The following is a 135,529-nucleotide window of genomic DNA, read 5'->3' on the forward strand; positions in this document are numbered from 1 at the left end:
AACTGCAACCTCCACTTCCTGGGTTCAAGCGATTCTCTTGCCTCAGCCTCCTGAGTAGCTGGGATTGCAGGCATGCGCCACCATGCTCGGCTAATTTTGTATTTTTAGAAGAGATAGGGTTTCTCCATGTTGGTCAGGCTGGTCTCGAATTCCTGACCTCAGGCGATCCACCCGCCTCGGCCTCCCAAAGTGCTAGGATTACAGGCATGAGCCACTGCGCCCGGCCAATACTTCTGAATTTTTAAGGAGATAACTAAAACTTCAAAAATGTTTTTAAATTAAAAAACAATATGGCCGGGCACGGTGGCTCATGACTGTAATCCCAGCACTCTGGGAGGCCGAGGTAGGTGGATCACTTGAGGTCAGGAGTTTGAGACCAGCCTGGCCATCATGGTGAAACCCCATCTCTACTAAAAATACAAAAATTAGCTGAGCGTAGTGGCGGGTGCCTGTAGTCCCAGCTACTCGGGAGTCTGAGGCACGAGAATCACCTGGACCCAGGAAGCAGAGGTTGCAGTGAGCCGAGATCACCCCACTGCATTCCAGCCTCCAGCCTGGGTGACAGAATGAGACTCCATCTCAAAAAAAAAAAAAAGAGAGAGAAACAATAACAAAGGCTACAATAAAAACTCAACATCACGTGACTAAACACTATCAGAGCCAAACTACATAGGTCTGTGGGTCACAGCCATGGCCCACCAGCTCTGGGTCTCCTCAATTCTAAGGTTCTGCTCTCCAGCTCCCTCCCACTGATCATCAGTGTGGTGACTCGTGCCCTGGGTGACAGTCATGTCTACTTTTGGAACATTACTTCCCCTATCTGCAAGAGGCAAGTCACCCCTACCTTCTCCCCAGCTAAACATGTCCCTGGGACTTTCTCCAGTGAACTAGCCCAGGCCCTGGCCCCCTTGTACCTTGGAGATGGAGGCTGGGCAGTAAGAAAGACGCTGGGCAGGGTGCAGTAGCTCACCCTGTAATCCCAGCACTTTGGGAGGCGGAAGCGGGCAGATTATCTGAGGTCAGGCATTCAAGACCAGCATGACGGGGAAACCCCATATCTACTAAAAAATACAAAAATTAGCTGGGTATGGTGGCACATGCCTGTAATTCCAGCTACTCAGGAGGCTGAGGCAGGAGAACTGCTTGAGCCTGGGAGGCAGAGGTTGCAGTGAGCTGAGATCATGCCACTGCACTTCAGGCTGGCCGACAGAGCGTGACTCTGTCTCAGAGAAGAAAAAAAAAAAAAAGATGCTGTACTCCTCTTTTCTTTGCTGCTTTCCTCTCCTGCATTTTTCTCTGCAGGCCACACTGCTTTTAGAAGCCTTTCCCTTCATCTACCACCCCCTGAACATCACTGACAGCAGGCCAGCACTCTCTCAGCTGTCTGGGTAACACTCAGCTCTCTGGGCTGAGTCTGAGCTCATCTGCCAGCCTAGTGATTTTGCCAAGAGAGGAAGGAACTGGATCTGATGTGATCCGAACTTCGTCACCATACCGTCACAGTTGGTGACCTAAGCTTCCTCCAAGTCGAGGGGTGGTGCAGCTCCACTGAAGCCTCCTCTTCTCACCTCCAGGCTCTGCCTACCTCATGAGAGCACGTGGTCCTGACCACAGCAACTGAAGGAAGACCTGGGCTGGAGAGCTCTGTTTTCTCACCATCCTCTCGGCCTGGCTTCTCTAACATGTTAAAAACTTACGGTGGCTCACGCCTGTAATCCCAGGACTTTGGGAGGCTGAAGTGGGTGGATCACGAGGTCAGGGATTAGAAACCAGCCTGACCAATGTGGTGAAATCCCATCTCTACTGAAAATACAAAAATTAGCCGGGCATGATGGCACGCACTTGTAATCCCAGCTACTCAGGAGGCTGAGGCAGGAGAATCGCTTGAACTCGGGAAGCAGGGGTTGCAGTGAGCCAAGATTGTGCCACTGCACTGCAGCCTGGGCAACAGAGCAAGACTTCATCTCAAAACAAATAAACAAACAAACAACAACAAAAAAAACCTCACTTTTTTGCTAGTATCTATAGCCCTTTTTTTTTTTTTTTTTTTTGCTGTTATCTATAGCTTTTGTGAGACTCAGTTTATTCAGCTTTTAGCCTTCCTGATATTATTCTTACAAATTTTGCCTTGGGACGCTGTTTTCATTCATTGATTCAGCCAATACTTACTGAGCTACTATTTGCCAAGTACTGGGCAGCCATTGAGAATAAAACAGTGAAAAGTTAGAAAAGGTCTCTGATCTGATGGAGGGCCTATTCTACTGGTGGTAACTGAACAAGCAGTATGTGCTCTGAAGACATTAAAACAAGACAATGTGATGGAGGATGCTGAGAATCGAGTGGGCAACTACTTAGATGGGAAAATCAGGGAAGGTCCCTACAAAGGAGACAGATCTGCTGAAACCTCAATAAAGAGAAGCAGCCAGCCATGCAAGGATCTGGAGGGGAGCAGTTATGGCAGAGGGGTCAGCAAAGACAAAGGTCCTGAGGCAGGGAAGAGCTTAGCATGGGAGGGGAACCTGGGAGGCCAGCTGGCTGGACTTGAGTGAACATGGGGCTGAGATGAGGTCACAGGAGAGCAGAGGCCAGATCCCCCTGGGCTCCTAGGTCAGGGTGGGGCTGGTTCTTAGGAGTGGTGAGGCTGACTCTGATTTAGTCTGAGGTCAGTGTCCCTCTCAATCCCAACTCACTTGTGGTCCTCTATGGCCCGCAGGCTTGTGGAAAGTGTCCCCACTTCCTTCCTTACAGCAGCCTCTGCGCAATCCGAATTGCACTGTGAATTTCCCCGCCACTCAGGAGCCCGGGCAGGGCTTCACCCCTAGTTCAGTCACCAGGAACCAGTCTTTCTCCACCTTCCTGCCCTAGCCCCACTGGGTCTCAGTCTCTGCATCTGTGAAGTGACTGAGTGTGACCAAATGATGCAGGCAGCCTTTCCACTTCTTTCTACCCGTGGCGCCTTGGAGTTTGATTGGAAGAGGATAAAGCAAAAGTGGGATCCTGGCGAGAAATGAAACTGAAAGAAAAAATTCCTCCTGGCTCTAGGGAGGCCAGCAGAGGGGGTTTGGGGTAGCAGGCAGAGGTAGAGGAGGAGGGAGGTTTTTAGAAAGCTGACAGGGCAGGAGCCCTGTGACCCAGGCTTTCACTTCTCCTAAACACCCAGCTGCGCCCTGTGATGCAGGCAGGCGACTGCGGATAGGGCCAGTGAAAGGGGAAGCGAGGGGAGCCCAGAGTTTCTCAAGCTGAGCCTGGTGGGAGGGCTGCAGGGGACTGGGAGGGGAGTGGAGGCAGTGGGGGTGAGGGGAACAGGGAGGAGGTGGAGAAGACAGCAGGGGCAGCAGGGTAACTGGGGCAGAAGGAGCCCCCAACCCACCCCAGGCAGGCCGGGAGTCATAAGGAGAGGGAACAACAGGAAGGGGCGACAAGCGGGGAGGAGGAAAGGGAGGCGGAGGGGCAGCGAAGTGGAGCAGGGAGGGTCGCAGTGTGAACAAGAGGAGGGGGAGGAAGGATCAAGGTGGAGGGAGGAGAGGGGAGAGTTAGGGAGAAACAGCTGCAGGGGAGGCACGGGGAGGAAGGTTTAGGGGTAGGGGAAGGGAGAGGGGAGTTGAAAATTAGGGAGGAGGTAGAGTCCGGGTAGTGAGCGGAGGAACAGGAAGGGTAGGGCAAGAAAGGGAGAGGGGACAGGAGGGAAGGGTAGGCCAAAGCGGTGAGAAAGGAGGGCCAGCCAGTTGGGTGGGGGAGAGGGCCGAGGCCCGGGGGCAGGAGTGCAGGGCTCTGAGGCCGGGAGAGGAGAGCCGAGGGGGGCCCAGCCCGGAGCCAGGATGCCCGCGCCGCGCACCCGGGAGCAGCCCCGCGTGCCCGGGGAGCGCCGGCCGCTGCTGCCTCGCGGCGTGCCGGGCCCTCGACGGTGGCGGCGGGCGGCGGGCGCGGCGGTGTTGCTAGTGGAGATGCTGGAGCGCGCCGCCTTCTTCGGCATCACTGCCAACCTCGTGCTCTACCTAAACAGCACCAACTTCAACTGGGCGGGCGAGCAGGCGTCGCGCGCCGCGCTGGTATTCCTGGGCGCCTCCTACCTGTTGGCACCCGTGGGCGGCTGGCTGGCCGACGTGTACCTGGGCCGCTACCGCGCGGTCGCGCTCAGCCTGCTGCTCTACCTGGCCGCCTCGGGCCTGCTGCCCGCCACCGCCTTCCCCGACGGCCGCAGCTCCTTCTGCGGAGAGATGCCCGCGTCGCCGCTGGGACCCGCCTGCCCCTCGCCCGACTGCCCGCGCGCCTCGCCCAGCCCCTACTGCGCACCCGTCCTCTACGCGGGGCTGCTGCTCATCGCCCTGGCCGCCAGCTCCGTCCGGAGCAACCTCACCTCTTTCGGTGCCGACCAAGTGAGTGGCAGGAGGCCTGCCCCGGCCGATTCCGGTGGGTGTGGAGGGAAGGAGGGCTGTCCCCCAGTGTGACCTGGGACAAACCACGTCCCCTGCCTGTGCCTAGTTTCCTGATTTGAAAGAAGAGGGGTGCCAGCACTTGCAGAACCGATGGCAACCGCAGTGGGAATAACCATGGTTATTTTTGTTTGTTGGTTGGTTTTATTTTTTGAGACGGAGTTTCACTCTGTCGCCCAGGCTGCAGTGCAATGGCGCGAACTCAGCTCACTGCAACCTCAGCCTCCCGGGTTCAAGCGATTCTCCCACCTTAGCCTCCAAAGTAGCTGGGATTACAGGGGCCTGCCACCATGCCCAGCTAATTTTTTTTTTTTTTTCTAAGTAGAGATGGAGTTTCACCATGTTGGTCTCGAACTCCTGACCTCAGATGATCCACCTGCCTCCGCCTCCCAAAGTGCTGGGATTACAGGCGTGAGCCACCACGCCGGAAGGGTTGGTCTTTTTTGAGCTACTTGTAGGCCCTATGCTAAGCACTTTCACTGTTTATCTGATTTAATACTCTTCACCACCCAGGAGGTAGGAATTATTATGCCCATTTTACAGAGAAAAACACTGAGAGGTTTCATGGCATTAATCAACTCGTCCAAGGTGACATGGAGGGTCAAGCAGCCGAGTAAGGGCAGCTGGACTCCAGGTCCCACCATGAGCCTCCTCTGTGTGTTATGGGGACGTACAGGCAGGGCAGAATGGAGCCAGCCTCTTCCTACCAGCAGTGCTGGAGGTTGTCAGGCCGACTTGCTCAGATCCCAGCTCTGCCCTTCACTAGCTGAAGGCACATGGGCAAGAACTTATTTATATCCTGAACGGGCTGCCTGGTCTTCTCCCTTAGCTCAACCTCTGTGCCTTTCTCCACTCCCCCTTGGACACAGCATGGCACGTAGAAGAAATTTAATAATGATTTGCTAAATGAATGAGTAAATGCCCAACACCACGGCTATTTTTTGATAGCTGTTCCCAGTGTGATATTAGACAATACTTTAGACTAAAATGTAATATTATTAAAATAACTACATATGGTGTATATGAGCAAAAGCCAGATGCAGGACTGCATACAGACAGGACTGCAGCCATGTGGAAAGACGAGATGTCAATGAAAGGGAACGGGAGAAACACTGTCACAGTAGTATGATCAGGCCACTGGACTCATTACACTTTCTTCTTAATTGTCTCAGTTTTTCAAATGTTGTTTGATTGCATATATTATACTCATAAAGGGGACATTTTTCAAAAGGATCGTTTCATCCAGTTGGCACCCACAATTCAGCACCTAAGCAGTTTCCAGTGTCCTTGGCAAGGAGTCACTTGTCCAGCTTGTTTAGGATCCTTTGATGATGACTTCGTGCCCCCAGGACAACCCTGGCCATTTCTTTTTCTTTCTATCTTTTTTTTTGAGATGGAGTCTCGTTCTGTTGCCCAGGCTGGAGTGCAGTGGTGCAATCTCAGTTCACTGCAACCTCCGCCTCCCGGGTTCAAGCAATTCTCCCTGCCTCAGTCTCCCAAGTAGCTGGGATTATAGATGTCCACTACTACGCTGGCTAATTTTTGTATTTTTTAGTAGAGATGTGGTTTTGCCATGTTGGCCAGGCCGGTCTTGACTCCTGACCTCAGGTGATCCACCTGCCTCAGCCTCTCAAAGTGCTGAGATTACAGGCGTGAGCCACTGCGACTGACCAACCCTGGCCATTTCTTACTTGTTGTTGACATTCCTTCAGACTTAGAGACCCCCAATATTTGTCAATGGGAATCTCTCATCTTCCTTTAATCCTGTTATTTCGTTGATATCCCACTAGCACCCCCAACCCAGTACCCTTAACCTGTGTCCTTGACCCTGTTGACCTCCAGAGAGCCTCACCCATCCAGTACCTCCTGTGGCAGAATTGATCTTCTGGAGGCCAGGCCACTGAGCAGAGCCTCCCGTGGCACCAATAGTGATAGAAGCTCCTGTACATTCTCCCCTTGGCTGGGCATGAACTTTGGGTGGAGCAAAGGCAGGCCACAAGGCTGCCTCATGAAGTCGGGACCTGATCCCTAGGACAGTGCAGAAACACCGAAATGGTTTGAGGCAGGAATGCACATCACTGGATTTGAGGTCTTCAAAAATGACTCTGGCTGGCCGGGCGCGGTGGCTCAAGCCTGTAATCCCAGCACTTTGGGAGGCCGAGACGGGCGGATCACGAGGTCAGGAGTTCGAGACCATCCTGGCTAACACGGTGAAACCCCGTCTCTACTAAAAAATACAAAAAACTAGCCGGGCGAGGTGGCGGGCGCCTGTGGTCCCGGCTACTCGGGAGGCTGAGGCAGGAGAATGGCGTAAAAACCCGGGAGGCGGAGCTTGCAGTGAGCTGAGATCCGGCCACTGCACTCCAGCCTGGGCGATACAGCGAGAATCCGTCTCAAAAAAAAAAAAAATGACTCTGGCTGCAGTGTAGACAGCGTATGGGTTAACAAGAGCGGGTACTTCACAACAGGCAGGAAGCTGCTGCAGAATTCAGGGGGGCAGTCAGACGGGGGATGTGGGGGTGGGTGGGACTGGCACCATCTGGCAATAGCTATACCCCAGGAGCTGCGTGTTTCACACACTTGCTGATTTCAGAAAGGGCCATCCATCACTCTTGACAAAGTGTCTGCTCATTCTAAAAGAACTCATTTATATCCTGAATGGGCTGCCTGGTCTTCCCCCTTAGAGTTACAATAGTCATATTCATTTACTTCCAATTAATAAATGGAAGTGGCTGCCTCTAATGGGACCTATTCAATTTTCTACTTGAAAGTCTAGAGTGAGAATTATCAGGGAGCTGGCATGCCCCTCCCTCCCCATTGCCAAGAGGACCCCCGGAATCTCCAATGGAATGTGGTTTTAAGTGCATCCGTGTGGAATATAATTTTACTTTTGAAAAAGGAAAAATAAATACTTATATTTTCCTCAGTGCAACTACAGAAAGTAAAGTTTGACAAAATCGCCCCAGCTAGTGGAAATATAAATCTCTAGGTGAAAGGCAGTAACGGATCCTGACATTTGCAGGGGTATCAAAAGGGTGACTGGTTTAGCAATGTAGAGAAGCATTTATTCTCTCCATTGAAATGGCCCCTAGTCCTTACTGCTTTTTTTAAAAACGCAGATACCCAGGTCCTGTCCCAGACCTGCTGAGTCAGAATCTGGGACCTGGGTCTGGGAGATTTGGGAGTAGCCAGTGCAGCTAACTGGAGCCAACAGACCAGAAGGGGCCTGGGGCCTGGCTGTTGCTGATTGATCCAAATCCTAGGTAAAGATTTTCAGCCCATCTACCCTTGCTGGGAGGCCTGAAAAAAAAAAAGTTTTTTCACCAGGCCAGAACTCACTCTTGGGGCTGTGCCTGGGACCACCTCTGCCGCATATCAGAGGGACAAAAATTGGGTGAAAGGATGAGTCACAATAGGTTTCTCTGCTTGCCTCTCTGAATTGCAGAGGAAATTCTCACTCAGACTTCTGTTCTTCCAGTAATATGCATACACCATTTTTAATAATGTGCAACAAAACTGAGATCTTTATTGGCTTTTTTCTGATTACAGAAGTAATGAATAGTGTAGGTTGCTCAGTCAAAGACAAAGGGATAAATCAACCAGAAATGAACAAGTGGCATCCGAGACATCTGTTGTATGTGTTCCTCTGCAACAATAAAAAAGCAATGTGTGTCATGGGTATGCAAAAGCAGCTGGGCCAAATGTCCTGATCTTTAGCAAGTGACTCCCAAGAGAAGGATTCATTCATTCATTCAGCAAATATTTACTGAGTGTCTGTTTAGTGATCAGAGACTAGGAAAGTGTCGGAACGCCCACCACCCACTGACCCCAAGAAGTGTCTCTGTATGAGGGAGGGGTAGGGTACAGAGAGTGCCCCGAACCCCTTTGGCCCTCACTCTCAACCCTTCCTGAATGGCAGGTGATGGATCTCGGCCGCGACGCCACCCGCCGCTTCTTCAACTGGTTTTACTGGAGCATCAACCTGGGTGCTGTGCTGTCGCTGCTGGTGGTGGCTTTTATTCAGCAGAACATCAGTTTCCTGCTGGGCTACAGCATCCCTGTGGGCTGTGTGGGTCTGGCATTTTTCATCTTCCTCTTTGCCACCCCCGTCTTCATCACCAAGCCCCCCATGGGCAGCCAAGTGTCCTCTATGCTTAAGCTCGCTCTCCAAAACTGCTGCCCCCAGCTGTGGCAACGACACTTGGCCAGGTAAGGTGGGGCTCTGGGTGCCAGGAGCCTCCAAGCTTGGAGAAGCACTGGACTGCTTCTGGGGAGGGATGGTCTGGATTGCAGATGTTCTGGTTCAGCTACAGTGATAGCTTTTTATGATGATCTGCTCTCCAGTGGGCCAGAGCTGCCCACTGTGACTGAGGACGGAGGTCAAGGTAGTGGTGGTGGTGGTGGTGGTGGTAGTATTATTGGTGGCCGTCTACGTATAGAATGTGTGAGGATGGGGCTGCGGGCAGTGGCTATCTCTCTAAGCACTTTGGGAGGCTGAAGCTGGCGGCTCTCTTGAGCCCGGGAATTTGAGGCCAGCCTGGGCAACATGGTGAAAACTCATCTCTACAAAAAAAAATACAAAAATGAGTGGGGTGTGGTGGCGTGTGCCTGTGGTCTCAGCTACTCGGGAGGCTGACACAGAAGGATCAATCGAGTCCAGGAGGTTGAGGCTGGAGTGAGCCATGATGGTGCCACTGCACTCCAGCCTGGGTGACAGAACAGAAAAAAAAAAAAAAAAAAAGAAAGAAAGTAAAAAGAAAAAAAAAGGAAATGTGAGGATGATCAGGGTCTTGATAGTGAAGATGGTAGTAAGGATAAGGATGATGGCGTTGGTATCTACACTGAAGACACAAACATTGGCAATGGGGATGACAATGGCATTAAAGGAAGGGATGAGGGATGATGGTTCCAGTGAAGGCTGTTGGGATATAATGTGAATAATTCCACATTACCCTATTACTAACCATCACAGCATCTTAGGAAATCGACCAAACTCGCTACCTCCCCATTAGCTGACATCCAAGGGAGGAAGGTTCTGAATGACCTTAGGTCCCATGGCTTCCTTTTGCTCCTCGCCTTCCTAAATTAACTGTCTACTTATGCTAAGCAAATCTGTCTCCAGACCTTGCAACCAGTTACAGCTCCTGTCAATAGGATCTAGATGAAAAAGGTGAAGAACATGCTTTCCCCAATCTGGCATATTGCTAGAGGTTTGTAAGTTGTCGGGAGCCAAGAAGTGTGGTGGTTTTCATTATCTATCGCTGCCTAACAAACCACACCAGATCTTACTGATTTAAATGACCTTGTTATCTCCTCTCCCAGTTCTGAGCGACTGGGCTCAGTAGGGCAGTTCTGTTTCTCATGATGGCACTGGGGTTGCAGTCATTTGGGACCTGGAAAGGGCTGGAACATCTGAGTCTGCTCACTTACATGGCTGACGGTCAATGTGGGCTGTTGGCTGGGAACTCAGCTGGGACTATGTGGACCAGAGCACCTTGGTTCCCCTTCATGTGGTCTTACCGTGTGGCTTGAACTTCTCACAGCATCTTGTGAGGGTTGCAAGGGGAGGGAGCATTCCAAGAATGCAGACGAGGGAAGAAAGCAGAAGTTATAGGTCTTCTTAAGGCCCTTAAGAGGCGTTGAAGTCCCAGACCACCACTTCTGCTTCATTCTAACAGGTCAAAGCCATCACAGGGCCAGCAGGGAAACAATGGCAGGAAAAGTAAACTCTGCCTGTTGGTGGCAAAATGGCGGCACACGCTGGGAAGGGTGGAGTTCACAGTGACTGTCTTTGAAGATGACCACACTAGTATTGTCCCTTTTGGAATCTCAAAGGACGATGCGAGGCTCTTGGACAAAAAGAGGTCAGAAAGCTCTCAGGACAAAGGGCAAAGGGTAAAGGTTGCAGCAGGGATTGATCAATCCTGTCGCCGACTGATGTTCCCTCTACCCCCGCCTCTCCACTCTCTATGCCTTGTCGTGGAGGGAGAGGGTTGTCATGTTGACTGTTGAGGAGGATGGACTTGGGACAGCAAGTGGGGGGAATTTTGGTGTATCAAATCTGTGACAGCGTCTCTCGCTCTCAGTCAGGCTTGGACTGGGACTCCCCGGTTCCTGTGGCAAATTGATGCTACAAGCCAAAAAATCCCTTCAGACTGTTTTCCACAGTCTCTGGTCTTACTTCCCTCAGGACCCAGAGGGGCCGCAGCTCTAGAGCGGAATGAGTCTTGGCTAGGCACCTTCGCAACAAAAGAGAGGACAGAATAATATTGGCAGTGGTGGTGCCAACACTGAAAAAGAGTGATGGCGATGGGAATGGAAACTCTGTGGAGGGGATGATTCTGCTGACAGCAGCCACCTTACTAAAGGTGATGATAGGAAGGATGCTGGCCTTGGCGATGGTGGTGATGATGGCGAAGGTGGGGTGGAGGAGATGAGGGCACTGATTTCAGGGACATGCTGATACTGAGAGGAGGATTAAATTAGGGGGTGATGGTGGGAGTGAAAACGGTGGCCGAGGTGGTGGGGAAGATTATGGCTGCTGTGTTTGTTTGTTTGCTTGTTTTTTGAGAGGGAGTCTGGCTCTGTTGCCCAGGCTGGAGCGCAGTGGCACAATCTTGGCTCACTGCAACGTCCGTCTCCCAGGTTCAATCAATTCTCCTGTCTCAGCCTCCCAAGTAGCTGGGACTACAGGTGCACACCAAAACAGCCCGGCTACTTTTTGTATTTTTAGTAGAGACAGGGTTTCACCATGTTGGCCAGACTGGTCTTGAACTCCTGACCTCAGGTGATCCACCTGCCTTAGCCTCCCAAAGTGCTGGGATTACAGGCATGAGCCACCAAGCCAAGCGTCGACTGCTGTTTTATCTGCTGCCCCTGGGGTCCCACAGAGACCATCAAGGTGCCCGCCTGCTGCCTGACCAGGGGTCTCCCCAGCCTGGGGCTTCCCCGCAAGAGGACATCGCCAACTTCCAGGTGCTGGTGAAGATCTTGCCCGTCATGGTGACCCTGGTGCCCTACTGGATGGTCTACTTCCAGGTGAGCACCCCTCCCCTTTTTCTCTGGGGGCCCGGCTCCCCACTCACCACCTGAATGGCTTCGGTTCTCATCATAGAGGCCCAGGGCATGTGGAAAGGGGGAAAGTCTGGGAATAAAGTGAGGTGCTGCCCCGTACCAGCTAGCATGGGGCCTGGCACAAAGCCATCTCAGCAATCCAACTCCCTCGGGTGGTGTGGCAAGAGGAACTCTGGAGACGGCTTCCTCCTGCTATACCACCTACGGGAACTGAATTACTGGGATGGCTTTGTGCCAGGCTAGGTCCTTGAATAAGTCACCTCATCTCTCTGGGCCTGTTTCCTCACATGGACAACGGGTGGCTTAAACGAGAGGCTTTTCCAGCTGTGCCGCATTCAGATTGTCCGACTTGGTAGCTGAGGCCTAGAGAAGTTGTATCAGTTGCCCAAGGCCCCACGGCAGGCAGGTCAGGGGCAAGCTCACAAAAGTGGGTACTTTGCAACAGTGGTTCCCCAACCTGGCTGTGCTTCAGAATCACCGGCAGAGCTTTTAAAAATAAGCTGTGTTTTAAAAACAGATTCCAAGTCCAACCCTAGGCTATTGAATCAGAATTGCTGGGGAAGTCTCTAGTTTAAGAAACTTTTCAGATGATACCGACACTCAGAGTTGAGAACTATTGCCTCCCACTCACTGTATTACTCCCAGTAGGGAGGTCAGTGGTGTGTGTGTGTGTGTGTGTGTGTGTGTGTGATTGTTAGGAGGGTGGGCAGCAGCTTAATGCTAGCCCCTAGGCCATAAGATCATTGCCTTTCATGTCCCATTCACAGGAACATTTGTTGGAGCTCCCAGCCTGCTACTTAGGGGCACACAGAGTATGTCTATGATGAGACAGCAGCTTGTGGTGGGAGGGTGTCCATGGCTGATTCTCAGTCATACCAATCAGATACTGACTTCTTTCCATACCACTTGGTAAATGGCTGCTGCTCTGAGCAGCCCACATACCTTCCCCTGCCCTGGCGCTTCTGGTGGGAGTCTCCTGGATCCTACTCCATTATGTAGCAACTAAAGGGGCAATGCCCGGTATGGGACGTGGCCCCTGGGCCCTGCTCCTGCAGCTGTGTCCAGAGCCATTCCGGCAAGTCCACGTCTATGCAGTGGTTGTGTCAACCTGCGGGACTCAGCTTGGTTTCAGTGTGAGATGAGAACTCCCTGCGGGGGCAGCCATTACCTTTCCCATTTCAACAAACATTTATCCATGCTTACCCTGTGCTGGGCCCTGGGGACACAAATACGAGTCAGACCAGCTGTGCCTGGGCTCCGGGATAAGGCTGCACGCACTGGCTACAGGCCTGAGAGCAGAGCGCAGGAAGCTCCCTGCTCAGCCCGGCTATGTAGGAGAAGGGAGGGCGGGAAGGTGACTATCTCCCTGAGACTGGGAGAGGGGACAGCTGCCCCGCTGCCCTGTGCTCTGGCTGAGGAATGCCACCTGGGAGCTGGGAGGGGGCACGGCCAGTTCTGTTCCAGGCTCACCCCCGTCTCTCTTGGCAGATGCAGTCCACCTACGTCCTGCAGGGTCTTCACCTCCACATCCCAAACATTTTCCCAGCCAACCCGTCCAACATCTCCATGGCCCTGAGAGCCCAGGGCAGCAGCTATACGGTGAGAGATAAAGCATGTGTTCAGCACCCAGTTCAGACCAGGTAGCAGCTTCCTCTGAGAAGAGGAGCAAATGAAACCGCCTTCACACTCTCCTTTCCTGGCTGCAAGGCAACCTTGGGATACAGGAACAGCACCTGGAGGGTGGGAGAACTTGTGTGACAGCGCAGGGATCCTGCCAAGACACTCACCTGCTTGAAGGAATTCAGGCCGGCTGCACACCGCCATGCTGCCGCTCTGAAGCAAGCCTCGCTGCCGAATCTGCAGCCTCAGATTAAGCACACTCAGGTCCCTTTTCAACTCTTCCTTGTCCCCTGTTTCTCTAGGACCCTTAGATACCTAGATCTCTGCCTTTCCCAGAGCTTTTGAAACCAGTTCCTTGGCATTTCAGAGACTCAAGAAATGAATGCTCTACAGAGCTGGCAGATAAATGAGAAATTTGCCATTGTACTCCTTTTCTGTGCCTATGGCAGACATCACTAGTCAATCATGACTTTTTTTATGCTGAGCCCATAGATGTTCCATAATCAGCCACTACCAACTGATAAAAGTTAGAGTACAAGAGGAACCTATCTGCCATCTCTATATAATCCCACTCCCTGGCTACACAGCTGAGGAACGTGAGTTCCAGAGAGGGGAAGGAGCTGGACCCCTGGGTCACTCAGGGCCAGTCTAGAGTCCAGGTCTCCTGACTGCAGCCAGGCTCCTTCCACGCTGCTAGCCTGCCTCTCTTGACTTCCTCCCGCCCAGATCCCGGAAGCCTGGCTCCTCCTGGCCAACGTTGTGGTGGTGCTGATTCTGGTCCCTCTGAAGGACCGCTTGATCGACCCTCTGCTGCTGCGGTGCAAGCTGCTTCCATCTGCTCTGCAGAAGATGGCTCTGGGGATGTTCTTTGGTTTTACCTCCGTCATTGTGGCAGGTGTGCAGAGCGGTGTGGGGCAGGGGGCTGAACTTTGGGCTTGAGGAAGTCTGGTTCCACCACGGGCTGATGCTGAAGTGGTGGCCTGGGCCAAGTTCAGCCTCTCCCAGTGGGCGTCAGTGTTGGCTTCCCAGAGGTGCAAGCTGAAAAAAAGCTTCCTATCTAGTCCAGCTGCCCCTCGTTTTGGCAGAAGAGGAAACTCAGGCCAAGAGAGGAACAAATGTTTTCCCCAGTGAATTATAAGTTCCTTGAAGGCAGGGATTGTTATTCTTTTTTATTCACTGCTATGAACATGCATGTGGGCCCTCCATAAATGTGTTGAATGAATTTTCCACTTAGTGGCAAAAGAAGACTTAAAAAGAAATTTCTCTTCCTTCTTCGTTTTAAAAGGATCTGGAGTCATTTGTTACAACGTGGGGGTTGAGGGTGGGGGTGGGAGGGGGCAGCTAAAGAAGTCTTTCACACTGTTGCACAAACCTGAACCCTTTTTACTTGTAACTTTATAACCCTGAAGTTCCTTAGAGTCTCTGAGGGGGAACAGGTGAGTCTCTAAACTCACCTGTTTTAGACACCAAGTCTCTAAAATAGGGACAGGTATCATCTGGGCCCTGAGCAGGGCTCTGCCCTCGTGGAACTCAGTCTGATGGGGGTTGTTGTGAGGATTAAAGGAGATGAAGTCTGTAAAGCACTCAGTAGTGTGCCTGGATCACAAGTGTGAGCTGGAGAAATGAAACCTCCATAAATGGTATTGTGTTGAAAGCATGAAAACCCGACTAGATTTTATTCCAGCTATATCCTTAAAGCAGTTTGTCCTATTTTATCCTCACAATAATCCTGGGAATGTTATTCCTGCTTCTTGCATAAGGGAACTGAGTCTAGAGAGGTTAAGTGATTTGCCCAAGGTCACACAGCTAGCCAGGCTGGGAACCCAGGTCCCCCAACTCCATGTCCAATGTTCATTCCACTAGAGCACAGCTATCTCCCAAGCAACGCAGGAGAAGGAGATAACATAATTAAATTTGAAAGCCAGGTTAGAAACACTATAGCAGTACTTGACGTTGCAGTAGAGAAGTCATGTGATATCGTGGAAGGTAGGCCAGCTTTGAAACCAGACATACCAGAGCTCAAATCCAGCCCTGACTACTTGTCAGCTGTGTGACTGTGGGCTGGTTGCTTAACCTGTTGCACTTTTTTCACCAGCAAGGATGCATAGTAAATGCCTAGCACATAACAGGTTCTCCATTAATGAGACTTGTTAATGAGTGCAAAACTCAGCTCAGAGCTTCTAGCAGCCAACTCCAAAAGGGAAGAGCTGGTCACATCTTGGCCTCCTCCTCCACCCCGAGTCCAGGATTCTTTTCCTTGCCTGATGCTTAATCTTTGGCTACGTCATGAGCACCCCACCCCTGCCATGTACAAGCTCTGCTGTGGGCTAAGCTGCCTGGGGTGGGCCTGACTATAATCCCCCTCTGCTCCTCCACCAGGAGTCCTGGAGATGGAGCGCTTACACTACATCCACCACAACCAAACCGTGTCCCAGGAGATTGGGGAGGTCCTGTACAACGCGGCACCACTGTCCATCTGGTGGCAGATCCCTCAGTACCTGCTCATTGGGATCAGCGAGATTTTTGCCAGCATCCCAGGTACCCTGGATCCCCTCCCCTGCTCCTGCACCAGTGATGGGCTCTGCCCGGTGGCACCTCAAAGTCAGGGGCCCCAGGGCTGCAGCCTCCAGGGCCCATCTGCATGGAGGAAGGCAGTGTTTTCTGACCAGGGCTCTGTCACTCAACTGGGATCTAGTATTGGCACCTGGTTCAAGTCAGCCACTGTGATAGGCGCTGGGGATTTGGAGGCAAGCAAGGCACTTCCCACACCAGCTCTCCACGTATTCCCCTGGTGCCAGGTTCTCCACCCTCTGTGTCTTTGAAGTTGCTGTTCCGTCTACCTTAGATTGAAGGTGAACTCTGATTTCCCCTTCAATTCTGAGCCTAAATACCAAGGTCCTTGGGAGGCAGGGGCCCTCCCTTTCTGCCCCGTGTTCATCTCTCTATCATAGCACACAGTACTCTGGGTCATAATAATGGATTTCTATGTCCTTCGCTCCCCACCCTCCCAACCCCCTTCCCTGGGCTGGGAGCTAGAGCTGCAAGGCTGGGGCAGGCCCTTCAGGCAGCAAAAAAAAACCCAAGAGCTTCCTCAGCTGCGGGCCCAGGGCTAGGCTGGGTCAGATGTAATGAAAAAACTGACCCTGGGAGCTCACTCAGATGGGGAGAGAGTCAGGCAAACAGTGAGCCAGTGGAGTGCTGGGGAAGTCAGGGCAGAGTGTGGTGGGAGCCCTTAGGCATGGAGGGGAGGCAGGCAGGTGAGTGGGTAGGAGGAGGGGTCTTATGGGCAGAGGGAACAACATAAGCAAAGACCCAAGCCTTTGGGAAGTGTGGGGGATAGGACTGGAGGGGCAAGGGAAGTGCAGTGGAGGTGTCGAATTTGTGGGCTGAGCCTGCACCTTGGGATTTCTCCTGAAGGCAACAGTGCCCCTCCCCTCCAGGGGGTTTAGGCCGGGAAAGGACCCCATCCGAGATGCTTTAGACAGATGCTCCTGGCTGTGTGACGAGGACAGGAGTCAGGGGAGTTTAAGAGGCATTTGCAGAAAGTGACCAGGACTGGGGTTGGATCCAGAGAAGAGGAAACAGAGAGAAGGACATACATTTAGAATAGATTTCAGAGGTTGTATCAAAACGATTCAACGATGACATTGAAAGTGGGCAGAGATGGTGGGGAGAGAGAGGAAGTAAAGATGGTGCTGTCACTGAAATGAGCGACCTAGCAGGAAGGGGAGGAGGGGAGACAGAGCTCCTGGGGCAGCGCATGGAGCACCCCGGTGCAGGGGTTCAGCCAGGAGGCAGGTGAGCAGGGTAGAGGGAAAGACGGCATTGATGCATAGGTGCTGTCATTGCCACTGAGTGGACAGGCATCCAAGGGAAGCCTGGAGGGTGGCTTGGCGGGGGCAGCAGGCAGGGGCCTGAGCCTGTTCTCTGCACCTGCACCAGCCCCTGAGATCGTCTCTGCTCCCTCTCCGCAGGCCTGGAGTTTGCCTACTCAGAGGCACCACGCTCCATGCAAGGCGCCATCATGGGCATCTTCTTCTGCCTGTCGGGGGTGGGCTCACTGTTGGGCTCCAGCCTAGTGGCACTGCTGTCCTTGCCTGGGGGCTGGCTGCACTGCCCTGAGGACTTCGGTGAGTATGGGGTCTCCCCAGGAGTGGGACATGGGTGGAGGGAGGCTTGGAAAGGAGGTGGCAACTGCTAAGTGCTTTGACTCTGGGCAGAAGCAAGAAGAGGGCTAGACTTGGAGAATGGGGTTCTAGTCTGGGCTTGGCCAGTCACCCACAGCATGGCTTCCCTCCTTGGGCCTTTGTTTCCCCAACTGTTGAACTTAGTGGACCTCCAGGGCTCCTTACTGCTTCTGGAACTCTGCCATTTCTGGCTGAAAGGTTACCTTTCTCGTGGTGTTTGTATTTCACACCCCCTTCTGAATAGCTGAAGAGGAATTGTAGATACCCCTGGAGACCTTCAGGAAGCCAGACATTAGCGGGTATCTGTCCAGTGTCTTCAGATCCCACCACTGCCCACATGACCTCAGCTGCCAGCCCCAGGGCTGGGACATGGCAGGCACAGGGCGCAAGTCAGAGGATCCCTGTCCTGACCCAAATCTAACCCCTCCTTTCCCCAGGGAACATCAACAATTGCCGGATGGACCTCTACTTCTTCCTGCTGGCTGGCATTCAGGCTGTCACGGCTCTCCTATTTGTCTGGATCGCTGGACGCTATGAGAGGGTGTCCCAGGGCCCAGCCTCCCACAGCTGTTTCAGCAGGGACAGGGGCTGAACACACCCCATTCCAGCCCCTTTGCTTCACTCCACCAGACAGACAGCAGCAGTCCCGGCTCTGGTTTCCTTCTCGGTTTATTCTGTTAGAATGAAATGGTTCCCATAAATAACGGGCATGAGCCCTTCCTCACGACCATGGTCCATGACAAGGGGCAGGGCAGAGGGGGCCTGGGCGGGAGTCCTTGCGGGGGACCAGGCAGGGGACTTGGATCACCAAGCACCAGACGAGCGGTGGTGGGCAGGCGAGAGGCTCGGTGGGACCTCCACCGCTGTTCCCCAGCTGGTGGCTGACCAGGTGGCTGTGGAGGGTCAGGAGCTGCCCCGGATCCTCTCCATGTAGTTGCGAAGCTCCTCAGGGTCCTTCAGCCCCATGTCCTCACACACCCAGCGGATGTCCTCCTCGCCTGCCACAAGGATGGACTGCACAGCAGGGGCCCCTACAGGCTCCTCAGGGGGCTGGGCTGGAGGGGCTGGCGCAAATGTCACGAACTCTACTCGCTTCCGCCGCCCCCCAGCCTCCTTTCGGGCCAGGGTGCTTGAGGAGCTGGTGGTGCCCCCAGGAGGGCCAGGGGCCAGGGTAGGGGCCTCCCCTCCTCCCCCACTCTCACAGGGGCAGCCCCCCTCCCCCTTGGGCAGGCCAGGGGACTGCCGGTCCAGCTGGCGGCTCAGCTCCTCCTGGTCAGTGCCCAGCCAGACCCAGTTGTGGGGCGGGGGGGAGGTGGGGTCAGTGGCACTGTCGGGAGGCTCTTTGCGCTGATAGCGCAGGACGAAGACCACACCATTGACCAAGAAGACGACGATGGCCACGCAGAAGATTCCCAGCAGGGCGTACATGCCCAGCTCTAGGTCGGTGACACGCTGAGGGGCAGGGACCATCTCCTCCTCCTCTTCCTCCTCCTCCTCCCTGGCTTTGGTGTCCTCCTTCCTGGCCTCCTCCTCTGCCCGCTCAAACTTGCCCCTCACACCTATGTTGTCCCCGACACTGCCTGCCGCCTGCCGTTCACCACCCATGGTGGCTTCTGTGGCTGGTGGGCTCCAAGCAGGGCTGGATGGGAGGGCAGGGGCTGGAGTGGAGGCAGGGGGCAGCCCCAGCCAGGCGGTACCAGAGGCCAGAGGCACACGGTGGCGGCCCCGGCGGCAGGGCTCAGGTGGGTGCAGAGCCACATGCAGCGGCAGCCCCTCGGTGCCTGCCCCACTCACCACCACCCCAAGCTGGGTGCCCTGCTCCTCAGCTGGCAGGATGGCACCAGGCTCCTCGGCTGAGACAGACAGTCCCAGGTCATGGCGGTCGTAGAGCTCAGCCGGGGCCACAGTGTGATCAGAGAAGGACAGCCATAGGGAGAGGGCCACCTCCTGTGGAGCACACAGACACAGGCAGAGACACGCGAGGGCACGCACGCATGCACAGAGAAACCACTCCCACAGAGACAGGCCACATGGAAGAGAGACCAGAGAGAAAACAGACACAGGCAGATAGACAAAACACAGGGAGAGAGGGGATGCGTGTCAATCACCTGTCTGCCACTCAGTCCTAGGGTCTGAGTTATTGGGAGGGTCCTCAGTTAGAGCCATCTAACCAACCTCCCACTGCCATACTCCAGCCACTGCTTGATCACCTCCAGCGGCAGAGAGCTCACTACCTCACAGAGTCAGTCCTCACTCTGAAAACCCTAAGGGGTCAAGGTGCCAGGTTCCCCTTCCTCCCATCCCCCTCTAACATAAGCCCCCATCTGGAGATGTTGACCTCATCCCCCTGACCCCCCAACTGTCACCTGCTTTGGGGCGGGAAGGGCTGACTGTGCCCAGCACGTGGCTGTGACCTCCCCGGGGTGGGCAGTGCCCCGGCTCAAGGTCAGCGAGATGCCCATCACTGGCTGCACCCTCAGCTCCAGCACTGAGACCTTGTCATCCGTCACAGCCAGGGCCTGCTCCCCCAGGATGGAGTCAGACAGCGGGGAACGCACCTGAGGGTGGGAAGGAGCTGGAGGTGGGGGAGCCTTCCATACAGACAGCCCCCACCCAGAGGGAACTGGGTGCTCCCAACACCCTTACAGGCTGCTCTCCGGAGGTGGGGGGGGGTCTTCACCACGGACAGCCCCCACCCAGAGGGAAAAAGGAGCTCCCAGCAGCCTCATTGGCTACTCTCCCTCTATTCTTTGCACCCCAGTGCATACTTGGACCCCAATCCCACACCTTGGGGACAGTTCCCTTTTCCCTCAAGACCTGGTCCCCACGTTACCCACACCTCAGCCCTTCATAGCTAGAGGGCTTCCCCCCTTATGCGGCCACCCCATTCTGAACCCATCCCCAATCCCACTGCTCTCAGACCTAGACCTCACAACTCCCCACACACTGGGCTCCCGGCACACTCTCACTCCCACCCGCAGGCATTCTGGGGGCCCCTCCACCCTTCTCAGGGGGTCTGCGCTCCTGGTCCCCGGCTGCTTACCTCAATGGAGGTGACACCGGGCTCCCGGCCCACCAGGACGCGGCCGCCCTCCAGCGAGGCTACACGCGGGTCCAGCACGCGGGCATGTGGCGCCACAAGGTGGGACACGTCCAGCAGCCAGTTGGGGCCAAGCAGGTGCGTGAGGCGGCGGCCGCCGTCCAGCGGGTGGGCAGCGAAGGGGGCGAGGAAGCGCACACCGGCGCGCTGGTACTGCAGGTGGCAGCCACGGGCGCGCCGCTCGGTCTCATCTGCCGCCTCTGCGGCGGGTTCCGCAGGCCTGCAGGGCGGGGAGGCCGGAACTGGCTGTCAGCGCTGCCCGGCCCCAGCCTGCCCAGGGCCCAGCTGCTGAAGATCCCCAGCTCCTCCCCGGCGGCTCCTAATCGCCAGCGGCTCCTGTTTCTCAAAGGCAGACATCCGCCCCTCTTGGGGTCAGGCCCTTCGACCCCCAGCCCACTCCGGACCGGCGCTGTGCCTCGATCTCTGCTCTTGCTCTCAAGTGGACCCCAGGGGAGACACTCTCTTTCGGGGACCCTGGGGGCGCTCTCTCTGAAGGGCCTGGAAGCTAGATTCCTTGCCCTGGGTTTTGGGGAGCCCCCTCCAAAGGTGTTCGTTTCGTGAACTCTGTGTTAGGCTCTGGGGGTACAGCAGTGACCAGCATAGACAGACCCCGGCTTCAAGGGGCTGACATTCTCGGGGGAGGAGCGTGGAAAGGATGGACAGGCAACATTAACCAGTACTGATGTAGATTAGGAAGTGGAGGGTGCTACGGGAGAAATGAGGCAGGGAAGGAGGAGGATGCGGACGTCAGCAATTTCACAGAAAGCTGTCATTGGTTGGGCGGTCCAGGGTGGAGGTGGGCAGAAAGAACTGCAAGCAACGCGGCAGTTTTTCAGACCCCGACTTGGGCCCATGGCTGTGTCCCCTGCACCCTCTCCGTCCCAGTGTGACTTGCCAAGGCCTGCCAGCTTCCTCAGGCCTCCACTCACCCTTCGGCAGAGCTAGGTACCCTCCAGCCGCGGACCTGCTCGAGCGTGGTGTCGGTGAGCTCGATGCGCAGTGGTAGCAGTGGGGCCCACACTGTCAGCCGCAGCGAGGCCCGGAGCCGGCGCCACCAGAAGTCTACCCGCACCCCCCGGGCGCCCCGGCTCTCCTTGCCAGCCACGAACACGGCATCACAGGCCTCAGACACCTGTGGAAGGGCAGAGGGCAGGCGGGCGGGCTAAGCCACTAAAGATAGGTGTGAGGTTGGGCCCGGTGGGTGGCTCATGCCTGTGGTCCCAGCACTCTGAGAGGCCGAGGTGGGTGGATTGCTTGAGTCCAGGAGTTTGAGGCCAGCCTGGGCAACATGGCAAAACCCCCTCTCTACAAAAAATACAATACATCAGCCAGGGGTGGTGGCACGTGCCTATAGTCCTAGCTACTGGGGAGGCTGAGGTGGGAGGATCTCTTGAGCCTGGGAAGCTGAGACTGCAATGAGCCGGACTGTATCATTGCATTCCAGTCTGGGGACAGAGTGAGACTCTGTCTCAAATAAATAAATAAATAGATTAAAAGAAAAAAAAAAAAAAGGCATGGGCCAGAAGAGAGCAGCCTGGACCTCAGGCCATAGGATGGGCTCCCACTGAGTTCGGCTCTGTGTCTCACGGGAATGCATGTTGCAGCAGGACTGTTGGTTAAGCCCCTGTTCTTTGTGTAAGATTTTACTGTAGGGGCCATTCCTTGAGTTTCCCTGGGGCTCAGTCAGGGGAACTGGCCACTGCATACCAGTCTGCCTCCTGGCAGAGCAGGGGTGTGAACCCAAAACTTTGGCTCCTGATTCGTGCTGGCCTTTGACATTGCTCTTGGAGCCCCCTGGCAGCCAGCTACAGCCAGGTAGGCAGAGGTGGGGCAAAGCAGATCTCCCCACCAAGGCCCTCCAGCAGGAACCACACACATTTGAGCAAAGGGCGCTACAAGTGGGGAAAGGCACCTTCTCCCTTCAGGTGGCTGCGATTTGCATACATGCAGGCTCCATGCTTCCCCTGTTAGAACTTCAAGATAGAAAGTTCCTCTACCCACCCCCCTTTTTTTTGCTTCACAATCACCAGAAATAATAATAATAATTTTTACCATTGTATAATTATTACATCATATTACAACAGCAATAGGCGCCATCGTTTCAGCCCCTGCTGTCTGCTGAATACTGTCTTAAGGTGCTTTTAATTCTTTCAACAACCCAAAGATATGTTCCCATTTTAAAGTTTAGGGAACGAGGCTCAGAGAGGTTAGGAGATCAGCCCACGATCACACAGCTGGTTGACAACAAGAATGTGTTTCAAACTAAAACTTTCTGATCACAAAGTACGTGCTCTCAACTCTCAGGCCAGCTCACCTGCCAGTGCAATAATGAGCATGAAAGTGTCTAAGGTTGGGGGACTGTTAGGGTTACTTGGCTCCTACTTGATTTGGGAGAGAGGTGGCTGGAACAAAAGAAGTTGAAGCTGTGGTTCCTCCCATGAGGTTTCTGGTCTCAAGAAGAAGCTGTTCTCTTGGGGACCCACATGAGGAAGGAGGAAAGGGGTGTATGTGTAACTGTGCCCACACAAATGCAGACTCACATGAGCTGGGTACCTACCACTCACCTGCAGGACCTGCGTGTTGGCCGACTCGCAGCCGACATGCTCTGTCACCTCCACCAAGGCCCCTCCGCCGTCCACAGTGACAAGGCGCACGGGGACATGCTGGGGCACTCCAGTCAGTGGTGCTGTATTCACCAGCTCCTCAGCCTGGGGGTGGAGGAGGGGCTCAGCCCCAGGTCCCTGAGCTCACGGGCTCCTGGGACTTGGCCTCCAGCCTTCCCCGGCAGAGATGGAGGTCTCCTTACCTTGGCCAGTGGGATAAGGGCTCTGATGTCTCGCTCTGACACCAGGATTTCCCACACCATTTTGTCCTTCTCTGCTTCAGGGGCCTGGCCGGGGTACTCCAGCTGCCACGTGACGGGGCGAGTGACCGCTACGCCCCCACCAGTGCTATTCTCCACCACGAAGTCCACCCACAGGAACTCAAACAGTTCAAGGGGACTGCCGGTCAAAAGAGAGAGAGAAGCCAAGTGCTTGCTAGCTGCCAGGTATGGCCTCAACTGTTCCTACATTCATGATTATCCCAATTTTACACAGGAGAAAACTGAGGCACAGAGGTTATATAGCTCACTTAAGACCACACAGCAAAAAGTAGCGGGGCTGGGATCTAAACCCAAGCATCCTCGCTGCAGCCCAAACTCTGACCCACTCTTGGCCTCTCTAAGATCCTTGAAGCCACTTAACCACCTCCCACCTGGCAAGGTGGCTTGCTCCCCTGCCTGCCGGGGCCGCTTCCCCCAGACCTCTGCTTTCCACAGCCACTGAGGTGGCACGCGGGAGATTCACTTCCAGGTCCCAGGACCAAACACCTGACCCTCTGAATGATAAGCTTCCTCTGATCAAACAAACATCTATGTGCTGGGAACCGTCCTGGGTGCTTGATATGCAGTACTTTATTTTCAAAAATGCTAAGGGATGCATTATTATTCCTATTTCACAAGTGAGGAAACTGAGGCTTGGTTAGGGGAATGTTCACTGGCTTGCCCCAGGTTTTGCCCATCCCAAAAGCATCAGAACCAGAATTCAAACTGGGGCTACCGAGTCCATGGCCTTGACCCAGGCTCAGGGCATGAATAAGAAGAGTTCACAACTGCAGAACTGCAGTTCAGAACGGCAGCTGGGCTTTTTGGGGGAATGTGAATGGTCCAGAGAAAGAACCATTTGGTGGAAGCAGAGGGATGGAGTAGTGGCTATGAGGGCTGTACCTGGGGGACAGGATTGGTTGGCATCACTTAGAATAACACTCACAGACACTTGCTATGCCTGGCACATGGCTGGGGCTGGGAAGATAGTGGCCGAATGAATGAATGAATGATGCCTGCTTTGTGCTTTGTGCCTTGAAAAAGTCTGTCCTTACGTCTGCTCACCTGGGGATCTAGAGGCAGCATGGCAGCTCCCAAGCCTGCCCACCTGCACTCTATAATCGGCCCTCCCTCCCTTGCCCCCTGGGTGGAGGGAAACTGCCCACCTGGAGTCTGGCTCTGTGAGCCCAGCACGGTGGCAGGTGATGAGGGTGGTGTGGTGCTTGGAACCCTTGAAGCGGTCCAGCTTGGCAGTCCACAGTGTGGGCTGGGCTGGGCGGGCGGCTGTCACATGCAGCCCCTTCTTCACCTTGATCCTGGGGAAGAAGGTATAGGCTCAGTTTGGCAAGTTGGATGCTGAAGTGTGGGCTGGATTGAAGGGGAAAGACAAGGGGCCGAAGCCCTCTGACCTCCCCGGCTCCAGTCTGAATCTCCTCTTCACCATCTTCCAACCCAGAAGGACCCCGCCTCAGTGCAGCTCACACCTTCCAGCTCTCCCCCACCCAAAGACCACTTACGCCTCCCCACTTCCCATAAGGTCAAACCTTAGCCTGGCATTCGGGGGCCTTCCAGGGTCTGGTTCGGCCTTACCTTTGGCTGTGACATCTTTCCATGCACTCTCTGCTTCAGCTACACACAAGTTCTTCCCCACACACACAGCACCCATTTGTGGCTCCAAGTCTTTGCCCAGTCTGTGCCTTCAGTCTGCTCTGCCCTTTCTTACTTTACCTGCTGATGCTTTAAGCCACCAACAACTCACAGACCATCTCCTTTAGAAAGCTTTTCCAGTGGTGGGATGAATTTCCCCCTTACTGCACCCAGTGACCCAAGCTCCCATAGCACTGTGAACCTCCCTCAGTGCTTACACACCCACATGCCTTCTAATCCAATTCATGCCCATCCAGCTCCCTTCCCTACCACTGGGGGCCCCTTTCTGCCAGACAGGGACTGGCCCTTGCTCGTGTTTGGATCTGCAGAGTAAAGACACAGGGTTTGGCAAGCCGCAAGTGTCTAGGAAAGATCTGCTTAATAAGAGTGAGAATAGGAGGGCGTAGGAGATGGGGAGACACAGAGACGGGACACGCACAAACCCAGGCAGGGCTTGAAACGAGGTCTAGGTTTCAAAGCATGTCTGCAGACCACTCTTCAACCCTCAGGAAAGGCCTCATTACGAAGTGAACCAGTCCCAGTGCCTCACCGTAACCAAGCCCAGGACTATCCTGCCTAGAACTCAGGCTTCTCAGAATCCTAAAGCCTAAGAGATGTCTCACCCATGAATTCCTGCACTAGACTCCAAAAGCAAGTCGTACTCTGCAAGCCCTTGCCCGGTGAACTGGGTAGGTGGGTGGGGGCTGCTTTGGGGGAACTTATTACAGAAAAGGACACAAAGAATGAGGGCCTTCCTATGGGGAAGAGCAGGCTCTGTCCAAAGCCTAGGGACCTACGGCGAGGGTGGCAAGGAGGGAGAGCATGTAGGTGAACGTGATTGGGGCAAATATCCCTCCGGAACACTGGAGCAAGAGCCCACGCTTAGGTACTGCATTTTCCAGTCTCTAAGCCCTTTGTGGGTTCCCCTCCCTGCAGTCTTGCAGCTGCCCTGAAGCTGGACCATGTTAGCCCCATTGGATAAAGGAATCTCAGGGAGGTGCCAGGGAGAGGGGCAGCTTCCTACTTCTGACTCTAATTCCAGGGCTGTGCCCATGGTGGGCTCCTACCAGCCCAATCATGGCTTTTTACCTGGAAGGAGTTTGGTGGACACACGTTTTGCAGAGGTCAAGGATTCCAGCAAGGACCCCAAGAGGAGCAGGTACCTGTCCCTAGTCTTCCCGCAGAGGTTCCCACCCTCACCCATCCCCACGGCCTGGTGCTCACCGCAGGGTCAGGAGGCTGGCTGTGAAGTTGTGCCGAAGCAGGAGGGTAGCACTAAAGAGCTGGCCGGGCCGCACTGGCACGTCAGGCACCCGCAGAGTCACAGCCTCGTCCAGTGGTACCTCCTGGTACTGCGGGGGATCTGCTGGGCGCAGCTCCACACCCCCCACTGGGAGGGCCTGCTCCCCCGGGTCGTTCTCCTCACCCGAGCCACAGCCCCCGGGGCCCTCGGCCGCAGGCTCAAGTGTGTAGGCCAGCTCGGCCCGTGTGGTGGAGGCCTGGGAGAACCAGTGCGAGGGAAGCTCCAGCTCCACCACGCAGGCGCCCAGGGATGGCTGTGAAGACATGACAGCAGTAATTGGCATGCGGGTGGGCACAGGGCGAGGAACAGGATTCTCAGCACCCATGGCAGGAAACCCAGAGCTGGAGGGGCTCATGAAAGGGAGGCCCAGCATGAGCCGGAGACATCGCCTGGGTGACATAGCAAACGGGCGACATGGCTGGGGCTTCAAACCAGGTCTAGGTTTCAGAGCATGTCCGCAGACCACTCTTCAGACCTTGGGAAAGACCTTTGCGGGAACTTATTACAGAAAACGACACAAAGAATGAGGGCCTTCCTATGGGGAAGAGCAGGCTCTGTCCAAAGGTTAGGGACCTACGGCGAGGGTGGCAAGGAGGGAGAGCATGTAGGTGAACATGATTGGGGCAAATATCTCTCTCTGGGGCACTGGAGCAAGAGCCCATTACCTTGGGAAAGGTCTCATTACAAAGTAAGCCAATCCCAGTGCCTCACCCTAACCAAGCCCAGGACTATCCTGCCTAGAATCTAATCTTCTTCTCAGAATCCTAAAGCCCAAGAGATGCCTCTCCCATGGAGTCCTGTGCTAGACTCCAAAATAGAGGAAATAGCAATTATAAAAGTAATACTAATAATGCAAACACACTGGCTGAGTGATTACTCTGCCATAAGCTATCCTTCCATTCATCTCACTTACTCCTTCCTCCAACTCCAGATAAGGTAGGAATTGTTATCACCCCATTCTTCAGATGAGGAAACTGAATCTCAGAGAGATGAAGTTACTTGCTCAAAGTCACACCAAGGACTGAACTCCCTCTGGGGCCCTAAATAACCTTTTCACAGCACTGAAAGCAGTGGGGGCAGAAATGGAGTTGGTGGTCCACAACCCCCGCGCTTCCCAAGAGTGGGGGCTTCCTCTCTGTGGTGGGCCCACCACCTGGCTGAGGCAGCTGCAGCAGGACCAGCCTAGGTGGGGCCTGTCTACTCACCTGGAAGCGGCAGGCTTGGTGAGCAGTGCCTGCAGGGTGTGTGGCATGGAGCCGGGCACAGGGCAGGCTGCCAGACCCTGGTGGCCAATCCTGCCCTTTGAGGTGGAAGAGAACCCGGGCATGGGGCTCCGCTGGAGTCACAGCCGCTTCCACTGACACGGCCCGCACGTCCCATGGGACTGGCCGTTGGTGGGGCTCAGTGACTCGAGGAGGGACCACCTGGAGGGAGAATGAGAGGGCTTAACAAAAGAGGAGGTTGCAGGGGAAGATCTAGGAAGATGGGATCCCAGCTTGGCAGAAGAGAACCTTTGTGGGCTTCAGTTTCCCCCTCTGGACTATGAGGAGCACAGCAGGGGCTGGGGAAGGCTCCCAAGCCATACCCAGCAGAACTCAGGCCCTGAGTCCTGTTAGCCTGAGATTCCCTGGTGCCCCCTCCTTACCTGCTGAGTGGCAAAAGGCGGGTAGGAGGCCCGGAGAAGTGGCTGGGCCCTGGGCCAGGGCTGCAGGAGCAGAAAAGTCTCAGATCGAGAGCTCAGAGAGGAGTTGGCAGGTGGGTAGTGGCCCACCTGCTGCACACGGAAGTGCTCAGGGGCGTCTAGGAGCTCCAGGGCTGCTGGCAGGTAGACAGGGTCCAGGGGAGCCTGGCCACAGTCCACTGAAGAGGGATAAGAGGGAGAGATGGCAACAGCTTCAGAGCTGGCAGAGGCTAACCTGAGCGCCATGCTGGGCACAGTAGTTGTGGGCAGGGGAGGGAGAAAAGGGCTGTAAATGTCCCTTCCCCTCTCACCACCATTTCACAGATGACGTCACTGAGGCTTAAAGAGCCTCACGCAGGTAGCATGTAGCAAAGCCAGGATTCAAATCTGAGTCCAGGACTGGACACTTCCCAGCCATTCCTTCTACTTTCCACAGACCTTGGCTTTCTTCTCTCCAACAGCCTTCTCAATGTCTGCTTTTCTCCAGCTCCTGCCCTCTATCTACTCGCCTCTGACACCAAGGCACTTCTGGGCTACAACTATCCCCAGACTGGGCCAGTGTGGTAAAAGATGGTAATGAAGTGAGCTTTCTCTGCCCTGAATCCTTGGCCAGGCTTTGCTGGGCATCTACTCCTCCTCCCCCATCATTGCCATGGCAACCTGAAGCATCTTTCCAAGCTTGCTCCCTTCTTCCCTGAACCGACTGGTATTGAGTGCAAGTGTGGGATGGGCAGGTGCGGAAGGTGCTGAAGAGATCTGTGAAGGCACTTGCTTGCCCTGGGGGTGGGGTGGAGACCATGAGCCTGGGGCGACTGTCAAAATAATCAATCATCAGAAGGACAAAGGACCACTAAGGCCATATTTGTTTGCCCTAACTATGAGCACTAATAATAATAATTAGCATTTTGTGAATGCTATATGCAGGTGAGAATTTAAATACTATATGTGTATGAACTATTTGAGTCTTTGTAATAATTCTGTGAGCCAGGTTCTATTATGATGAATCCCATTTTGTGGATGTAGAAAATGAGGTGGAGAGGTTAGGGAACTTGCCTGTGGTTCCACAGCTGGAGAGTGAAGGAGCTAGGAGTTCATCCCAGGCATTAGCCACTAGACCATCCGGCCTCTCTACCTGCCACCTCTCTCTCCACTCTTCACTGCCACGGTGCACCCTGCAGGCTTCATGCCCTGGAGCACACCTCCTCTCCTCTGCTCTGCCTGGGGGCACCTCCCTCCTCATTCAGGGCCATGAGTGAATACGGCCTCCTTCTGAAGGAAGCCCTCCTTGGTTACTCGCCTTCCCACCAGTCTCCTGTCTTTTGCAACGCTGGGTGCCTCCTCTGAATTAGTAATCTTCCTATCAACCAGGGACCTTGTCGTGCTCATCCTGGAATTCCTCCAAACTAGGAAGCTCTCCCTAGAGAGGATTTCCTGGGAGCCTGGAGACCTGAACTTAAATTGATGAACCTTGGGTCAGGCATTAACATTTTGAAGCCTGTTTCCTCACTTGTAAAACGGGCAGAAGCATTAGGTGACACTGTGGACAGGACAGGGCTGTGTAAACTGTGGAGTGCTGTCTGGAGGGGGGAGGCATTATTGCTGCTGCGTAATGGATTTGACAAGGTTTTCCTCCTCTCTCTAGTAGGACTCCCACCGGGTCCCTCGGGCTGGGGAGCAGGTGGCTGAAAGCAACCCCACAGCTAGCTCCGTCTCAGCCCCACAGCTGGACTGTGGGTGGGGGTGGGGGAATTGGTTTCAACCTCCTTCCTGGCCCTCCCCACCAAGGAGCATATAACTGAGAGGCTCTCCCTGCCCCCTGCCCCCTGCCCCAAGCGTAACAGGTGACTACTGCTCCCTAGGGGCAGCCACTGGCTTCAGATTTGCCTCCTACTCCATTGCCTCCGTAATTACAAGATGCTCTTAGCCTGACTCCCACGGACTCCCATCACCCAGCGCTCGGCTCTCTCGGTGGGGAGGAGGGCAGAGAATGTTTCACTGTCCCCCTGGTCTTCTGTGGCATCCTTTGCCTTGCAGCCACAGCCCAGCTAGCTCAGGTCAAGGGAGTCCGACCCCCACCCAGAAGAACAGGGAAGTTGCTGCCCTTTCCCCCAGTGACAGGAATCCTCCCAAGGGCCCTGGAAGGCAAGGATGCGGCCATCCCTGGAGACGCCAAAGTCAGGGAGCCCCTGGAGGAAGGCGGAGGGAGAGCTTGCGTATCTTGCAGGTCCCAAGCAAAGGGGCTGCTTTCCACTCCCGAGGGGGGTGGGTTGGTGTTGGCGGAAGGAGGCTAGGAGGGTGCAGCGCTACAGACCACAGATGAGGGAGTGGGGATGACGTTAGTGCGCCCGGGACCGGGGCCACTGGGTTCGATGCCCGGGCTGAGGGGCCCCTCGCAGAAGGTGTGGGACAGGGAAGCTCCTGCGCCGGGCTGCCCCGGGTCGCCGCGGGTCAGGAAGGAGTTGCCGGGTCGTGCAAGGTGAAGGAAACCTTAGGGGCGAGCGGCTGGGGAAAGGTTCCCGAGGGCAAGACCTCTCCGACCTTCAGGGCGCTGCGGGGCGACCCCGCTCAGGGTTCAGTCCGAGAACCCGAAGGTTCGTGGCTCCCGGGCATCACTCGCTCCCACTCGCCCCGGCCCGGCCCTCCCCTCCCGCTGACCTCTCACGACGTCCACGGCGAGGGCCACCAGGAGGCAGAGCAAGGGGCCGTAGGGCCCCCGGGGGGCCGCTGCCGCGCGCCCGGCCATCAGCGAGCACATCCTTCCCACAGAAGGCGGGGACCAGGCGGGCGGCTCAGGTGGCCCTGGTCCCACCCGGCATCTCCCGCACCCGCTCCGCGCCAGCCACACCTGGCCCGCTTGGTCCCCGCCGCCGCCGCCGCCGCCGCCGCCCGCCCCGCGGCTGCAGTTCCCAGACAATGGAGCGGGAGCAGCGGGGTGGGAGGGAGCGAATCGCAGCACATGGGCTGCCCCCTCCACCCCGCCGGGTCCTAGTGCCCTACGGATTCCCAACCCCTGCGCGCTCCGGCGACCGAGGTCGGGAAGAGGGCCACGTCCCAGGAAGCAACAGAGGACGGCCGCCTCTGTGTTTCTCCCTCTCAGAAGCTTCTGACCAGGGAAGAAAAAGCCACTTCCTCTGCCTCACCCACCCCCACAAGCAGCTCACCTGTGAAGGCATCTGACACCTGAATTCAGGGACATATGGGATGGGAGCTGCAGGGACAGCAAGAGTGAGGGAGTCAAACGGGGCCAGATGCCAACCACCTGAGCCTGCCCTGACACAGCCCTAGGCCACCGCCGTGGAGGAAGGGCTCTAGGTGCGGGCAGCTCTAGTCTCTTAACCAGCTCCACCTGGGGAGCACCCTGCAGAGCCTAGGAAGGGTGAGGGTTGCTCAGCACTCCCGAGGGAAGGCCGGCCTCAAGGGTCCTGACCCAGCGTTGCCTACCAGGCAGTTTGGGGAGAGGCCCAGAACAGCAGCCCTGGCTGCACACTCTCATGCCCTGGGCAGCTTACAAAGAAAAACACGTCTGACGCCCTCCGCAAAATTGGTCCAGCCTGTGGGCCAACTGGAAACCTTGGCACAGGAAAGTCCTCAGGTGGGTGGTGAAGGGGAGGGCAAGCAAGTCTTCTCCAGGCTGCCCACTCATCTCAGCACACCGCAGGGAAGGGGTGCCCCCGCTGCCCAGCAAGCACACACATTTCCAGCAGTGTTGGTCGTTCCTACGTTTGGAATGGAGGCACACCTTCCTCATTCCTCGTGCCCGTGGAGGGAAGGGTACCTGGTACCAGCCTGCCTTTTCAGCTCTCCCCTCTGCCGGCTTCACACTGTCCCCACAGGGAGAAGTCAGGAGGCGGAGCTGCACTACAGAAATGGGTTTAGCGGTAGAGGAGACATCGAAGCAATCCAGACTTGGAGTAAATACATTTTATTCAGAACAAGATAATAAAATAGCATGCATTTTATTTAAAACCAACCAAGCGCTGATAAAAAATAGATATATATCACTGCAGCTGTGATTCCACATCAAACCTGAACAGTAAGAACTGGGCATTTTTTCTTCACATCATGTGCCAGGCCTGGCAGAGAAGGACACCCACCTCCACCAGAGCCTCAAAGGAAAAGTGGCCCCTAACCACCAAGATGGGGCACCCTGGTGGAGAGGGGCAGCTGGCAGCTCACCCTGCTCTTCGCAGACCACGCGAAGGGAAAGGAGCTGCCTGTGTTCCTCCCGGGCTGCCGGGGTGGACGCTGGTCAGCAACTCCTTCTTGGTTTCAGCGAGTGGAGCGATGGGGACAGAAGTGCATGCAGTTGTGCAAACAAGGAGGCGGGTCCTCCTTCCTCCTTCAGGGTCTCTGAAACCCCCATAGGGCATATAATGCCCAGCAAGGTCCCACTTGCAAGCACATGCCTACAAAGCAGCAGCCATCTTTTGTTTTGGCTGATGGGGAATCAAGATTCTGAGAGTGACTGCTCTTCTCTTGACACAAAGCAGCCACAGAGCACTTTCCTACATACAGTATGGCAGCGGGCAAGCAGAGGGCCCTGCTGGCTCGGATTAAGGCACTTGAAACAGACACAAGGTACATCCTCCTCCCCTCCAGCCCCCACAGGCCTCAGGGGACCCTGTTTCCCCACCCTTTATCCTTGGGTCCCATTACCCTGCCCCTCCCCACTGCTGGGCAATGAAGAGGACAGCAGCGTGCCTTACAGGACCATGGTTTGGTGGGAGTACAGGGTAGGAGGATGAGGAAAACAAGAAGGGAGCTGGAGATTTGGCCAAGGAGCAACTTCAGAAGGACAGAAGAGCAAGAGCATTGGGAGGAAGCCAAGGCAGCAGCAGAAGGAAGCCAGTTAAGTCATGAGAGACCAATGGCAGTGATGTTTGCTGGTGCAGATGCAGAAGCCAGAGGGAGGCCCCTCCAACCTTCCCTGGTGAGGCAGGCTGGGAGCAGAGAAAGGGTTAAGAGAGCAACTCCAGACAGAGAACCTCAGAAGACAGGGCCGCAAGGACTGGCAGGGGGAATGGCCTTTCTCTGTTTCTCTTGGCTGGTGGGGCTGGGGCAGGGATCAAGGTTCTGAAGGCTGAGACAGGGCAAGAAAAGGGCAGGGGGCTGGCAGGAGGGCTGTGTTGCCCTGAAGCAGCTCAGCTCTTTGGTATGACACTGGCGGTGCGTGGGGCATCCTGCTCACTCCTCCTCCACACTGCGGGCCCCCTTGGCCGCTCGCCTTTGGCGCCAGCGCAGCTCCTCCACCTGGCGCTCCAGCCCTCGCACCTTGGCCTCGAGTTGGGCCCCAGAGGCTCGGGAGCCAGTGAGCCGGCTCAGCAGGGCGTAGAGGATTAGCAAGGCCAGGAGTAGCAAGGCCCGGGTGGAAGGGTCGGGCACCGACCTCACCAGGGCCACAAAGCCGGCCAGGAAGATGACAAGCTTCAGGCCCCACAGGATCCGCCCCAGCAAGGCCAAGACCAAGCCGAGGAGCAGGGACAGCAGCCAGTAGGCGACCAGGGCCCCTGCTCCCCACAGCAGGAAGGTCTGGACTTGGCCAGGGCTGAGCTTCAGGCCCTGGGCGAGGTAATCACCTGGAAGCCAAAAGAGTCAGAGTCAGCCAACCTGGAGAAGTGGTGAGGGGAGAGCGGGGCAAGAGCTGAAAGGGTGAGAGGTGCTAGCCACATTGCAAAGGAATAAGGTGTTCTAGTAGACTCAGAGTGATATGGGTTGGAATCTCAGTTCTGTTTCTTGCTGGCTGTGAGGACTGGAGTAGATTACTTGCTTCTGTTGAGCTGCAGTTTCATTTACTAAATGGGAACAATTCTACTGCCTCCCTGTACTGTGGCTGGCAATTAAATGAGATACTACAGCTCAGCACGATGCCTGATAGGAAGTGAACAACTGGCACGTGGGGGTGGAAGTTATTTTTTAGGGGGTCCAGGTGGGACAGGGTTTTGCTCTGCTGCCCAGGCTGGAGTGCAGTGGCGTGATTCCAGCTCACTGCAACCTCCACCTCCTTGGTTCAAGCGATCCTCCCACCTCAGCTCCCAAGTAGCTGGGACCACAGACACACGCCACCATGCTTGGCTAATCTTTTATAGAGATGAGGTCTCATTATATTGCCCAGGCTGGTCTCAAACTTCTGGCCTCAAGTGACCCTCCTGCCTTGACCTCCCAAAGTGCTGGGATTACAGGCGGGAGCCACCACACCCGGCCATGGTAGTTCTTGGCTTGCTCTTTGGCTGTGTCTCTGCAGGATCCTGGGAAGGGTTAAGCAGCTTGGGGAAAAGGCTAGACCCTGACAAAGATGAACTCCCCCAAGTAGGAAGGTACAGGCAAAGCTCTGGCTGACTACCCAGTGCTCCAACACTCACCAGCCAGCCCCAAGGCATTTAGCAGCTGTGCGCAGATCCCAGACAGAGCAAAGAAGGCCACAGAAATGGCTGATGAGATGGCCCACAACACTTGGGACGAAGACTGTGGAAAAAGCACGGAGCAAGATGAGTTTATAATTAACAACGGTCCTCGCCTTCAAACCTGATCACCACTGTCCAGGCAAGGACTGCAGGAATGTCTCAGACCTGTTTCTCACCCAGTGGTGACAAGCCTGGGTCAGAGGGTAGCTGCCTTGGGCCTGGCTAAGGGGTCCCTTCCACACCCACCTTCTAGTGTACAGGGATGGCCAACAGGCCGTCTCTCCTTCCTGAACCGGAAACCAGGGCATCTGGGACATAATTTAACTGCTTTGCTGGGATACTCTGGAGGGAGTAGTAGGTGTACTTGTGTGTGAATGACGGAGACAAGTAAATACTTTTAGTAGTCACCCTGTAAAAGTGGAGCCCTGCTAGCCTTCCAGGGAGTCATGAAGGTGTGTGGAGAACACCTGTAAAGGGATAGGATGTTTCAGTGAAAAAGGCGTCTATCAGCTATACTACATTGTGGATTTAAAAAATGATTGTCTCAGCCCTTCAGTCCAGCCTATCAAAATTATGTGATACCACGCGTGGGATGCCACTAGGTAAAAAAGATAACCCTGCCTTAGGCTCCCAATAAGCCCAACCCACTTCTACAGGTGAAGGAATGGATTCAGGGCTGATATTTTGCCATTTCGAGATTCTAGGTCAGATTTAGACCAAAGTGAGACTCTACGGTCACCCAGTAACATGGGTTTGTAAAGATGGCTCATTTCCCAGCCTTTCTGGCAAGGAAAGGGCAGGAGCCAGGAAAAGATAGGGGTGGAGCTAAAAGGCCCTAGGACAGGAATCAAATAACGAGGAATTCAAAGACAAGTGCTGTGTGGCTTCTTTTTGTGGAATTTGGGGCTCTCTGCACCAGAGAAGATGTGGAACTAAGATGAGGTGGCCATTATCAACCTCTCTTTTACTCTTCCTTAATGTGTGTAGTTACACAGGGACTACCTTTCTTACCTCTGACACCAGGTGCATGGTCTCTGGCCCAATCCAGGCATCCAGTGTCCCCCGCACAGATCGACCTATCTGGGTCAAGAGATCAACTGGGGCCTCTCTCTTCTGCTGGCCTGGTGGTGCAGAGTCTTGATGGGACTGGGCCAATGCTGAGTGGAGGAGGATGAGGGCCACTAGGACCATCAGGATGGCTTTGAACAGATGCTTTCCCCATCGTGAACTGATGCTGGAGGCTGCCATGACTGGGTCTGCCAGGAGAGAAGCACAGCATGAGCTGAGTGCCGTGATAGACACACTCACCCTCCCAGCTCTCATTATCCCAACATCCTTCTCCGCCCCTACCTCCAGCAAGCACCAAGCTAACCCTGGAAAGAAAGTGCTGTTAGCTGGGAGAGGAAGGACTGGGACTTCCAACTGGAGCTGGGTACAACCATCTGACTCACAGGTTCCTCTTTCACATTCTTTACCACTTGCATGTTAATTAACCAGCAAGTATTATTCAACACTTTAGAGTGGGTGAGAAGATCTCTGTCAGGTTTGTGCCAGTTCTAAAAATCTGAAGGCCTGTCCCTGTATCTTAGGTGTTATAGGCATAAAAGAATTATAAGACTCTATAAAGGCTCTGTCCCAAGGAGCTTATAGTCTACTTAAGATAAAGCTGGCATAAAAAAACAACTTAAAAATAGCACACAAGTAGGATTACTGCCATATAATGGTATAAAGAAAAGTGCTCAGTTATGTGCTCAAACAAGAATAACTGCACGTATGTCATCTTCTCTGCAGGACCATCATGTGAGGTGGCTTTTATCCTCCTCATCCCTACAGGTACAGGTGAAAGAAACTGCGACTCAGAAGTTAAGCATTTTCCCATGGTCACTGGGCTACACAGAAAGGCCAGGATTTGAACCCAAGCTTCTGCTTCCACCCATCTTCATTAGGAGTCAAGTTATATCATGGGTCTCAACCATGGCTGCTCACTGGAATCACCTGGAAGCTTCACAAGTACTGATGTCTGTGTCCCAAGCCCAGAGGCGCTGATATCATTGTCTGGGTGTGGCCTAGCCTTAGACCTGCAACAGCTCCCTAGGCAGTTCCCCTGTATGAAGTTGAGAACCACTGATACAGAGTGATCTCACCTCCCCACCCCCAATGGAGGTGCTGTAGTTTGAAGAGCAAAACTCATGTTGAGATTTAACTGTCCTTGCACCACCTGCAGAGCCTGGGAGCTCCCGGCCCAGCCAAGGATGTTGGATCTCATGATCCTCAGTACTTTTTTGACACCCCATTCCCCTCAGTAAAATAGTTTGACCCCTTCCCCGCCAAAAAAAAAAAAAAAAGGAAATTTAGGGGTGAGGGATAGCATTAGGAGATAAACCTAATGTAAATGACGAGTTAATGGGTGCAGCACACCAACATGGCACATGTATACATATGTAACAAACCTGCACGTTGTGCACATGTACCCTAGAACTTAAAGTATAATAAAAAAAAAAAATTATATTAGACTCTCCATAGTTTGGAAAAAAAATTCCATTTTGTAAAATAAGTAGATTGTACTAGATTCACTTTTCATGTCTAAACATTTTCTGTGATTTTATGAATTCGATTAAATATCAATTGAATTTCCTTTCCAAATAAATGAATTCCAACATGAAAAAAAAAAAAAAAAGAAATTTAACTGTCATGATGATGGTATTAAAAGGGAGGACGTTTAAGAGGTGATTAGGTTATGAGGGTTTAGCCCTCATGAATGGATTAATGCCGTTTTCTTGGGAGTGGATTAGTTATCCCAGGAATGGAGCTCCTGATAAAAAGGATGACTTTGGTCTGATTTCCTCTCTGTCTCATGTGCTGGGTTCTGCCTTCTGCCATAGGATAACCCTTGCCAGATGCCAGCGCCATGCCCTTAGACTTCCCAGCCTCTGGAACTGTGACCCTAATGAATTTCTGCTCATTATAAACTACACCGTCAGTGGTATTCTGTTATAGCAAGCAGAAAAGGGACGAGGACAGTGGGCAAGGGTATAATAAACAACCTTTAAAGAAAGATACTGTTAATCAAAAGCTAACATTCAGGTAGGTCTTGCCATGCACCACCTCGCTCATTTAACTGTCACAACAGCCCATCAGCTGGGTGTTGCGATTTTCCCCCATTTTACTGATGAAGTAATTGAGGCAGGTTAGGTAGTAAGTGGGGAAACCAGCATTTGAATCCAGGTACTTCTGACATTGGACCCCTCACACACAACAACTCTGCTGTATTGTCTCCAACTAATTCTCAGAAGTGATTTCGAGAGTCATACAGGCCAGGCACCGTGGCTCACTCCTGTAATCCCAACACTTTGGGAGGCCGAAGTAGGAGGATTGCTTGAGCCCAGGAGTTTGGGAGCAGCCTGGGAAACATAGGGAGACCCTGTCTCTACAAAAATATAAATAAATTCATTAGTCAGGTGTGGTGGTGCATGCCTGTACTCCCACCTATTTGGGAGGCTGAGGCGGGAGGATCACTTCAGCCCAAGAGGTCACGGCTGCAGTGAGCTGTGATCAGGCCACTGTACCCGATCCTGGCCGAGACAGCAAGACTCTTAAAAAAAAAAAAAGTCACACCACAGATTATTCATGAGTTAAAATAAACATGGCATCTACCAATCATCTCAGTGAATTACTGGTGAAAATTACCTAACAATTTTGTGCTTTGTGCTCTGGTCTTGTAACACAATGCCACAGACAAGTTAAGATCCAACAAGTGCCAACTCATTGAAGCAGGTAAAGATCAGCCAAGAAAAAAGTATGCAAGTTCAACTTCTGTTTGCCACCGTGCCTGAGAAATGTCAGACAGTGCCAGCAAATTCCCTGTTCTCCTCCGGGCTCAGAAATGAACCTGTAGCTCCAGGAGTTTTCATGATTCAGACCTGATGTTCAGAGGCTAAGCCACGCCCCTGAGGTAGGAGCAGTCAGGTTTTTGAAGTTTTTGCAGTTACACAGGTACTCGGTGAGGTGACCATAAATCCAGAGCCATGAGGATGGACGAGAGAGAAGAGAAGGATGTCCCAGTCTTGCTTAGTGGGAAGGAGGAGTCTAGGAAAGGGTTCTAAAAAATACTACATGTAGGGTACTTTTTGGTCCAGAAACAGCTGCTCTAAGCCCTTCCTGAAGCCTGGAGGGTCAAGCAGGGCTGAAAAACATGCAATTCAAGGCCCTCAAGCTGAGAAAGCCTTCTACTCTCTTTGGCACAAATTAAGAACCAGATGGTTCCTGCCCGCCAGTGGTCAGAGATGAGGAAAGCACAGGTCAGTTCCTGAGTTATCTAGGTCATAACCATGTTGGGGACTTAAAGAGCAGGGTTGCTATCTTGGGTCGGATCCTTTATCCAAGGACCTCCACCAGGAGGGATCAAATGTCGTTTCCTCAGTCCTAGGAGGTCAGGGTGCCATGAGCAGCTCCTCCCACAGCAGCCTGTCTTGTTCTGTGCCAGCCCCAACTTTCCAGTGGCCGTCTGCCCCAGTCAAAGGGAGCTAGGAGACCTTGAAATAAGCCCTCTACAGTGAGGCTGGCATTGTCATGCCAGCTGATGATCTGAAGTGCACCAGAAACCAAATCTAATAGGATTGTGTAGTGTACCCTTTGGAGATAATGAGTGCAGAGATTGGCTGGCTGGTCTGCTTTTTCAAATTGTTTTCTTTAACAGGACTCCTCATTTTTTTCCAGGGGAATCTCAGGCAGTATGGATCACTGCTATTAGGCCTCCTCACTTTGGCCTAATCAAATAGTTTTACTAAAGGTGTGGAAACAGTCTCAGCCTCTGTGAGGAGGAAGCATGTCTTAAAACTTCTTCACTTTCTGCAAGGCCTGGCGTCAGACAAATAGTAGACACTCAATAGCAACTCATAATAATACAAAGTTTATACATATCTATATATATACATATGTTATAAAAATTTTTGTGTAGTGCTTTGTAATTCACAAAGTGCTTGTTTTTTCATCACTTCTTTTAACTCGAACAACAATCTTTTAAGATATTATTACCCTCTTCATTTTACTCAGAAAAGTATGGCTTAGAGAGGTTGAGTGACTTATCCAAGATCACACAGCAGAGCTGGGACTTGACTCCAACACCCAGGATCTCCATCTTGCCTTTTTGCTTGTCCCACAGCCACATGCTGCCTTGCTAGGACATACCCCTGCCCTTATGGAGCTGAAGTTCATCAACAAGCTCAAAGTGAAGGACATCCAGACTCCTCCGAGGGGACACATACAAGGAGATCATCTGCCTTCTGGGCTTATAGGCCATGGTTTTGTACCAAGAGGTATGAGAGGACAGCAAAAGGTGGGGGACGAAACCTGCCACTTCTGTTCAGCAGCTGCAATATGGCTCAGGTGGGTCTGGAGAGCCCAGCCGGGCTGGGGAAACAGCTTTACTTACTGTGTTAGTGAGGGGGCGCCACTGCTTACGTTTAGCTGTGGTTTGCTTCAAGGGTAGGATGGGGCATTTCACGCCCCTCCTCCCAATCAAGGATCCTTCCTCCTCTTCTCTTTCCTTTTGTTAGTTTCATTTCATGCTATGAATCACCAGGTGGCAGGAGGGGCGGCAAAAAGTGCCGTCTACCGGCTCTGACTGTCCCGCTGCTGCTCATAGCTGCCCCTAAGGAGCGGCGGTTCTCAACTTTGGTTGCCCATCGGAACTGCCTGTGCAGCCTTTTAACAAGGATGTCTGCCCCACCCAGGGCTACTCACTCAGACTCTTCCAGAGAGGGACTCAGCCCTTTGTTTTGCAAAGCTCCCTAGGAATTTCTGATGCACAGCCAGCAGCTCAGGGAAAAGTCTAAGCAAAGCTTCAAAAGTGCAGCAGTGTACAAAGGACCCCAGCCTTCCGTCCCAGGCTCAAGTGTGCCACAGACTAGAAGTCACTACCTTTACACCTGTTACTTAACCTGCCTGAGTTGCAGTCTCCTCAAACGTAAAAGTGAGTGAAGCTGGGTGAAGAGTTGCTGTAAGGAGTTAAGATATTTCTGCAGCAAGCGCTTTGTAAACTAAACAGCTATAGAAATGTTGCAGCACACACATTACCACTGACTATATATCGTAGCATAATTTAGCAGTTTATCAACCTGCCTTCCCCATTACACCAAGCGCCTCCCGGTTAGACTTGACATCTTGGAATCCCGAGCGCCTAGTAGGAAAGATGACTAATAAATGCTTGTTAAATGAATATTAACAACCCGACAAGAAATCGTGAGGGTAGAAAGAGAAAGCCATCGAGAGGTGAGGAGGGAGGTTATTTTAATAGTAGATTCAAATATACAGCAGCCACATGAGAAGCACAGCTGAGTCTAAAGGAAGGTCCAAAACAGGGCGAAGCCGCCACTGCAGAGAATGAAGTCAGCGCCCTGGCAGGTTGGGGGCAGCTCCCACTAAACCCCTGACAGCTGATGCCCAGCAACTGTTTGGGGGCAGGGTGACGGCAAAGGGGCAGCTTCCCGGCTGCTCCGCGCTCTCCCCAGGGCCCAGCCTCCCGGAGACAGGGTGTCAGTGGCATGTGCTATTTCGAACGGCGCGTCCCCTGCCAAGTGCTGAGGGGTGGCGTCGCTGGCAAGGGACGTGGCGCGACCCATGAGTTGGGGGCCCCCCGAGGGGCTCGAGCCGAGGCTGCAGGAGGCTGGGCCGTGGGTCGGGACTCGGGGGTCGGGTTTGGCGCTAGCCTGGTCCCCACGCCCGGGAGCCGCTCCACCTCCGCCGGACCTCGGTACCTTGCTGCAACCCTCTTCTCCCCGGAAACATGCGCCTCCCGGGTTGCCTGGAAACGACGCCCCCGGTTGCATAGCAACGAGGATCCGGGTTCCCTGTTTGTTTCGCCCTCTGGGCGCGCGGACCCCTCCCGACTCGGACTCTCCAGGCCTCGCCGGTCTGCCTGGTGCCGCCTGCAGCGGCTGCTGTGTCCCCTTCCCGTGCGCTGCCCCGCATTCCGGCCTTGGCCCGCACTCACCTTTCTCAGGCCACTGCTATCCTTCACGTGCGACTTCGCTGAAACGCGCCACCAAACCCGCGCCTCAACTCCGGGCGTTGGTTTACCTTCTCCGCATGCGCAAGGCGGGATGAGCCCGGAAACTAGCCGGCCTTTCTCACAATCGACACCCACGCCGGGAGCGCATGCGCCCCGCTTTATCTATTGCGTTTCTTTTTTCCCCACAAGCATTCCCACTGAGAGAAGAATGAGATCGGAAGTTCCAGCAGAGAACGGAAGTCTCTGGCTGGAAAGGAGAAATAAATGACTATATCTGGGCTGCAGAGTGGGTAAACTAGATCTTTGAAATGGGAGTGGAAGCTAATCCCCCACTTGCCACCGCTCGGCATTTTGGGTAATGTAGTTCTCGAGCTACAAATGTTCCCTGGGGCATTGTGGGCAATGTCGTTCTAACCGGGCCACTAACGAGCACCTGGTCTTCCTAGAAGCTTCGCGCTAAAAAGGCGCGAAAGAGAAAGATATTAAAGGAGCAGTTAAAGGCACACTGCGCTAGGAAAACGCATGCGCTCCCCCAGAGAGAAAATTCGTACCTGAATACTGTAGACGGCTCCCAAATGCTAGTTCAGAATTTTAGAGAAGGAGAGGAACCAACTCCTACACTCCTTTTTCTGCCACAAAGGCAGTGATAGGGACAGGGGGCAGATAAATGCTAGGTAGAAAAGGGCGGGTCCCTGGTGAAACCCCACCCGCAAGCCAAAAAGCCTGAAACCGTGGCCCAAAGTGAGAACTTCTATTCATGTTTTCCCAGTTGAATGTTCCCTTTTCCTAAGCCACCCGTGTCTCTGCCCTGCCTCATCCTGTGCCTGGAAAGACTCCAGACTCATCTGGCAGAGAGGAGAAGCAGCTGGATGAGGGGACGACCATGGCTGGATGTCAGAGAGAAGCAGCTTGTCTTCAGAGGGACAGCTTGAGGCATAACTTCGGAGACGAATCTGGCTGGAGACAGCTGGACTTCAAGGGAAGACTACATACCCGCCTGTCCCACCCCGCTCTTTTCAGCTCCCCTTCCCTCTGAAATCCACTTTCATGAGCAATAAAATCCCAGGCATTTGTCCTTTAATTTGTTCGTGCAACTTTATTTTTCTTGGACGCTGGACAAGAGCTCGGGAGCCACCAGTGCGGATACAAAGGCTGTCACGCTGGCCCTTTGCCCTCGCTGGTGGAGGGCAACCGCGGGCCCACTAAGCTGTTAACACTTAAGCCGTCCACGGACAGCAGAGCCGAAAGAGCACTATAACATGCCGTCTGGGGCTTTGGGAGCCTTAGGCACCCTGCCTGGACGCTGCCACGGGGCCTGCACAGAATTCGTCCTGCCAGTGCCCGAAAGCACACACTCTGGCTCCTGCACCCACTCACCTGCATGCTCCCTCCTATGAGGGGTGGAACGCAGTGAATCTTGAGTGAGTGGAGTGTGATCCCACCGGTGCCGAAGAACGGCTGGCTTGTTCCAGCGCTTGTGCACTCCAGTTCCCGCCTCGTTCACTTGCGTACTCCCTCCCACGAGAAGTTGAGAGCAGCGGGCTGAGTAAACGGGGCACCCCTGTTGTGAGTCCTGTGAAAGGGTCAGGGCAATATCCTGCTTCAGCAGCACCGTGAAGGGGAATGAATAGGGCTTCCGAATGAGGTGATCCCTTGCCTGTCTTGTGATCCTGAGCACACAGCTTCATTTCTCTGGGCCTTCACTGCTTAACGTTCAAGAACTATAAAGGACCTAAAAATACCACTTCACAGTAGGTGTGAAGTTTCAAGGAAGCAACAATCATGAACATTAAAAAAAAAAAAAATTCCGCGTTGCTGAGTGAATGTTTTTATAACCATCAAGAGCTGTCATAGGAGAGCTTCCTTTTGATGTTAAAACTTGTTTCTCAAACTCAGCCCTCTAAAACGTAACTCCTCCCTGCCACCCCCAATCATTCAGCCTTCCAATTCTGCCTTCCTCCCAGAATACACACTCTGTAGGCTCCCAATCTGTCACCTCACCCAGTTGTTTCTTTCCATCAAATATTCCTCAGACACATCCATCTTCATCTGAGCTCTTGTCACTTCCTGCCCCTCGGCTAAGAGTCCTTCTTCCAGAACAGGCTCTGGTAGCATCCTGAACCTCACCTTCCAGCTTTTCTAACAGTTTCAATTTTACATTTGCTTGTTAGATCCTTTCTGATGTGTAGGATTACCAATCTCAGGTCACAGACTTTCCTGGGAAAGAAATTTAAATGACAAATTAATTTCTTTTCAACTCTGTTTTCCACGTGGGTAGCAGAAACAATCTCAGACAGTTCAGGGTTCTTCCCATCCTTGATTTTCAGGTTATATACACCTTTTGGAAAACGAACATAGGGCCAAAATTGGGGGAGAACATTTATCTAATCCTGGCCGGGGACAGTGGTTCACGCCTGTAATCCCAGCACTTTGGGAGGCTGAGGCAGACGGATCACTTGAGGTGAAGGAGTTCAAGTCCAGCCTGGCAAAAACGATGAAACCCTGTGTCTCTAAAAATACTAAACAAAACTAGCCGGGTGTGGTGGTGTGTGCTGTAATCCCAACTACTTAGGAGGCTGAGGCAGGAGAATCACATGAATCCAGAAGGCAGAGGTTGCAGTGAGCCAAGATCATACCACTGCTCTCCAACCTGGGTGACAGAGTGAGTGAGACTCCATGTCAAAAAAGAAAAAAAAGAAAAAAGAAAAGAAAAGAAAAAAAAGAAAATTCATCTAATTATCACTGTCAGTCATTTAAGCTGGCAAATTCTCCCTACCTAATCTTCTGTCACTTGTCCACACAGATTGCCACTGAGGATACCTGGGAAATTGAGCTGCTTCTGGGTCTTTGGCCGATGTGTCCCCATGCTCCCCAGGCAGCAACAGCAGCGTTGGTCTGGGGGAACAAGGCATAGAGTTCCTTCCTCAGGGACCCACCAGCACCAATGCATGTATCTCTTTTCTCTTCAGTCTCCCTGTTTCTCCAAAATCAAGTGCCCTGAATTTTTTCTATTCCCTGTGGACTGGCTTATGAAACGGAAAAGCCTTGAAGGGACTTCCTTTCTCCTGCATCCTGCTGTCATAGCCATAAACTCCCCAGTAGAGGGGCACCTCAGGTTTTGCTCATTGTGATATTACCAACACCTAGTATCATGCCTGGCTGACACACTATGGGTACTCAATAAAGACTGGTTCAACAATTAATTACTGAGTCTCCCTCCTTCTAGTCTGTCCCACTCCAACCCATCCAGTAAGTGTCTTCCAGAGGAAACCTCTAAAAGTATGGTTATCACTCCATAGTTCAAATGCAAACACATGCTATTGTGCTGCCAGCCCAATCACCACCCAAGTTTAACCACCTTGGGTTCAAGGCCTCTCCTAAACGGATCCATTTTATTTCCTACCACACATCCAAGTACAGTACTTGAGATGTGTGGCCTGTTAGGCAACCTGTCTTTCAACCAACAATCAAAGTTCCTGCTACGTGCCAGGCACAATGTGGCACTCTTACACTCTGAGAGCAAAAGTAACCAGAACAATGATGGTTCCTACCATCATGAAGTTTACACTCTAGTGGAGAACCCAGACATCAGATACTTATAAATAGATAATTAAATGATTACAGTTCTTTGAAGTGGTTTGGGGGACAATTACAGTTTGCTGTGTGGGCTAAATGTAAACCAGGGACCATGAAAAGGGCTCCAGAGGAAGTGACATTTAAGGTGAGACTAAAGTTTACATTGGAGGGTTTGAGACAGGAGGGGGAAGAGGGAGGGGGGAGAGGAAAGTGGTCCAGGCAGAAGCTCTGAAACCAGCCAGAACGGGTATGTTTGAGGAATTGAAAGGCCAATGTGGTTGGAGAGAAGATAAAGTGAGACCATGATGGTCAGCATAGGCCAGATGGTACAAGACTTGGGGTCAAGCTTCCTCATCCAGAAACTCTCTCTTTCATTCATGGCCTCAGGAATGACCCCTGGTTGGGGCTCAGAGAATGATACCCCAAAGTATGGTGCTTTAGTATTGTTTCTGAGCAAATAGACTTACTGCCTGATGCACATAGAAGCCAATACTATGGTACCAGCTTTTGAGTGGAGAAAGGCTTTATTGCAGGGCCACCCAGCAAGGAGACTGGAGGCATGGCTCAAATCTGTCTCCCTAATTTTCCCTAACTGGGGCAAGTTTTAAGGGGTCAGAGGGTGATATGGTTTGGCTGCATCCCAACCCAAATCTCATCTTGAATTCCTACATGTTAAGGGAGGGACCCAGTGGGAGGTAATTGAATCACAGGGGCAGGTCTTTCTTGTGCTGTTCTTGTGTTAGTGAATAAGTCTCATGAGATCTGGTGGCTTTGAGAAACAGGAGTTTCCCTGTACAAGCTTTTTGGTTTTGCCATCCATGTAAGACATGATTTGCTCTTCCTTGCCTTCTGCCATGATTGTGAGGCTTCCCCAGCCACGTGGAACTGTAAGTCCAATTGAACCTCCTTCTTTTGTAAATTGCCCAGTCTCAGTTATGTCTTTATCAGCAGTGTGAAAACAGACTAATAGAGAGGGCAAGGAAAAGAATTAGGAATTTTTACTTGGCAGGGTCTGATTGGAGGGCTTCAAATTTGACTACACGGGTATGTTGAGGTGGATTTTCGCCCTGGATCTTTCTGATCAACAGACCCTTTGCTCCTGAAACAGTTCTAGCATTTAGGTTCTGATCATGTCTAGGTCTTCTTGGTACTACAGGGAGGAATCATTGGTTCTGGGTGTTGTTAGATGTCAAAGCATTTTCTACTGTGCATGTCCTGCTGACATGACTTGGAGTTTCGGCTCTGTCATACCTACAAGAGAACATGGCATTCTATTATCAAAAGAGTAGGCCCAGTTTGGATTGGTCTGAGGTTACAGCATGCTGAGCACTTTTGAATGAAAAGAAATGGGAAGGTCTTAGAAGCTGCCTTAGAACCAAGGACTTTCTAACCTTCTCTTGCCCACTGACCCCCACTCTAAGTGCAGGTAGAAGCTCTCTCTAGAAGTTCCCTTGTCTCAGAAAATTTCTTCCAAAAGAAATGCAATTGTCTCAAATCCCTCTTCACAGGAAACTCATCAAATAACCAGGAAAGATTAACCACTAGAGAAGAATAAAAACTAAAAGTCATCAACTCACCACTACACCTAGAGAGACTTTTAATCTATTCTTCTGAGGGGGGCTCTAACAGATTACCTGGGAGACTTTATGTGCATAAGACAACCTTTGTTCACAATGGAGTTCTGCCCCTCACCTTCCCACAATTTGTTGCCACCTCCTCCAGAGCTCATAAGAACTTTGTCCCAAGGCATTGTCTGTTCTTGGGGCTCATTCATTTCCCCTAAAAATTATTTGCTATCCCTCAAAATTGCCTACATTTCCCCCATCTCCCTCTTTCCTGGGTGCCATTTAAGTAAGCATCAGCCACCTGTTCCTTCTTTGAGCCTCATATTTTGTATGACTTCTGTGCACACTTGCACACTAATACACTTGCATGTCGTTTCTCCTGTTATTCTGTCGTTTGTCAGTTAATTTCAGCAAATCTTTAGAGGGCAGAGGAGAAACTTTTTTGCTCCATACCCTCATTCAGTTCTCAGCAAAAAAAAAAAAAAAATCAGCTCCTCAGAGATGCACCCTCTAAGTGCCCTGTCTAAAGTAGCCATTCCTCCAATCCCCAGCACCTCTGTCTACCTTGCTCTGATTTGTTGCATTCATAGCACTACTACTCTGGAATTTTCTTCTTAAGTGTTGATTGTCTCTGTGCTCCTACCACCCCCAGTACAGTGTAAGCTCCAAAAGAGCAGAAACTGTGTCTTTCTTGTTGACCTTTTCTATCTCCAGTTTTTAGAATAGGGCTTGGCACATAGGAAGTACCCAATCAATATTTGTTGGATGGATGAAATGCCTGGGGAATAACATGAATAGATATTTTGTTCAAAGCAGATCACTGGCTGCTCTGTGGAAAGTAGATTAGGAGGAGGAGGCCAGGCTGGAAGCAAGGAACAAGTGGCAAGCTACTTTGTTGGTGCAAGAGAGAGATGAAATGCCCTTTTGCATATTAACTCCTCATAAGAGTTCAGTGAGTTAGTTCTACCCCTGTCATCACTCCCTCTGTTTTACAGATGAGAAAACTAAGGCATAGAGAAGTTCATACAATCACCTGGGTGGTGCTAGGATTTGAGCACACAGTCTGACTTCAGAGTCCATGCTCTTGGCCACTATGCCATACTACCTTTTGTACCTGTAACTTTTATTTTTCTCTCCAAGCTTTTGCTTACATTGTTTCTCCTTCTGGAATGCCTTTCCTTCTCCTTCTCCTCTGAATGCTACCCACCTGTCAAAGTCCCTCTCACTCACACATCCTGTTCATCCTGCCCGTTTGTCTTGATACCTTATAGTCCACATCACATGTCTTTTGCATGATTCCTGAGAGTATCTTATCTTACAGATATCCACAAAGAATCATACACTATCTGAGCTGGAAGAGAAACAGAAAATACAAAATAAATTTATAGGAGGCCATTGGTTTGGACTGAGCTCTTGCGCTAGGACTAACAGACCAAGCTAAAAAGAGTCCTGCTGAAGTTCCACACCAATGAGCTGAAACTAAGATCTTTATGACCTTCTGAGAGAGAGAGAGAGAGTGTGTGTGTGTGTGTGTGTGTGTGTGTGTGTGTGTGATGTGTGTGTGTGCGTGTGTGTTGGCGGGGAGAGCTAAATTCCCAAACAGGCAAGTTTTACATGGCATGATAAAGAAGAACCCTCCACTTTAACCTTTACAAGAAAAGTAATTTTGAGATTACCAAATGACCAATCCCATTTTTGTTCTCTGTTTTCCTCAGTCCTTTTCTGTCTAAAAAACCAAGCTCCCCTGTTCAGCTCATTGGAACAACCATTATATTTTATAGTGTAAGGCGCTGCCCAACTTTATAGAATTGCACCCTAAGTCCCAGCTACTCTGGAGGCTGAGGCAGAAGGATTACTTGAGCCCAGGAGTTCCAGGATGCACCTGTGATAGCCATGATTGCTACGATTGCACCTGTGAATAGCCACTGCGTTCCAGCCTGGGCAACATTGCCAGAGTCCGTCTCTTAAAAACAAAAACAAAAACAAAAAACAAAACAAAACAAAAACACAAAAGCAAACAAAAAACTTTAAATTTGTTGTGATTTTGTCTTTTGACAAAGAAGAAAGGGCAGGGAAGCCAATGTGAATTGCCCCAAATCACAGAGCGAAACGGTAGTAGTCAGGACCAAAACGCTGTCTTAGCCGTGTTCTTAGTTCCTGTACCCATCTGCCTCTGTATTTTTAACACCAGGCCATCCAGCAGTGTCTCTTAAAGGGTGGCCCGAGAAACACCTGACTTAGAATAGCGTGGGGCGCAGTCTGTCTACGCAGATCCGAGGAATCTGCATTTTAACAATGGGCAATTGGGAAATTCTCGCGCACACCAAGGTTTCAAAGACCAGGGTCCCGTGACACAGTGCCGCACAGTTGTCAAAACAAGTGCTGTCCAATTGCTTTGGTTTTAAGTTCTCACTGCATCATGGGAAATGTAGTTTCGAGTCTCCTCTCTTCCGACGCCCCCCGCCAATCCCCGGGCGCTTTACGGAACGAGCCGAGTCAGTCCGGAAATAACCGAGTGTTCGTGGCGGGCCCTTTCCTGCCCGGCTGCATTCTGGGAAAGGTCTATTTCCGTTAGGTGCTGGAGGCAGTGGCGCGCGGCTGTCCCCATTCCCACGTGAAGCGCTACGCGAGCATCGCTCGACTGGCGGCTCCCAGCTCGCAGCTGAGCAGTCCCGGCAGCAGCGGGGGACCGGAAGTGGCTCGCGGAGGCTCAGAAGCTAGTCCCGGAGTCCGGCGTGTGGTGCCTCGGAGCGCGGCAACGGCGCCATGTCCCTAATCTGCTCCAGTGAGTGTTGCCTGCGGCCGAGCGCGGGTCGCAGGAGGCCGGAGAGCGGCGCGGGAGCGTGTGCGGGCCACTGCGGCGCCGGGGCCGGGGCCGGGGTGGAGGCGGGAATGGGGCGCTCCAGAGGCAGAGCGGCGGCCTGTCAGCCCCGGAGCCCTCCCCTCGGAGCGGGGTGCATTTGCGCAGTGCTCCGCAGTTTACATAGTGCCGGAGGTTTATTGTCGCAGGCATTACTGAGGCAGGTCCCCTCATTCTACCGAGTGGAAACAGGCCTGGACAGAGGGAGCTGGTGCAGGGGAAACAGCCTTGATGTAAGAGTCAGGAAACCCGAGGTCTTGACCAGGGTCCGCCTCCTGTTGGCTTTGTGAATTGGCTTAAGGCTCTGTGCCTCGGTTTCCCCATCTGCAAAATTGAGAGCATTGCACTGGATATTTTGTGAGGCCTTGCTCGGATAGTCGCAGCTTTTGCAATTTGTAAAGGTCACATGATGAGTTAGAGGTAGGCAAGGCTGGCAGCTAGGTATATGGCTCCCAGCCTTACAGTGTATGACTAATTAAAAACAGCGCACATTTATAAAGCCCTTATTGGTTTACAACGCGCTTCCAAGTCTAGGATCTCATTTTATCCTCACAAGAATTCCCTAAAGGAAAAAAGATCCTGGTGTTGCAAATGAGGAGGCAAGGCTCAGGAAGAGCGGGGCTTATCTAAGAATGCGTAGCTAGTCAATGGCAGAGCTGGGTGACGTAGTTAGGTGACACGGAGTTTGGACCATGAATCCATGTTTTTTCCATACCTTCCACTATCTTTCCCTTTGATATTTTATCATGACGTACAGACGTTTTCCTTTCCCTTTTCGTTGTTTCATCAGATTACTCGTTTCCCCTCCCTTTTGCTATTCACCTCCGTCTCTTCTCAGAACCTGTACGTTGATCCAGAGAGGGGGAAGAAGGAAGGGAAATGATGGAAAAGGAATCCCTCACATTGAAGAAATTACAGCTCGCAAAGTACCTTCACATTCATTGTTTCCTTCCAGTCTTGGGAAAGCTCTCTTTTACGTTCCCCAGCACTGTCTTTCCTGGCAGGGTTCACTCATTCGTTAGATGTTTACCGAGTGCCCCGGGGGCATCTGCATTGTACTGGAAGTGAGAGACCAGCTGTAATCCTTATCCTCAAGGGGCGCACAGTCTACACAGGCAAGAGTGTAAATGATACCTCTATTGCGGGTTGTTGTGAACATGAATTACTGTACTGTATGCCTAGAATTGTGCTTGGCACGTAGACATGTGCCATGTAAATATTTTTATTGTAATGATTGCCACTTTGCTCCTTGGAATCTTCCAGGTGATAAGTGTCTGCCTGTATCCTAATCAGTTGACTGGTAGCTGGCAGACCTCAATAGCTTCAGGATGGGGACTGGTCACCTAGAAAGACTAAAGGGTATTAGAAAGTTGGGATTTTCAGTCCTACCCCCTACTACCTGGGGAACGAGAGGGGCTGAAGTTGTCACTAGTGACCAGTGATTTATTGAATCATGCCTTTGTAATGAAGTTTTCATAAAAATACAAAAGGGCAGGATTCAAAGAGCTTCTGTATAGCAGAACATGTGGGCATTCCTGGAGGGTGGGGTGCCCAGGGAGGGCATGGGAAGCTCTGTACTCCTTCTCCCATACCTCATCCTATGCACCTCTTCATCTATACCCTTTGTAATATCCTTTATAATAAACTGGTCAACATAAGTGTTTCCCACAATTCTGTGAGTCACTGTTGCAAATTAATTGAACCCAAAAAGGGGGTCATGGGAACCCTGATTTACAGCTGGTAGATCAGAAGAACAGGTCAAACAACCTGGAGCTTGCGATTGGCATCTGAAGGGGTGGGGGAGTCTGGTGGGACTGAGACCTCAACCCGTGTGATCTGACACTATCTCCAGGTGCCTGGTGTCAGAATTGAATTGGAGGACACCTGGATGGTCACATCTGAGGTCACAGAAGTATTTTGTTTTGTGAGAGAATAGGAGAAACTGAGTTTGTTATTCCTATATTCTCAGACTTTATAATTTCTTTGATAATCCCTCTGGAGCTATAGACTAAGATGGATGGAAGGGATTTGAATGGCTTCATGTGTGTCTCCATGTCATGGAGTAAACTGTATTCATAGAATACACAATCATTGTTCAGATATTAGGTGGCGATAATGGACTGCTGTTCTCTAGGTGCTTGGCACATAGTAGTTGTTAATAATTATTTGTTGACTATCTGATTGTCAGGAGACTAAAGGAAAAGCTAGTTCCACAGCTGGAAAGCATTCTGGGGCCAGTACAGAACTGGCTTAGGGTCCGATGTCTTGCTTTTTGCTAGTTGATTGTGAGGATGCCTAGGCTTGTTGGGGCTAATAGCAGATGAGGAATCCTCTAGGCTCAAGATTGCCTTCACTCCAAGCTCACTGCCGGCCTTTTCTCTACAGTCTCTAATGAAGTGCCAGAGCACCCATGTGTGTCCCCTGTCTCTAATCATGTTTATGAGCGGCGGCTCATTGAGAAGTACATTGCAGAGAATGGTACCGACCCCATCAACAACCAGCCTCTCTCCGAGGAGCAGCTCATCGACATCAAAGGTGCCTATTGGCTGCCTTAGTCTAGGGCCATCTTAGCTCAGAGCCTGAGAGGATGGGAGGTGGTGCCAGTGCACTGGAGGAGGAGATGGTGGGCTGTTTATGGCTAAAAGGAAAAGATGTGATGGCAGGGGAGGTCCCTGGGTTATGCTCTTCATACCTACTTTCCCTTTCGGCAGTTGCTCACCCAATCCGGCCCAAGCCTCCCTCAGCCACCAGCATCCCGGCCATTCTGAAAGCCTTGCAGGATGAGTGGGTGAGTTCCTGCAAGAGAATCAGCATCTTCCCCACTTGAAGAGAGTGCATCGCTGAGTTAGGACTTGGGGGTGGGAAGGATGGAGCATTATTTAGATAATCATCATGAGGGTTTTGTGACATCAGGGTTTTGTTTTATTCTTTGTTGTATCCCCAGCACTGAGAGCAGCGCCTGGTACTTAGTAGGTGCTCTAGAATTATGAACTGAATGATTGAATACATCCTGCAGGACTGTCTGGCACAGTGCCTGACACAAAGAGGGCAATCAATAAATAGCAGCAGCAGCAGTGTTGTTATCCTCTTTTAGAGAGGTGACGGCATGACAGCTGGAGTTTGCCAGTAAATTAGGGAAGGTGGGGATGGGAAAGAGCTGACTCCCACTCCTGTCTGTGTGCCCAGTGTTTGACTTGGGGTAGGAGCTCAAGAGTGTCTGCCGGCACATTCATGGTGCTCGGATATTGTTTGGGTCACTGATACTGGTCTAGGCTGTGGGATAGGAAGCAGCATCCCCTCCCCAAGAGCTGGCTCCACTGGGTGCTCCCTGCACCCCCCACTTCAGCTCACAGTAATATTTGCCTCTGCCAGGATGCAGTCATGCTGCACAGCTTCACTCTGCGCCAGCAGCTGCAGACAACCCGCCAAGAGTTGTCGCACGCTCTGTACCAGCACGATGCCGCCTGCCGTGTCATTGCCCGTCTCACCAAGGAAGTCACTGCTGCCCGAGAAGGTGCAGCCTGCCCCCTGCCATCCCCCACCCTGGGCTGGTTCTGCTTTGTAATATCCCATTTCTAACATCGTCTTTTCTCTCAGCTCTGGCTACCCTGAAACCACAGGCTGGTCTCATTGTGCCCCAGGCTGTGCCAAGTTCCCAACCAAGTGTTGTAGTAAGTGTCCCCCTTCCCTTACCAGCAGCCCATTTGTGTGCAGTGGCCCACAGAGCTGTCCTTATGCAGGTGTCTTTGGTGCTCTGTGCCCCTCACCCTCACCTTTCTTCTCTTCAGGGTGCAGGCGAGCCAATGGATTTGGGTGAGCTGGTGGGAATGACCCCAGAGATTATTCAGAAGGTAAGTCCTGCTCTCACCTGGTGGGAGTGCTGATGGGCCCTTACTTTTCATCATCTGTCTGGAGTCCATCGTGACTAAAATCGCTATGCCTTTGGGAGTTGAGTGGTGCAGAGCATGGATTCTGGGCTCAGATTGCCTGGGTTTGTATTTTGATGCCACTACTTGTAAGCTATATGACCTTGGCTTCCTTAGCCAATTTCCAAGTCTCATTTCTGTAGCTTCTAAACTGAGAATATAATAATATCCACTTTATAGGCTTGATGTGGGAATCTAAACGATTTAATTACTGATAAGTGCACCTTTTAGCCCTTATTGTTTTTGGTATTATTTGCAGATAGTAAACTACTTTTATATATTTTCTTGCTTTTTTTCTATGAGGGCAATAGGACAGGAATTATAATCCTTATTTTACAGATGAAAGACACATCAGAGGCAGAGCTGGGCTCCTGATTGCAAGTCCAGTAGGATTCTCATTTGCAGGGCTTTTTAGTGTCTTTCTGAGCAGTTCAAATTGTCAGCATGTGTCTGAGCCCTTGGCTGAGTGGCGTGTAGACCTATGGGAGCTCTACAGTCCTGGCCTCTATTCCTGCTCTGCTATTTATCACCTCTGCAACCTTGGGCAATTGACTTCACTTCTCTGAGGCCCAGTGTCCTCAGCTGTAAAATAAGGTCATCAACACCCCCCTTGTAAAGCTGGGATGGAAGTAAGAAGAGAGAATGCCTTTAAGCCTGTAATGTAGAAATTGGCAGATAGCAAGTTCTGGGTGTTGCTTGTGAAAGCACAGATGTGACCAGCATCCAATGTGCTTTTCTCCTTGCAAGATAATTTGTCTCACATTGAGCCTATTCTTCCCCAGCTTCAAGACAAAGCCACTGTGCTAACCACAGAGCGCAAGAAGGTGAGTTCTGTTTTGAAGCCAGGAGAAAGAGCTGGCCTGGTGGGAGGCAGTTGACCCCTTAGGAGAAAGGGGGCTGGCTGATCTTGGATTCATTGCTGCTCTACTTTGGGGGCTTTTTCATTTTCTCAGAGAGGGAAGACTGTGCCTGAGGAGCTGGTGAAGCCAGAAGAGCTCAGCAAATACCGGCAGGTGGCGTCCCACGTGGTGAGTGTCTGGGTCTTCACTGTCTTGGAGACAGCCCTCCTGTTTTGTGTCTGGGGTGGGCGGGCCAGCATGGGGAGTGCTGAGTACAGGGCTGTCCCGGGCTCCTAGCACTGTTCCTGGCGCTGTTTCTTGCCTGGGCTGCTGAGCTGTCAGGGCTCCTCTTCCTGCCCAGTTGTGGGTTTCCCAGTGATGCAGTGAAGGAGTTACCGCACCAGGCAGATAGCCAAGAGATATGGATAAGGAGTAGAAGTAACTCTTGCTCCCCTAAGAACATGGGTGACTGGGGATGGCAGTAGGGGAGACCTGTGGCTTTGTGGCCTGCTGTGATTTGGCTGTGACAGGGTTTGGTGTGTCTCTCTGCAAAGGGGTTGCACAGTGCCAGCATTCCTGGGATCCTGGCCCTGGACCTATGCCCGTCTGACACCAACAAGATCCTCACTGGTGAGAGTCTGGGCCTAGCCCAGCAGGCCAAGGTGGGGAGGGGCAGGGGGAATTTGCATGCGCCTTGTCCTCTTCATGGGCGTGGGGACAAAAGCATTTCCTTCAGCAAAAGGGCCTGGGTGGGCCTGACTCATTGTATGGTCTCTTTGGGTCTTCTCCAGGTGGGGCAGATAAAAATGTCGTTGTGTTTGACAAAAGTTCGGAACAAATCCTGGCTACCCTCAAAGGCCATACCAAGAAGGTCACCAGCGTGGTGTTTCACCCTTCCCAGGTAACGCGTTCTTGCCACCTTTGGTTCTTCTTTCCTTGGCTGTTGTTTGTCCCTTGCCCCCCTGCTGTCTCTCTGAAGTGGGGCTGAGAAAGAGCACTGACTCCTGAGTGGGCACTTGGAAGGGCTTCACTTTGGAGTTGTGGAGATTGCCCTTCACTCTGCGTGAGACCTAAAGCAGTGGTCTTCCAGCCAGGGAGAGAAGGGAAATGTGTAGTTTGACAAGCATATTCATTGAAATGTTTTATATTAGGGAAAGAAAAAATCTTATAGTGTTCGTCATATAAACTGCAGAAAACAAAGCTCAACTCAATCTCAACTCACAGGTATGAGGAAGACAGATGTATTTGCTTTCTCAGGACCCTCCAAGATGGGTAAAAGTCATGTTGACTATTGAAAGTGGTGTGGGTTGTAAATAGAACCTCTGGTTTATAGGGTAAAGGTAGCTCATGGGACTGGATTAATGATATTATGGGATTTGGATTTCAAGCCTAAGACAGTTTGGGTTTGGGGCTGCGGGACAGTGGTTGGTTTAGCGCTTCCCAGTCGAGCTTTCCCTTGGACCTTAGGGAAATGAGAAATGTAAGAATGACATGGTGAATTTTTCATGACTAGATTACTCAAATCGAGGGCACTGTTTTCTTGCTTATGGGGTATTAATAGTTAGGTCTCATGAAATTGTATTGATAAAGATGGTAGTTATTTTTGCCTTGTGGCTTTTAATATCCTAACTGAACAAAAAATTGGTGAGTGAGTGATACGAAATTCTCTCCCTGCCCCAAATCTTTTGGAAAACTAACTTACCCTGGAAATCCATAAATGTGGGATGCACTGAAATGTAGCCATGCAGCCCCTTCGAGTCCCAGTACTGCGCAGACCTGTGCCATACAGTACCGTAGCAATTAGCTACACGTGGCTACTTAAATTTCAGTGAAATAGAATAAAAAATTCAGTCCCTCAGTTGTACTAGCTACATTCTTCCTTTGGTCCTGGAAGTGGGAAAATTGCTCTCTGTTGCAGTTAGCCTTTTTACCACTAGATGGCGAGGACGCCTCCACAAGCCCTGATGCTGTATGAAATGTGTAGTTTGACAAGCATATTCATTGAAATGTTTTATATTAGGGAAAGAAAAAATCTTATAGTGTTCGTCATATAAACTACAGAAAACAAAGCTCAACTCAATCTCATATGAGTTACGACTTTAATGGCGTTTACCATTGGCTGTTGTGGGCACCATTGGGTGGGTAGGTGGTTCCAGGGAGGGCAGGGCTGAAAGGTGAAGCAATTGTTGGTAGTTGTGGGCATCCCCTGCCCCCTTTTATAACATTGTTTTGATCTGTGTCTCTTCTCTGACTCTGATACTCTGTCTTTTTTTTTTTTTTTTGAGACGGAGTCTTGCTCTGATACTCTGTCTTTGTTTTCCTTGTAGGACCTGGTGTTTTCTGCTTCCCCCGATGCCACTATCAGGATTTGGTCGGTCCCCAATGCCTCTTGTGTACAGGTGGTTCGGGCCCATGAGAGTGCTGTGACAGGCCTCAGCCTCCACGCCACTGGTGACTATCTCCTGAGCTCCTCCGATGATCAGGTGCGGTCCCAGCCAGTGCCCTGGAGAGGCCTGCTGGTCCCCAAGCTTGAACATCCTGGGTGATGGGAACATCTTCCACCCCAGCTGGTTCCCCAGAACCTCAAAGGAGAAGGTTTCCTCTCTGCTGGGAGGTGCTAGGTTTGCCAGGGTTTACCAGACCAGGGGCTCTGTCTACCTGAAAGGCCACCAAAGCCTGGGACCCACTTTCTCACTGACTCCATTGTCTCTCTCTCTCTCTCTCTCTTTTTTTCCCTCCAGTACTGGGCTTTCTCTGACATCCAGACAGGGCGTGTGCTCACCAAGGTGACAGATGAGACCTCTGGCTGCTGTAAGTTGCCTCGTAGGCGCTCAGCCTTTTTGTTTGCTATTTATTATTTACTTTTACAATTTATTTAGTCGTTTGCTTATTTGTTCTAAAGATACATTTACCATCAGCACCTGCCTAGTGCAGGCTTTGTGCTGGGTGCACTGAGGACCGTGAAGAACAAGGAACCTAATTTTGCTGCTCTTAGTCTCTCCCTGGTGGGCTCTGACCACAGGTCTGTCTTCCTCCTCCACAGCTCTCACCTGTGCACAGTTCCACCCTGATGGACTCATCTTTGGCACAGGAACCATGGACTCTCAGATCAAGATCTGGGACTTGAAGGTAGGACACGGTGGGCCTCCATCTGAGGCCCAGGGCTGGAGCGGGTGTTTGTGACAACGTGGTGCTGATGAGGTGCTTGTGGCACCTGGCACTGAAGGGGCCATCGCTGGCTATGCCTGTGTGATATGATGGTGTGGTCTGGGGGGTCCCGCTGGCTGGCCTTCCTGGAAGGACAGTGAGGGACATCTCAGGTAGGGGTTTGGTGAGCTCCATTTTCTTCCTCTCATGATCTGTGGGTGACGTGTTTTACTACCCACCACCACTGTAGGAACGTACTAATGTGGCCAACTTCCCTGGCCACTCGGGCCCCATCACTAGCATCGCCTTCTCTGAGAATGGTTACTACCTGGCTACAGCGGCTGATGACTCCTCTGTCAAGCTATGGGATCTGCGCAAGCTTAAGAACTTTAAGACATTGCAGCTGGATAACAACTTCGAGGTATGCCCTTCCCCCGCCCCACCCAGCTTTCCATTGTGTCTCCTTGTTTGTCGATTATTTATTGAATTAATCTAATTGCTTCTGCTTATCCGCAATTGCCCCATAGTTTCTGTTCCCCTTGTGTGACTTTCTCTTTTTCTGTTTCTGGCAGGTAAAGTCACTGATCTTCGACCAGAGTGGTACCTACCTAGCCCTTGGGGGCACGGATGTCCAGATCTACATCTGCAAACAATGGACGGAGATTCTTCACTTTACAGGTAGAGGCTGGTCCTGGGCTCCTGGGGTCTCTAGGTACCCAGGCCCGGAGGGAAGCCTCACTGGGTTAGGAATTTCTAGGACTTGCATGAATTTACCTAAGCAGCTTTCGGTTACCACCTGAGGCAGAGCTTTATGGCTAAGGAAGCAGACTGAGTCAGACTGCGTGGCAGTGGATGCTAGTAGTCGCTCTGCCACTTCATGCCCTGTGGCATCGGGCAGGTTACTGAAGGGAGAGAAAACTCCTCCCTCTGAAGGTTTGATAACTGAATCTAAAATCAATGAACATTAGGCAGAGTGACAGGAGGAAAGCCATTTTAATGACGTGCATATGCATGGGAGGCCCACATTATATTAGACCTGCAGAAAGGTCAGATGATTGAAGCTTATACAGTCTATATATCCCTTAATAATGGGGATATGTTCTGAGAAATGTCTTGTTAGGTGGTTTCGTCATGTGTGACCGTTGTAGGGTGAACTCACACGTATCTGAATGGTGTAGCCTGCTACACACCAAGGCTGTTGCTATAACCTTAGTGTAGTCTATTACTGCTCCTAGGCTGCAAACCGGTACAGCATATGACATGTAGTGAGTACAGTTATAGCACAGTGGTGAGTATATGTGTATCTAAACCAATGTAAACATAGAAAAGGTTCAGTAAAAATAAGGTAGAAGAGATTTTTGAAAAATGGTACACTGGTATATTGCTTGCCATGAATGGAGCTTGCAGGCCTGGAAGTTGCTTTCAGTGAGTGAGTTGTGAGTGAATGTGAAGGCCTAGGACATTACTGTACGCTGCTGTAGATTTCATAAACACAGTTCATTTAGGTTTTACTAAATTCATAAACAGCTTTTTCTTCAGTAATAAGCCTTAACTGACTTTTACTTTATAAACGTAAAAAAATGGATTATTTTGTAATAACATTTAGCTTAAAACAAAAACACATTGTATAGCTGAACAAAAATATTGTCTCTCTACATCCTTATTCTATAAGCTTTTTTCTGGTTTCTAATTTTTTTATTTTTATTTTTTACTTTTTAAACTTTTCTTGTTAAAAACTAAGACACAAGCACGCATTACCCTAGACCTACACAGGATCAGGATCACCAACTGTGTTAGTCCGTTCTACTGCTGTGAAGAACTGCCTGGGTAATTTATAAGGGAAAGAGGTTTAATTGACCCCCGGTGACTGGGGAGGCCTCAGGAAACTTATAGTCATAGCAGAAGGGAAAGCAAACACGTCTTTCTTCACATGGTGACAGGAGAGACAAATGGTGAGCAAAGAGGGTAAAGCCCCTCATAAAACCATCAGATCTCGTGAGAACTCACTATCATGAGAACAGCATGGGGGTAACCACCCCCATGATTCAATTACTTCCCACTGGCTCCCTCCCACAACATGTGGAGATTACGGGCACTACAATTCAAGATGAGATTTGGGTCGGGGCACAAAGCCTAACCATAGCACCAACATCACTGTCTTCTACCTCCACATCTTGTCCCACCGGAAGGTCTTCCGGGGCACTAACACACGTAAACCTGTCATCTCCTATGGATGATAATGCCTTCTTCTCGGATAGCTCCTGAAAGGGCCTGCTTGATGCTGTTTTACAATTGACTTTTTTTTGTAAGTGGAAAGAGTATACTTAAAATAATACCCAAAAAAGTATAGGATAGGCATACCTCGTCTTATTGCACTTAGCTTTATTGTACTTTGTGGATACTTTGCTTTTTATGAATTGAAGGTTTTTGGCAACCTTGCCCCGAGCAAGTCTGTCAGTGCCGTTTTTCCAACAACATGTGTTCCCTTTGTGTCTGTGTGTCAAATTTTGGTAATTCTCACAGTATTTCAAACTTCATGATTTATTGTGTCTGTTATGGTGATCTCTGATTAGTGATCTTTGATGTCACTATTGTAATTGTTGGAGGGGCACCGTGAAATGTGCCCATATAAGATACTAAATTTAATCGATAAATGAAATGGTGTGTGTGTTCTGACCACTCCACCCACCAGCCGTTCCCCATCTCTCTCCCTTTCAGACCTCCCTATTCTCTTAGACACAACAATATTGAAACTAGGCCAGTTAATAACCGTATTATGGTCTCTCCGTGTTCAAGTGAAAGAAAGTGTCCCATGTTTCTTACTTAAAATTCAAAGCTAGAAATGATTGAGCTTAGTGAGGAAGGCATGCAAAAAGCCAAATAGGCCAAAAGCTAGGCCTCTTAACACCAAATATTATTCAAGTTATGAAAGCAAAGGAAAATTCTTGAAGGAAATTAAGAGTGCTACTCCAGTAAACACATGATGATAAGAAAGCAGAACAACCTTATTACTGATAATGGAGAAAGTTTCAGTGGTCTGGATAGAAGACAAACCGTAATCCAGACCAAGATCCTAACCCTTGAATTCTATGAAGGCGGAAAGAAAAGTTTGAAGCTAGCAGAGGGGTTGGTTCATGAGGTTTAAGGAAAGAAGCCATCTCCATAACAGAAAAGTGCACGGTGAAGCAGCAGATGCTGATGTAGAAGCTACAGTAAGTTATTCGGAAGACCTAGCTAAGATCATTGACAGGGGCTACACTCAACAGAATTTCAGTGTAGATGGAATAGCCTATTGGAAGAAGGTGATATCTAGAACTTCCGCAGCTAGCGAGAAGTCAGTGCCTGGTTTCCAAGCTGCAAAGATCAGAGTGATTCCCTTGTTAGGGACTAATGCAGCTGGTGATTTTACATTGAAGCCAAAACTCATTTAGCATTCTGAAAATTGTAGGGCCCTTAAGAATGCAGGGCTAAATCTACTCTGCCCGTGCTCTGTAAATAGAACAACAAAGTCCGGATGACAACACGTCTGTTTACAGCATGGTTTACTGAATGTTTTTTAAGCCCGCTGTTAAGAGGTACTGTTCAGAAAAATAGATTCCTTTCAAAATATTACAGTGCACCTCATTACCCTAAAGCTCAGATGGAGATGTTTCATGCCTGCTAACGTCCAATCTTCAGCTTATGGATCAAGCAGTAATTCTGACTTTCAGGTCTTGTTACTTAAGAAATATGTTTTATAAAGCTATAGCTGCCATGGATAGTGATTCCTTTGATGGATCTGGACAAAGTAAATTGAAAATCTGGAATGGATTCACCATTCTACATGCCCTTAAGAGCATTTGTGATTCATGGGAGGAGGTTAAACTATTAACACAAAGAGGAGTTTGGAAGAAATTGATTCCAACCCTTCAGCCCTCATGGATGACTTTGAGGGATTGAAGACTTCAGTGGAGGGAGTAACTACAGATGTGGAGGAAATGGTAACAGAACTAGAACTAGAATCCGAATGGAGTCTACTGCAGTCTCATGTTAAAACTTTAATGGATGAGGAGATGTTAGGGATGACCAAAGAAAGTGGTTTCTTGATGGAATCTACTCCTGGTGAAGATGCTGTGAACATTGGTGAAATGGTAATGAAGGATTTAGAATATTACATAAACTTAATTGATATAGCAGGTGCAGAATTTGAGAAGATTGATTCCAGTCTGAAAGTTCTGCTGTGGGTAAAATGCTATCAAACAGCATCCATCACAGAGAAATCTTTTGTCAAAGGAAGAATGAAATGATGTGGCAAACTTCATTGTTGTCTTATTTTGAGAAATTGCCACAGCCACTTCAGCCTTCAGCAGACACCAGCCTTGTCAGTTAGCAGCCATGAGCATCAAGGCAAGACCCCGCTGGGGGGTCTTGGAAAAAGATTACAACTCTCTGAAGTGTCTGATGGTTGTCAGCATGTTTTAGCAATAAAGTATTTTTGATTAAAGTATGTACATTGTTTAGTAGACATAATGTTATTACACACTTAATAGACTACAGTATAGTGTAAACATAACATTTTTTTTGAGATGGAGTTTCGCTCTGTCACCCAGGCTGGAGTGCAGTGGCACGATCTCAGCTCACTGCAACCTCCACCTCCTGGGTTCTAGCACAGGTGTGCACCATCACAGCCGGCTAATTTTTGTGTATTTAGTAGAGACGGGGTTTCCCCATGTTGGCCAGGCTGGTTTTGAACTCCTGACCTCAAGGGATTCACCTGCCTCGGCCTCCCAAAGTGCTGGGATTATAGGCATGAGCCACCATGCCTGGCCAACATAACTTTTATATGTACTGAGAAACCAAAAAAAATTTGTGTGCCTTGCCTTATTGCAGTATTTGCTTTATTGGTGGCCTGGAGCTGAACCAGCCATATCCCTGAGATATGCTTATACATAAACCAGTAACGTAGTTATTTGTACTGTACCTAATTGTGTTATACTTTTTTTTTTTTTTTTTTTGATATGGAGTCTTGTTCTGTCACCCAGGCTGGAGTGCAATGGCTTGGTCTTGGCTCACTGCAACCTCCGCCTCCCGGGTTCAAGTGATTCTCCTGCCTCAGCCTCCCTAGTAGCTGGGACTACAGCCATGTGCCATCACATCTGGCTAATTTTTTTTTTTTTTTTTTGTGGTAGAGACGACATTTCTCTATGTTGGCCAGGCTGGTCTCAAAAACTCCTGACCTCATGATCTGCCTGCCTTGGCCTCCCAAAGTGCTGGGATTACAGGCGTGAGCCACCGCGCCCAGCTGTTGTACTTTTATACAACTGCAAGTGTAATAGTTTTGTTTATACCTGTATCCCCACAAGCGTGAGTAATGCATTGCACGGTGACATGAAGATGTTTATGACATCACTTGGTGATAGGAATTTTCCAGCTCCACTGTAATCTTATGGGGCCATTGTTTGTGTGGTCCATCGCCGACATGTCATTATGTGACACATGACTCTGTGGCATCCTGAGCTGCAGAAGGGAGTAGGGGCCTAAGGCTTCTAGGGGGTGGTGGTGACACAAGTTGCGTAGGGGGATGGGGAGGAAGTGCACTACAGAGTCTCTCAGGTAATAAAAGTTGTCTCAGAGCAGACCTTAGATACATAATGCATGATAGTATGTGACAAAGACTGGCATCTAGTCTTCTCTCTTGTGAGACCAGTTCATTTTCCCTGGTTGAGATTCCCAGGGAGGGGATTCATGATGTTTCTTTCAGATGAGCTGCCCTTAGATAGAGAAAGAGGGGCAAGAAACAGGAGGGCAGGACATGGTCAGAGAGACCTTGGTTCAGAGCCCTCAGCATGCCAAACCACCATACTTTGGGGTATTGTTTTCTGAGATCCAACATTACTTAACGTCTCTGGAGCCTCAGAAAAGTGGGAATGGTAACAGTACAGACTCAGTGGGGTTGTTGAGGTTTAGATGAAAATACATACAGGTGCTCCTTGACATACGATGGAGCCACATCCTGATAAATCCATCATAAGCTGAAAATACTGCAAGTCGAACCATGGTAAATCGGGGACTGTCTGTTAATACATAGGTCAGATCAGTGTCTGGCACATAGTCAGGATTTGCAGTTGTACTTACTCAGCATTGGGTCTTAGTCTGTTGTGGGACAGAGCAGTGAATAAGACAGATCCGATTTGGGCACTGATGTAATTTATAGTCAGGTTAGAAAGGCAAATGTAGATTAATTTCACACATACACATTTAATTGCATTTATAAGTGCTAGAGAAGAAAAGTATGAGATGGTGAGAGAATGGATAACAGGGTTTCTAACCTAGCAGTTATGTGGCCCTGGGTACGTGACTTTCCCTGTCAGAGCTTTAGCTTCTTCATCTAGAAAATGGGAATATTGGCATAGCTTTGCAGAGTGTGACAGCTGGTGTTGTGGAGGTGGCATACTAAAATGCTGGTTAACAGGGTGCCTGATGCTCACTTAAGATGCTGCGTGAATGGGAGCTACTGCTGTGTTTGTTGATGAAATTCTCGTCCTCAGTAGCAGGTTGTGAGCAGGATACAAGATACTTCTTCTTGTCCCGTATTCTCCCGAGCCCTGCTCAGTGTGTTTGTGTAACAAAGGTGTCCATCCTAACAGTATGACTCACCAGTTTTCACCCCGTACTGTACCTGGTGTTTTGATTCGGAGCTGAGTTAGGTAGGTGAAAATACAGCATGAACTTTTTAGTGGGGAGTTCGTTGACTCCAGGTATGATCCTAAATCTAGAAGGAATTTGGCTAGATGTTCATGAATTTCCTGAGTCCCATGAGGAATGTTGCCCAGCCCCCTCTGCCCCTTCTCTGGTCCTGCTCTGTGTTAGGGGCCTGAGCGCGCTGGGGTTGGAAGCCCATGAGCTAGAACATGCCGATGGACTGTTCACTTACGAGCGAGGAGTGAGCCCTAGGCATCAACACGCTGAGCGCTGAGGTGTTCAGCTAAACCTAGCCGAATTGCAGTTGCCCAGAAAGCTCTGGTGAGAAGGGGGCTGGCATTGCTTTATTCATTCATCCTACCGGTGAAAAATGACAGGCACTGAGGGAGGCACTGGGGGTAGTGTGCAGGTCAGCCTAGGGAAAACACAGGAGCCTGCGGCGTGATAAATACTAATTAGGGAAGGCCTGATTGTTTGGGAACATGTTATTAGGGATCAGTGTTCAGACTAAAGGAGGATAAAGGAGGAAAAGCCTTCTCACAGTTGCCTCTTATCTTTCTCCTCAGAGCATAGCGGCCTGACCACAGGGGTGGCCTTCGGGCATCACGCCAAGTTCATCGCTTCAACAGGCATGGACAGAAGCCTCAAGTTCTACAGCCTGTAGGCCCTGGCCCTTCTGATGGAAGCTGGGCCTCATCTCAGTAGAGGGGTAGAATTAGGGTTTGGGGGGGTGGGGGGAATCTGTGGGGGGAGGGGGCTCTGTGGGGTGGGACATTCACATCATTTCACTCTGGTCTGAGTGGTGGCCTGAGAACCATGGTGGCATGGACCACCCTCATCCATGCACCTCCAGGCCCCATGGGAACGGATGTGGAAGGAAGAACTGTCACCCTCTAAAGGCCCAGGGCCTCTCCCTTCCTGTCGTCCAGTGGACGCGGTGGTGGCTATTCCACACCCATTTTGTTGCAGTTCATGTGAGACAGGAGAGGCTGAGCCAAGGGAACTGTGAAGGGGATGGGCAGGAGGGCTGTGCAGGGTTTTGTAAGCAGTGATCTAGTTTCATTAAAAAAAGAAAACAATAAACATAACCACGTCCCTGTGTCTGTGTGCACCAGGAGCGCCCAGGGCTGGGAAGGTCAAGGGGAGGGAGCACACACTGGGGCACTGGCTTCCGGGAAGCCCGTCTTCCTTTCCTTTCACAGCTCTTACCCTTTTTTTTTTAATTGCACAGCAGAGATAAAAACAAATCTGCAGTTGAAATCTGCCATGTCCCTGCGGTTCTTGACCTTGAGTTTCAAGGCCTCAAGTCACTAGTCCTGCCACTTGCCTTGTGGACTTGGTTTCCCACACAAGCCTGGAAGGGAGGGAGACCTGCAGGGAGGATGAGCTGGATCTTGCTGGTGGAGAGGTCCGAGCATCTCTGTCAGGGTTCTTTAGTTGTGGTGCTAGAAAGCCTGTCCTCAGCTGGCATAAGTCAAAAAGGAGATTTTGTTATTGACTGTAGCTATTGAAAAGCTGAGGTAGGACTGGTTTCGGGACAAAGATCCAATAATGAATGTGCCTTATAGGGAATTCCTGTAGGGTCATGTGACTGCTTTAGATTGCAGGTCAGGAAAGGCCTCTGAAGTGGTGATGATGAAGCTGAAGCCGGAATGACAGGGACCTAAGAGGGGAGGAGTGTTGCAGGCAGAGAGCAGGTTTAGGGCTGGACTGAACCAGACGTATGGAGGAACAGGAAGGAGGCCATGGTGGCTAAGAAGGGGAGACCATGGTGTGCAGGCTGGGGTGATTGACAGTCCCCTGACAAGGGCCATCCCAATGGAAGGTCGAGGCTGGCCGCCTGCCTGGAGTGGGGTAGGAGGATATGAGGTGAGGAAGTGTGGGAGTCAGTGATTATAGACAGAAGATAGTGCTGAGAAGGGGAGCTGAGAAATGGGTGTTACCAGGTGGGGAGCTTTGGGGCGAAGTATGGTAGGCCATATTGTGGACGTCACAGGAGGCCTCCGGGCATGTTTTGCTGGGGCAGTGTTCTGTTGTCAGGGGAGCTTGGGCGTGCCGTATCTGCTGGGAGGGTCAGGATGCCTACTAGCTAGGGAAACTTGAAAAACCCCACAGGAAAGAAACCACTGAACTTACACAAGTTGAATATAAACCATTTAACTTACACAAGTGTTTATCATTAAGAAAAGACCTGGGCCAGGTCTGGTGGCTCAAACCTGTAATCCCAGCACTTCGGGAGGTCAAGGTGGGCAGATCACGAGGTCAAGAGTTTGAGACCAGCCTGGCCAACATGGTGAAATCCCCGTCTCTACTAAGAATACAAAAATTAGCCGAGTGTGGTGGCAGGTGCCTGTAATCTCAGCTACTGCTAAGGCAGGAGAATCGCTTGAACCTGGGAAGTGGAGGTTGCAGTGAGCCGAGATTCTGCTACTGTACTGCCTGGGTGACAGAGCAAGACGCCATCTTAGGGTGGGAGGAAAAAAAAGACCAATCACACAGTTCTTCCAAGGCAGGACATACCTAAAAAAAGGTTAGGACAACTGCCTAGTACAAGGTGGGCTAACAACAGCTATGGTTTGCAGGTGGTAGGGTGGGTTACTTGAGTGGGAGAAGATTGAGGGCATGACTGGGGGACGTGCTGGGCTAAGTTGGACCTCAGGGCTGGTACAGCACTAAAGCCAACAGTTTCTGGTTAGGAGCAGCTGAGCCAAGGGAACTATAATGTGCGTATTTCAGACCTGCCTGCCTTTCCAGGAAAACTAAGCAGGAGATACTGAAGGACCAAAGGTTCTTGGGGGATCCGTGGGTTGCGGGGACGCTATAGTTACACTAAAATTTTGTGAAGCATGGTGCATGTCTATGCATACGTACATTTTTCTAGAGAAGGGGAGCCCTAGTATGTATCTCGGAGAGACTAATCTATCCCTCACCAGTTCCGAACCATTGCCCTAGAACTGACATCTGGTGCTGTCCTGGTGTCCGGGAGCCTAATGTCTGGGTCCTAAGGCTCCGCAGTGCATCTCATCTGGCCTTCCATCTGTGCAGTTGCATCAGCAGAAGAGCTCCATGCCCGCTACCTACGTTTGCTCATTTAATTCTCTTTTTTTTTTTGAGACTGAGTTTTGCTCTTGTTGCCCAGGCTGGAGTGCAGTGGCGCGATCTCGGCTCACTGCAACCTCTGCCTCCCAGGTTCAAGCAATTCTCTTGACTCAGCCTCCCGAGTAGCACGGATTACAGGCGTGCACCACCACCACCAGGGATTACGGGCTGGTCTCGAACTCCTCAGGTGATCTGCCAGCCTCAGCCTCCCAAAGTCCTGAGATTACAGGTGTGAGCCACCCCACCCAGCCACTCATTTAATTCTTAAAACAGCCTTGCCCTTGGCTGGGCGCCGTGGCTCACGCCTGTAATCCCAGCATTTTGGGAGGCCAAGGTGGGTAGATTGCCTGAGGTCAGGAGATGGAGACCATCCTGGCCAACATGGTGAAACCCCGTCTCTACTAAAAATACAAAAAATTAGCTGGGTGTGGTGGTGCATGCCTGTAGTCCCAGCTACTCAGGAGGCTGAGGCAGGAGAACGGAACCCGGGAGGCGGAGGTTGCGGTGAGCTGAGATCGCGCCACTACACTCCAGCCTAGCGACAGAGCGAGACTCCATCTCAAAAAAAACAAAACAACCTTGCCCTTTGCTGTCCAGCAACTCAGCAGACTCTTGGTCCCTGCATACCATGTGGACTTCATACCTCTCTTCCTTTGCAGAACGGAGCAGAAGGTGGGAGCATAGTCCTGGCACTGGACTGTCTGGCTTTGAAACCCAGTTCTGGCACTTAGTAGCTGCAAGACCTTGGACAGATTATTTAATTTTTTTTCTGTTTGAGTTTCTTCATCCAGCAGATGGGGGTAGTGTACTTACTAGAGATAGAGTAAGGATGAAGTGAATGTGACAAGTGCTTAGAATAGGGACTGCACATCATAAATAATATATGTTTTTTTTTTTGTTTTTTTTTTTTGAGACGGAGTCTTGCTCTGTCGCCCGGGCTGGAGTGCAGTGGCCGGATCTCAGCTCACTGCAAGCTCCGCCTCCCGGGTTTACGTCATTCTCCTGCCTCAGCCTCCCGAGTAGCTGGGACTACAGGCGCCCGCCACCTCGCCCGGCTAGTTTTTTGTGTTTTTAGTAGAGACGGGGTTTCACCGTGTTAGCCAGGATGGTCTCGATCTCCTGACCTCGTGATCCACCCGTCTCGGCCTCCCAAAGTGCTGGGATTACAGGCTTGAGCCACCGCGCCCGGCCAAATAATATATGTTTTTAAACTTGCTGCTGCTACTATTACTATTGCCACCCTACTGTTCCCTGTCCCTGGAGTCTGCCCTCCCCAGAGACAGGCCAAGTCCTTCAGGAAGCCTCTGGAGCCCATTGCTGCCCTGCCAGGTGAGTAAGCTTTCTTGGAGCCCATGGTTCATGCCTTTAGCATAGTGCTGTGTTACCTGGAAGGTGTTTGCGCATTTGTCTTTCTTAACTAGATTTTAATCTTAAGGACAGGACCATGTATCCGTTGCTGTCATTTATCTCTTCAGCTCATGTCACACTGCTGCTAAGTAGCAGATTGAGAGGTTCAACCTTGGGGCTCAGTCCAAAGCCCAGACAACGTCTGTCTCTTTCTTTGATAAGTAAACACAGAGGGCTTGACAGAATGTTAGTTTTATCAACCAAAATGAAGAGCTATCACCTCCTGCCACAGCTCACCAGATGTTGGCCCAGCTGCCTTGTAGGTGAACCTTTTGGAAGTAGATCTTGGTTGGGGGGTGGTGGATTCTAAAAGACTCACCCACATTGTCTAGCTAGTGAGTTTTGTGTTTAGGACCCAGCAGCAGTCAGTAGTCCCAGGTGTCTGAAGGGAAATTGTTTGGTGGTGTAATCAGCGCTTACTGCATCCTTTGTGCACTTGAGCCTTTGGGGATCAAACCCTGCCTAGCCTCCACTGTTGAAGGTGAGGAAGCGTCTGTATTGTTCCTGAGTTTGGAGCACTAATCAAGGAGGTCACCTGGGGGCAGTGTAGTCACACCCGTCTCCCCAGTAACACTGGTGCTGTGATGGAGCTCCTCACAGTGAGTACCACAGAATGACCCTGCCAGACAGGTGGTGGTGTCCCCGTTCTACAGATGAGAAGACAAGCTCAGAGAAGTGCCTTGTTTAGGCCACCCGTAAATAATGCAGCTAGGGTTTTTAAGCCATGTGACTTTAGAGACCAAGCTGATGAAGACAGGCACGGGCAGCTGATGACCCACTGCACACCTTTCCAGGAGGTAGTATCATGGTTAAATGCAGGCTCTGGAGCCAGCAGCCCAGGTTTGAATCCCAGCTGTGCACATTTCTGTGATGTGCATCTTTATGTCTCAGGCTCTTCATCTGAAAAATAAGTTCTTCGTAGGGCTCTTGAGAATTAAGTGAACTGATTCATGTAGAGACGAGGCACTCAGTAAATGTTGACTACTGTGCATTTTCCCTGCTCTGCCTGCACTGGCATCACCCTTGAGATTTAACTGTATTGACACACATAGCCAAGGTCATGGTGGTCCTTGACACTTGACACCTATCGTATAAAGGCATGGTCTGACTGCCTTCTCTGCTGCATTAATGAACTAAGGCTCTGTTGACACAAAGTGGCTGGAACATAATCCAGGCACGGAGACAGGAGTCAACAGAGCAATACAGACATGACGCCAGAGTTCTGATAGAGGTGCCAGCACAGAGGACAGGGTGTGCAACAGTTTAGGACGTCAGGTGGACCTGGGGGAGGTGACACAGCCACATTTTGAAGTGGAAGTTCCCAGGTGGACACAGGACAGAGGAACAGAGTAGGGGTGTCTGGTGTGAGCAAAGGCGCTGGCAACCCCACCCCCACGCCTAGGCAGGGTTTCATCCTCAGAGGGTCAAGTGCACAAAGGATGCAGTAAGCGCTGATTACACCACCAAACAATTTCCCTTCGGACACCTGGGACTACTGACTGCTGCCTCGGTGAGAAAGCAGGTTTGAGGGAACAGGCAGCTGGGGAAGGAGGAGCAGCACCGTGGTTGGAGACAGGCCCAGCAGATGGTAGTAAGGCAGGCCAGGTGGTTAAAAGTTTTCTGAAATATTCACCCCAAAGTGTCTAAAAGTGTACCTGTACAGTTTAAAGAATAGTAAACATCTTTGTGTCCACCCGCCAGCTGAAGAAAACATAAGGGGCCATCGGTGTGTCCCTCAATGAATGCATGCCTCCCTGCCCCTGCAGAGAAAACCACTACCCTGAAATTGGTGCTGATCATTCCTTTGTTTTTCTGTACAATTTGACTACTACATTGGGGTTTTGGGAACTGATTTTTGAACTTTATATAAATGAAGTCATTCAATCTAGTTTATTTGATTTCATCTTCTCAGCATCGTCCTTGAGAATTACCTGTATTTACACACGTAGCCCTAGTTCATTCACTACTGGGAAAACGAAGGAAAATGGCCAAGCAGAACTCACCCGAGGGTACTGTGATGGCATTTACTGAAGGTAGGAGCAGCTGCAGATACGCCGGTCCTGCGTGGCGCATTCATTCTAGGACTGCACGCCGGGAGAGGGATCCTGGCCATTGGGCTTTGGGGCTGTTGAGCTGCATGATCAGGAAGCTCAGCTCCTCCTCCTGCTGTGACCAGGGCTCTAGGGTCTGAGTTTTGCTGTTGCAGTTATTTGATGTGGTCAGCCAGCAGCAGGATTTACTGCAGTGTGTTCGTGGCTGGAGAAGCATCAGCCCTTCCTCTGACATGATTAAAGGGCTGGGGTCCAAACCTTGTAACTGATCAGTGTCTTAGGCACTTAGCAATGGCTAGACTCCATGGAACCTTGAAAGGGGCCAACTCCTTTCCTGGGAGGCCAGCCTGCAAAGGACAGACAGGTTAACTCTTACCTCTTATTCATTGTAGAATATGATTATAGGAATATTCCAGAATGTATTTATATGTTCTAGTGTTCATAATGGACATATGGGTTGTTTCTAGTTTTTTTATTTTTCTTCTGCTATTATAGTGTTTCTGTGAACATTCTGGTGCAAGGGTTTTTCTAGGTTAAGAGAGGACTTATATATTAGGGAATGACAATTTTTCAACATAGGTATACCAGTTTATATTCTAATTAACATTGGTAGAATGTTCCTGTCTTCATACCCTCACCAATGCTTAATATTTTCTGGCTTTTTAATTTTTGCCACTCTGGTGGGTGTATAATATTATCTTGAAGGTTAATTTTTCACATTAATGATTACTGTGTTTTTGTTTGTTTTTTTGTTTTTTTTTTTTTTGTGAGGTGGAGTCTCGCTCGGTCGCCCAGGCTGGAGTGCAGTGGCCGGATCTCAGCTCACTGCAAGCTCCGCCTCCCGAGTTTACGCCATTCTCCTGCCTCAGTCTCCCGAGTAGCTGGGACTACAGGCACCCGCCACCTCACCCAGCTAGTTTTTTTGTATTTTTAGTAGAGACGGGGTTTCACCATGTTAACCAGGATGGTCTCGATCTCCTGACCTCATGATCCGCCCATCTCAGCCTCCCAAAGTGCTGGGATTACAGGCTTGAGCCACCGCGCCCGGCCAATGATTACTGTTGAGGTTGAACATCTTTTCAGCCACTTACAGACCATTTGAGTTTTTCCTCTTGTGAAATGCCTGTTAGTGTCCTTTGCCTAATTTTCTATTTGTGTTATCTTTTTCTTGATTCGTAGCAGTTTTAAACGTGTTTTTTTGGATAGTAATCCTTTGTCAAGAATGTATTGCAACTGTCTTCTCACTTTGTGTGCTGACTTTTCACTATTTATTGTATCTTGTGACTTCTTCTTGTGAGGTGTTCATGTTGTTTGTAACTTGATCTGTCAGAATTCTCTGAGGCTTTGGCTGAAATCACCTTTCAGACAGGACCTGCATTTGCTTCTTCCTGAAGCCTGGGAATCACATTCTTTATCGCCCTACCTGGGATCACTTTAAATTAAATTCAGCCCTTGAGGTTTGTTCCTAGATTGAACCTGAGGGGTTCTCCTTTCTCTTCTCTCCTTCAGTCTGAGGATTTGACTGCACACACCAGAGAAGAGGGTATTACACGTTTCATTCTTAGGGTGATTTTTTTTTTCAATACATCCAGCCCCAAGATAAAAATAGGCAGGATTCCTTGCTGCCCACTCATGTCAGAGGCTTGTTTCTCCTTCACTTACACTGAGGACAGGGCCCTCTGGAGTTCCAGCTTTGGGGGAGGCCTTGCATCTGAAGTTGTTGCCTTTGCAGTCTCCGGGCTTGATCTGCAGTCCTCTTTATTCATCAAAGCAGAAGGCCAAGGTCTCCAGGGTCCTGCGGTACTTCCCAGAATAGAAGCTGATTTTACTTCCCAGAGTTTTTGCTTTTTATTTTTGGCCTATCTGCATGCCTCATTCCCCATGTTAATTCAGCAGTAGTCTAAGGATATTTTAAAATATTTATCATCTGGTATTTTAGTTGTTTACTTCAGGTTGATCCGAGTATCTAGTGTTCCTACTGCTGGAACAGAAGTGGCACTTTTCCATGAAATGCTCTCACGTAAGTGTCCAGACAGGGAGTTGAATTCAGCTGAACTAACAGGCAGTGAAGTATTCTGTTCCCTTTGTTAAAAACAAAGCAGCATGAAGTTAATTTGCTCTCAATGTGTAATGTAAATCTATGGGAGCTGGCGGGGGCGTGGGGAGTGGAAAGGCAGGGGATACCCTTAGGTCTTATATAGACACAGCCACAGCCTCTGCCCCCGTCCCCACCTCCCCAAAAGGGCAGGAAGAGACAAAACCTGACGGGCCCTGAGCAGCTCTGCTTCCTGCCACAGGTCGGAGACAGTGGTTATTGTTCCCAGCAGGGGCCTGCTCACATCAGAAGGCGGTAAGAAGGGAGGAAGAGAGAAACTGGGCAACACTTAGACTAGATTTTGGTACCTAGGAAAGCCAAAGTTTAGATTGCTTCCCCCGAGAGAAAGCTAGTGCTGCAATGAACTTCATCGTTCATATAGTTTGTACCTTTGTTTCAGTAAACAGACTCCTTTGACATGGAATTGTTGACAAAATCTATGAACAGTTTATCAGTTGCCAAAATCATGTACCTATATACACTTGGAAGTAGGAGATAAACAATTGCATTGTTACTGGAGTATCACAATAAAGCAAATGGATACTTCGGTGATTATATAGGATAGGGGAAAGTCTTTGCCATACTCAAAACTACAAATATGAGAGGGAAAAATTCATTGTTACATAATCCTTTCTAAGATGACCTGGCAGAGAAAAGCCAATGGCCAATTAGATGGAAAATTTATAAAATGAGGATGCCAGCCCCTTGATTTGGGAAAGTTCTTTACAGATGAGGAGAGAAATAGTGGAGAGTAGATAAAAGACATGAAGGGTAACTTACGTGACACGAGTGGCTAGAAAGATGCTTGACTTCTAATCAAAAAGAGCCCCTTCAAAACAGCCAATGCCATTTGCCTTATGATGCTCAGATAGGCAAAGATTTAGAGTGTTACTGGCCTGTGGTGGCAAGCCTGCATAGTGGGGTTGGGCGGGGAGACAGACAGTCCCGAGCCCCATGGTCATAAGAGGTGTGGTCTTGACCCAGCAGTTCTAAGACTGTCTTCCAAGAAAATAGTATACAAAGAACTATATGCTTAAGTAATTGTGTTCAACCCTTGTCATCCTTAACCCACTTGGTCTCTATCAACAGATCAAATGTCATAGCTCAACCACAGTTTAGAAAATACATCTGTTTGAAATGATAGGAAATGATACAAGACGTCTACCCTTGTGTTAAACAAAGCAAATTCAGTTACACAGCGTTATTCCAATTGGTACCTCTGGAAGTTTGAAATCCTTACATGAGCTTGTATGATGGAGGGAGGGGAAGAAGGAAGAGTTAATGCTGGAAGGAACCAGAACCCAGGCCCCTAAGACCAAGTCAGCCTGGCTCCTCCAACCAGCCAAGCTAAGAATCCTCACCTATGCCACACTGACCCTGCAGGATATATCCTATGTCCCCCTGTACACGCCAGGAAGCTGGGCAGGGCAAGACTGGCCATTGCTAGCCGTAGATGGGAAGACAGGCCCAGAGAAGGGAAGTCACTTAGCTTCCATGGCAAATGTTTGGGCCTTCCTGCCTCTCATGTTCTCTCTCTAGCTAGAAGAGTCAAAAGACAGCAGTTTCCCCAGCCCCTCTTTGTACTGGCCTGTAAACTTGTACATACAAAACCAAACCAAAACATTGGCAACAAAAACTAGGTAAGCATTAGGCTTGGGGCAAGAGGAAATGAAATTCTAGTCAGTAGTTAATAGCACCCAGTTACTGTTGGCTGTTATGTACTATTCTAAGCATTCTTATTTATTAACTCATTTTATCCAATACTTCTATTGGAATAGACATTAACCTCATTTTACAGATGAGAAATCTGAGGCCCAGGGAAGTTGAGTAACTTACTGAATATCACACAGCTAGTAAGAAGCCAGCTCTGGGGTCCCCATGCTTGACCAGTATTCTGAAGACAGGAAAGGCTGATAGGCCAGAGCCGAGTGAGTAGAGGGTTCATGTAGTATCAAGACCATAGGCATGACTCAAGCACGTTAGCCCCCCTTGTAACAGCTCTCTAAGCTCGTGCTCTACCTGAAGTCCAGAGAGGTGTCTGAATCCAAGTTCAGCCTTCCCTACCAGATTCTTCTCCCTGTCCCCTTGAGGCCAAGCCCTAGCGTCCTGCCCCCTTCTCTACCTAGAGGATCCACATGTCTGGAAAAGGCTTTGCTGCCAAGTCAGAGATGAAGGCCCATGCCGTGTATGGGCAAACCGGGCTCAGCAGCATAGCCAGCACTGGTACAGACCTGTCTGGTGGCCATGCCCACCGTGGCAGGCAGTGTCAGGGCCAGCAGGCTGCCATTCCTCCTGTGCCAGCCCTTCCCACATGGACTAGTCTTGGGAGGCCAGGGGAGGGGATGGGAGGCTGTGGCCAGAAATGCAGCTTTTACAGCACGCTAGCAGGCTCAGGGGGTCTGTGAAGTGCTCCTTCAACTCAGCCTAAGAGTTCCCCTTCTCCACGACAGCAGCTGCTCTGGGTGCTTTGAGGATGCCCTGGCCAGAACCCCTGTGTCTGTGAGGAGGTGACAAGCCTTCACAAGCCATTTGCCCAGCTGTTGCTGTTCTTTACCAACATCTTAACCTCCAGTATCTTTGTCCTGTTTGCTCTGCCTGAAATGCCACCATTCCTTGTGAAGAGGGAGAGGCTCCCGAGTTAAGCCTTGGGGGACGTTGGCCTCTGTGCAGGGTGTGGCACATGTGAAGTATTTGTAATCGACATCACAGTTCTGGAAAACAGAGCTGACTTGGAGGACGTTTCTCACATAAGAAAGAGTTCTGTTCTAGTGGTCACAAATAACTTCTCCACACCTGGTTTCAGTAGCTTTGAAATGATTGTTTATTGAGCCCATTCACTGTTTTCCCAGAGTTTCTGGACCCACGTCTGGCTCAGGCCCACAAAGACACCAAACCCAAGGACCAGGGCAACAGCTGGCAGCAAAAGGACCATCCAAAGGAGAGGCCTCAGGCTGGAGTTCCCATTGGAGTCTGTCAGAGAGAAGGGATTGGCAGGACTGGGTGAGGCCCCTCCAACCCTCCCCTCCAGCCCAGAACTTTGTATCACACTAGGCAGAGCTGAAGTTGCCTTTCTGCAGATGAGGTGGACTATGTCTGTCTTCACTTAGTTCCCCACTGACTGCAGTGACACCATCTCTTGCCCTCAGCTATGGCTGGAGCATCCCCGTTTTGTCAGCACAGTCTTGAGGGCTGGGAGTGGGTAAGGCCTGAGGGGCCCATCCAGAAGCCCTCATACCTGTGGGCCCAAGTGTGGGCTCCTGCCCATAAGAATCCTCAAAGCCCACTGGCCCCGGAGAGCTCACGATGTCCTGGGGCCTGGCAGTGTCATTACGGTGACCTGAGGATCGTCGCTGTCCTGCCCAAGGGAAGAATGAAATCTTGGGCTGGTCTCCTGCCCCTGTGGCCCAAAAGCCAGGCACAGGCCTGAAGATGTATGAAGGAACAAATGCCACTCGCACCCCAGACTCACTTGCAGTCCCAGCGCTGCACACACTGGAGCAAGTCTCCAGCCCTGAGGTATGGCAGGCAGAGGCGCTGCAGAACAAGTAAACCTGGTGGGAAGAGAACATCAAAGTGGCTGGCTCGGTGCCACCGGGCAGGAAGCAGAGGCAGGGACATGGGATCCCTAAGCTGGGCCAAGTCTAGGCTGCTGCTGTTCAGGCAGGAAGAAATCTGAACATTTTTTTTTTTGAGACAGAGTCTCGCTCTGTTGCCCAGGCTGGAGTGTAGTGGCCCGATCTCAGCTCACTGCAAGCTCCGCCTCCCGGGTTCCCACCATTCTGCTGCCTCAGCCTCCCAAGTAGCTGGGACTACAGGCGCCCACCACCACACCTGGCTATTTTTTGTATTTTTAGTAGAGATGGGGTTTCACCGTGTTAGCCAGGATGGTCTCGATCTCCTGACCTCATGATCCGCCCGCCTTGGCCTCCCAAAGTGCTGGGATTACAGGTGTGAGCCACCGCACCCGGCCGAAATCTGAACTTCTTGACCAAGAAGACGACTGCTGCCCATGCTGAGGGAGTGCAGAGCTGAATGTGTTCCTTACTGATTTGAAATCCACACCTTCCCCTGTCCCCAAGGTCCAAGTCTGCAGTGGAGTGCCCTGCAGGCAGGGACCACCGCACTTCAAAGAGCCCCCGTCCTTGGCAGGCCTGCTCTACCAATGCTGCCTCTGGCTGCGCAGCCCCCAGGAGGGCTGGATCTCTCCCACCTGCCCTACTGAGGGAGACAGCAAATTCCAAGGAGGTGGGGCTTGGCCAGGCAGCAGGAGAATGGATATTTGCCCTCCGTTTGGGACCCCCAAGACCAGTGACCGGGGGAAGAAGGGAGGGCAGATTACCACTGCTTCCAGATACACAAGGGCAGGGGCAGTGCCCTATGGGAGCAGAAGCAGGAGGAGCTGAGCTGACCCAGCAGGCCTCACCCATGGGCACCCCTCATCCAGGTAGGTCAGCGTCTCTTGGATCAGGAGGCAGCACACAGCAGAGATGAGAACGAAGCCACCCTAACCAGTGCTTACCAGTGAAATCAGTCTACATCTGACATAATAACAGTGATTTAAAAATCTAGAGATTTGGGTATGTGATGTGAAAGATAACGTTATTCAACAGGACAAGAGTTACAGTGCATCTGTCACCTCTGGAGCCATCTGTATGTTACACAGAAAACCTAAATATACCCTAAGTTTATCTACGTTTACCTTCTGGAGAAGTTGCTAAGTTAAAGGAAATTCAAAGCAGAATTATTACATGGAACACATTATCATTTCTGGAATCAGAAGTGAGGCGAGGCTACCCTAGAACATCAGGACCCGAGTTCAGATTTAGGGCTGATTGCAGCACAGGCAGCGCTTTCCTTCCTTCTGGTGGTGGTTATGGGTTACCTCTTGCTGACCCGAAGCCCGCTGCCTTCCATGACACCTGGTAGAAGCCAAGCCCCATCCCAGAACTTTGTCCACATAAGTTCACGGGGTGCCAGAGGGATGTGGCAACCAGCTCCTCCCCAGTTAACACGTGGGGCCAGGCCTGCAGCAGCCGGGGCTTCTTACCGGTCCTCTGAGGGCTCTCTGGGAGCCCGAGTCCAGGAGGGCGAAGGTGGCAACAGTGAATCTCTGGTAGTGAGACTGGAAAGGTGTGGCCCCATCCAAGGCTACCATTTGGGTTCTGTAGCTGTCGCCCTCGAAAGGGCATCTGAGAAGAGAAGTCAGAGAGGCTGTTTACAGGAGGCAGAGCAGGTGGGGGGAGCACGGGGACACTTACCCGTCTGACAGAATGGGCCACTGGGGCTGCTGGAAGGGGTTGGCACTGGGAGCGCCCCAGCACTGGTGCAGCAGCAGGACCAGGTTGGGGTCTGTCCTCTGCAGAAGCCGGACCTCCACGTGGACTGGTTCTCGGAGCAGCCTCACGATGGGATAGTCGTCCTCCCCATAGTAGGAGCTGAAGGTCTCATCTGCAGGCAGGGTGACTCATGAGCCAGGGTGGACTGTGCGTCGGGGGAGTAGGGGCCACAAGAGAGCAGGGATAGCATAGCATACCCTTGGCGATCCGCAGTTCAAGTCGCAGGGGGCCGGGCTGGGTCACAGGGGCAGGCGACAGGGGTGGGTAAATGGACGCCCGAATGGGCAGGAAGTCACTGGCGTTGAAGACGCAGCGCACATGAAGCCTGAAGTCCATGTGCAAGAGGGCGGGGGAGAAGACACAGAATCAGGGCATCCTGTTTACGTGATAAACTAGGCACCAACTCCGTGGGTGCAACAAACAGGGTACTGTCCAGCAGGGCGGATGGATGCTACTTAAGCAACACTTTTCCAAGGCCGGCTCAGGAAGCTCACCCACCCCCTTCCTCTGTCCATCTGGTCTCCCTGGGATGGCTCAAGCCTGTTATGCCAGGCCCTGAACCTGGTGGGAGAATACATCAGGATAGAGATGGGCCCTTGGGGGGCTGGCACCTTGTTGGGTCTGGCTGGGATACCCACAACTGCCTGCTGTGCCATTCGAGGTCCCTGGAGCCTGACAGTTGAGGCTGGCAGACGAGCCTAGGCGCTCTGCTTCCCAACAGACCTGGGTTTGAGTCTTCCTAGCATTTACAGGCTTTGGGACCACAAGCAAGTCTTTTAACCTAAGCCTCAGTGTCCTCATTTGTAAAATGGCTGTGACTGCCTCCCTTTGAGGGCGCTGAGACTGACTGAGATCACAAGATGATGCACCTGTGTCTTCATTGTCCTTGTAGTTGCAGCTGGTCTGCCACAGCCTAAGGGCCACAGTGTCTAGCATGTTCCTCACTAGCCTAAGGGCCATGTGGCCGTTCCTCCGCACTCTGGCGGGGCCCACATCCTCCTAGCACCCCGGAGGCCTGGCGCCAAGGAGATGCTAAGTAGGTATAAGTGGCTCACCCCTGTTCAGAAGGACTTGTGTCTGAGCCCTCTGGCCTAGTCCTGCCGGCTACAGCTGTTCCCCTGACTTCTGCCTCCCTTCAGGAATCCCCAGTCACTCTGTGTTGACCTCTGGCTGACTCCCATGGCTCTTACATCAGAGAGTCTAAGGCATGACACAGACTTGTCCCCCACCATTTGGCCATAAGAACTTCAGGGTTTTTTAAATTAAAATAAACAAAAATAGAAATGGGGTCTCACTGTGTTGCCCAGGCTAGTCTTGAACTTCTGGCAATTCTTCCACCTAGGCCTCCCAAAGCGCTGGGATCATAGGCATGAGCTACCACCTCTGTGGTACTTAGAGCTTTAAAGCCAAATACGTTTGAACTGTGACACAGTCCCCTGCTCCCCAACCCTCACGGCAGGGCGGGAAGGGGAAGGAGATACCCGGGTATCCACGCAGCGTCAAGCACAGGATTTCTACAACCCACTGGCTAATGCACTGGCTCTGTCCCACAGGCTGAACAGGCTGGGGTGAGGTGCTTTGCCCTTGGTCACACAGGTTCAGAGCCAGGTGTCACAGGCAGATTCCCTCGGCTCAGCCCCACTGGCATCCTGGGCACCTGGGTTGGTTTTGCCTCTTGAGTCAGCAGGTCCAGGAGGCCCCTAACAATGAGGGGTTCCTCCCCCACCCAGTTCCTCTCCCACCACATCCTCAGAGAGGTATCTTCAACTTCATCTGTGGCTTCTTAACCTGACATTAGGAGGGGCAACAGCCATAGCCTCAGCCTCCTCCTGGGACCTGGAAGGGGATGCTTTCAGTTGCTCTGAGCTTGGTTCTTAGAGAGACCAAGACAGGGCTCTCTCAGGACTCCAGCCCTCTCAGGACTCCAGCCCTCTCAGGACTGGTCATGGGCTTCTAGCCAAACCCTGCAGGCCGGGCACAGAAGGCCCCCACTTAACACTCATGTCTGCCCTGACAGAGGGATATTTCCCCTGCCTATCAGGGGAGGCTGGAAAGAGGTGGGCCCCTTGCCTAAGATCACATAACCAGGTAACAGCGGAGCCGGGGTTTGAGCCCAGATGGCTGGAAGCCTGTCTGAGCTCTCCTGTGCCCCCTGACACCCTAGCACAGAGCCACCCCTGTAGGAGGAGGGCTGCTCTCACTGGAAGGTGCTGTCCCGTGTGATGGAACCCTGTGGCCCCTTTCGGACGTGGATGCCAGACACCAGCCAGTTCTCATAGATGAGCTGGTCGCCAGCCACCTGTGGGAAGAGACCGCTGGGTGAGACTTTCTTGCGGGGACCAGGCCCCAGCCTGTGGTCCCGGCTCCTACCTGCACTGTGGTTCCACAGTGGCTGAGAGGGAAGTAGAAGACCATGAAAGCTTCCGTGTGCTGTGTTGGGGAGCAGCTGGTGGGGGCGTAGGCCAGGTGGACGTTGGCCAGTGTGATCCTGTGTGTCAAGGCCACTTCTTGGGACACCACAAGGATGAAGTAGCCATCTCTGAAGCACTGGAGAGTAGCTGGGACAAAAGCAGATGAGGGCCTTGGGGTTTGGTGTCCATCCAGCACAGAGACAGGGGATGTCTGGGTGACAGCCAGGTTTTAAGTGTGGACCCGGAAGTCTGGACGCTTACTCTCTACTTAGGCTGGTGTTGACCCCAGCAAACCCTTTATGGACTGATTTTTCTCATCCATGAGACAAATGAGTTGAACTACACTCTAAAAGTAGGCTCACCATATAATCTGTTATCCAAACCAGGGTGCTTTAGATCTGAAAGTACAGATGTGTGTAAAGGTAGATCTATTAATACTTCCTGGGATAGTTGTTATAAGGCCAGCTGGGACTTGTGACCGCCCCATCTAAAGGTCTCCTCTGCCATCTGCTGTGGGAGTTGGGCTCTCCAGGAGGAGGATGGGAAGCAGTTTCCACCAGCTAGAGGAGACAGGTCTCCTTCCGCTTCAGAATCCAGGGGACCAGGATCATGCTGGGGTAGGAGGGTGTACCTGTGTTGCCATAGTAACAGGGAACCTCTCTGGTGTTGTCATAGCAGCAGCCAGCCCGCTGACAGGCTTCCTTCGAAGTTCTTCTCACGATGCAGGGGAGGTGCCCCGAGGCCACCTGGCACTGCTCCTGGCTCAGGTGGGTACCTAGGGTTGGGACAGAGCAATGAGGCTGAAGGCACACAGTTTGCAAATCGTGGCCCTGGAATTGAATCTTGGGAACCTGCTCCAGAGCTTATGCTCTTAGCCAGCACACTAAGTGTCCTCCCTCAAAACTGCATATTACTGACATTTCTAGAGAACTTTTTCTGAGAACCACGTGTTGCTGGCAGTGGTTTCAGTGAGTTTCTGCCTAAAGTTAGGAAACAATTTTACAAGACTTTTTCTAGCTTTAGTATACCTATACATGTTTAAAGCTGTTTTCCAAATACTACAAAGGAATAAAAGAATCATCTTTTTCTAAAAAAAGAAAAAAACAAAAAAAGAAATGGTTTCTTAGAGCCCAGTAAAAGGCTGTTAGGCCACCCTGTACCCCAGAAGGCCCCAGGCAGAAGGTAAGTACACTCAGATGTCCTGCGTACCTATGTAATCTGGTTTGTTCACATCCCAGTGTTCCAAGGGGCCCCGGTGGTGTTGAGCCAGGGTGGCGAGGGCAGGTCCAGGTCCAGGGGATGGTAAAGCAGGGGTTGGGTGGACAGAGCTGTGCCCTGGGTCCAATGGGCTGGGAAAGGCATGGCCAGAGCCTGGTGAGGTGTGGCCAGAGGTGGGGAGGGAGGGAAGGGTTTGCGGAGTCGAGACAGAGAACATGGTGGGTGGTGCCAGCTGGGAGTCCGGAGTCCAGGAGTGGTCAGGTTTGGGACAGATCAGGGTAGTGTCTTGTGCCACATCCACATGACCATCGGGCAGCACAGCCTCCATGAACACTCTCAGGTGGAAACGCCCATTCTGCAGGTGAGAGGCCAGCAGGGAGCAGCAAGGTGAGGCCACCCAGGCAGGGGATGGGCCCACCAGAGCTGAGCTGGCCGTTAGGCAGGGAGCTGGATTCATGGTGGATCCCAGAAAGTACCTTCCAGGACTTAGTTTCCCCCACCCACCAGCTCAACAGATCTTGGGCTCTGGTTCCATGAGGGGCCTCTTCAGCCTGAAGTGACAGTAGGACAAGCTTGCTCCTGCACCAGAGCACGGACCCCTACCTTCTCCAGCACGTGGCAGCCTCTGTAATCAGCCGAGAAGACTGCAGGCTCCTGCGGCCTGGAGGTGACCCAGTGGTAGCAGATGGAGCAGTTGTTGACATCAAATCGGTTCCCAAATTCATCTGCAGTGGGGGAAGGGGAGGGGCCAGGGATGTTGAAGGGTGCAGGGAGAGGCTGCTGGGGTCTCGGAAGGAGCTCCCACTCAGCAGCCAGATGACCTAAGGGTACTCGCCTTAGCTTTACTGTTGGTTTGTTGTGTGGTTTCAGTCTATCACCCTCCCCTCTCTGCTCTCAGCTTCCACAGCTGTAAGGGGATGGGGAGGTCTTGGGATCTTTCTAGCTAGGGTTCCCTGCTCATAGCACACGGCAGCAGGCAGGCACGAAGGTGAGGTGGAGAAGGGATACACAGGGTCTCAGGCACCGGGCTATTTCATATCACTTCTTTTAAGCTTAGTTATCCGCATCCTGTGGCTGAGGCAGCTGAGGAAGGGAGGGTGCATGAGCTTTCTCAGGTGCACACAATGAGGGGCAGAATGAGGATTTGAATCCTGGGCTTTGTAGAAAGATCTGAACCCATTTCCCAGGTTAACTGTGGCTGCTGCAGTCGCTCGGAGACACTCCCTAGGTGTCCACCCTGCTTGTTGGTCCAGAACAGCCTGGGCACTCTCTGGGTGTGGGCATGTCCCCATGCCCTTGTTCCATGAGCACGGCCAGGTTCATCTTCCCCACCTTGCAGATGAGGAAACAGAGGCTTATGGGTCAGGTCAGTTGTCCAAGATCACACTGTTTAGAAGCTGCAGATCTAAACCCCAATTCCAAACCTACACCAGGCCACGCTCACTAGGTCCTACTGCTGAAAGTGGTTTATGGACCCTCAGCCTCAGTATTGACCAAGTGTGGTTAGAGATGCAGAGCCTAGGCTGGGTGCAGTGGCTCACGTCTGTAACCCCAGCAGTTTGGGAGGCCAAGGCAGGCGGATCACCTGAGGTCAGGAGTTCGAGACCAGCCTGACCAATATCGTGAAACCCCATCTCTACTGAAAATACAAAAATTAGCTGGGTGTGGTGGCACACACCTGTGGTCCCAGCTACTAAAAGGCGGAGGCAGGAGAATTGCTTAAAGCCGGGTGGTGGAGATTGCAGTGAGCTGAGATCGTGCCACTGCACTCTAGCCTGGGGGACAGAGTGAAATAAGTGAGAATCAAAAAAAAAAAAAAAAAAAAAAAAAAAAAAAAAAAAAAAGAGAAAGAGAGAAAAGAAATGCAGAGGCTTGGCCCTGCCCCAGGTGCACTGAATCAGAACCCGCACCTCGACAAGGTGGCCAGGTGTTTCCCACGCACACTAACGTGGGAGAAGCTGCCCTGGGTGATGATTCTCCTCCTTGCCCTTTTCTGTGGTGAGGAGGTGGGGGCTGGACACCCCCAGGCTGGAGGGAGTCCTTTGTTCTTGCTCCTTCTCCAGGGGAAGGGTCCCAGCTCCCTTCTGGTAGCAGCCCGTGGCCAGGGAGGCGGGGGCCAGGACTCTGCCAGCACTCACCCACCACCTTGAAGCGGAGAGTCTGGCCTGGCCTGGGGAACACCAGCAGCTGCATTCCCTTGATCCCACAGTCGTAGCTGTGCCGGAGGCCTGGGAGGCCAGGGTCAGGCTGGAGCCGCCTACCCAGCCCCAGGGTGGCGACCAGCAGCAGTAGGGCCACACGGTAACCCCAGGTAGTGGCTGAGCCTCCTGCCATGAGACGCCACAGACACACCCCTTACTCCCTCACCACCAGAGCGGGGCCCAGGCCTTTTATGGAGGAGGTGGCAAGGGGAGCCTCTAAGGGCAAAGGGGGCCCACCTGGAGGAGCACCCACCTGGCCACCAGGGACTGTGGTGAAACTCCTGCCCCAAAGGCTGGGGGAGGCAGAAAGCTGCACGTGGCCCCTGATGCTGGCTTTCTGTCCCACAGCTGTGGCTTTGGAAGGGAGGAGGGAGCTTCCCAGGAAACTGAGGCTGCAGATGGGCTGTGGGAAGGGATCCAGGGCTGGGAGGTGGCCCTGCAGACCTCAGGCCCTCTGCTGTCTCCCTCCCACCCCAGCCTTTCCACATTCCCTCCCTGCCCCAACAGGCTCTCCAGGGCCTCCTTCCTGCCTTGAGGCCTCAGGACCACTGGGAGCTGCAGACCTGGTTAGCGCAGTCACAGCTCCTCAGGCAGGGCTTTACGGGCCGGTAGAGCAAGACCAGGAAGACACGGCCCTCAGAGCTGGCAGCGGAATGGGGGCTGCAGGTGAGTAAACAGACCAGTAGCACCTCCACGGGCTCTCCTGAGGATCCAGCCGGTCAGTATGACAATGACTATGACTAATAAAAAAATAACAAGGACAACTAAATGTAATGTATCATCTGGATGGGATCATGGAGCAGAAAAAGGAAGTAAAAGCGAAGAAAGTGGATTTTAGTTAATAATAATGTGCCCACATTGGTTTGTTCATTAATTGCAATAAATGGATCATACTCATGTAAGATCATTCATGAGGTAAACTGGGCCTGTGGTGTATGGGAACTCTCTGTACTATCTTGTCAGTTCTGTATATCTAGAACAGGTCTAAGACGTAAAAGTGGCTGGAAACAAGAATGGCCTGCGGTCTGCGATGATTACAGTGCCAGGCCTTGCTTGTGTTCGCTCCTTATACCGCCTGACCATCCTCTGAGGGAGGGACTGTCACCAGCCCCACGTCCCCGGCACTAATTCCTGCAAGTGATTAGCCTAGGGTCTAGCAGCGTTTGAGCTCAGCAAACATTAGGAAACTGAACTCAGCAAACATTAGAAAACACGGCTATTATAATTAGCAGCTGCTGGAAGGGAAGAGCCTTGATAGCTAAGAGGCCGGTCCTGGTGAGGTTGCAGAGAGAAAGGAATGCTTATACGCTCTTGGTGGGAGTGTAAATTGGTTCAACCATTGTGGGAGGCAGTGTGGTGATTCCTCAAAGAGCTGAAAACAGAACTACCATTTGACGCAGCAATCGCATTACTGGATATATATCCAAAGGAATAGAAATTGTTCTATCATAAAGACACTGAACATGTGTGCATATGTTCAGCGCAGCACCATTCACAATAGCCAAGACATGGAATCAAATGCCCATCAATGGTAGACTCAATAAAGAAAATGTGGTACATGCCAGATGCGGTGGCTCACGCCTGTAATCCCAGCACTTTGTGAGGCTGAGGCGGGTGGATCATGAGGTCAGGAGATCGAGATCATCCTGGCTAACATGGTGAAACCCCATATCTACTAAAAATACAAAAATTTGCCGGGTGTGCTGGCACTCACCTGTAGTCCCAGTTACTCGGAGGCTGAGGCAGGAGAATCGCTTGAACTCAGGAGGCAGAGGTTGCAGTGAGCCAAGATCGTGCCATTGCACTCCAGCCTGGGCAACAGAGCAAGACTGTCTCAAAAAAGAAAAAAAAAAAAGAAGAAGAAAATGTGGTACACATACACCATGGAATACTATGCAGCCATAAAAAAGAATGAGATCATGTCCCTTGCGAGAACATGGATGGAGCTGGAGGCCATTATCCTTAGCAAACAAATGCAGGCACAGAAACAAACACCACATGTTCCCACTTACACATGTACTCACATATAACTGAAGGCTAAATGATGAGAACACATGGACACATAGAGGGGAACGGTGCACACTGGGGCCTTTGGAAGGGTGGAGGGTAAGAGGAGGGAGAAGGGCGGAAATAATAACTATTGGGTGCTAGGCTTAGTATCTGCATAATGAAATATAATCTGTACAACAATCCCTCTTGACATGCGTTTACCTGTATAACAAACCTGCATAAGTAACCCTGAACCTAAAATAAAAGTTTAAACAAAAAAAGTCGGTTCTAATGGTGCCCCAACCACTTTCTTAGCTGTGACTCAGACGCGTTATCTATTCTGAACCTCAGGTTTCCTGTTTGTAAACGGGGGTAATAATGCTTTCCTTGCCTGCATGGTGGACAGGAAGACACACAGAGACAAGTCATGGGCACCAGATGTAGTAATGATTTAATGCTTGGCAATAATTCACTTCTAATGTGATTAGAGCTCAGCTGGGAAAGCTTAGTGGGGCGGGTTGGGGGTCTCCCTGGGAGCACAGTGGGAAGAGACACTCAACACAGCATCGAGGGTGGGCGACATGGACGTGTTTTGGGAGGAAAGGGGTCCTGAGCAGAGGTGGGAGGAGGCGGGGAGGACAGGGATGGTGCGATGGGGATCTGGGGAGAGCAGGGCTGGAGGAGGAGGGAGGAAGCAGGTCACATAAAGGTCTGGGACAGGGACTCCAGGCAGGCTGGGGGTGCTGTCGAGGGAAGGACTAGTCGGGGAGGGAGAGGAGCCAGGCAGGAGCGGGGAGAGGGATGGATTTTTCCTGAGGGACAATGTGGAAGTTTTAAACTTTTAATTTTGAAATTATTTCAGATTTGCAGAATTTCCATATAGCCTCCTCCAGATTCCTCAAATGTTCACTGTTCACTTTTTACATTTGCCGTAGCTCCCGCTTTCTCTCTGTGCATGTGTGCAGACACACACACATGTACACGCACTTTCTTCCATAGCATTCAAGAGTCGGTTGCAGAAATGACAGATTCCCCTTTACCTCTAATTACTTCAGTATACACTTCCTAAAAAAACCAAATCACCCCCATAGTCAAATGATCAAAATCAGGAAACCAACATTGGTATAAACACAACGATCTAATCTGCAGACATTATTGTAAGAATTAAAGAGGAAAGAAACATGACGGGGCGATTCCACAGGCAACAGAGACAGGTTTATTTTGAATACACCTGAGAGGGGCAGCTGGCCGAGGTAGGTCAGAGCCCCACTCTCTTACAGACTAAGAGTTTTTAAGGATTCAGGGTGGGAGAGTTTATCAGAGGCTGGGACTGCTTCTGTGTCTCTTTGCTGTGCGTATCTGGGAGGGAGAGTCGTGTGTCTGTTCCCATACATCTTTCTGCAGTTGCAGGCATATCCCCCGAGTCTGCTTCTTGCTTCCCTATCTTAGTGCACCTGAAGGGAGAGGAAGGTGCTTACTAAGGCCCACTGTTTGACTGGGGCTCACTGTGTGAGGATGAAGTTTGGCAGTTATCAAAGAGATTTTCCCTCCACCCCTCTCTGTGCCAGAGCTGTCTTATCTGTATTTTACTGTCTGTTCTTTCTGGCTGTTGTAGTTAGAAGAGAAGTGATTGCCTTGAAATGTATGAGGCTAGAAAGGGAGCAGGAGCTTGAAGTGGCAGTATTTGTCCGAGATGACGGTGCTCCTGCTCTGGCAGTTATTCAACATCTGCCGACTGTCCTAACCGTGACTTTCATGGCAAAGGAGTGCAATGGTTTTGCAAGTCTGCAGGATCCAATCCAGGCTCAGAGTCTTGCTGGTGTGCCTCTCGGCCCGCTCCCATCTGGGACTGCCCTTCTATCTTCTTTTGTCTTTCATACCCTTGACATTTTCGAGTACAGCCCGATAACTTTGCAGAATGGCCCTTGGTTTGGGTTTGTCTGGTGTTTTCTCCTGATTACATTAGATTTAGTTGATGCATCTTGGCCTTGTATTAGTCAGTTTGGCTGCTGTAACAAAATACAGACTGAGTGGCTTAAATAACAGTCTGTTTCTCACAGCTCTGGAGCCTGGATATTCTAGGTCAAAGTGGCGGCAGGTCTGGTTGCTCCTGAGGCCTCTCTCCTTGGCCCGCAGAGCCTGTCTTCTCACTGAGTCCTCACGTGATCTTTCCCCTGTGCTGGTGCATCCTTGGTGTCTCTTTGAATGGTCAAATTTCCTCTTCTTCTGCCTGGCCTGGTGGCTCATGCCTGTTATCCTAGCACTTTGGGAGACTGAGGCAGGCAGATTACCTGAGGTCAGGAGTTTGAGACGAGTCTGGCCAACATGGTGAAACCCCATCTTGACTAAAATACAAAATAATTAGCCTGGTGTGGTGGCGCACACTTGTAATTCCAGCTCCTCAGGAGGCTGAGGTGGGAGAATTGCTTGAACCTGGGAGGTGAAGGTTGCAGTGCTAGATGGTACCACTGCCCTCCAGCCTGGAAGACAGAGTGAAACTCCATCCCAAAAAACAAAAACCAACTTCCTCTTCTTCTAAGGACACCAGTCAGATTGGATTAGGGCCACCTTAAGGGCCTCAATCTTAAATCACATCTTTAAAAGCTCTATCTCCAAATATAGTCACATTCTGGGGCAATGGGGGTGGGGGGTTAGGGATTTAGCATATGAATTTTGGGGGGATACAATTCAGCTCGAACAAGCAGGAGAACCCCAGAAGTGATGTCATTTCCTTCTCAGTGCATCCTATCCAGAGGCACACCCCGCTGGCTTGTCCTGTTACTACTGATGTCACTTTGATAACTTGGATAAGGTGGTGTCTGCCAGGTTTGTCTACCATAAAGTAATGATGTTTCTTTTTGTAATTCATGAGTATCTTACAGGGAGATACTTTGAGACTATGTAATTAATCCTGTTCCTCTTCAAATGTTCACCGGCTAGTGTGGTGGTTTGCCAAGTGGGTGGCAGTTCTCTAACTCCACCCTTCCTTCTGCATTTATTTGCTTTCTATCATAAGAGAGAACTTTTTCTAACGGGGGCTTTTAGGGGCCAGAGAGAGCATCAGCTGGAGACTTTAAGAGGCCTAGATTTTGCCTGGTGCTCAGTGTTTATGAGCACAAGGGCCCTGGGACGTCACTTACCGGCTTTTTTCCTCTATCTGGAGAGTAAGGATGAGAATTATTACGGTGGGAATGCAATTAGATAAGACATAGAGAGGTGTTTCCCTACTGGTCATGGACCCATGGGGAGAGTGCGTCTCCCAAGGTGCTGGAAATGGGCAGGGAAAGAGAAGTCGGGCTTCCTCAGGGCCAAGGGCAGAACACCTTTGCGGAAAGGGTGCCAGACTATCCAAGACAGAGAGAGACAGAGAGAGAGAGCGAGAGAGAGAGAGCACGCTCTGAGTCCTCGGTTATGACTGTACGTTCTTGCAAAGACTCATGGACACCAAGGCTCATCGGCCTGGGAGGATCCAAGCTCCTCTGCTCACCCACTGGAGACCCTGGAAAAGTCCCTTCCCTGCTCTGTGACTTGCTTTCTTCATCTATAAAATGAGGTTATAACAGGACCTAAATTGTAGGGTTGCTTCGAGGAGTAAAGGAGAGAATCCATGTGAAGCAGGCAGAACAGGGTCTGCACATGGTCATTGTTTGAACACGATAGCCATTACAACCATGAGTATTTTTATCGATGAGGAGAGAGGGTCAGATGGAGTGGACTTGACTTGGAATCTTGGCTTTGTCCACTTGTCTTCTGTTTTTTTTTTTGTTTTGTTTTGTTTTGTTTTTAGAGATGGGGTCTTGCTATATTGCCCAGGCTGGTCTCAAACTCCTGGACTTAAGCAATCTGCCCACCTCTGCCTCCCAAAGTGCTGGGATTACAGGCATGAGCCACCACATGTGGCCACTTGGCCTCTTCGTAAACCTGTTTGTTCATTTCTTTCTGTTTTTAACCTGTGAATTTTTTTTTTAAATGGAACTTCAGTTTCCTTTTTTTTTTTTTTGAGGCAGAGTCTCACTCTGTCGCCCAGGCTGGGGTGCAGTGGCCGGATCTCAGCTCACTGCAAGCTCCGCCTCCCGGCTTTATGCCATTCTCCTGCCTCAGCCTCCCGAGAAGCTGGGACTACAGGCGCCCTCTACCTCGCCCCGCTAATTTTTTGTATTTTTTACTAGAGATGGGGTTTCACCATGTTAGCCAGGATGGTCTCGATCTCCTGACCTCGTGATCCGCCCGCCTCGGCCTCCCAAAGTGCTGGGATTACAGGCGTGAGCCACCGCGCCCGGCCCAGTTTCTTAATCTGTAAAATGGAACTAAGAATACAGTCTACCTAAGTGGGGCGCCGTGAGATGTAAGCATCAGTTGCTTGCCCTGTCTCCTCTGCGAATAGAGCCCAGGGAGGGCACTGGAGGAGGATGGAGCCTCTCTTGGCTGGAGAGACAAGATCCCCTTTCAGGGGATCCACACATGCCAGGAAATCAGCAGGGAGCAGGCTGGCCTCACTCTGGGGCCTGCAGAGTAACCCAAGGGCAGCGCCAGCTGTGTGTGTGTATGGATTATGCTCACCGCAGAGATACCCCCAGAAGGCCAGTGGTAGTGCATTTAACCGAAGACAGGCAGCCCTGCTTCCCCTGAGGAACAAAGGACCTCAGAGAATCTTGTCAGCTGGGAAGAGCTGGGCTCTGCTGCTGGACCACATGGCTCTGAACTCCAGCTCCTCTGCTCCCCAGCTTAGCAGCCTTGGTAGAGCTGCTTAAGCTCTCTGAGCCTCAGTTTTCCCCTTGGTGAGTGACAATGACAGTGGTACCTAACTCAGAGGGTTGGCATGAATATTTGATGAGCTCATCCATGGGAAAGGCTCAGTCTTACACTGGCACATAGTAAGTGCCCCATAAGTGTAAGCTATTACTGTTTTCATTTTTTTTTTTTTTTTTTTTTGAGATGGCATCTCACTCTGTCACCCAGACTGGAGTGCAGTGGTGGGATCTCGGCTCACCACAACCTCCACCTCCCTGGTTCAAGCGATTCTCCTGCCTCGGCCTCCCAAGTAGCTGGTATTACAGGCATGCACCATCAAACATGGCTAATTTTTGTATTTTTAGTAGAGACGGGGTTTTGCCTGTTGGCCAGGCTGGTTTCGAACTCCTGACCTCAAGTGATCTGTCCGCCTCGTCCTCCCAAAGTGCTGGGATTGCAGGCATGAGCCACCGTACCCAGCAGCTATTGATGCTTTCAGTGTGTTGAATGGTGGCCCCCAAAAGACATGTCCACAACCTAAGCCCTGGAACCTGTGAATGTGGCCTTATTTGGATAAGAGGACTTTGCAGATGTGATTGATTTAAGAATCTCAAGATGAGAGCATCCTGGATGATCCAGATGAGCCCTAAGTCCAGTGACCGGTACTCTGTGAGAGACACACGAAAAGGGGAAAGGGGAAGGCCGGGTGAAGAGGAGGTAGAGATTGCAGTGATGCAGCCGCAAGCCAAGGGATGCCTGGGGACACCAGAAGCTGGAAGGGCCAAGAAAGGCTCCTTTTCTAGAGCTTTTGGAGGAAGTGCTGACATCTGATTACGGACTCTTGCTTCCAGACTGTAAGAGAATAAGTCTCTGTTGTTTAAAACCGCCATGTTTGTGGTAGTTTGTTCTGACAGCCCTAGGAAACAAATACACCACTGTTGTTTCTGCAAAGATTGCCTGGCACATGTGTGGGCCTGAGCCCAGGCCAGGGCTGCCTCTGCCTGCTCTGCCTTCTTGTCTTCCTTCCTACTATAAAGCTATCAGTCCCCAAGGTTGTACCCACTGCAGGTGAAGACAGAGCCATGGAGAATTGCACCAGACCATGGGTAAGAAAGGTTCCAGCATGGGTCCAGGCACAGTGGCTCAGGCCTATAATTCTAGCACTTTGGGAGGCTGAGACAGGTGGATCACCTGAGGTCAGGAGTTCAAGAAAAACAAGGCTAACATGGTGAAATCCCTTCTCTACTAAAAATACAAAAATTAGCCAGGTGCGGTGGCGCATACCTGTAGTCTCAGCTACTTGGGAGGCTGAGGCAAGAGAGTCGCTTCAACCTGGGAGGTGGAGATCGCAGTGAGCCAAGATAGCACCACCGCACTCCAGCCTGCGCAAGAGCGAGACTCAGTCTCAAAAAAAAAAAGTAAAGGTCCCAGAATGGGTCACCATGAGGGACTGGGGTCCTTTGGGGTCTGCACATGGAAGCCAATTTTAGAGATTCATTCTGTTTAGCAAATATTTTTTGGGACCCCTCTCATGTGTCAGGCCCTCTGCTTGCCTTTGGACGTGAGGAGATAAAATCGGCATAAGTCTCTGTCTTCAGGTGGCTCATGAGGGTGGTGAACAGTTGTGTGAACAAGAGTTACCAGGGAGAACAAGGGGGCTACGGGTCAAGTGAAGTGGAGATGTGGGAGGGAGGGACAGCATGTGGGTCTGTCTGAGAGAATCAGCAAAGTCTTCCCAGAGGAGGCAACCTCTAACCAGGGTTTTGAAGGATGAATAGGAGTTCACTGAGAGTCCACGGGAAGAAAAGGCATTCCAGAGCAGAGCACAAACAGCATAAGCCAGGGCACAGAAACAGCCTGGTGTGCACAGGACAGGAGGGGACAGTGATGGGTGCTGGCTGATGACAGGATGCCACTAGGGAGTGGCAGCAATACGGGGGGAGGCTTGGGTGGGACCGGATCACCAAGGGGCTTGTTGGCCATGCGAGGTGTACTGTAGGTGACGGTAGCACCAGGGAACTCAACCTGGGCCTCCTCAAGGTATCATGTGGGGCCCTGACATGCTGCTCCTCTACTGGGTGTGGGTGGCTTGAGGGCCTCCGAGCAAGCGGCCGGAGGATCCCAGGGCAGGCCTCACCCTGCTTCCTGCCCTGCATCTCACTTCCTGTTTGACTGACTTCTTTAAAGTGGCCAGAAGGGAACATTAAAAACCCTCCTCCTAAGGCAGGGCTAGAGGGAGAAGAGAGCCCATCTGGGCTAGGCCTATGCCTGAGGGCTCCATTGGCCCCTTCTCCGTTCCTTTGCTCCCTTGACTGTATTTGTTAAACACTGATGCTGTAAGTATCCTCTGAGTATCTAGTGACATTGATGGTCTCAGAAAGAGGCCCTGCAGGATGAATCGTGGAGAGGAAGAAGCACTCCCAACAGCACGTGCCAAGGCATGGAGGTGGGAAAAGAAAGGATGGGGTAGCTGTGGACGTGAGGAAGGGGGTGCAGGGACTGGTGGTTGGTGCACTGCTTCCTGCTAGGTTGGGAATCTGGACAGCTCCCATGGGCAGCAGAGACGCAGCAGAGGTCCATGTGGCGGGAAGCGACAGGCTCAGATTCGTCTCCTCCACGGCAGAAGGTGGTGCTGAGGCAGCGAGGGACCCAACTTCCGCTCTTACTGGCTCTGACGTTAAGTTCCAGGCCTCGGAGGAGGCTGTGCTTTAGGGACTAGGGCCTGAGCCTGAGCGTAGCTTGCATCTTTCTCCCAGTCCTGGGGGACACAGTGCATGGGATAAGGCAGGACACGGCTCTTCTTCAGAAAATTCCTCTGGGCCCTGCTTATCTGGAATACCTTTTTTGGTTTGTTTTGGTAACTTTGTTAAGCTTAGTAGCTTTTTGTTTACTTAGTAATAAGTTTTCTTTAGAGAGGTCTGGACGTGAGCCACTACAGTGATTACAGGACTGGAAACAAGGACTGAGAAGGGGCAGAGGAGTAAGGGTTTTTTTAGCCAGAAAAGCAGCACCTCAGGGCAGCCAGGAGAGGTTGTGCAGAATGTTCACTGCACAAGGGTACCAGTGGAGGGGGCAAGGGTGGGCTGAGATCCAGAGGAAGGGCTGTGCCTTATCTCAAGCCTGATGCCCTGGTGCTGAGATGTGTCTGTGGGGTGGGGTGCTGGGGAAGGGGTGATTCTTTTTCTTAGTCCAAAGAGAAATCTGGGCTCCAACTCCCATCCTTTGAGGGTGGGACTGTGCAGAAGGTACACCATTTAAAGTTCATATTTTACTGATGAAGTTACTTGCCCAAGATCACATAGCTGGGGAGTGAGTGTGCCAGATCCAGACACTGGCAGTGGCCCCAGAGTCCCTGGGCTTAACCACAGCCTGACACTCTTTGTGCGCAGTCACGGCACACATGGCCTTGTCTGTGTTTCAGTGGGTTGGGCATTGGGGGTGGGTGGAAAAGAGGACCCTTTCCCCAAGCAGAATGGAATCACCCACCTATTTTCTCTGAAGGGCCGCAGGCATTTGTCTTTGGAAATCAAGCCCTCCCAGACCAGGGGGAGGGGAGACATTTTCCTATTGCTAATGATTTGGATCACCAAGGCTCTTACTGATCTGCCATACTGGGCTCCAATGAGATGTATTATCCCTATCACAAGGGCAGAGCATTTGACTCATTTTCTACTCATGATGGTAGCCTCTCAGCAAGAGCGTATTATGCATCAGGTTCTGCGTTAAGCCTAGGCCTCAATGGAAGATGCTTGTGCGGTCCATCCCATGGGAGGTGCCCTTGCCTTGATACAGGGATATTGAGTTCTTAACATGTTTTAATGAGTATCCATTAGGTGCTGAGATGCTGAGGTTGAAGGGATGGTCCTGACCCCAGGAAGCCTGGTCAGCAAATGGGAGTAAGGAGTTAGGGAACAATGAAATGTAAACTTCTCTTATCTTAGGGTTTTGAGCCTGTGTGTGTGTGTGTTTTTTTTTTTTCTGTTTTTGTTATTGTTTTGTTTAAATTTCCATTTTTTTTGAGATGGAGTTTTACTCTGTCGCCTGGGCTGGAGTGCAGTGGCGTGATCTCGGCTCACTGCAACCTCCACCTCCTGGGTTTAAGTGATTCTTATGCCTCAGCCTCCCAAGTAGCTGGGGTTACAGGTTTATGTCACCACGCTCGGCTGAGTTTTGTATTTTTAGTACAGACGGGGGATTTGCCATGTTGGCCAGGCTGGTCTTGAACTCCTGACTTCAAGTGATCCACCCGCCTCGGCCTCCCAAAATTGAGCCTGTTTTAAATAAAAGCTATATGACCTTTGCCTTAGAGCCTACATTCATTTTTCCCTCAAAGGGGAAGGAAGCTGATTTTTATAAGCACTTACTGTGTGCCGTGAGCTTTGCGGAATCCACCTCATTCAACCCTTACCATAGACTGTAAGGCAGATGTCACTGCTCCCGCTCACAGATGACAACCCCAGGCTCAGCAAACAGAAATGACTGACCTCTTGGCCTGCATTCTTCCCACTCACTGCCTCCACTACCCCACTGTGCTTTCCTCGCCTTAGGGCCCGTGGGTCCCTAAAGGACAGGCCCCACACTGCCTGGGAAACGCAGCAGAGCTGGAGGGGTTTCTTCTCTGAGGATTCTGGTGTCAGGAGATGGCAGCCCAGGCACAGTGGACAGATGGATGAGACATTCTCCTTCTCACGCACTTATCCTACACGCCGGTCACTCTCAAAAGCACAGCCCTAGGCACACTGGGGCTCACACTCTCTTGCACACATTGATTTTTTTCACGTGCACTTGCATTGCCCTCTGGGCTTCTGCAGTCTCTTTCATGAAGCAGGGGTGGGTGGAGCAGGGGCTGCCGGCACTGATGGAGACTGATGCTACTTGAACTCCCGTGACAACTCACTCTCTAGCTGTCCCCGCCTCCCCACACCCCACCCCTAAACACACATGCACTGGGGCTGACAGCTATTTCCTCTCTCAGCCTCCGTCTCCCACCTCTGTCTGCCTGCTGCCTCTTGTCTAGCTGCTGTCAGGAGCTGACTGCCTCCGGGGCTGGAATCCTGTGCTCCTTCTGTGCCCAGGTAAGGAGGCAGTGGCCCAGGGGCTGAGCGTCCTAGCGCCCTCTCTGGACCCACAGGAGAAGGCAAAGTTTTACCAGGTGAGAGGGCTGTTACCAGCTAGGATGGCAGAAGGCTGAGTTTACCAAAGATTGGAGGGGGACTTGGTGCTCAGAGGAGGGAAGGACTAGCTTCTTTGAGGCATTAACTAGATGTCAGGTACCAGGGGAAACCACTCAACTGTCTGTCAATATTCACAAGCAGTCTGGGTGGGAAGATGACACCAGCAGGCTTAGAGTAACTGGCCCAAGGTCACGTAGCCAGGAAGCCGAGGAGCTGGGATTCAAACCCAGGTCTTGGACTCCCACAGCTTGCACTCTCTGTCCACCTTTTTTTTTTTTTAACCTGCCAAAGCTGGACCTTAGCTGCTGGGCTCCTGAGAATCTTGGGAGGCCGGGGGCTGTCTCTATTGAGTCAGAAGGACTGATCTGGCAGTTCCCAAGGATGGCAGGACTGTGCTCTCTGATCATCCCCATGGGACTTGGATAAGCAGCAGCTGGTCTGCAGGGAAATGTTTCAGGCCAGACAGTGGGTAGCACTTGGCTGTCTGCTGGGAGTGAAGTCCCAGCCCCACCGCTGCAGCTGAGGAATGCAGGGCAAGTTGCTGTGCTTTTCTGACCTTCATCAGTTTCTTCTTCTGAAAAATGGGGTCTCATAGGTCCATTGCAAGAGTAACTGCTCTGCATATTCTAAAGCCTAGGAAGTGCCCATTCTCAGGAAGCACAGGCTCCTCTTCCATTTACCCGCAGATCCCCAGCTCGAAGGGGCTCATCTGCCAGCAAAATTCTAGTTTGATATCCCAGGACCCCACCCTGTAGAGGACTGTGGTCTCTAGAAGGGAGTGGGTTTTCTCATCCTGGCCAACAGTGTTTTCCCTAGAAAGATGAGTACTAAAGACCACTGCTCCCCTCCCACTTTCCTTCTTCCTCCTCTATCCTCTCTTCCTTGGAGTAGGGGAAGCAGAAAGAGCACAGGCTGAGCATGAAACTTGCTCCTCCACATGTTTGTGCTGTCTGGGTGGCTCTGGGCCAGTTATTTAACCACTTGAGGCTCAGTTTTCTCATCTGTAAAATGGGATGGAGTACTAGCACCATTCTTCTAGAGCCAGAAAGACAGCACCTATTGAAGGACCTACCATAGTACCTGGAGTGTCACTGGTTCCAGGACAACCTGAGTCCCTGTCCCTGGCTACTTGCCCCCTGCCTCCTGCATGGAGCCTCATGCAATTTCTTCAGCCCTCACTGATCCTGACCAGCCTCACATCAGATGGTCTTCAGGCTTTCAATGAGGATGTGAGCATGCACGTCTCATTTCTGGATGAGTGCGCGGGGGAGCAAGTGAATGAACAGGGCAGAGACAGCTGCTGTGGCTGCTCCTGAGAGGGGAGAGATCTTTTGGCCCCATTGGGCCTACAGAGCCCCATGTGGGAGTTCCTCCTACCCAGCTCTCCTGGCTCTTATCTTATTTCCTCTCCAACTATCAGAGGAGGGGCTGGTTCCACTGTTCACGGTCAACACATCTAACCAGCCACCATTGAGTGCGGGGAGCTGCACGGAGGATCTGTAGAGAGGCAAGGTCTGGGGGTGCTGTGGGTGGGCAGGGGCAGCATCTCCATCCCCCAGGCCAGCAGGACCCTCTTGCCCTAGTTGTGGGGACTCCTTCACCCGCCAGTGCTCTGGGGATTGGAAAAAGAAGTCCTGTGGGCCTGACCTTGTTCCTATTTCTCTGTGTGATCTTAGACCGTTTGCTTCATAGTCATCACAATGACACTGATACAGCGCTTGCTGTGTGCCAGGCCATGTTCTAAATGCTTTTATGTATTAACTCATTTAATGCTCCCAATAACTCTATGAGCTAGGTGCTGTTATGACTGACATCCAAGTTTCAGATTCAGAAAAAGGCTCAGGAAGGTTAAATGACTTGACCAGGCACAGCAATGCTGGGATGTTACTCCCCCCGTCCCCACCGCCCAATATATTCATGGGTCACATTGGCATCTCCTGGGGACGGTCCTACCCCAGGCCTCTCTCTTGGTTCCCCCGTGGCCCCTGCACTGCCAACCTAGGCGCCTCCTTCCCTCCACTGCAGAACCCCACGATGTCCGCCAACGCCACACTGAAGCCGCTCTGCCCCATCCTAGAGGAGATGAGCCATCTCCGGAGCCACAGCAACACCAGCATCCGCTACATCGACCACGCGGCCGTGCTGCTGCACGGGCTGGCCTCGCTGCTGGGCCTGGTGGAGAACGGAGTCATCCTCTTCGTGGTGGGCTGCCGCATGCGCCAGACCGTGGTCACCACCTGGGTGCTGCACCTGGCACTGTCTGACCTGTTGGCCTCTGCTTCCCTGCCCTTCTTCACCTACTTCTTGGCCGTGGGCCACTCGTGGGAGCTGGGCACCACCTTCTGCAAACTGCATTCCTCCGTCTTCTTTCTCAACATGTTTGCCAGCGGCTTCCTGCTCAGCGCCATCAGCCTGGACCGCTGCCTGCAGGTGGTGTGGCCGGTGTGGGCGCAGAACCACCGCACCGTGGCCGCCGCGCACAAAGTCTGCCTGGTGCTCTGGGCGCTAGCGGTGCTCAACACGGTGCCCTATTTCGTGTTCCGGGACACCATCTCACGGCTGGACGGGCGCATCATGTGCTACTACAACGTGCTGCTCCTGAACCCGGGGCCTGACCGCGACGCCACGTGCAACTCGCGCCAGGCCGCCCTGGCAGTCAGCAAGTTCCTGCTGGCCTTTCTGGTGCCGCTGGCGATCATCGCCTCGAGCCACGCGGCCGTGAGCCTGCGGCTGCAGCACCGCGGACGCCGGCGGCCCGGCCGCTTTGTGCGCCTGGTGGCAGCCGTCGTGGCGGCCTTCGCACTCTGCTGGGGGCCCTACCACGTGTTCAGCCTGCTGGAGGCGCGGGCGCACGCCAACCCCGGGCTGCGGCCGCTTGTGTGGCGCGGGCTGCCCTTCGTCACCAGCCTGGCCTTCTTCAACAGCGTGGCCAACCCGGTGCTCTACGTGCTCACCTGCCCCGACATGCTGCGCAAGCTGCGGCGCTCGCTGCGCACGGTGCTGGAGAGCGTGCTGGTGGACGACAGCGAGCTGGGTGGCGCGGGAAGCAGCCGCCGCCGCCGGCGCACCCCCTCCACCGCCCGCTCGGCCTCCTCCTTAGCTCTCAGCAGCCGCCCCGAGGAACGGCGGGGCCCCGCGCGCCTCCTCGGCTGGCTGCTGGGCGGCTGCGCAGCGTCCCCGCAGAGGGGCCCCCTGAACCGGGCGCTGAGCAGCACCTCGAGTTAGAACCCGGCCCGGGTAGGGCAGCGCTCACACGCGAAAGCATCACCAGGGCACTGCGGTTCAACTTGATATCCGGACTCCAGCCGCAGTGATCAAAGTCGGAGGGGGCGGGACCCAGGCATCTGCATTTTAAAGCGCCCCGGGAGACTCTGAATCTTTTTCAGAAACAGTGAGTTAAAGCAGTGCTTCTCAAACTTTGATGTGCCTGTGAAAAACCTAGGGGGTCTTTTAAGTGCAGGCTGATTCAGGAGGCCGGGCCGGGTGCTGAGAGTCCGCATTTAACAAGCTCCCAGGCCGCGAAGCCAGTGCGGCAGGTTCACAGAGGCGGCCTGGAGTAACACAAAGTGAAACTCATAATAGATGACTTCCCACACTAGGGCTGTGGAGTCGGAAGGGCACACGGGCGTCTCCCTGGAGCTCAGTTTTACCAGATGATGAGAGAGGGAGTCTTATGTTAAACCAGCTATGCATTTTTGGAGAAGAGAGAGGCAAGGTTTGAGAAGCACTGTTCCAGTCGGCCCTCTTTATTTAGCCAATGCTTACTGCCCTAGACGCTTTATCCCACAACCTTAAGGAGCAGCTTCTATTAGCCAGTCTTTACAGCTGAGCACATTCTGGCTCAGGGAGGTTAAGTGACTTGCCCAGTTTCAGAACTAAGGACCACAGGGGTCTGTACTGTAACCCTAGGCATCACATGCTCAATGACTCTGGTGAGCGACGACATTCTCTGACTTACTGAAGGGACTTAAGATGCTACCCTGTGACCCAGCACTGCCCAAAGTGCTTCCAAGGCAGAAGCAGGGGATGGCGTGGTCAAGCACTCGGGAAACCTGGGGCTAATCAAATCCAACGGGAGAAATGACTAAAAGTCTTCCATCTTTAGAATTTGAACGGGCACAGCAACTCCGAGACTACAGCACATGTCATTTCTTAGCTGAGCTGACCAGCCTCCCTGCAGGCCTGGTATTCTGTGGGATACCACTGGGTATCCTCTGGGCACTGGTAATCCCAAGATCTGTGCAGCCCCCGCCTCCAGGCTGCATGAGGCTGGGCAGCTACCATTTCCCATTTGTGGGTAGGAGGGGTAACTTGCATTTCTGACCTACCACTTCCACTGCACCGCGTCTCATTCCTCCATCTGCCATGGACTTGGGGTCAGAGACTGCTGGGTTTGAGCTCTGCGGCCCAGGGACTGAAAAACTGGTGCCAGTGAATTCTGCTTGGTGGATGAAACGTCAGTGGAAGAAGCAGATGAGAAACTCTTGAGATCTTGGTCCTGTATTTTTTTCTGCCACCAAAGCCAGGGTCACTGAAGGCCTGGCCCACAGCAGGTGTTGAGCAAAGGGAACAGTGAGGTGCCCAGCTAGCTGTACTGACACCCTCTGTTGACACCTCACCCCTGCTCCCTCCCATCCCTTCCCCCTTTACTCATAGCACTTCCCCCATCAGACACGTGGTGCATTTTGTTTGTTATGTTTCCTCTCCATTAGAATGAAAGCTCCTCGAGGGCAGGGACTTTGGTCTATTGTCTGTATTTGCTGGTGCCTAGGACTGTGCCTGTATGCAATAGGCACTCAATAAACATTTTTGCTGTAGACTGGACAGGTATGAGTTAGCAGATTCTCTGGGGCTTCTGCAGAGTCTGGTTTGGGAAAGGAGGTACTGGGGAAAAACTGCTCCCCACAACCTCCCCATTTTAATCTTTCAGTGTTGAAAAGTGGAGAGGAGCCGGATTCAGTTTGCTGGGGACAGAGCCAGTGGGGTGTGGAGGTGCTCAGAGCAGTCTTTGGGAAGGTGTGGGGGAAGCTGGGTTCCCAACTGCCAGCCTCCAGGCCTGGGATGGACCTAACATGCTGAGAAAGGGCATACACTGCTGGGGGAGACACCTGCCAGCCACCAGCTCACTGAGGAACCAGAAGAATTGCTGTTCTTGGTTTGAAGGCACTTGGAGAAGGAGAGGAAGGAGGGATGGGGGCTGAATCTCTTCCCGCCCCTATCTCTGCCAGGTCCTAGGTCCCCTCTGGGCTTCTGTCCCACACAGACCTGCCTGGAAGCCTTCAAAGGCCGAGGAGCCCCGGTCGAGGTGGGGTCCCTGTTCTGCAGCCACGGGGTTGGAGTGCTGGCTCCAGCAGAGGCGTCTGAGCAGCGGCCTGAGGTGCTGTGTCTGACATGATTGTTGGCCATGGAAGGCCTCGGGCTGTCCTGAGCTCACATCTTGGCTGCTGGCCGCTGGGGCGGCTGCTTCTGCAGCAGGGCCAGGGTGTCCCGCTTCTCAATGGAGCGCAGCTGCTTCTTCTTTGCCCGCTTGAGCTTGGCGGGGTTTCGGATCTGGGGATGGTATGAGGGGAGGGCATCAGTGTGGCTGCAGCCTTGGTCCAAATTCCCAGGGGAGAGGAAGGCTGCCCCACAGGGGCCTGAGATCACAGCATGACAGTGGGGGCACATGACGCAGGGGTCGAGGCTCTGGTTTGCACCCCCAAGCGGGACAGAAAGGCAAGCGGGGGAAAACGAGACACTCACCACTTGGACGACTTCTGCCTTCCGCTCATTCTCCAGGCGGCGTTTCAGGTTCTCAGCCCGGCGCTGTTTCTTCTCCTGGAACAAGCAGGAGAAGGGGATTTGAGTCAGGGAGCGGAGGCGGCCCTGGTCTCTCAGGCCCCAGAAGAGTGCGAGCCGGCAGAATTCCCACAAGGGGAAAGGCCCTCTCCTCTAAACCAGGCTCCAGGTTGGTGATGTGTGGGTGGAGGGCCAGCGGGAGCAATCCTGTGCCATGGTCTAGTGCCAGGGGCCCACTGTGGTGGAAGCTCCTGACAGCATGTTGGGAGGTAGGTACGGGACAGGCAACTGAGAACAGGGGCTGAGACATGGGGGGTGCCCACCTAGAGATTCACGCACATGCAGACGGTGGTCCCTTGGGCCACCCTCATCAACTGCCAAGGGAGAAAGGGGTGCTGGCCCTTCCCCCATTCCCACCCTCTTGGACGGTCTCCCCCTCTTCCCCTGGAGTCCTGCTGCTGCAGAATGCCAGGTTAGGGGTGAGGGCTGGGTCCCTGAGATTTTCGCAGGTGTGGGGCTGGGGAGGGGCTGCACTGCACAGAAAAGGCTCTGGAGCTATCTGGGCTGGGTTCGAATCTTGATCCCGTTATTTCCTAAACAGATGACCTTAGCAAAGTCTGTGCCTCAGCTTCTCCATCTTTAAAGTGACAGTGACCACAGTATCTACCTTGTAAGATAGTTTTGAGAAATCAATGAGGGAATGCACGTGCAGGGCTTGGAGCAGCCCCTAGCTCCTTGGGCACACTGAGACTCTCGATGGAGTCTGTCTTGGGAGGGGAAGCCCAGTGCTCTCTGGCCATGCTGACTGTGTCCCTCGGCAAGGCCAGGGTGGGGACGTCGGCTCCAAGGCTGCTGCATGGTTAGGGGTCTCTGCTGGCTTTGGTGATTTGGGGTAGCAGGGGTGGCCTAGGCCCTGGGGGAGGAAGGAGAAGTGAGCCTTGGCCTCTTGTGGTCAAGGCAGGCCTGGGCTAGGCAGGAGTACCTTTGCAGAGGACCGTGAGAAGTGAGACGGCAGCTCTGTCTTGCCCAAGAAGGAGCCGGGGCCACACAGGAAAAGAGATAAGGCCTCAGCATACAGTGGCAGACACACCGTTCCTCGGATGTCAGCTGTAAGCTGAGCTGGGGTGACTTAAAGCAGGGGACAGATGACTGAGTGACTGGCCCACCGCTTTCCTCAGTGGCCAGGCTGGGAGCACGGGCTAGGGATGAGTTATCTGAATCCCGTTCAGCACTCCTCCTACACCCCTGGGGTCATTAGAGGAGTGGAGGAAGAACCTCCCACTGATGTCTCTGCCCTGGGGGGCAGGTGCTGACCAATGCCACCCCGCTTTCTCTGCATGCTGCCTGCTAAGCATGGCCTCTTCCCCCCACCCCACCCCCACCCCCCGCTGAAAAGTTCCTGGGAGATGTGGGTGAGGCTGTGACCCTTTACAGGGGCTTCCTGGCTCTGGGATGGGTGACAGGGGACAGAAGTGGAGGAAAGGTGCGGGGGCCATCTGTGTTGCTGGTGTGTGGGCTGCTTCTTGGAGAATGACAGCAGCCATACCGGGGACATGGATTTCCAATCTGCAAGCCCTTCCCAACTGAGTAGGTTCCAGCAAAGGGCCCTCGACCCCGTCTCACTGATGGCCCTACCACTCAGGGCTTCCTCCTGGGCTTCTCCCCATGGCCTGCTGCTGGTCCTCCCGCTCCATCCCTGTCCCTGAGGCTCTTTCAGCAGCCCAGGCTAAACTGGATGGTCCCCTGGGCCTCCCTGCCCTGTGGTCCCAGACTGCACTTCTGCTTCTGGCCAGGTGCCCTTCCTCCCTGGGGCCTTCAGATTCAAGAACGTTTCTTAACCAAGTCGGCCTTCCCCAGGCACCCGTGGAAGCTCCCGCCTCAGGTTGTACCAGCAGACACCAGCTCAGCCTGGCTGGCCCCTCACCTGGCGGCGCCTCTCCTTCTCCTCCTCCAGGTGACGGGCAAAGTCCTTGGCCAGCTTCCTCTCTTGCCGTTCCTTCATCTTCCGCTGCCACGATGTGCGCAGGGGCTTGTCCTGAAGCATCTGGGAGAATCTGAAAGGGGGAGAGTGGGTGCGTACAGGGTCTGTGGGGCGAGCGCCACTCATGCCCTGTCTCTTCTCAGCCGTAGGCTCTGGACCTTCTTCCCCAGAGGCCAGGCAGAACCACCTCCTTGATGGCCCGACAGGCGGCCCTCCAGGTCTGCAGAAACTTGGGGTGGGAGGGAACCCTGATTGTGCTGGCTGCCATTTCTCAAGCCTTGGCTACATGCCTCTGAGGTGGGTACTCCTATCTTCTCCACTTACAGAGGAGCAGGCCAAGGTGCGGAGAGGTTAAATAGCTGACTAAAGATACCTTGTTCCTAAGTGGCAGTCAGGACTCGAACCCTGTCAGCGACTGCAGAGTCCAGGCTACGCGCCCCCTGCTGTAAAGTTCTGCTGCTTCCGCCAAGCGCATTTGGCCCGGATGTGAATGCCTCTGGAGGTGGGGCGCTCACCCCCTATGGAGGTGGCCCATTCCATTTCAGAGCAATGTGAGTGGTCAGAATTCTGGGTAATGATTCAGAATCTTCCCCACCAAGACTGGATGCGGTGGCTCATGCTTGTAATCCCAGCACTTTGGGAGGCCAAGGTGGGCGGATCACATGAGTCCAGGAGTTGGAGACCAGTCTGGCCAACATGGCAAAACCTACCAAGCCTACTAAAACCTACTAAAGTTTCTACTAAAGATACAAAAATTAGCTGGATGTGATGGGGTACGCCTATAATCCCAGCTACTTGGGAGGCTGAGGCACAATTGCTTGAGCCTAGGAGGTGGAGCTTGCAGTGAGCAGAGTGCGCGCCACTGCACTCCAGCCTGGGTGACAGAGCAAGACTCTGTCTCAAAAAAAAAAAAAAAAAAAGAAAAAGGAAAACAAGAATCTCTTCCCCCAGTTGGAGACGGAGTGTGCATCAGGGCTCTCAGGGAAATCTGAAAAGAGCGACGATGATTTTAGAGTTACAGGAGAACTGAGCTCATCTCCGTAAGAATGCATACTATAAGGATTTATGAATGGGATGATATATCTAGGATGTACTTTAAAATATTTCAGGGAAAAACAAAACGCCAAGGATCGGCCGGGCGCGGTGGCTCACGCCTGTAATACCAGCACTTTGGGAGGCTGAGGCAGGAAGATCACCTAAGGTCGGGAGTTCAAGACCAGTTTGACCAACATGGAGAAACCTCGTCTCTACTAAAAGTACAAAATTAGCTGGGCATGGTGGCGCATGCCTGTAATCCCAGCTACTCAGGAGGCTGAGGTAGGAGAATCGCTTGAACCCCGGAGGCGGAGGTTGCGGTGAGCCAAGATCGCACCATTGCACTCCAGCCTGGGCAACAAGAATGAAACGCTGTCTCAAAAAAAAAAAAAAACCCAAGGATCAAAGATGAAACTAGAATAGTAAAATGCTGAGCTGTGTTGATGCTGATAATGGGGACTTGAGAGCTTTGCTCTCTCTTTGTATGCTTGAAAATTTCCATTCAAAAAAAGTAAAAACGAAATGCAAAGAAGTGTCTGGTGGCCTCCGCATACTGAAGTTAGGTCTTTCTCTTTTAGATTCAAGGCCCATTTTGGTGTCCCTCGGCCCTGCCGACTTCTGGCCCCAGCTCCCTGATTTCCTTCTCCCCTTCTCAAAGTCCTGCCACCAGCTCCCTGATTTCCTTCTCCCCTTCCCAGAGCCCTGCCACTGAAGGCCTGGCCTCCTAAGCACTAAGAATGGGGCGCCACATGGACCTCCCCCGTAACTGTAAAGCTGGGCTTCCCAAGCTGGAGTACAAGAACCCTGAAGGGACAAGGTGGTGGGAGCCTAGAGACACACAGAACCACAGGACACAGCGCTGTATCTCTGTAGAGCAGGGCTGTCAAACAGAACTTTCTGTGATGGTGGAAACATTCCACATTGACACCGTCTAATAAGGTAGCCACTAGTCATGGGTGGCTGCTGAGCGCTAGAAATGTGGTTGGTGTTGACAGAGAAACTGAATCTTACATTTTATTTAATTTTAATTAATTTAAATTTACATAGCCACATGTGGCTGGCAGCTAAGGTACTGAGGCAGGGCAGTTCCAGACCATCGGTTCTACCTGTGTATTGAAGGAACTCAGGCCTGGGTTCCAAGTCCAACCACTTACCACCTGGGTGACCTTGAGCAAGGTAGCCTCTCTGAGTCTCAGCATCCTCTCCAGTGGAGATGAGAATCCTTCCTAACCCAAAGGGTGGTAGGAGATTTAATCGACGCACACACACATAATAGGTGCTCCATAAACGCTACTCCTCAGAGCAGGCAGACAGCATGCCCGAGGGGCACGACGGAGAAGGTGGCGTTTGGCATTAGCACGAAGGCAGGGCTGCAGCCAGGGCTCCCTCAGCACACACGCTTTCCCAGCTGTGGCTGTCTTCCTCCCTGCAGCAGGAGCTGCTTCCCATCCATCTCCCGGTTCACTCACCACCCACTGAAGCTGCTCCCTCAAAGATCCTAAACATCCATTTAGTGGCCCTACGGGGTCCCTCTCCACAGACCTGCCTGCAGCTTCTGAAGCTGTTTTAGTTCTCTTGCAACAGCCTCCTTGTGGGTTTCCCTGCCTTCACCCCTGCCGGCCTATGTCTGTGTCCAGTGGCCAGGCTGATCTCACAAGTCAGGTCATTTCATTCCTTTGCTTGACACCCTTCCATGGCTTCCAAGCTCACTCAGGAAGTCCGGAGTCCCTGCAAGGGTCACCAGGCCCGGCTGTCTCTCTGACCTCATCTCCTACTGTTTCTCCTTCTCCCCCTCATTCCAGCAGCAAGACCTCTGGAATGCTTCTCAAACGGGAGCTTGCTCCCGCCCCAGTGCCTCTGAACTTCCCTTTCCTCTTGCCTGGATACTGTTTCCCCACATCTCTGCCTGGCTCCCTCTGCTCAAGCCTCTTTACCTGCGAGGACATCTCTGACCACTGTGGCAATACCCTGCCCTCCCTGTTATTCTCCGGTCCCCATCCTGGTTTATTTTTCTTGAAAGTCTTTATTCCAGACATATCATGTGTGTACTTGTTCTTGATCTGTTTCCCACAATTACAACGTCTGCTTCAGGAGAGCAGAGGCTTTTTGTTCACAGCCATGTTTACCCCACATCCGAGCAATTGGTTGATGAATGAACGAACTACCTTCTGTCCTCATTCATCCACTTGTTCAGCTTAGTGCCTGCCCGGCGCTGGGCTCTGGGGGATCTATTCATGAGAGGTAAGTCCCCACTCTCACACTCTCATGGAGCCTCTGGTTTAAAGGATAACAGGCAGTCAATAAGAATCACGGAAATAAATAAGCATTTGTGCAAACGGAGGTGTTACAAAAGAGAAGGACAGCACATGATGAGAACATAAAGCACGGGGACTTAACCCTAGCTGGATAAACCAGAGAGGCTTTTCAGAGGAGGTGACATTTCAGCTGAGCCCTGAAACATGAGTGGGGGACTGGCCAAGGGAAGAGCCTTTCAAACAGTGGGAACAGCACGTGTGAAGGCGCTGAGGAAGGAGGGAGCGTCACGCACGGGGGAAACATGGAGGGGACGTCGGTGTGGAAGCTCTAGTGATGGAGGGCAGAGGACGGTGGGCCTGCCGGCCTCACTAAGGAGGCTGGAGTGCGTGCTCTGAGTGAGCAACAGCGAGTCAGGAAGGGTCTGCAGTTGGGCAGGGAGCTGGGACCACAAACCGTCTCTCCAGACTTCTTGGTCAAGTGATCTGCGGCCTCCTACTCTGCTCCAGCTGCTGATTCTGTGTCTTGTGCCGGCCCCTCCCTTCTCCTCACCTGTGCATGGGCCCAGCCCCCTCGAGCTCAGCAAGCCCATCTCCCCACCTGCAGCGTGAGTACCAGGACCCAAGCTTCACTCGCTCAACTTGCTCATCACCTTCTTCCCACCTGGACCAGCCTCCTCCAGTTCCACATGGCCATCAATGGCCCGGCCATTCTCCTGTGACCCGCTGGGACAGGGCAGAGGGGTAGTGCCATCATCCACTTCTCCAACAGCTACAGTCACTCTAGCTTCAAAGTCTCTCTCGTGGGAGACTTGCAATAAATTACTCTGTAAGCCTCAGTTTCTTCTGTTGAATCAGGGGTGGGGGGATAATACCCACTGCCTAGGGTTCTAGGGGTACAAGAAAAGGGCCTAGCACGAAGCCTGGCACAGAGTCAGCTTCTTCCCTAAAACGCCCCCCCTTCCTCATGGCCCCTCACAGGCATGCATCCCGGACTCTCCCCTGTGGCTCCCATTAGCTTGAATTGGAACTGAACCCCACACCTCTCCTTCACGGCGGCCTAAACTCTTCCTTCTTCAGACGAGCCACTTCGTTCCTTCCTTAAATAAGCATTCATTGAGCATTTACTATGCTCTTGGCCCAGAAAGACAAGAAAGATCTCGTGCCTGCCCCTTAAGAAGGGTGCAATCCAATTCAAGGTGGATCTACAGGGATTGGGTAAAGGAGTTTTACACACAGGCTTCGGAATCAGATCTGTGCTCAGATCCTGTGCCTACCACTCATTTAGCCTCGGTTTCCTCGCACAAAAACAGGAATACCACCACCTGCTTCACAGAGCTGATGTGCAGATGGTGATGATACACGCTGTTCCATGTTTGAAAGGCTGTATATAATCAGTGCTCAGTAATACTTTTCATCTTAAAGGCAAATAACTGTCACAGACTATGTTGGATGAAGACTTCACTGCTTTGATCAAGTAATGGCTGGTTTTCTGGCTTCTGCCTCACTCACTAGAGGGGGCAGACAACGGCAAATGTCTGTTGAACGAATACACAACGGAGGTGCTACAGGAGAGGCCCATAGGGACCCCGAAGAGGAAAGGCATCAGAGAAATTGATCTTTGAGGGCCTGGCCCCACCCCTCCGAGATCCCAGGTCATTTTACCACATTCTGATTGTAATTACCTGTTTGCTGACACCCTCACTAACGTGAGCTCTCTCTAACCCTGGGGCTATTCTCCAGGCTGCAGCAGGGCAAAGGCGGGGTCCCAACACCATAGAGAATGCCACCCCTGTCCAAGCTGTCCCCTACTTCACCTTTTCTTGGAGCGGTCCTTCCACACTCGCCCCGATTTGGGCTTCCCCTTCGGGATTACAGGAAGCTCCTCTTCTTTCAACTTCTTGGACGCTGGGGCCTGGGATGAAGAACCTTTTCGCTTCTTTGCCCCGAAGCCGCCTGTCACCGTCTCCCCAGCTGGAGGTGGCTTGCTCGGCTCATGCTGACCCCGCGGGGAGCCAGGTGCCTTGGGTGTCAGCTCCAGTAGTGGCTGAGAGGGCTCCGGACCGGGAGCTTGCTGACCGGGGTAAGGCTCTGGTGATCCTGGGCCTGGCGGTAGCTGATGCTGGGGGGCCCCCGGGATCAGCTCCTCCTTACTCTGGGTCAACTCCGAGGCCAGTACTCCCTGGTCCTGAGACCACTTTGATGCCTCCTCACTTGGCTTCGGCTGACATCGTGGGGATTCAGGACGGGACTCCGGCTGGCTTTGAGGCGACTCCAGGTGTAGGTCTTGCTGACGCTGGGGGGACCCTGGGCCTGGCTCTGGCTGCACTTGGGGGGACTCCAAGCCTGCACCCTGCTGCAGACGGGGTGATCCTGGGCTTGTCTCCGGCGGTCTTTCCGGGGACCCCAGGCCAGCTTGCTGCACACTAGCAGGAGACCCGGGCTCCCTCGTTTCTTCTGGGTTCGACTGCAACTCCACAAGGGCCCGTCTCACCCGCGAAACTGAGGTGAGGCTCTCGGGGGATTCGGGCCTTAGGCCTCCCAGCCTTCGGCTGCGCCTTAGCGGTGTATCCATGCCTCAGTGGGTAAGTTTCCACACCCCTGCGCACGTGCAGACCCCGCCGACAACCGGCGCCTTCCTATGACGTCATGAGTCGCCACGTCCGTGACGCGCAGGAGGGGCTGTTGCTGAGGCGGCCGTGTTGGTGAGGGATGCAGAGGCGGGACTGGGGGGTGGGGTGGGGCTCAGCATGCGCATGCGCAATTCGCGCGGGCTTCGTTAAGTGATTGATGAGCCAGTCTTTTTTCTAGGATTCGCTTTTGCCTTTCTTGCAAAGTTTCCTGGGGAAAGAAGAGCGAGCAAGTAGAAAAGGAAAAGTGGGAGGACCCATTTCAGGGAGAGAACAGAGTTGAAAAAAGGTCCGAGGAGCCTTAGGCAAGGCCCGGTGGAAGTTTTGTGGCCAACTCCGGTGCAGCTGGGCAGGGTCCTGCCCTCCTTGGGCCTGTTTTCTCTTTTGTAATATGGGTCATTTTGCACTAGCTTCGTGCATCCCAAATGACCCTGTCGGAGTCCTTCTCCCAGCAGCCTGAGGGAATGCTACCTGGGGAGGAGGTGGAAGATCGGTCTTTTCTGTGTTAATTGTTCACACTCTTGCTTCTCCCGTCCTGTGCTTCCGTATATAATCCATGGCTCTCCCTTTTCAGCCTTTTCAACGTCTATGAGTGAAGCTGAGGTACCAATAAGATGCAGCACCTTTGTCCTGAGGCTCACCTGGGCCCTCGACCAGCTGCGTACGCTCCCACGTCCCTCTTCTTCTGCCCCAGTTCTAGAAACAGGTTGGATCATCTCTGATCTTCCTTTCAGCCCAGACAGTGGTTTTTGCCCGTGTGTCAACCTGCCTCGCCTCCCCTCCCTTCCCTTGCTATTCAACTGTAAATGTACTTTGCTTACTAAGCACTTTGGGACCTCACCAGTGAGCAGGTGTTGCCTTCTGGACCTCCCAGGGCCTAGAGAAGACTTTCGGGATGTGGGATTGGGAAATGTCGGGCTGTGTAGACCTTCCTGTGAGACCTAGGAGTGAGGCTTTGATTTACTTACAGCATGCTTCTTAGGAAGAACATCTTGGAAGTGGCCCAGTTGCGTAATTATTGGGACTGCCTGGGGTTGGCTGTTAGAGGTCCCAGGGCCCTTGTCCGACATTCCAGTGGTTTCTTTTGAAACCATTCCATTGTTTCTCCAGTTGGGGGTTTGCCAGAGGGCCTGGGAAATTGTCCAAGAATATCAGGGGTCAGAGTGTCCTCAACTTCCTCAAGTTCCCGAGCTAAGGAGACCCCTGCAGGGGGACTTCGCCTGCCTTGCTACTCCTCCCCTCCCATGCAGCTGTCCACAGGAGAAGCAGCTGGGACACCTTCTTGCCCAGCTCTTCCACCCCCGAACTGTCAGAGGAGTGAGTTCCATTCAGTTCCTTAAATGCCCTGCCCCTGCCTAGACATCCCAATGATCCGACACTCAGAACCAAGCCTGGCAGGCATTGCCAGGGTGCTGGAGGAGACTGTATGGCCCTCTGCCCTGCTCCAGTCCCCCTAGGCTTGCCCTGCCTCCTAAGCTCTCGTCCCCAGCTGGAGGGATCACTCTCCAGTGCCGATTGGATCATATCCTAGTCTAACCTGAAATACTTCAGAGAGTGATCTCAGGTTTTCACCAGAGAGAGGGAGATGTTTTCCAGAGGAGGACTTTGGGTGTCCCCCTGACATTTGGAGGCACTTTGTCAACCTCAGCATCAGGTGGGCTCTGGCCCAGAACCCCCTACTCCCACCTGAGCTCAGTTTGTCATTGTCATTATACATGGTGTGCAGAGGCCTTGAGGAGACTCCTGAAATTTTCAGAAGAGCCTGGTGTGGTGGTCGCTGTTGGGATCCTGTCCCCTTACACTCCTTTGCTTTCTTTTAAAAATTGTTATTTTTGAGACAGGGTCTTGCTCTGTTGTCCAGGCTGGAGTGCAGTGGCACAGTCACAGCTCACTGCAGCGTTGACCTCCGAGGCCCCAGGGAATCCTCCTGAGCCTCCTGAGTAGCTGGCACCACAGTCTCATGCGACCATGCTGGGCTATTTTTATTTTTTGCAGAGACGGGGTCTCCCTGTGTTGCTCAGGCTGGTCTTGAACTCCTGGGCTCAAGTGATCCTCCTGCCTCGGCCTCCCAAAGTGTTGGGATTACAGGCATGAGCCACTGTGCCTGGCCGCTCCTTTGCTTTTATTGCAGCTTTCTACATCCCAGCTTTCTTGCCTTTGGGTAGTAGGATACTGAGAGGCTTCTCTGCAGCCCTCAGAGACCCCCAGCAGGATTGAACTCGTATTGCCCACAAAGGTAACCTGCTCATGCACTCTCTTTTGGCTTCATCCCTGTCTCATTTCCCCATTTTCTTATAGACGCTTGCTGGGGTCATTTTCAGAGGAGACAAATATTGTACTTAATCCTCTTCTCAGAGTTGGCTTCTAGAGAAAGCTAGCCTGAAACACTGGTGCCAGCCATGATTGGTCCAGGCGTTGTTTCAAGCACTCTGCAAATACAAATCCATTTCTTCATGCTTCTCCCAACAATCCTGTGAGGCAGGTGCAGTTGTTATTACTCCCATTTCACAGATAAAGAAACTGAGAGGCTGGGCGTGGTGGCTCACATCTGTAATCCCAGTACTTTGGGAGGCTGAGGCAGGCGGATCACTGGCGGCCATCTAGACCAGCCTGGCCAACATGCCAAAACCCCATGTCTACTGAAAGTACAAAAATTAGCTGGGCGTGGTGGCAGGCACCTCTAGTCCCAGCTACTCAGGAGGCTGAGACAGGAGGATTACTTGAACCTGGGAGGTAGAGGTTGCAGTGAACCGAGATCATGCCACTGCACTCCAACCTGGGCGACAGAGCAAGACTCTGTCTCAAAAAAAAAAAAAAAAAAAAAAAAAAAAAAAGAAAAGGAGAAGAAACGAAAAGACTGAGGTACAGAGAGGCTGAGACACTTGTAAAGTTCACACAACAAGTAAGTGGTGGAAGCAAAATCCACACCTAGACTGTCTGATTCCAGAGCCACAGCTCTTAACAGTAAATCTGCCTATTACCCAGGCAAGGAAACAGGCATGGGAAGGCTAAGGTGCTTGCCCCAAATCAGACAGCGACACATTCAGGAGCCAGGATTGTGGTTCCAGAGGTGGCATGCTTAGCTGCCTTGCAGCTGCCCCCACGTGGGCCCTGCTCACCTATTCCTCACCCTGATCCTGGTCTGTGTGCTGGGAGGTGCTGGGTACCACCTGGCACACACCATCGTGCAGAATGTGCCAAATCAGCAATACCAGCTTTTTTATGTAACCTGAGATCTGCTGACTGACAGAAACCAAGCGCCGGCAGATGGACGGAAGATAGGGATCAGGTGTTCTCCTCTGAGTCATTGACCTCCCCTCAGCTAAGGGGTGCTGCGGTTGAGAGGGTCTGACAGTTCCCAGATGTCAGGGACCTGGGTCCCCAAGGCTCTCTGTTCAACACCTAGCCTTGCCTGAGATACTTCAGAGGGTGATCTCAGGTTTTCACCAGAGAGAGGGAGATGTGTTTTAGAGGAGGCCTTTCAGTGGGTCCCCAAACACTTGGAGGCACTTTGTCAGCCTCAGCCTCAGGTGGGCTCTGGCCCAGAACGCCCTACTCCCACCTGAGCTCAGTTTGTCATTGTCATTATACGTGGTATGCAGAGGCCCAGAGGAGACTCCTGAAATTTTCAGAAGAGTCTGGTGTGGTGGTGTACTTGCAGAGCGCTTGAAACAATGCCTGGACCAATCACTGCTTGCCCCAGTGTTTTAGACTGGGTTTCTCCAGAAGCCAACTCTGAGAGAAGGACAGGGAAAGGGCCCCTGGCAGTCACCGGCAGCGTTAACTGAGCACTTACCATGCGTTGTTTCAAGCACTCTGCAAGTACAAATCCATGTCTTAATGCTTCTCCCAGTAATCCTGTGAGGCAGGTGCAGTTGGTATTGCTCCCATTTTACAGATAAAGAAACTGAGAGGCTGGGTGCGGTGGCTCACATCTGTAATCCTAGTAATTTGGGAGGTCGAGGCAGGTGGATCACTGGATGCCGGGAGTTCAAGACCAGCCTGGCCAATTCAACAAACACATTTTGTTTTTTTGATTTTACTGACCAGCCTCCGGTTCGGGAGGGTGATTTTCAGCAGGAGCACGGTGCTTGATATGTGTTTGTTGAATGAATGGATCCTCATTATGACCTTACAGGGCTGGGGTGATCATCCTCATTTTACTGACCAGGAAATCCCACTCCCAGAGAGGCTGCGCTTCAGGGCCAGGATGACGCAAGGAGAGGGTGCGGGGTGAAGTCCAGAGCTCAGGGCTTCTTGACTCTAAGCTCTAAACCTCCACCTCCACCAGGTCCAGGACTGGGACATGGGGCTGACTCAGTCTGGGTGTCACTGGCAACCAGGATGTTGCTGAGCATGGCAGGAGTGAAGGCAGGACCCAGATGCACGGAGGTGCAATTGGGCCTCAGCTAATCTTCATTGTGCCGCAAGGATCCAAGCTGCTCTGTCTTTCGCTCAGAGCTCTCTCAAATATTTGAAGTCAGTTTTCTTGTAGCTTTTCTAGAATTGTCTTTTATCCAGGTTAAGCATCTCCTGTTCCTCCCATAACATGATAAGTCTTTGGGAAAGACACCAGTTCTCTACAATGCTTCCAGAATGTGGGGCCCAGAGCTCCTTCTGGCACTAAGGTTAACTGCCCCATGGACAGCTGAGTGGATTTGTCACCTCCCTACTCCATGATCTGTATCAGTGTGGCCAAGATTGCATTCAAGCCACCCCATGGACATCTGATTGAAACCCTCAGTCTGGTTCCCACGGCTGTCCGGCTCCCTTGCTCCCAGCGCCTCCTTGCTCTGATCTTGGACATGAGCTGTCGGCTTTCTTGGATAGTGCAGGATTCTTCATCTGTCCCTGTTGCATTTTGTTTTTACCTCTCTGGGAGTCCAGCTCACCTCCTTCAGTAGTTACCCCCACTTTCTCTTTTGCATGTGTGAAGAGCTGCTTCTAGGTACCTTGAATCAGGTGCCACTGAGAACATGGAACAGGACCAGGGTGATTGTGTGAGTTCTTATCGTGTGTGCTTATCTCAGAGGCTCATCTGTGCTGCACGCTTCCAACAGCTCACTATCAGTTTCAGGTCCTTGAGAAGGGGTGGGAAGAGACCTCAGTAGAGGGGCCAAAAGATGGGGGAGGATGAAATGGTACTTGGAACCCCAGCTTGAGACCTCCCAGCTGCCCCTACAGGGCATTGCCAGGGTGCAGAGAAGCTGCCTGGCCTGGGAGAGGCCCACTTTGCAAAGCTCTCATGTATCTGCCCCTGCTCAGGGCTGAGGAGAGCAGAGCTTATCTCCTGATCCTCTCACAGTATCTGCAGGTTCTGCTGAAACAGGAAGGGGCCAGACCTGCTACTCCCAGGTCACCATGGGGAGGGGGAGGAGGAGACAAGACCTCCTCTCCCTCCTCAGGCACCTGCCAGCTTCCACAGCCTTTCCAAGGCAGGCCAAGAAGAGGTGGGGTGGGTTGGGTAATGAACACCTGAACCAGATGGGAAGTAGTTAACTCAAGAAGGGGGCGTGGCATCTCATACCCCATTCTAACCTCACCCCAGTGTGTCCAACAGCAATGCTTTTCAAACTTCAGTGAATGTTGGCATCATGGAGGGGGTGTGTTAAAACACAGATTCCTGGGCTCCGACTCCCCCAAGGAGTGCAGTGGTGTGATCTCAGCTCACTGCAACCTCTGCCTCCCGGGTTCAAGCGATTCTTCTGCCTCAGCCTCCCAAGTAGCTGGCACTACAGGCATGCACCACCATGCCAGCTAATTCTAATTTTTGTAATTTTGGTAGAGATGGGGTTTCACCACGTTGGCCAAGCTGGGTTCAAATTCCTGACCTCAGGTGATCCGCCCACCTTGGCCTCCCAAAGTGCTGGGATTACAGGTGTGAGCCACCATGCCTAGACTGAATTTGCATTTCTAACAAGCTCTCAGGTGCTGCTGCTGCTGCTGGTCCACAGACCACACTTTAAGGAGCAGTATCTGGTGGGAAGGAATGAGCAATGCAAGAAGAGCTTTCTTTGCCTTCTGTCTAGGGCAGGGGCTGAGTTCATCATAGTATCGTTCATTTATTCACCAGTCTTTTTTGAATGTTTACTTCACGACAGGTGTCACGAAGAGGTACAACAGGGAAGAGGGCAATCATGGTCCCTGCCTTAGTGGATCTTACCGCATCTTGGAGGCACAGATAATAAACACCGGAATCTGAAAATTATCCTTTGAGGAAGGCTGAACAAGGATTAATTCCCCTATTTTACAGGTGAGGAGATGGTATCTCAGAGAAGTTACCTGACTTGCTGAAAGTTACCCAAATGTTAAGTCACAGGACTTGAACTCAGGACTTCTCAACTCAGAATCTGGCCCCTATTCCCTGGCTATGAGCCATCTCAGCTTCATGGGGCTGCATTTAGATGGGAGAGCTATAGACCTTGTGATTATGTTGCCAGTGAGTGAAAGCTGTGGGCTTCCTTCCCGTGTGTGGAAGAAGAGCTTAGGCAGACAGATGGGTAGGCACACATGTTTACATCCCATACATATGGACTCTCAGTTCCTAAGACCTGAAAAATCACAGTTTCATAGTGAGTCACTTCCCCTCCCTTCCTCTCTGTTCACTTCTCCCTATTCTCTCATTTCCTCTAATATTTGGCTTCCTCTCTGTTCACTCCTCCCTATTCTCTCATTTCCTCTAAAGCTCTGACCTTGCACAGTGGGAGATCTGCCTAAGTAATGGTCATCCCTTCCAATCAATATGATGGCTTCATCTCAATGGTAACCCTGGAGACCCTGCCTTGGTGACCAGGGAGGAGCATACCAGGAGCAAATTATGAGACCTTCCCAGAAGCATGGATCAGCTTGGTTCCTGCTTTCTTGATTCTTTGGTTTCTGTTGACCGTGTGATAGGGAAAATCTCTGCTTTCTCTACCACTGAGTTTCTCTGACACTCTAGTGGTGACCAAAACCAGCCCCAAATCTGATTCAGTGGGCTCATACAATGCCAGGTTGGTGAGATAAGCTCTCCCCTGAGTCAACAGTCTCCCTTTTCTGTTCTCATGAAGCAAACAGAACGTGAGCCCCCCAAGGACGGAGCAACTCCTGGACCCCACTGGATCAACAAGGCTCGTTCTTCTGGATCTCAGATGCCATGGCGCATTCTTTCAAAGGACGGTTATAGAAACAAGCAGATCATTTCCCCAAAAAGGACCATTCCCACGTTTACCGATGGAAAAGTACGTCACTTAGGGTAAGCTTTCCGGACATAAAAATGGTCAGCAGTCTTGATGAGAACACATTTTACTGCAGTGAATTAAACATCATAAAAATGGATCAGTTCCATTGGCAGTTTAAATGATTGAGATTCTTTCCAGAGTAGCTACGAAGGCTTTGGCAGATATTACCCCATTTAATTCTCTGAGATTCTTTCCAGGGTAGCTACAAAGGCTTTGGCAGGTTTGACCCCATTTAATCCTCACAGCAACCCCACGAGGAAGTTAATATTGCCGCACTGTTTCTCAGAGGTGGATAAATTGCCCAGGGACGGGCAGCTGGTAAGTGGCACAGTGAGGGTTTAAATCTAGCACTGTGCTTCCAAAGTGTGTACAGTTTCACCTACACTGCTTTGCCTCTGTGTTTTAGGCACTTGACCTAAATCAAGAATGAGTCTCCTCTCTAGCCCAGGCCTAATTTTTCTATTCTTTGAAAATAAGGCAGAAATTTCAGATCATTACGAGTACCTGCTCTACAGGGCAGGGGCTGATCAACTGAAGTGTTGTTCTGCTGCTGTTTTATTCTCTGCTCCAAACCAAGGATTATGCAACACTCAGATATTATCTTCTGCTTGAGTGGTTTTTGCTCTCTGCTTTCAAGATGACTCTGGGTAGATGAAGATATCCCACTTGTTCGGAAATTAGACACAGGTCGTGTAGAACATTGCATTTTCCCAAGTTGGCCTCAAAAGTATCTCCTATCCATGTGCTCTTACTGTGTGACCTAGATACCCCCTTCCCTCCAGTAGTGGGGTCTACACTTCAAACCTGCACGGATCTTTGTAATTGCCCTGGCCAAGTATGGCAGGACTGTTGCCATGTGACTTCTTCATGTTATTTGCAGAGACAGAGTCTTACTCTGTTGCCCAGCCTAGTTAGATCATAGCTCACTGTAGCCTCAAAATCCTGGGCTCAAGCAATCCTCCTGCCTTAGCCTCCTGAGTAACTGGGACTACAGGTGGACACTGCCACACTTGGATAATTATTATTATTATTTTTTGTTTGTTTTTTGTTTGTTTGTTGTTTGCAGAGGTCCTGCTATGATCCTGCTATGTTACCCAAGCTGGTCTTGAACTCCTGGCCTCAAGCCATCCTCCTGCCTCAGCCTCCCAAAGTGCCAAGATTACGGGCATGAGTCACTGCACAGCCAGCATGCCATGTGACATCTGAGGCTAGATTCTAAGAATGTTGTGAGCTTCCACCGGGCTTTCACGGACAGGATGCTAACTCTTGGAACTCAGCCACCATGTTGTGAGGAAGTCCAAGTCATCCCCCATGGACAGGCCCGTGAAGGTGCTCTAGCTCACAGCCCCGCTGACGTCCTGGCTGACAGCCTGCATCATCTGCCAGGCATGAGTGAAGATGCTTCCAGATGATTCTAGCTCCCGCTCATCAGATCACTCTCAACTTGGATTTCTCCCAGCAGAGGCTCCAGAAATCATAGAGCAGAGATCACCTCTTCCTGCTCTGCTTTGTCCAAGTTATGGGCTATAAAATCTGTGAGCATGATAACATGATTGTTTTACGCCAGAAAGTTTTGGGAGTGATTTGTGACATAGCAACTGGTACAGAAATTATTTGCTAACAAGCAGGCATCTCTCTCAAGGGGGAAAGTCTTATGGTCATTTTTGCGCCCTTTTCTGGGGCAAATATGATTGGTAGGGACGATGCCCATCATAGCACCATTGCTTCATCAGAGGCCATTTGGATCAGTGAGCCTTTCCATGTTCTTTAGTCACAATATGTTAATATATTTTACTAGTCCATTTCCTACTGACTAGAATATCAGCTCCCTATGATAGGTTTTTCCCCCTTTTTGTTTGTTCCTATATCCCCAAAACCCAAACTAGTACAGGTGCTCCTCAACTTAAGATGTGGTTACCTCCCAATAAACCCACCATAAAGTTGAAAAATCCTAAGTTGAACCATCTTAAGTTGAGGACCATTTGTGCTTGGTAATTGCTCAATAAATAATTGTCAGATGAATGGTTACAAAACAAACATCAAGTGGGCAAACGTTTTGATAATGATTCCTGGAGAGAATTTTGCTAACATTACCATGTTCTGGTTGTTACGATAATGTGAAATTACTTTCTGGATAAGGACAAGTTCACATTGTGGTGGGAATTTCTGGAGAATAATAGTTAAACGTTCCCACTTTTTCTTGAAATAGAGAACACAAAAGAATCATTAGGAAAGGTATGATGAGTATTAGGGGCACGTCAGGTCCATACTTAGGAGTTTGTTCAAGGAGTGATTCGAGTCAACCTTCCTTTGTTGCCTGGCATATGCTGGCTATCATAGGGACCACAAAAATGTGGAAGACGTAGATGCTGTCCTCAAACTGTGTTGAGTCCAGCTGGGGAGAGATAAGATTGGAATCTATATACAGATAGTCCAATAAGGCAAGCTAGGTCCAGTGGTGAAATTGATAGGGTTTCGCCAGCTGAGGCCCCTAAGGGTGAGAGAATGTCAAAGAAGACTTTCTGGAGGAGGCAAGTTAAAGGGAATTAATGGGTTGGGCAGGTGGGCAGCTTCCTGATACACTAATCAGAGGAACACTGAAACCACAGGGATCCATCAGAAATCTGCTGCCTGTTTACTCAGGTTTCCACCTGCAGATTCTCACATAGCTGGTGGAAATGAAACTGACGTCCCTTTTGCCAAAATAGACAATGCCCCTGAGTAGAAAGAAAAGTTATTCCTCCCCAGCACCAGCCTACCTCTGTGTGGGTATTTCTGCAATGTGCATTGCAAGTTGCTGCATCCACTGGCCAGCCTGGCTGTGAGATCAGCCAGCCGGCAGCTCCGGCAGTGGACATGGCTGGGCAGCCTGAATTCTGAAACCAATTAATGCACTGCAAATAACTGTTTACCAAGAAGATATCTGCAAGCCTTAAAAAATATCTCCTAAAAAGTTGTCCACCTGTAGTGCCAGCTACTGGGGAGGCTGAGATTGGAGGATTGCTTGAGCCTACAAGTTTGAGGCTGTGGTGAGCTATGATTGCATCACTGCACACCAGCCTGGGCAACCAAGTGAGACACCGTCGCTGTAACCACAAACGCCTGAAAACAAGCAATAAATGTATCTAGAATAAGACTTGTTATTGCTTCTGCAGTAATTTCTGCTATTTACAAATGAGGGAGAGTGGGTGAGCAATGCTTTCCAGTTGTGAGTCAGGGAAGAATCGGGAAAGACAGTTCCAAAATCAATTCCTGTTGACAATTCCTGTTGGTGTGTGTAATACATCTCCACTTTGAACACGAAGAAAGGGGGTTACGATTTTTATTAATGTGAAAATGACTTCTTGCTATCCTCACTCAGTTGAAATGAAACATATTTGATTATCAATTTGGAAGGGTGCCAAATTTTTAGTCGGCCCCCAGGCGCCTGAGTGTTTCTGATCTGTCCTCCAAGCAGGACCTGTGGCAGGCCACATAATCCTGTGGAATAATCTCGAAATATCCCAAATGCCATGATTAGCACCTGGAGTGAGGAGAGTTCAGGGTAACCACAACTGGAGGAGCGGATGTCAATGGAAGCCCAAAAGTACCAGCTTAGTATCTCTGAACCGTGACATTCCTGGCTGTTCCCTCCTTGACCAATTCTGTTCCATTCTGCAGATAAATATCTTTCCGAATGCAGCCTTGAGTGGAGCTGACCCCACTGGTACCAGTAGCCTCAGCAGGTGCCCGCAAATATCTGAGACTGGTATCTGCCTGGCCAGGGCATTCATGAATTCTTTGCCTAGAGCAGGTGCTCAAGTTCAATGCTCGATGCTTCGCTGCCATCTGGTGGCCTTATGTTGCAAGTCTCTGGAGCTGCCTGTGTGTAGAGAGCCACTCTCCCAGGGTTTATCCTCCAAACAGGAACATCTGTCTAGATGGGAAACTGGGTGCAAACTAGGTCTATGCCATGGGGACATATGGTCACTGTTTTGGAGTCTCCCAATTACTGGGATATGCATTCTGCAATAGGCTGTCATGTGACAGAGGTGGGAACTAGGAAGCGCTGCTCTCTGAATGTTTGTCAGTGGCTGGATAATCCTCTTGCTCCTCCAGGGCGAGGTGTCTGGGTTGTGTCATTTCTTTCTGAATCAGTGATATACGATTTGCTAATGTGAGGCCTTGGGCAAGGTGTTCAATAAGGCAGCACTTTCAGAGTGTCTTCTAGAAGCAGTCTCTATTCTAAGGTAGAGCTTTACATATGTTAACTCAGAGAGTCTTTACTACAATCCTGTGAGGTGGGAATTAGCATTAGCCCAATTTTACATTTGAGGAAGTGGAGGTCCAGAAAGGTTAAGAAACTTGCCTGGGATCACACAGCTAGGGAAGGAAAGACCCGAGAGTCAAACCCAGACGGTCTGGCCCCGAGTTGGCACTCTTAGCCATCATATCTTCTGGGACTCAGTTTTCTCATCTATATGTAGACTATGTTCTTTCCAACATGTACATATCTATGATAAAGTTTAATTTGTAAGTTAGGCTCAGTAAGAGATGAAAAATAATAGAATTAAAATATACTGTAATAAAAGTAATATCACTTTGGGAGGCCGAGGTGAGCGGATCACTTGAGTTCAGGAGTTTGAGATCAACCTGGCCAACACAGCAAAACCCCGTCTCGACTAAAAATTAAAAAAATAGCCAGGCGTGGTGGCACAAGCCTGTGATTCCAGCTCCTTGGGAGTCTGAGTCAGGAGAAGCACCTGAATCTGGGAAGTGGAGATTGCAGTGAGCCGAGATCACACCACTGCACTCCAGCCTGGGTGACAGAGCGACACTCCATCTCAAAAAAAAAAAAAGTTATATGAATGTGGTCTCTCCAAATATACTGTACTCAACTTTTTTTTTTTTTTTTTTTTTTTTTTTTTTTTTTTTTTTGAGACAGAGTCTTGCTGTGTCGCCCAGGCTAGAGTGAAGTGGCACGATCTCGGCTCACTGCAGCCTCTGCCTCCCAGGTTCAAGAGATTCTCATGCCTCAGTCTCCCAAGTAGTTGGGATTACAGGCACGTGCCACCACGCCCAGCTAATTTTCATATTTTTAGTAAAGATGGTGTTTCGACACATTAGCCAGGCTGGTCTTGAACTCCTGACCCCAGGTGATCCACCTGCTTTGGCCTCCCAAAGTGCTAGAATTACAGGAGTGAGCCACTGCGCCCGGCCAGCTGTTTTTGGGCTGTGGTGGACCACGAATAACGGAAATCACAGAAAGTGGAACCTCATGTCAGAGGGGACTTCTGAATACATTCAGATTGCTTACTACCTATACACTTGTCTGCATTGAACATTTTTCTGAGAATTGCTTGGGTACCTTGGGTTGGGATGGAATACATAACGTTTCCCATTTATAGTCATGAAAATATATTTCTTTTTTAGACAGAGTCTCACTTTATCACCCAGGCTGGAGTGCAGTGGCGCGATCTTGGCTCACTGCAACCTCTGCCTCCTGGGTTCAAGCAATTCATGTGCCTCAGCCTTCTGAGTAGCTGGAATCACAGGCGCACGCCACCATGCCTGACTAACTTGTGTATTTTTAGTGGAGACGAGGTTTCACCATGTTGGCCAGGTTGGTCTCAAACTCCTGACTTTAAGTGATCTGCCTGCCTTGGTCTCCCAAAGTGCTGGGATTAAAAGGGTGAGCCACTGTGCCTGGCCATATTCATGAAAATATTTTTATTTAATAGCTTCTCATTTAGCAGCAGGGTTTCCAGTAACGAATCCATTAAGTTTGGGAACAGGGGGATACTCCTGCCCACTTGTCCATCCACACATATGGATGTGAGAGACCTAGGGTCCCTGCTGTGCACACACATGGAGAAGCTATGCAACTTTAGTCATTAAATCCAGGTGGATGTGACCTGAGCCACGTGCCAACTTTTTATTGATAGCAAAACAGCGACATTGAGGAATGTTTCTTAGAAAGAGCAGACCCTTCTCCATGCCGGCATGCTGGGGCGTGTATGAGGGGTGCGGATAGTGATCTCTGGGGCTGGGTGTTACAAAGGGAGGGCCAACCCTGCAGCCAGCAGAAGGGGAAGATCGCAGAGCCCCAGAGGTCAGATGCTGGGAGGAGCTCAGCTCCCAGGAACAGCAGATGCCTCTAGTGCAGGCCGTGGCTGGGGGCTGTGGTGCCTGTGTGGGTGGATCCCGGGAGTGGCTGCTGTGGCCGTGGGAACTTCCTGAGCTGGGTTCAGGTACTGGAGTCGGGAGAAGAAGGAAGGGCCAAGGCCACTCGCCTTTAGTCAACCCAGAAGAAGCCCGTGTGACCCCGTGATCCCTTTAGGTTTTTCCTTCCCTGCTTTCTCTGGTGATCCAGGCTTTCCTCTCTGCCCACAGTCCTCCACAGACCAGACGGCGGTGACCTGAGCCCCCAGACCTTGTGCTTTGGGCTGAGTCCTTCTCGTAGCTGTGGTCTTCCCTGGGGAGAAGGTTGCCCAGGAGTCGTACCTGGATTCTGGGGATGAATGTGATCTCAGCCAGGTCACCTTAGTTCTCTGGGCCTTAGTTTCCTCATCCGTGACATGGGATCAGTCTCTTCCCTGCCCTCTCAGGCCTGTCATGAGGGTCAGGGGAAGCAGCTTGTGGAAGCCCCTTGATGGAGGGAGCTGCTGTAACCACCGTGTCCCAGCGCATGTAAGGCTATAGTTGTCAGCCAGGATCCAGAAGCCTCACTGCTGCCCTTCCTTCCTGCAGCATCGGCTGCCACCACCAGAATCTGGCGGCACCATGCCACACTTGTCCCCAGCCAGTGGCACCTAGGCGCTGAGCTAGAAGCTTTTGTAAACATCTTCTTCCCTAGCCACCTCCCTGTATTCACACGCCCCTCAGCACGGCATCTCCCCAGTGTAGACCAAGTGGGGCTCAGTCAGCACGGCCACGGTACAGACGGTTTAGGAGGGCAGGATGGGATCTGTCTTCCACTCCCCACACAGCCCTCTTGTCCCTCCTCCCTCAGCTCCCCCGTCCAGGCTCTGGGGGTCGAGTGAGGGCCTGGCTGTCCTGCAGAGACCTTGCCAACCCACTCACCAGCCGGTGTAGCAGAAGGTGGCATGGAAGCCCAGGAAGGTAGACAAGAAGGTGATGCTTTAGCTCCAGGACGGTGAAGAACAGCAGCAGCGCCGAGAGACTCTTCCAGGGTACCTGCGAAACCAGGGTGCAAACCCTGGGCCCAGCCAGTCTTGGACTCGGTCTGCAGACTCTGACCAGGGAGATGGATAAAAGAAGGGAAACTTGCTAGAAGGGGAGTGTCCTGTCATCTAGTAAGCACCTGTTATGTGCTTATTTTAATCTTAGTTGCCTAATTAGATAGGTACTCTGATTAGCCCCATTTCACAGAGGATGAAACGGAGGTTCAGAAAAATTGAGGTACTTGTCCAAAGCCACACAGCTGGTAAGTGAGAGCTGGGATTCAGACCCGTCCAATTCCAAGACCCATGCGGCCAGCCATTCAGACTGACATCCAGCAGCAAAAAAGTACAGAAAGGTCAAGTAAGAAAATACATGGAAAAGCATGTATTTGGCAGTAAGCTACTGGCGGCTGCCTCAGGAGGGCTTGAGGTCTGTGGAGATGGGAGAGGAGGAGATGGAGTCCATAGGAGATCGTTGCTGTGAAAGGGCAGAGAGGGGAGACCCCAGTCAGAGAGGGACACGGGGTTTCCGGGACTTGAGTTTCTGGAGCCAGAGGAGAGGGATAGGCATATGGATGGAGGAGAGAACAGCCGGGGAAGGTGAACACAGTGGACTAGGGTCATGGGGGCCTAGGAGGAATGATTTATCCTCTACCGATAAGGAAAGCGTGGAGAGGGGCTGGGTGAAGGTCAGTTACATGTGAGGTCACGGACAGGAAGTTGAGTCTTGGGGCCGTTCAGGGACCCCAGGCTATAGGGGAGGGTCAGGGATTCTGGGTCACTGAAGTGGTCAGAGTGTGGGCAGCAGTGGGCAGTGTGTCCCTCGCCCCTGCATGGTGTGTCAGACCCAACTGAAGAGAGTGTTCCTCCTTTCCTCTCTTTCCCTAAGATGTGAGCAGAGGAAACTCCTCCCCAAGTATTCCCAGCCCATTTTTGCCAAATCCAGGTCCCTGGTAGCAACCTCATGACATAACCAAATGTCTTTGAAAAGATCTGACCTCAATGGCCCCAGCCAGAAGGCAGGACTCACTGATAAATCTTAGCTACCATCATGTTGGCAGTCTTCCTAATGTCCCCTTGACCTCTATGTTCTTAGAGGGGAACGTCCTTGGTAGGAGGCAAGGAGCTGGAATATCTTACTCCATGCAAACTATTGTTATTTTTTTAAAAACAGGGGCTCACTCTGTTGCCCAGCCTGCAGTGCAGTGGCATGATTATAGCTCACTGCAGCCTCGAACTCATGGGCTCAAGCAATCCTCCCCCTTCAGCCTCCCAAGTAGCTGGGGCTACAGGTGTGCTCCACCATGCCCAGCTAATTTTTTAAAAAATATATTTTTTGTTGAGATTGAGCCTCACCATGTTGCCCAGGCTAGTCTCAAACTCCTGGGTTCAAGTGATCCTTCTGCCTTGGCCTCCTAAAGAGCCACCACATCAGCATTCACATAGGAAAAACTAGTCCGGAGGGAAGCACCTGGGACTGTCAGATCCTGGTGGCGTTCTGCCTCAGGGGCTCTGGAGCTAATTGCTAAAGCACTTAAACCCTACTCCCCAAAACTGGATGTCATGGTACCTGCCTGGAGTCTCAGCCACTCAGGAGGCTGAGGCAGGAGGATCGCTGGAGCCCAGGAGTTTGAGAACAGCATGAGCAACTTAGCAAGGCTCTGTCTGTATTAAAAAATAAATAAATAAATCCCACTCCCCATTTTCACTTTGACAATAGAGATAAGAAGACATCTCTTGGTGGTGGTTTCTAGCATTAAATGGTACCCAAAGAATGGATGCTGGTTCTCTGGGCCTGAGACACTCATCTGGGTATAGTTGCTGCCGGCAGCCAGCTCAACCACAAAGGCACACACTGCACAGAGGCCGGCACACATAAGCTGACCAGGTTCAGCACTGTGCCGACTTTCATCTACTAAGGAGACCGGAGCCCGCGTTACTACCCAGCTGGAAGGGGAGGGTGCTGGTTCACATGCCCTCTGTATCGTGGGCTTCCTTCGCAGGCTTTTGATCCTGGAGGAACCACTGACCTGCCCTAGGAGCCAGGAACCAGTGACCAAGGTGAGAGCATCTCTGCTCCACCTGCTGGAGCCCATGGGCCACAGAGGCTACGTCAGCCTTAATAGACAGGAGATGGATTTTTGCAGGTGCACAGACAGCAATATGTGTGGCCACTTCTTCCTGCCGAGCCCATGGCAGACAACATCTATCAATCCTCAGAACCCACCAGGGTCACATCGATAGAAAAGCTATTTGCCATCTTTTGTGGGTTGAACCATATCCCCCCAAAAGATATGTTGAAGTCTTAACCCTGGAATCTGTGAATGGGATCTATTTGGAAATAGGGTCTTTGCAGATGTAATCGAGCTAAGACAAGGTCATAATGGATTATGACTGGGTGTCCTTAGAATAAGGGAAGGGACACAGGGAGAACAGTCCCTGATGTCAGAGGCAGAGACTGGCAGGATGTGTCTGTGAGCCAAGGGACACCAACAGTTGCCAGCAACCACTGGAAGCTGGGACGAGGCCAGAAAGGATTCGCCCCGAGAGCCTTCGGAGAGAACTCGATCCTGCCAGCACCTTGACCTTGGGCTTCCAGCCTCCAGAATCATAGACTACATGTTTCTGTTTCCTCTTTTTTCTTTTTTCTTGAGATGGAATCTCACTCTTGCCCAGGCTGGAGTGCAGTGGCACGATCTAAGCTCACTGCAACCTCCACCTCCCAGGCTGAAGCAATTCTCCTGCCTCAGTCTCCCATGTAGCTGGGATTACAGGCACCTGCCACCACGCCTGGCTAATTTTTGTATTTTAGTAGAGGTGGGGTTTCACCATGTTGGCCAGGCTGGTCTCGATCTCCTGACCTCAAGTGATCCACCTGCCTTGGCCTCCCAAAGTGCTGGGATTACAGGCATGAGCCACCAGGCCCAGCCACGTTTCTGTTGTTTTAAGTTACCTAGTGTGTGGTGATTGGTTACAGCAGCTGTAGGTTTCTAGTTTCCTCGAAACAGACTGCTCTGGTGGGGACGGAGTCACCTTTCTGGAGGCCTAACCAGGAGGTTCGGCAAATTTAATGCCATTTGGGTCTGCATCCAACCTGTCAGATTGGGGCGACTTGCTGAGGTCCAGGCTGTATTAGAGGCATAGAGGAGCTGTGGTAAAGGAGAGGAGACTAGAACCAGACTCAAGTTAGATACAGGAGGCTCCTAAAGGACAGGAGGAGCTCAGACCCACCAGTGGGTAGGATTGCAGACAAAGTCCCACTCCCTACTCACCCACCATCCTGTGGAAAGGCTCCACAAGCATCCACTTTCATATAAGGTCTTCCAGGATAAGCTGTGCCCAGAGGCAGAAGCAATGCCTGTGAAACTCACCCGGGGAACTGCAGTTTGCTGAGATGACCAGGGTGGTTGCTCCTGAAACGAAGAACTGCACAGAGATGCAGGAATGATGGTCTCAGGGAGCCCAGGGGCACCTGCCTCCTGGAAACCCTCACGCAGGGGAGGTTTGCTATGGGCATTTATGGCTTGGCACAGTGGGCCATGCACCAGGGAGTGATGGGCTTACGGGAACAGAGAAAGGCATCTAGCTCTCCCGACTGGGCTCTGTATAGGTTGGTGAGATAGGATTTTGGAAGGGGACCACTAAAGATTCCTAGGTACCTGTCGGGCGTGGTGGCTCATGCCTGCAATCCCAGCACGCTGGGAGGCCAAGGCAGGCGGATCACCTGAGGTCAGCAGTTTAAGACCAGCCTGGCCAACGTGGCAAAACCCTGTCTCTACTAAAAATACAAAAATTAGCCGGGCATGCCCGAAAGATGCCTAGGTCCCCGGTCCAGTACTTTTCAAACTTGACAGAGGACATGGGCAGCCTAGGGATGTTGTTAAGCTGCAGACTGACTCAGCCCGTGTACCGCGGGGCTCCAATTCCGCATGCATTTATTTATTTATTTTCAATTAATTAATTAATTTTTTTTTTTTTTTTTTGAGATGAAGTCTTGCTCTTGCTCTGTCTCCAGGCTGGGGTGCAGTGGCGCAATCTCATCTCACTGCAACCTCTGCCCCCCAGGTTCAAGCGATTCTCCTGCCTCAGCCTCCCGAGTAGCTGGGACTACAGGCATGTGCCACCACACCCAGCTAATGTTTATATTTTTAGTAGAGATGGGGTTTCACCATTGTTGGCCAGGATGGTCCTGATCTCTTGACCTTGTGATGCCACCCACCTTGGCCTCCCAAAGTGCTGGGATTACAGGCGTGAGCCACCATGCCTGGCCTGCATTTTTTTTTTTTTTTTTAAGAGACTGGATCTTGTTCTCTGGCCCAGGCTGGAATGCAGTGGCACCATCATAGCTCACTGCAGCCTCCAACTCCTGGGCTCAAGTGAACCTCCTGCCTCAGCCTCCTGAGTAGCTGGGACTAGAGGTATGCACCACCATACCCAGCTAGTTTTTCTTTTTTAATTTCTTTTCCTTTTTTATATCTTGTTGCATATCAACATTTTTTATTTTTAGTAGACAAGGTTGTGCTATATTGCTCAGGTGGTCTCAAACTCCTGGCCTCAAGAGAGCCTCACCTCAGCCTCCCAAAGCTCTGAGATTGCAGGCCTGAGCCACTGGACCTGGCCTGAGACTCTGCATTTCTTTTTTTTTTTTTTTTTTTTTTGAGACGGGGTCTCGCGCTCTCGCCCAGGCTGGAGTGCAGTGGCCGGATCTCAGCTCACTACAAGCTCCGCCTCCCGGGTTTACGCCATTCTCCCGCCTCAGCCTCCCAAGTAGCTGGGACTACAGGCGCCCGCCACCTCGCCCGGCTAGTTTTTTGTATTTTTTTAGTAGAGACGGGGTTTCATCGTGTTAGCCAGGATGGTCTCGATCTCCTGACCTCGTGATCCGCCCGTCTCGGCCTCCCAAAGTGCTGGGATTACAGGCTTGAGCCACCGTGCCCGGCCAGAGACTCTGCATTTCTAATAAGCTCCCAGTTGATGCCAAAGATGGTCCTTGGCCCATGCTTGGAGGTGGGAGGGGCCAGCCTCTTATTTTGAAGATGGAGAAACTAAGGCTGAGAGAAGGAGGCAACCTGCCTAAGTCACAGGGCTGCTAAGTGATAGATCTGGAACTAGAAATCAAGTCCTGGGGGCTTTTGTTTCACTGTAGTGGCTGAGCCCTTGACTTGAGTGTTACCCTCAGGGGAAGCCACCAGGGACACCACCTTTCTCCTTCCTTGGCTGCATCTATGGGGCAGAGGCCCTTTGCCACGACTCCCCCCACCACATGCTGTGAACCAGCTTCAGCTCGTTAGCTGGCCGCCTCAGCAGCCCCGTGCCTCCCCTGGGCCATCCAATCCTGTGTGGGCACCTGCACGGCGTGGGCCTGGAGCTTCCCCTCAAGCTCAGAACAGTTCCACACCCTGCCGCTTCACTCCCACTTCACAGACTCAAACGCCCTCCTAAGGGTGCAGGGAGGATCTGCAGTCCCAGTCTTTGCAGCCCTCCCTGTCTCTGGGCCACCACCAAGTGGCATCTCCAGGGTCCTCAGGAGCACTCCTGCCAGCAGGTACAAGTAAGTGGTGGGGAACTTGGTGGAGCTTGAGGAGGCAGCCAGGATGTGCGTCCCCCATCCCCCCGCACCCCACCCACAGCTGATAATGATCTGCAGGGCCTGGGAGTGGAGGTGGGAGGAGGCAGAGCTAAAGCCTTGGGCCTTCTGGGGCGGGGCTGTGTCTCCCAGGGACTTGAGTGGCTGGGCAGATCTCTGTGCAGATGTCTCTGCCGATAAGGATCTTAGACAAACTCCCCATCCACCTCCTTCCTTGGCAGCCAAGAAAACAGAGGCCTGGAGAGAATGATAACCCTGCCAACTTCCCTAGCCAGTGAGGGGCGGAACCAGGTCTCCTTGTCCCCAGGGGCATGGCAGGATTGCAGAACCCTCGAAATCTTGGGTGAGGGCCATCTCAGGCATCCAGCTCAACACATTGGTTATCTCCAAGGTACTGGCCCCGAGGGCACTGAGCTTGCACTGTGCACAAGTCTGTGCACTGAGTCATTTAGCTCTCACCACACCCACGCCTGGAGCGGCGCCCTGCTCATGGCCTTCCAGGGAGGAAGCTGGGGTCTCAGAGTGGGATGGAGCCTGCCTCTCCCCACGTTCCCTACGCCTCCATACTGCACATGCGAGTCTCTCCCTCCAGGGCACGGGGTTGACTCGGCCTAGGCTGAAGCCCAGAAGTTTGTGGTCATTTGTTTCAAAAAGGCTTCTGTGATCCTGAGAGCAGCACTTTGACCTCGCCCTCAACACTCCACCTCTCTGACTGTCACCCAAGGGGAGTAGCTTCTTCCAGCAGGCTGTGCTCCTCCCATTGCTTTGTGCTCAATGGCAAGGTAAATGAGACCTCATTTTGGAAACTGGGGCCCAGAGCCACACATGCAGAGGATCTGGGATTCCAGTGCCTGGCTTGGCCCATGCTCTCCGCTCAGCTGCCCACATTGACATCAGCGGGAGACAGGCACAGACTTCTGCCCGTACGTGCTGGTCTCACCATTGACCAAGACCCGCTCAACTATGTTGAGAAGAGCCTTGGTGCAGGGGTGGGGCATCAGAAAAGGAAAGCTCCCCGTTCACCCGAGTGGCCTTAGAGGGATGGAACCCAGCTCCTGGGGACTGGCAAGGGGGACGTAGGTTTGCTTCCGTATCCTGGATTCAAGCAGTACTTTCCCGGGCAGTGGCAGCTCCAGCCCTTTGCTGCTAATTTTCAGAGTTGGAGGCCAGGAAGGAAAACCCCAGCAGATTTGTCTGGCCTCCCTGCTGCTCCACGATCCCTCCCCTGGTATGTACTCTTGGCCCCATCAATTCTACTGACCGCATCACTATTGGGATTGGGAGTGGCTGTTTGGGATCTGCCCTGGGAAAGGTGCGGGTCTGTGGAGACTGGGTGGTCCACTTACTCCCAAGATGGTTGGCTGTCCCCGGAAAAAGAGCCCCTCTCTGCTGGATGGGCATTGCCCAGGGTCTCAGCCTGCCAGGGTGTCTCCTCTGGGCTCTGCCGGGCACCCCTGGGGTTTCGGAAGGAGGGACCCTCGCTGATTGCTGCTGCCCTGTCAGAGCTGGCTTCAGAAGGCAGGTGGACTGTGGGCTGGGCTGCCTCAAGTCTCCTGGAGGGAGCTGGAGCCTGAGTCTTGCTTTTGACATTTCAGACACCTGCAGCACACACAACCGGGGTCCCAGGATGAGGAGGAACATTCACAGGCAGATCCCCATTTCCTGAGTCTCAGTTTTCCCATCTGAAAAGTGAAGCTACGTCACCAGGAGGAGTGACTGGAAAACATGGATTGTGTGTAATTCTTAGCAGCTAAAAGCAAAGGTCAGGATGTCCACAGAGAGCAACACGATGGATCTTAGACACAGGGCTGAGAGGGGGAAAAACAGAACCCAAATGAGACAAAACAATACCATATACACAAGTTAAATATGTGCACACTAACATCCTGTAACACGACATGCATGAACACACGCTGAAGTTCTTACCTGGGGCTGGAAGGCTGTGGGGAATGGAAGTAAAAGGGAGTTAATGAGACAGAGGTAAGGGAAGAAGTTTGGACCTGGTGACAACCACTACAACCTCATGCTTACCAGCACGCATTTACAATTTGCTATGCCCAATCTCCATTTCACTCTTATGCAAACTGAGGACCAGAGAGGTTAAGTAACTTGCTTGGATCACACAGTTAATAAATAGTGGAGCTGGGATCTGAATCCAAGACAGCTGACTAGAAAACCTGGGTTTTTCCTGCTCTATGATGCATCTCCCCCTTGTCCCCCAGGCCATTCCCTTCCAGTCTGCCAGGCTAGTTAATAACACCACCAACTCCACAGCCTACACCTGTCTGTATGGCTTGTTACCACTTACCTAAAGTCTTCACACATGGTCCTGTGCTTAATTACTAAGCCTCCTGTGTGACAGGCCCGGGAGCAACCAAAATTAGAGTTTGCAATTGGCTCAGGTCAGAGAGGCTAAAAATAGTTGGGCCTGTATTGGAACCTATGGCTTCTGACTCTTGTCCAGTGTTCATCCCGCTGCCTCATGCTGCCTCCCCTAAGCAAAAGTGAGAGACATTAAAAGGAAAATAAAAAGCAACACAAAATCAAAAAACCAAAAACGTGCCTCAAATTCCAAGTGAACTCAGGAATAGAGAGCTGGGAGGACCCTGGGATCCTAAGGCCTGAAGCTCTTGGCCTTCACCTGGTCAGGGGGCTCTCTGTCCAGCAGCCTGGACACGTCTTCACCTCTCCTGATGTCCCTCCTTCTCTGCCTTCCCGAGCACCTGCTCTGCCAATCGTACACTTGCTCCTGCAGCCCCCCCAATTGTAGAAGCCAATTCCTTGCAATGAGTCTTAGTCTGTATGTCCCACTGATTCTGTTTCTCTGGGGGAACACTAACTGATAAGAGCGTCCAGCACCTGGCAGGGGCCTGACCCACGGCGGGGGCAATCTGCTCCCGAACGGATGCAAGGCAATCAGACTGTGTGGAAGGAAGTGGGGAGGTGGGGAGGAAGTGATCACAGCCATCGGGTGGTGAGGGGCAGGCTAAGGGTTTTGGCCTGGGAAGAGCTAAGTCTCCGTGTAGAAGAAATGTCAGGGCCAGGACAGCTCAGACACCCGCAGGCCTCCTCTCACACAGCTTCTCCTTTTGGCCATGCCCTGTATTCCAGATTAGGTCCCCATCACATTCTCTCATAACGCCCCTCAATTTCCCTTTATGGTAGTTACACGTTCTCAGATGCGATCATTGGATTAGTGCCTTTCTCCGCCACCACAGTCCGAGCTCTGAGAGGCTGGGGTTTGCTCATGGTCGTTTGTCCCTGGACATAGCATTGTAGGGACTCAGTCTTTACCTGTGGAATGAATGAAGGAATAAATGAGTGCAATGCCGTCCTGCCTCCGTGACCTGCCTTAAGGTCATGGAGACGGAGAAGGAAGAGGGTGTGACTTTGGGGTTTCTTTAAGCCTCCTGGGGTGGGGTTGGGATTAGAGTTTGCAGAATGATCTCATAGGCTAGGGGAGATGATAAATTTGGGAGCCAGGAACTCAGGGTGCTAGATGCAGATAGGAGTTGCCCTTGTTCCTGCTCTGAGGCTCCTAGGAAAGCAGGTGGGGCAGGCTGGGGAAGGATGTCATGGGCAGTGCAGCGATAGCTCAAGACCTGGGTTCTAGCCTCATGTCCATGAAAGGTCTGCCGGTAACTTCAGTAAGCTCCTTCTGGGCCAAGTTTCTCCATCTGTTCCATGATGGGTTTGGTGAGATGATCCGCAAAGATTCTTCTAACACCAGAGTTCAACGAGATTAGGAAGTAGAATTCTAGGTTCAAGGGCCACAGTAAACTTCTAATCTCAACTGCAGAATGCAGACCCTTCCACTTCCCTTCTGTAGAGTGCAGTGAAGAGATCTACTTTCTTTGTTTTCTAGACTTCAGTCCTTCAAGCTCTAACTTTATGACTTTATTTTTAAATTTTTAAATTTTTATTTATTTATTTATTTTTATAGAGTTTCACTCTTATTGCCCAGGCTGGAGTACAATGGCGAGATCTTGGCTCACTGCAACCTCTGCCTCCTGGGTTCAAGTGATTCTCCTGCCTTGGCCTCCTGAGTAGCTGGGATTACAGGCATGTGCCACCACGCCCGGCTAATTATTTTGTATTTTTAGTAGAGATGGGATTTCACCATGTTGGCCAGGCTGGTCTCGAACTCCTGACCTCAGGTGATCCATGCACCTCTGCCTCCCAAAGTGCTGGGATTACAGGTGTGAGTCACCACGCCTGGCCTAACTTCATGACTCTAAAACATTCGTGTTTTGTGTCATTATTTGTTTAATATGTTTCCTTAAAAGGCCTCTTTTTTAAATTAATGATTTTTAGTATAGGTAGACTTATGCAAGCATCATTACAATTAATATTAGAACATTTTCATCACTCCTTCAGAAAACCCCATATCCACTATCACCGTTTTAGCTTACATATGTATATTAGAGCACTTGATACCACTACCATAAACAGAAATTCAGTATCACTTGCCATAAATGGAAGATACACATAAAAGTAAACCCAATGGGAACAAAACAGTATTGTGGAATTCTGGTTCTATATGATTGCCTGCTGCACGCTGGGCTTGCTGTCTTGGTAAAAGGAAGGAAGAACAAGTGTTAGGTGTTAAAGATATAGCTGTCCCAGGCCGGGCGTGGTGGCTCACGCCTGTAATCCCAGCACTTTGGGAGGCTGAGGCGGGCCAATCACGAGGTCAGGAGATTGAGACCATCCTGGCTAACACAGTGAAACCCCGTCTCTACTAAAAATACAAAAAATCAGCCGGGTGTGGTGGCGGGCACTTGTAGTCCCAGCTACTTGGGAGGCTGAGGCAGGAGAACGGCGTGAACCCAGGAGGCGGAGCTTGCAGTGAGCTGAGATTGCACCACTGCACTCCAGCCTGGGCAACAGAGCGAGACTCCGTCTCAAAAAAAAAAAAAAAAAGGAAAAAACAACAAAAAAAAAGATATAGCTGTCCCAAACCGAGATTTTGTCTTTAAAGAAATCTAAGAGGTTGAAAAAGAAGTAATCCCTAAGAGGTTTCCCCTCAGCATCTCACATTCTGGGGAACACTAAGGTTGGTGTTTCATATCCATAGTCTCTTCTGAGCCTCACTGTAACTCTGTGAGGGACAGATTATCATTCCCATTTTACAGATGAGAAAACTGAGGCTTGGGGAAGTTAGCTGTTTTACCTGAGTTCTGCAGTAAGTGGTTGAGGAAACTCTTAGTTTCAGGTCCTCTTTCTCCCTGAGAGCAGCTATCCCCCACTCCTGCCCTAGACAGGGTGCACACACCCTGTCCCTCCCCAGGCTCAGGGATACTGTGGCAGTGTCTTTGCTAGGGAATGAAAGGATCTGTCTGTGGGGACCCATAGCCCTGAGCCTTCTGGTTTATTTGCCTCAAGACCATTGAACTGACATCTCTAAGTTAGAGCATCCTGAGGCCAGATGTTGGCCGTGACATCGTCCTTTCGTCTCATGGTAGAAAGCTCGAGTGCTAGAGCTGGCCAGGAACCAAACCATCATCCAGTTCAGCATCCCCTAAACTTTATCCAGACTCGTGAAGTCCCTGTACGTTGTGATGGACTTCATCAGCGTATGACTCCCCCAGAAATATTTCCAATGACTCTGCATTTTGCATAGCCTAGGATATAAAAGGACTCTAAGTAAAAAGAAAAAAAAATGGAGTTCAAGTCATTGATTTTAATACAGTACTGTAAAGCTAGGGTTTAATACATGTGAAATTTGTCTATAGTGTATGCTCAGATATTACAGAAAGACACATTTCAACATTTCCCTACTGGACAAGTGATGCCACCTGGTTCATTTTCTGCAAAGAAACTTTGTAGGAAAAGGAAGAAATGAAAAATGACGCTGGCCATGGGGAGACATGACAGTTCCTTGGGTCCAGCTGCTAATTGAGGGATGCAATGACACCGCGTATCCCAGGTTTGGTGGAGGGCGAAGGCCACACCATCACTGCTGGAGTGTTCTCCCCAACCGTGCTTACTGTGCATAGAACCAAGCTTCGAGGGTCTTCTAGATGTGACTTTCGGGCTACAGGAAAGAGGGAGGGTGGAGGAGCAGGGGAAAGACACCAGGAAGAAACCATCAACATTCTGCAAGACGACTGGTCTCAAAAGTCCAAGTCATGAAAAAGGTGAGAGGGCTTTTCTAGATTAAAAGAAAATGAAGTGATGTAACAAGCGAATCTAATGTGTGAAACGTGGCTAGATCCAGGTTAAAAAAAAGAAAAAAACCCACAATAAAGACAGTTTT

General features: G+C 51.5%; 7 protein-coding genes and 3 long non-coding RNA genes across 11 annotated transcripts; 6 read left to right on the plus strand and 4 right to left on the minus strand.

Moving 5' to 3' along the window:
- The first annotated feature begins 3,031 nt into the window (after window positions 1–3,031).
- Window positions 3,032–18,038, plus strand: SLC15A3 (solute carrier family 15 member 3). Its single transcript, XM_007996548.3, has 8 exons — window positions 3,032–4,376; window positions 8,353–8,642; window positions 11,324–11,471; window positions 12,996–13,106; window positions 13,854–14,022; window positions 15,507–15,665; window positions 17,102–17,257; window positions 17,752–18,038. The coding sequence occupies exons 1-8, from the start codon at window positions 3,819–3,821 to the stop codon at window positions 17,904–17,906; spliced, it is 1,746 nt and encodes a 581-aa protein (XP_007994739.3). The 5' UTR covers window positions 3,032–3,818; the 3' UTR covers window positions 17,907–18,038.
- On the minus strand, window positions 17,966–30,837 carry TMEM132A (transmembrane protein 132A). Its single transcript, XM_007996534.3, has 11 exons — window positions 30,564–30,837; window positions 27,873–28,087; window positions 27,433–27,651; window positions 26,149–26,480; window positions 24,444–24,593; window positions 23,221–23,416; window positions 22,979–23,122; window positions 21,344–21,546; window positions 20,358–20,634; window positions 19,681–19,872; window positions 17,966–19,261 (listed from the first exon to the last, which is right to left on the minus strand). Exons 1-11 carry the CDS (start codon window positions 30,661–30,663, stop codon window positions 18,218–18,220), a joined length of 3,072 nt encoding a protein of 1,023 aa, XP_007994725.3. The 5' UTR covers window positions 30,664–30,837; the 3' UTR covers window positions 17,966–18,217.
- Window positions 30,838–31,814: 977 nt separating this feature from the next.
- On the minus strand, window positions 31,815–41,610 carry TMEM109 (transmembrane protein 109). Its single transcript, XM_007996568.3, has 4 exons — window positions 41,301–41,610; window positions 35,321–35,565; window positions 34,268–34,370; window positions 31,815–33,484 (listed from the first exon to the last, which is right to left on the minus strand). The coding sequence occupies exons 2-4, from the start codon at window positions 35,555–35,557 to the stop codon at window positions 33,093–33,095; spliced, it is 732 nt and encodes a 243-aa protein (XP_007994759.2). The 5' UTR covers window positions 35,558–35,565; window positions 41,301–41,610; the 3' UTR covers window positions 31,815–33,092.
- LOC119624454 (uncharacterized) lies at window positions 41,565–42,399 on the plus strand. Its single transcript, XR_005240594.2, has 2 exons — window positions 41,565–41,673; window positions 42,088–42,399. It is a non-coding gene; the product is annotated as an uncharacterized lncRNA (long non-coding RNA).
- Window positions 42,400–49,023: 6,624 nt separating this feature from the next.
- Window positions 49,024–65,000, plus strand: PRPF19 (pre-mRNA processing factor 19). The gene is made up of 16 exons (XM_007996579.3): window positions 49,024–49,244; window positions 51,705–51,854; window positions 52,031–52,107; window positions 52,692–52,833; window positions 52,917–52,990; window positions 53,108–53,170; window positions 54,028–54,069; window positions 54,199–54,273; window positions 54,639–54,714; window positions 54,876–54,985; window positions 56,412–56,567; window positions 56,826–56,895; window positions 57,128–57,213; window positions 57,482–57,652; window positions 57,804–57,909; window positions 64,479–65,000. Exons 1-16 carry the CDS (start codon window positions 49,226–49,228, stop codon window positions 64,574–64,576), a joined length of 1,515 nt encoding a protein of 504 aa, XP_007994770.1. The 5' UTR covers window positions 49,024–49,225; the 3' UTR covers window positions 64,577–65,000.
- Window positions 65,001–67,990: 2,990 nt separating this feature from the next.
- LOC140711792 (uncharacterized) lies at window positions 67,991–76,021 on the plus strand. The gene is made up of 3 exons (XR_012093072.1): window positions 67,991–69,928; window positions 70,331–70,451; window positions 75,414–76,021. It is a non-coding gene; the product is annotated as an uncharacterized lncRNA (long non-coding RNA).
- ZP1 (zona pellucida glycoprotein 1) lies at window positions 75,148–86,138 on the minus strand. Its single transcript, XM_037999256.2, has 13 exons — window positions 85,445–86,138; window positions 83,668–84,470; window positions 82,133–82,254; window positions 81,521–81,884; window positions 80,943–81,086; window positions 80,271–80,458; window positions 80,102–80,199; window positions 78,098–78,225; window positions 77,823–78,012; window positions 77,612–77,753; window positions 76,034–76,115; window positions 75,800–75,919; window positions 75,148–75,534 (listed from the first exon to the last, which is right to left on the minus strand). Exons 2-13 carry the CDS (start codon window positions 83,861–83,863, stop codon window positions 75,386–75,388), a joined length of 1,923 nt encoding a protein of 640 aa, XP_037855184.2. The 5' UTR covers window positions 83,864–84,470; window positions 85,445–86,138; the 3' UTR covers window positions 75,148–75,385.
- Window positions 86,139–95,392: 9,254 nt separating this feature from the next.
- On the plus strand, window positions 95,393–100,441 carry PTGDR2 (prostaglandin D2 receptor 2). 2 transcript variants are annotated; one of them, XM_037999257.2, is made up of 2 exons: window positions 95,393–95,602; window positions 97,650–100,441. In XM_037999257.2, the coding sequence occupies exon 2, from the start codon at window positions 97,659–97,661 to the stop codon at window positions 98,847–98,849; it is 1,191 nt and encodes a 396-aa protein (XP_037855185.2). In that variant the 5' UTR covers window positions 95,393–95,602; window positions 97,650–97,658; the 3' UTR covers window positions 98,850–100,441. The 2 variants fall into 2 exon arrangements, with proteins under 2 accessions (XP_037855185.2, XP_007994811.3); XM_007996620.3 differs by having other exon boundaries at window positions 95,395–95,525.
- Window positions 99,350–109,332, minus strand: CCDC86 (coiled-coil domain containing 86). Its single transcript, XM_007996608.3, has 4 exons — window positions 108,488–109,332; window positions 103,327–103,456; window positions 101,367–101,441; window positions 99,350–101,174 (listed from the first exon to the last, which is right to left on the minus strand). Exons 1-4 carry the CDS (start codon window positions 109,243–109,245, stop codon window positions 101,055–101,057), a joined length of 1,083 nt encoding a protein of 360 aa, XP_007994799.2. The 5' UTR covers window positions 109,246–109,332; the 3' UTR covers window positions 99,350–101,054.
- Window positions 109,333–115,407: 6,075 nt separating this feature from the next.
- Window positions 115,408–119,624, plus strand: LOC140713293 (uncharacterized). The gene is made up of 3 exons (XR_012095216.1): window positions 115,408–115,553; window positions 116,350–116,534; window positions 117,587–119,624. It is a non-coding gene; the product is annotated as an uncharacterized lncRNA (long non-coding RNA).
- Window positions 119,625–135,529: the final 15,905 nt, after the last annotated feature.

Source organism: Chlorocebus sabaeus, chromosome 1 (genome assembly GCF_047675955.1).
Source record: "Chlorocebus sabaeus isolate Y175 chromosome 1, mChlSab1.0.hap1, whole genome shotgun sequence".
Taxonomy (NCBI): Eukaryota; Metazoa; Chordata; class Mammalia; order Primates; family Cercopithecidae; genus Chlorocebus; species Chlorocebus sabaeus.

Coding starts and splice junctions, on each gene's coding strand:
- PTGDR2 (XM_037999257.2), top strand. CDS start 97,659: ATGTCCGCCAACGCCACACTGAAGCCGCTCTGCCCCATCCTAGAGGAG.
- CCDC86 (XM_007996608.3), bottom strand. CDS start 109,245: ATGGATACACCGCTAAGGCGCAGCCGAAGGCTGGGAGGCCTAAGGCCC. Junction 103,457..108,487: donor AAGGACCGCTCCAAGAAAAG/GTGAAGTAGGGG, acceptor TCCCCCTTTCAG/ATTCTCCCAGATGCTTCAGG. Junction 101,175..101,366: donor AGGCAGAAGTCGTCCAAGTG/GTGAGTGTCTCG, acceptor TACCATCCCCAG/ATCCGAAACCCCGCCAAGCT.
- PRPF19 (XM_007996579.3), top strand. Junction 57,214..57,481: donor TCAAGATCTGGGACTTGAAG/GTAGGACACGGT, acceptor CCACCACTGTAG/GAACGTACTAATGTGGCCAA. Junction 57,910..64,478: donor GGAGATTCTTCACTTTACAG/GTAGAGGCTGGT, acceptor CTTTCTCCTCAG/AGCATAGCGGCCTGACCACA.
- ZP1 (XM_037999256.2), bottom strand. CDS start 83,863: ATGGCAGGAGGCTCAGCCACTACCTGGGGTTACCGTGTGGCCCTACTG. Junction 78,013..78,097: donor TGAACTGCGGATCGCCAAGG/GTATGCTATGCT, acceptor CCCTGCCTGCAG/ATGAGACCTTCAGCTCCTAC. Junction 75,535..75,799: donor GCCCACACTTGGGCCCACAG/GTATGAGGGCTT, acceptor TCTCTCTGACAG/ACTCCAATGGGAACTCCAGC.
- SLC15A3 (XM_007996548.3), top strand. CDS start 3,819: ATGCCCGCGCCGCGCACCCGGGAGCAGCCCCGCGTGCCCGGGGAGCGC. Junction 13,107..13,853: donor CCCAGGGCAGCAGCTATACG/GTGAGAGATAAA, acceptor CCTCCCGCCCAG/ATCCCGGAAGCCTGGCTCCT. Junction 17,258..17,751: donor GCACTGCCCTGAGGACTTCG/GTGAGTATGGGG, acceptor TCCTTTCCCCAG/GGAACATCAACAATTGCCGG.
- TMEM109 (XM_007996568.3), bottom strand. CDS start 35,557: ATGGCAGCCTCCAGCATCAGTTCACGATGGGGAAAGCATCTGTTCAAA. Junction 34,371..35,320: donor CCATGCACCTGGTGTCAGAG/GTAAGAAAGGTA, acceptor CTTTTTCCACAG/TCTTCGTCCCAAGTGTTGTG. Junction 33,485..34,267: donor AAATGCCTTGGGGCTGGCTG/GTGAGTGTTGGA, acceptor TTTGGCTTCCAG/GTGATTACCTCGCCCAGGGC.
- TMEM132A (XM_007996534.3), bottom strand. CDS start 30,663: ATGTGCTCGCTGATGGCCGGGCGCGCGGCAGCGGCCCCCCGGGGGCCC. Junction 28,088..30,563: donor CGCCGTGGACGTCGTGAGAG/GTCAGCGGGAGG, acceptor ATCCCTCTTCAG/TGGACTGTGGCCAGGCTCCC. Junction 26,481..27,432: donor ACCAAGCCTGCCGCTTCCAG/GTGAGTAGACAG, acceptor ATGTCTTCACAG/CCATCCCTGGGCGCCTGCGT.